Here is a 144,179-nt window from a genome sequence, read left to right on the forward strand (position 1 = left end):
CCAATTAATTAAATCTTAAACCTGGTGTCACGAGTCTTTATTCCGGGGAAGGAGGGCATATAGCCACACAACGGAAATAATACATAGGTAGTAAAAAAATTGTTTCTGGCCAGGGATTCTAGGAAGAAAAAGTTATTCTGTCTTGGACTGAGGGCCTCTGCTATGAGCTTTCCCTGCCCCGAGGTAATTTTCAGGGCCTTGGGCAGGGGGAATTTATGGATCTTGAGGAGGAAATGGGAGGTAGAAGGACAGGTGCTTTGGCTTGCATTCATGGTTTCATGAGTATTCAGTTGGAATTCTTGCAAAGACTGTATCCCTTTCAGAGAAAGCCCTGTGACACTCCAGCAGCCCTACTATGACTATTTGGTTGCAAGTAGACTTTCCATTTTTAAAAGAAATCCCAAAATGCTGGGGAAGTTAATATAAAAATGGATGCCGCATGGCCACTTCCTGTGCAAAAATCACAGATCTAGCAGAACGCAGACAGTTATCTAGACTTATATTACGCTGCACATTACATCCTTCATGTAGCTACATCCCCATAGGCACATTAGTGGGGCACAGTGGAGTCCTTCATTTATATCCTATGCCCTATATTTAATTCTTGATCCATTACTGAGGGTAATGCAGTAATGAAATGGGGGGAGGTGAAAAGAATACTGCTGTGCTTTGAAATAATCTGAAAAGTATTGTTTAACATTGACTGGGTTTTTCATGCAGTATCTGCCAGTTTTGATTATGTGCATCCTGCTCCCTGAGATGCACACGAGCAAGCACACATTGTCTTAAAACCCCATTTTGACACCTTTGAAGAAATACAAGGCTGCAATTACAATGCTGAGAGCTGGAAGAGAGAGAAGCTTACATGTGGCATTGACAGTGAAGTGGCAATGAAGTGTGCCATGTCTAATGGAATTGCACTTTTATCATACCATTCAAAGATGGCAGTGGAGGGTCAGCCTGAGAGGAGAGCCCAGATAAATCCACTTTCATATGCTTTCGCTTCTCTGAGCATCTTATGATATTTCTCAAGAGACAGAAGTGCAACCTGTGACAGCTGGAATGTCAGCCGTTACAACTAGCCCTAGTGAGCTGTACTTTTCTTGTCTACATTTGTGTTCCACTAACAGCTCATTTACAGAATCAAGGGTGGACGGGGATCCCTGGCTCCTTTTGGAGACACTCACTATTCATAGCTTAGGCTCTCTCAGGTCATTGTTTACTTGCTGTGAATTCCATATGTCAGGTGTTATTCAACTGAGCTTTACTCAGCCTAGAATTTAATAGATCTACATAACTTAGTCATATTCATTATTTTCAGTGGCTCTACTCTGAATAAAACTTAGTTGACTACAACCCATTATTTTGTACCGTGTCTTTGGGGTGTTTTGCAGTGTGTGCATCAGACAGAGGTGTGTTCTAGTGGATAATCAAAGGAACTGGAAGACGTGCTCAGATCCCAGCTCAGCCATGAACTGACTGGATGGCAATTGGGAAGTCACTGCTGATGACAGGAACTGACAGGACTCCAAACTGTGTGGGGGAGAGGCAGGGGATGAGGGGAGTGACCCAGGAGAGGAGACTAGTGATTTATGCGGTTTGGTGCCACCCGCAGGGTAGGAGCTAGGGGAGGGAGTCCAAGACAGAGGAAGGCACACAAGATGTGCCAAAAGAAGAAGAGGCTGTTCAGGTGACAGATGGGTCAGTAGGCTTCCCCCCGTCCTGCTGTCTCCTAGAACCAGGAGGGGCTTGAAGCAGGAAGAGCAGTGGCAACTTCTGTGCAGGATAAGTCTCAGGTTACAGATGTACAACCTGTCAGGAGAAGGTATATAAGCCTAGACATATGGACAGCTGACTAGAGGTTAGAAGCATGTGTGGATGTGTATCATGAGTCTGACCAAACTGCGGGAGGCAGTGGAAGACAGGAGTGCCTGGCATGCTATGGTCCATGGGGTCACGAAGAGTCGGACACGACTAAATGACTAAACAACAACAACAACAAAATGCCTAATAGGACAGTTACTCTCACCACCAGTTTTATCATCTATAAAATGGGGATACATAAAGGGTTTGTGTACCACCCACAACATTTGACATGTATCTCTATCTATAGATTTGGGAAGCAGCTGCTCTATTTTGGAACCACTCTGTCTTTCCAATTCATTTCTTATTTGAGACTCAATTTGATCTGTTAAAAACAAAAGCCAGCCACCCAATCTTTATTCACTATAATGGGGAATCTAAAAATAGCTATAACTCCGCCCCTCCCCTTTTACAGAAGTGTATGAAAATTTCTGGCATATCAGCTCCTCATGCCATATTAAGGACTGGAAACTTACTTTTAAAAAGTAATGAAAGCTGTGATTCCCTGGATCCTAAGTTCTGCACTTGGTGTGCATGGAAGAATAACATTGATAGTGTCATTTGTGTTCTCTTTTGTGAATAGATATGATTCAATTTTCTGCATTGTCATAAGGTTTTATTTATTCACATGACACTTCAAAACGGACAGTGAACTGAGAAAGGAATGAGTTCTACATAGCCAGATCCGAAGTCATTCTGTTGCATTCAGTATAGGTTCCATCCAGCAGGAAGCATGGAAAAATCCCTTTACGTTGGCAACATACCCATGTTTGGTAAATTTCTGGCCCTTTCAATTGTGTATGCTGACAACTGGGATTTTAAGATTTGAGTATTTGTGTGGAATGTGCTATTATATGAAAAGCAGTACCTCTGGGGCTGGATTGGTTTGATTTCTTTGCTGTTTTATTTTTGATTTGCTAGCCTCCCCATCTGAACTGTGCGGGTTTCTGAGGCCGTAAACAAAGCGAGAAGTGACATTCCCAGTCCCTCAAATTCAGAATACTGAAAAGGCCAGCATTGTGCATTCAAAATCAGAATAATTCAACGAATATCCCAGACATTCATGTTCTGATGTTTCATTTTGTGACACTGAATGCAACAAGAACAGAAAAACAGTGTGACCTTATGTCATGCTGTTGACAAAAGATTGTAACATCTGCAGAAAACAGTACAGGCAAAAAAGAAGGCTGAATTGCATTCTGGGTGTAGTCAAAAAAGAGAGGCACATAAATGACTAAATGCAACTTGTATTTTTACATTCAATGTTAAAAACTAATCACATTAGGGAGCAGTGTAGTGGTTAATTGTGTGAAGTCTCCAATCCAATTCCAGTATCACGTCAGCCAGAACATCACTAGGTGACCCTATGTTTCAGCAAGCCTCTATACTATCAACACATCCTTCCCAATCCCCTCCTACCTTACAAGGTGGCTGGAAAGATTATTGAGTTGATGCATATGAAGCCATTTATGGACAATCACATATATATCTACTCAGAAATAATCCCTATTGAGTTCAATGTGCCTCACTCCCCAGTAAGGATTGCAGCCTAAGGCACTTGCATTGTGGAACACAGGAAGCTGTCTTAAAGCTTAATATTTTTGACTCTGACTGACAGGTCTCCATGCTTTCAGGCATCTCCCACGTGGATATGCCAGGGCTTGAACTTAGGATCTTCTGCACGCAATGCTGATGCTCTCCCACTGAGCTTAGTAGTCCAATCAACATGCCATATGTGCTTTGTTGAGGTGTCGGAGCAATGATTCTTCAAAATCAACTTTGTTGGACTGGTCATGTTGTGCAAATGCCTGATTATCGTCTTCCAAAGCAACTACTCTATTCCGAACTTAAAAATGGAAAGTGTAATACTGGTCAACAAAAGAGGTTTAAAGATTGTCTCAAGGCAAAATTTATTTTAAAAATGTAGTATAAACACCAGCAATTGGGAAACACTTGCATGCGAGCGCTCCAATTGGAGAACAGCCTTTACCAGGGCAGTCTCGAGCAGGTTGGGTGCCCTGGCGCTGAGGGGCGGAGATTGCTCCGGCGCCCCCGCCCTCGCAAGGCGCAGCATGGTTTCCGCGCGGCTTTGCCGTGCAGTGCCCCACTTGCCAGCCCAGCGCCCTAGCGCATCGCGCCACCGGGGCTCTGCCTAGAGCCAGCCCTGGCCTTTACCAAAGGTGTCATGGACTTTGAAGACTCAGGACGTAAGGGAGAAGCATGCTAAGAGGAAGGCACACTTGGTAAATTCACACCGTGATCAACTCCCACCTGGAAACCAATGTTTCCACTGTGGAAGGACGTGTGGATCCAGAATTAGCCTCCACAGTCACTCATTGTTAAAACCGTGTTCATGGAAGACCATCTTACTCGGCTACAAGTGATCGCCAAAGAAGAAAGATGTGCTTTGTTCTGTGTTGCAACAGCAATTTGTTGTACTATTTGTATTATCCATTTATTAAATGTATATGCTGCCCTTCGTCCAGAAGGAGCCCACTAATATATGCATTTTGTAAACCATTTTTTGATTGGAGAACAGTACTGAAAAATTCAGATAATGCTCTTTGGCAAATTCTTTGAACATTATATCAGCCTTCTATTGGGCCAAGTTCTACAAAGATGTAGCCAGCCGTGGGTCTGAAGCCTGCCCTCGCCATCAGGCATTCTGGTTCAGGTTGCGGCACAGCAGGACCACCGATCTGGATTTAGATAAATACATGGCAGCATGTAAAGCCAGTAGAAAGTGGTGTATGTGCCTTATGAAAGTGAGAAAGATGGGGATACTTTCCATTCCCATGGAAAACCTGGGGGAACTATTTCCCATTGAAAGGTACTGAAGAAAGAATGATGCTGGAGTTAAGATGCTAAACTGGGATACTAGATTCACACCTCAGATCAGTTCTGCTCAGCTTTCATGATTGCATGTAATTTCTCATTACAGCAGTTGCATGCTTTTAAATTGGACTGAATGGTTCTCTAAATCAAAAGATTTGTTGATCTAATGAATTCATAACCGTTTCCCTAATGATATAAAGAAGTATTTGAGTTAGGAAGTCTGGCGAGAAGCCAAGTTTAAAGCAGTAAGCACAAAATCAGAAAAGAAACCCCAGCCTCGTAAGGAAGGAAGACAGAAGAGGCAGGGTAGCCGGAATAGCTGCGTTTTGTTGATTTCGCATTTAAATCAGCATTCGCTCAACTATCTCTCTTACCTGCTAAAAGAAGGGAAAGGTGTTCCAGATTAAAGTGCCAGGCAGTTAAAACAGCAATCTGATCTGCAGCAACATGCCAGGAAATCAGATACACGGTAAGTCATGCCAAATGAACTTTGAGGATACAAATACCCGAGTAGGACAGGTAGCATTGTGCTTTGGTTCTTGACAGATACACGACGTTGTTGTTGTTGTTTAGTCGTTTAGTCGTGTCCGACTCTTCGTGACCCCATGGACCAGAGCACGCCAGGCACTCCTGTCTTCCACTGCCTCCCGCAGTTTGGTCAGTGTTTGTTAACTCTGAGAGCAGAGATATGGCAAGATGTTTGGCTTGACAGCACACGCCACAGCTTCTGTGTAAGTTTTACTTTCACAGCCGTTGCTTTGCCCTTTAGTTTTTGGCGAGAAATGGAGGAGAGAGGGTTGCTTGAGTTACTCCTTCCGGAGTGAATAATCAAGCAGTTGTCCAGGGGGGTAGCAGGGGTGGGGCAGGTGATTTGCTTAAGCACAACCTGGACAGTGGAACAAAACGGGCGTCAAGGGACTCACGAGATACTGACCTCTCATTAAAGCAACACTGCATTATTCAGTGGTTTCTTTTTCCCATATAGAATGATAAAGCATGTTTTCAAGTTGATAGATGTAAAGCCAAAGACCAGTTTACTTAAAGGCTTCAGCGAGGGCAGGACGCCTGGCAGAGTGCCACGATTGCAGTGTCTCCTTGGCGTTGTGCCTGAAGACAAACACGCTCAAGCCTATTCAGCCACTAAATACTGTTGGTGAGGGAAAAGAAAATCGGAGATGTGATGTTGGACAACAACAGCCAGCTGGGCTTTGCAGTAGTAGCGGTTGTTTTGCAGAAGAGCTTTATAAGCAAAAAGCATTGATTGATTTAAGCACTGATATCTCTCCCTTAGATCCAAGAGGTCCTCTGTGGCTCACAAAGCATTAAAACAAACAAACAACAACAACAACAACAACAACATGGTGCAAATTAAAACAATAATCTGAACAAATAAAAAACCTGCAGTAATCAAGCAATAGATGCGAAAACAAATAAACAATGACCAATTCAATAAACAGCAGAAAAGTCAATGCTTTCTGCATCAATATAGCACCTCAGACATTTTTTAGTAAATAACCAGAGGATCTTCCACCCAACAGCAGGGCTGGATCTAGACACATCGTAACAGCGTTTCAGTTAAATGCTTTGTAAGCTTCATAAAGGGACCCAGGTGGCGCTGTGGTTAAACCACTGAGCCTAGGGCTTGCTGATCAGAAGGTCAGCGGTTCGAACCGTTGCTTGGTCCCAGCTCCTGCCAACCTAGCAGTTCGAAAGCACGTCAAAATGCAAGTAGATAAATAGGAACCGCTACAGCGGGAAGGTAAACGGCGTTTCCATGTGCTGCTCTGGTTTGCCAGAAGCGGCTTTGTCATGCTGGCCACATGACCTGGAAGCTATACGCCGGCTCCCTCGGCCAATAATGCGAGATGAGCGCGCAACCCCAGAGTCGGTCACGACTGGACCTAATGGTCAGGGGTCCCTTTACCTTTACCTTTAAGCTTCATAAAGGGAAATTAAGTTGGCAAAAGCTGGGACTCTATAGCGCCATCTGGTGTCACAGTGTCATAAAGCATATAAAGTGCTTTTTCTTTACGAATGTAGCGGAGTCCCATGTGTGCTAAATCCACATTGCACCAAAAACCCTACTGCCCAGCCCCTCCTCTTTTTCCCTTGGTAATAATAATAATAATAATAATAATAATAATAATAATAATAATAATAATAATATTGTATTTATACCCCACCCTCCCCAGTGAGAGCCTGGCTCAGGGCGGCTGACATCAATAAAATTACAATTACAATAAAACGTAAAAGAACAAAACAATTGATTAAAATGCAGATTAAAATACATTTTGGATTTAAGATTTTTTTTAAAAAAATGCAGCCTCATTTTAAAATGGCCCAAATCAAAACCATAAGGGAAGGAAAACATAGTGGTCAGACTGAGTCCAGCCCAAGGGCCAGGTGGAACAGCTCCGACTTGCAGGCCCTGCGGAAAGATGTCAAATCCTGCAGGGCCCTGGTCTCATGTGGAAGAGTGTTCCACCTAGTCGGGGCCAATACTGAAAAGGCCCTGGCCCTAGTTGAGGCCAATCTAGCCACCTTATGGCTTGGGATCTCCAAAATATTATTATTTGTGGACCTTAAGATCCTCCGTGGGGCATACCAGGAGAGGCGGTCCTGTAGGTACGAAGGTCCCAAGCCACATTGGTAACAATGCATGGTGGTGGTATGCGGTGTTGGGGAGCCTGGTCATCAATGTAGCCCCACAGATACAGCCTAGCTGGCCACTACTGCCTCTGTAACAGAGATGGGAAACCTATAGTCCTCCAAATGTTATTGGACTACGGCTTTCATCATCCCTGGGCATTGGCCAGGCTGGCAGGAGCTGATGAGAACTGGAGCTCAACAATATCAGGAACACCCATAGTTTTCCTACCCCTCTTCTATTATATGCATTGTCTGATGCTCTTGACAACTGTTTACCTCTTACCACAATAGCAAGACCTATGCTACTATTATCCAACAAATAAACAAGAGGCAGCTTCCACTTTGGCTGCAATGCATTACATAGATAGATACTTGAGGCTCAACAGGACTGACTTCTGTGCGCATCCTCCTAATGTGGTTGCTTTTTTCAAGGTACAAACTCAGTTTGGTACTGTATTCCTTGTAACTTCAAAGCCGTGCAGACTTCATAATTTGAAATAACAAAAAGAACAATTTCTGGATTTCTGACGAGCCCTTCGGATTGTGTCTTTAATTTCTGCTCACATCGTCTTGTCCAATTAGCACAGTTAGGCTGAAACACTTACTCAAGTTGACATGCAGTATACCATTTCGAGAACCTAATATTCTTGGGCTTTATGGATTTCAGCTCCCAGCCTGTCTTCATAACTCATAACCTTTAATCCTCACATCAATCTTGGTGTTGTGTTCAATTACTACAGTGCTGTCTGCTGAAAAGTAGTAGGAGCTCAAGGGAAGTTTGTGCAAACTTGCAAGTTTCTCATTCATTTTCATTTAAGAGGGAAAAACTAGCAGGACAAAAAAAATCATTCAGATGTTCCTTAGAATTCCCACTGCCCGTCTGTGATGTATTACATTTAATCTTGTTTTCAGGACTGCTAGCAAAATACTGTGTCTGATTGTTTTAGAAATTTTTATTAGCAGGCAGTGTATGGGATTCCCCAAAGAATTCAAAGCTTTGAATTGATTTTTTTTAAAAAAAACCAATAGATTCCATATATTGTACAAGTATAGATCAAAATAAGCTTTTCAAATCATTCTTTTCATTCTTTGGGACCAGGAGCTCACTTTGCCCTTCCACTGTAAGTCTTAAAATCTAGGAACTGAGAATCTTGGCCTATGACAGAGACCAATGGCAGCGCCAAAGTTTTCAAATCAGTTGTGCAGAAATAATTCCCCAGGGCATTCCTGAATAGTCTTCACATTCTTGTTCGAACAAGACTTTTGAAGAGTAGGGCTGTCATTCATTGTAAAGGCCTCTGAATTTCTATGCAAGCTTACCAGAAGTTATAGTAAGATTCTTCAGTGCTGTGCTGGCTGGAGGTGATGAAAGTTATAGTTGAAAATATCTGGAGGGAAACAGATTGAGGACGGCTGTTCTAAAACATGGGCTGTGGACTGCCTTCAGCCACCCTCAATGGCACCTCTTGCATTTTGTAGAGTCAGTAAGAGATTCATAACCTAAAATTGGAATGTTTGTAAGAAGTGTAGGGAACCTTTGACCCTTCAGATGCTGCCGAATTATAACTCCTATCAACCCTGGCCATGCTTGCTGTGGCTGATGGGAGTTGTAGTTCAGCAACATCTGGAGGGCCAAAGGTTCCTCTCACACATAATTTCACAGTCTTAAAGACAGATGTAATACAGTTGGTGTTTAAAAAATGATAGAAAGCTATAAATGAAAGCTGCCTGATGTACTAAATTGATAGACTTGCAGCATTCATTACAAAGGGAATTAGAATAGATAGCAAGTGATACACTGTATTTCAAAAACCATTAACTGTATGCTGAGGGTTACAAAACGGCTTAGCTGTCAAAACTAGTCATGGAGACAAATTATCAATAGTACTTATCATCATTTGAAAAGTCATTTCCATGTTATCTTTCCCCTCCTTCAAAGATTAAGTTCCATTTCCTTCTTCCTCTCCCAACTTTGTAGATCAATCATCATGATACTTCAGTGTGTTGCACATGCTTGCGGTCAACACAATAGACGAGTGTTTGCCCACCATGCAATTCCTAGCTGGAAAGTGCCTCAGAAAATGTGTTATTTTAGGATTATGTTGTGTTAGTACAGCTCCTGCTCTTAAGCCTCTGTGACATAAAGATATGTGCAAATTTCTTAAGAAAGCTTAAGGAATTTGAAGATGGTAACAAAAAAGTCAAAGTCAGACTCGAACTTTGCAGGCAACCAACTTGCCTCAACAGTCCCTATAAAGAGGACAAATGCTGTGCTTTGTTCTTTCATATTATGTAAAATGCAAACCTTATTCTGACTTAGGGGGAGATTTGTGAAGGGATGTATTTTTTAAATTGTATTGGAGTACAGCCCCTCACACATACTGGCTCCAAGTTTCTGTGGTGGGAGGGTGTTTACCCCCCAACTGGAAGCAGCTGTTTGTCTCGCTCCCAGTCTTTAAATTTAGTTTAAATTTATCTTAATATACATGTATTTGTATTTAAATTTCCCTAATATGCACATTTCTGCAAGCAATTTTTCCTAACACAATGCACATTTATGTAATATTTCCCCTAATATATGCATTTTAAAGCACACTCTGCCTTAATAGGCACATTTTAAAAACACATTATTTGCAGATCAGCAACTGCAAAACTCAAGAGAATGATTTTTTTAAATTAAAAAAGATAGCTGTGTTTAGGTTTCCATATTGTTTCAGTAACTGCAAATTAGAAAGGCTTGCATCCCCCTGTCACTGAGGCACTCCAAAGTAAATATCCCCCTATCACTGAGGCAGATACAAATTTTCCAGGGACTGCAAACTTCATCTGAGAATTGATGTTTTGGGTGAATTTCTGCATGATTCATAGTGTGCATCTTTTTCAAAGGGGAAAGCCGAGCTTCTTCCAGAATTCAGTTTGGGAAAACAAAGGACTCTATGAATCGAAAACAGAGACGTTGTATGTATCTTTTTTAACTATGAAAATACTTTAACAAAAGCAACTATAAAATAAATATATCTCCAAGGATGCTCGCTGACAATCAGTTGAATGCCCGACTCCCTAGGAAAAAGTAGTATGAAAGGCAAAAATAAAATAACTATGATAAATAATATATTGTTTTGAACTATGTTGCTCTGAGGGTCTGCAAAGCTTCAAATTGAACAAAATTATTCATGAGGCAAAATTGTATGGTGTCTCATTCTCAGGTACAATGAGAACAAATTTATTTATCAAAGGAAATATTTTATTTATGTCAGACAGATGTTGGCTGAGACACAACACCTATGATACAATACACTGACCAAGTGGGAGAGACAGGTTTGGAAATAATTCAAGAAGACAAGGTTTCCACTTCACCAATTTTCATTTGTATTCAACCTGGCTAGAAGTTTTCAGTTCCCAGGCATTTTAAAGTACCAAACACTGTATTTTGATGTCTTGCTGTGCTATAGTCTGGAGTAGAATGGAGATGGAGGCAGCTCTTTATATTAGAGAGAGTAGATAGCATAGACAGTGTTCAATGTAATAATAATGGAGTCGTGCTTTCCTCTTTGTGCTGTTCTTGTAGCTCTGTAATAAGAACTCTGAGGAGGGATGATGTCTGGAACATTGTCTCCCAGTTCAGAGATGTCACCCTTTTAAATAGTCTTATGACACCACTCTAGATATCATGAGAATCATAGCAAGAGATGTGAGCCCTACTATTTCGAGCATCACCACCACAACCACGACCACCATTATTACATTGTTAAGAAATTGCACTACATGTTGGGGTATATATTTGGGACCATCTTTGTTGTGAGTAATGGAAGACCTGCTCCCTGCCTTTCAGACCTTTTCCCACATGGCCTGGGAGACCAGGCCCTGACTGACTCCAACTATGAAAGTGAGACTGCTGAACAGACTCTTGGGCTGGAGTATTGTTTAGGGGTTTTGTTGTGGGAAGATTATTGGTGTTCTTGATATTATTTTTTTGCTATTTAGATCTTATTATTTATGTGGAAATTGTTAAATTTTGTTTGCTTAATTTCTGATGCTTTATTTACTGTTTATGGATACTTTTGTTGTTTGCAATTATGTATTTTTTCATGTTGCATGCTGCCTTGAGCATGGTTTTAGCTATGAAAAGGCCAACATACAAATAAATGATGCATGTATGTACTGTATGTACAGTGGTACCTCGGATTAAGAACTTAATTCGTTCTGGAGATCTGTTCTTGATCTGAAACTGTTCTTAACCTGAGGTACCACTTTAGCTAATGGGGCCTCCCGCTGCCGCCACTCGATTTCTGTTCTCATCCTGGGGCAAAGTTCTTTACCCGAGGTACTATTTCTGGGTTAACAGAGTCTGTAACCTGAAGCATCTGTAACCTGAAGCATCTGTAACCCGAGGTACCACCAGGGCCGTCTTAAGCATGCCTGGCGCCCTGGCACCGTGGTGCGATGGATCCCTCTGGCGCCCCCCCCCTGCCCCGTTTCCCAGTGTGGCGGGCGGTGGGGCAGGCACCACATGCAGCTGCACTGTGCCACCCACCCAGCCTGCACCACCCAGCTGCACTGCGCCACCCCCTGTTGTGGCGCCCCTGCGCATGGTGGAGGCGACCCCAGGCCTCCGGAGAGCCTCCAGAGAGCGGCCTGAAGCCACTGAACAGCGGAGGTGTGCCTGGGGCCACCTCAGCCGCGCCTCTCAGTGGGCGCAGTGGCGCCCCTGGTGGCCTGGCGCCCGCGCCACCAGGGGGCGGGCCTAGAGCTGGCCCTGGGTACCACTGTATATTAACAAAACCATATGTGCAATTTTCATGTTGGCAGATGGTCTGCACCAGAGTGAGAAAAATGTGGCCTCCATATGTTGTTGGACTACAGCTCCCATTATCCCTGTCCATTGGCCATGCCAGGTGAGGTGATGGGAGTCCTGCAAACCTGTAGCACCAAAGGTTGTCCATCACTGTTCTATATTGTTATTCCAGAAGATGTTTCTCAAGAAATCTTGGATTCCAGCATTATTGCACTTCCTTCCTCATCTAATGCACAGAGAGCAGGCTCAATTGTGCATGCCAGCTATTGTTCCTCATGTTCCTCATGTGCGAAATCTAACCAGTTTCTATTCCTTATACGTACACTCATTGATTATAAGTTGGCCAACGGCATTTATAAGCTGGCCAACAGCATTTATCATCACTGTATTATATTTACATCTTGTCTTGTCTCCAAAGATCATAAGGCTGCATAGTGCACAAATCATTCTCCCCCATTTCATCCTCACAATAACCCTATGAAGGGTAGGTTAAGGACAGCAATGGCATTGTTCTCAGCTACTTCCATCTTGTTTTTTAAAAAAAAACACCAAAAAAATCACACCATGCTTCAATTCTCTCAAATGACAATTGCAGATAATTGTTGAATCCACAGCCCCCAATATCACAGCTGCACCAGTTATGCTGGCCTGCTATTTAAATCCTCAAGCTGGGCTGCACATAGCCAATGTCCAATTGCTGTATGTATGTAGTTCATTGTGTGGATTGGTAGGAAACAGGTGTGGAACCAGTGCCTTATAGAGAGGACATAGGCAACATAGCTCTTCACTAAAACATAAAGCATTGACAAGAAATGGCACAGTCTTTGACTTCTATTCATCTTTTATGAAGAGTACCATTCGCTAGAAAGCAGCCTGCTTCTGGGTTCTCTTATTTTCAAATGTGTTGTATACACCATTGCATTCACAATAATAATAAAAAAGTCATTTTGCAACATTTCTGACCGGGGAAAAAAGTCAGGGAAAGGTTGACTTCAGGGATAAGTATAACTTTTGCACAATAAAGTAACATGGATTTCTAGAAAGACCAGAGAATATATTACTCGGGAATAATTGAGATTGTGTTTCAAGCAATAACAAAACTCTATCCATTTCCCCGTATAAATTGAACAGTGGCGTTCTTTCGAGTAACTCATCATTCCAAACCATTTTATTCATATACTCCAGAAGTGTCCAAAGGAGTCCTTTGATCTTGTAGCGGCTTTGCAAAATCACAGTGGAATGATTCTGTACGTTGTATTGATAGTTTTCTTCCTCCCCTTATTGTTAAGCTAACGTTGTATTGTATCTATATTCTTGTCCAAATTGATGCACAAGATCCTATTAGATTAGCAGGAAGAATTGTTTGATGTACAAAGGATGGAATAGTAAATGTCACTGTATTTATTTTGATGAAGGTCAATCAATACTGCTGGCTGCAGAACTCACATGCAGTGAACACACTTTCCCAGGTATTATGGGTATGGTTAGAAAACGGTTGACTTCTCAATACAAGCAAAAGATGCAAATGTCAGATTTTCTAAATCAATAACTTGATAAACTTGGAATAATGCTGCTGCTAACTAGACTTATTCAATGTATTAAAATGCTGCTAAATGCAAGGAATTATTGAAATACACAATGTAATTTGTTTAAGGTCTGCTAATATAATTCTTACTGATCTTCCAAATTTGCAGAGGCATAGTGTCTCCTGAGAATCAAGCCAAAATACCTACAGTTCACGTAAGCCAAACTGCCTCAGCTAGACTGTTGCTCTCTTTCCATGCATTAAGCAGGAAAATATGAAGAAAGATTCTAAGTGTGATCAGCTGAAGGTGCTTAAAAGCCTTCCCATTATTGGGAAGCCTGATTATGCAGGTTTTCAAATTACAGGGAGACTTCAAAGTGTGTTCACCTGAATGCAGGAAGGTTGGAGATGGAGTCGACCATGGCAGTGTTGTTGGAGTCAGTCGACACGTTATTATTATTAATTTCATTTCTATACCTCTTTATGTCTTTAAGAAAACATCTCAAAGTGGTTTACAGCACATTAAAACATCAAATAAAGCAATCCAGAATAAAACATTACTGAAGAAAGTCAAAGCAACATAATTAACAGGAAACTAAAATATTATAGGTAAAGGTAAAGGGACCCCTGACCATTAGGTCCAGTCATGACCGACTCTGGGGTTGCAGCGCTCATCTCGCTTTATTGGCTGAGGGAACCAGCGTACAGCTTCCAGGTCATCTGGCTAGCATGACTAAGCCACTTCTGGCAAACCAGAGCAGCACACGGAAACGGCGTTTACCTTCCCGCTTGGAGCGGTACCTATTTATCTACTTGCACTTTGAGGTGCTTTCAAACTGCTAGGTTGGCAGGAGCTGGGACTGAGCAATGGGAGCATACCCCCATCGCGGGGATTTGAACCGCCGACCTTCTGATCAGCAAGCCCTAGGTTCTGTGGTTTAACCCACAGCGCCACCTGCATCCCTTAAAATATTATCTTAAAGATTTCAAAATAAAACATTACAAAGGAGATCAAGTACAGAATGCACAATGAACACAGCAAAGTATAAGGTGTGCATTTAAAACAGCATAATCAACAAGAGAATAAAATGTTATCATAAGCATTGAACTACTGTTGCTGCCAATCCTGCAAATGGTTGTTTGTGGCGGGTGGCAGCTGTGGAAGCTCAGGCTCGATGACATGGGTCTGCACTAAGAGACATGCTCCCTTTCAGCCTGTTTAAATTCACAAGACCTCCACAGGGCTAGAGAAAGAAAATGTAAATTCAGTGTCATATGATGCAGTATTTGAATTGATAGAATTGAATCTCAGATTCTAGTATCCCAGGTCTAAGAGGTATAAGCCTCTTGGTAAACTATTCACCACTATAGACAGGCTTGCAGTTGCAGCACAGTCCAAACAAACCAAGCGGAAGCACAGAGAAAGTCTTGGCTGGAGGTCCATAATGATCTAGAAAGAAGACCAGAAGAAAATCCGAGGTCAACATCACAGGCGATTCAGCAAGGAGGAAGGTCTAGAACCAAGAATGAGGAGTCCCACACCTCTGTTGTTTAAAACATATTTAAAATCGACTAAAAACATTTTAAATCATTAAGAACATCTAAAAACCGTGTGTGTGTGTGTGTGTGTGTGTGTGTGTGTGTGTGTGTGTGTGTGTGTTGATGTAATTTCTGGTTCATCTCTCTATGACTATTGCAAGTCCCCACAAATATTATTCAAAGCTGGCATTTGAATAATAAGCATATAGATATTGCAATTCCATCAAATGATTACAAGTAACTGGCAATTGCTCCTACAAGATGTAAGTAAGAGACCAAGTGTGTCTGAATGAGATAGGGGAGAAATTTGATTCTATTTGTATTTTACTAAAAAATTACCTGTTTCACCATTATCAAACTGACACATGAACCGAAACACAATTATCCTTCTAAATCCCTGCTTCTCCGAATTTTCCAATGCAGTTCTTCAAACAAATAATGTGGTGTGGTTTTGTTTTTTTAAAAAAAGAATATATTAGGAAAAAGCAAGCATGAAAATACATGTATTGGTGAAAATAGCATACAGAAAAGCATATTAGGAAGAATTGCAATACCGTGTCTATCAGACCTGAAACTACATACAAAAATGCATATATATTGCATATATTGGGAGAAACTTACTGTAAAATGCTATTTTTTATGACTGCTTTGAAAATAAATAACTAAATTAATAGCAAGCTGCTGCAGAAAAGTGGGAAACTGAATATAGGATTAGAAAGAGGAGAAACTGAAATTGACAATAAAACCTGATACATTTAAAGCACTATTATACCACTTCCACTGTCATGGAGAACCCTGGGAACTGCAGTTGGTTAAGAATGCTAGGAACATCAGCTCCGTGAGGTCAGCCTCCTTAACAAACTACAGCTCCCAAGATTCTTTGGGGGAGCCATGACTGTTAAAGTGGCATAATAGTGCTTTAAACGTATGGTGTGTGGCTGTGACCTCTGCTTGCTTTAGTCCTATACCCAGTGCCTCATCATTCGTAAACAGTAATTTATTTTTTCATCCACTGCCAGCTGTCAATGCTATATTTTAAAGTGGGTGGGGAGATCTGCCAATTGCCAGTTAAAGAGAACAAATGAGTAAGTTGGATTACGGTGCAATCATGGTTATAAACATTTATATTAATTTACTACCAATCAGATAGCAAATATGTGCAATTGGTTTTAATTTATCTGGGCTAGTGCACATGGAAGCATATTCCACTTTCAATTACATTCATCATTTGATCCATCCTTCAGAAATTTCTGCCTTCAACTGGTGTGTGCAAAAACATTGGGGTGGGTGGGGAGTAAGTATGACTGTAGACCTCTGCCTAATTATGTGATGAAAATAACACAGGAATACCTAACCTTCAGCTCCAAGGCACTTGCAAGTCGCATAGTTTGCGAATGCAGCCATACTAATGCAGGGACACTGCAGAAAAACTGTACGTGTGTTGTGTCCATGAAATAACCAGTATTAATGATAGCCTGCATATTAACTTATAGAATAACTAAAGCCTTCTGGCCATTTAATTTATGAACTGTCACTTGTACTTCTTGGGCAGGAAATAAAACAATGTTGTCATTAACAACAGTGACATTTGCTGCTTTGCTTCATTTCATGTATTTTTGGAAAGACACTTTCAATTTTAAATGTCAAACAGTGCTCAGACCACATGCTCTAAATAATACATATCACGGGTTTCTTTTTTCTTCTTCCCCAGAACAAATCTCAGGCTGGAGCTAGGATGAGATGGGAGAAGGGTGGCTTCCACTGAAAAGAGCAACCCCACATCTCCTCTTTCTCCTCTCTTCCTTGGTAGCATGGGGTAGGTTATGTCTGTTGCTTTTGGATTATTGTTTTTATTTTGATTTTGTATGTTGTGATCTTTTTTTGTGACCTGCCATGAGACCTCCGGGTATAGGGTGGTGTATAAATTCGATAAATGAAATGAAATGAAAATTAGCATTACTGGTTTTTCTCCTGTGAAATGTCTAAAAGGGATAAAGGTAAAGGACCCCTGGATGGTTAAGTCCAGTCAAAGGCAACTATGGGGTTGCAGCACTCATCTCACTTTCAGGCATTTGTCCACAGACAGCTTTCCGGGTCATGATGTGGCCAACATGACTAAACTGCTTCTGGCACAATGGGGCACTGTGATGGAAACCAGAGGATACAGAAATGCTGTTTACCTTCCCATCGCAGCACTGGAATGCTTTCGAACTGCTAGCTTGACAGGAGCTGGGACAGAGCAATGGGAGCTCACCCCGCCGCGGGGATTCAAACCGCCAACCTTCTGAACGGCAAGCCCAAGAGGCTCAGTGGTTTAGACCACAGCACCATCCACGTCTATAACAACCAGTTACAGGTAGGTAGCCGTGTTGGTCTGACGCAGTCAAAACAAAATAAAAAAATCCTTCCAGTAGCACCTTAGAGACCAACTAAGTTTGTCATAGGTATGAGCTTTCGTGTGCATGCACACTTCTTCAGATACACTGAAACAACCGGGATACCTAAAATATAGTATCACACATTAAAGGCCTAATCAATCATGTGTTCTGCAGGGGAGGGCCTCCTGAAAATGGTATCTTATCAAGAAGTCTTTAGTGTTGTGGCACCTGCTCTTTGGACTCCCCCGTCCCCGTTAAATATTAGACAGGCAGCACCTCTGTTGGCTTTTTGCCAGGTACTGAAGACCTTTCCCAGCAGCAGCAACTCATGTTTCTCTTGCAATGGTCTCTGCAACCACAGCAGCTGCTGTAACTCTCCAGTGGGTGATTCCTGTAACACTCTTCCATTGTCTCAATTGCCAACCAAGGGCATCATGTAAATTCGAGTTGCATTTTGAACTGCAAACAAGTTTGGGAACAAAAAGATACTATAACTCACATGATGCACATTTCCAGATTTGGTGGTGCTCTTTTGGTGTGCAAAATGAGCACACAAAAATATGAATTTTACACCCAAAAATGCATACAGATTTTTTTTGGAGGGAATGCATTGAAATATGCATATTATTTGTTTTTGTTCTTTTTTTAAAAAAAAGGCATGCAAAAGGTGCACCAAACACATCCAATAGTGAGTTAAATTTAAATGGAGACTTTTGTGCATTCTTTCCCCAAATCCACACAAAATAACATGGGACAGAGCCATGATTGAGCCCCAGCTGAGTTGGAAATAGAACAGAATTATTCTGATCAACCCATCTACTCTGAGTAGGATGATACCACATCCCGGGTTTTCCAGTATGAGATATTATCAATAGTGAGAGAGAAGAAATAAAAGACACAGGGTTGCCGATTTAGTGGCAGCCATGTATTTCTGGTCCTATCAACTGCTGATCCCATAATTGATTACAACCGTACTCTGGATCTCATGTTAGCATTCTAGAGATATATAGTATCATCTGTGCCACATATCTCTGAAAGGGAAGACTAGGTAAAGCTAATCTCATGTTATTGCAAAATGATGCTACAGTATATGAAACTAACCTGCTTACGGTTGCAATCTCTATTTTGCATTTCAGATAAAGTTGGCATCTCATATTATGGTCCTATAATCACTTCCTGAGAGTACGTCAATTGGGATCTACTTCTGAGTAGACAGGCATAGGAGTGCATTGCTAATTTAGCCTTAAAGTACACTTTGTGCGTGTGTGCCTGTGTGCGTATGCACGCACGTGTGGTTTAATTACAAAATGTGCTGGTTCTGATTGAATAAATTACATGATTAAATCCTACACTGGATACAGAACAGTGCAAGTTATATTAAAAAGTCATTATATTTGTAACTCAGAGCAAGGCATTATAATTAAAAGGCAATTGGGTGAAATTAGCTTTGAGACTACATGCTTTTAAGCAGGGTTTGCTAAATGAACATTAACAGTTAACATGTGCCTTTTATTAGCTCATCTACTTTCTCCCACACACACCAAGACTTCATAGCCAAAGTTAAAAAAAAGGCTTAACTATTTGCAAAAGAGAACACATGAAAGACACCCACGCGGAGTTGTCCCATTGCACTCTGGTGATGACCAAGCCCATTACATTGTGATCTAAGCCATTGATAAATCAAAGTGGAAAACCCTAAATGGGCCACAATGTGCTCATTGTACTCCTTGTTTTGTGAGATATTTCCTTTCCTACAGCTGCATAGAATGGAAAACACACAGCTGCTTTGTGTCGTATACCAGCTATCACTAATTTAATTGTTGGCCATTAGCAGCCAGGTATTGCAAAGAAGAAATCTGGTTTTATGTTGTTGTTGTTTAGTCGTTTAGTCGTGTCCGACTCTTCGTGACCCCATGGACCATAGCACGCCAGGCACTCCTGTCTTGCACTGCCTCCCGTAGTTTGGTCAAACTCATGTTCGTAGCTTCGAGAACACTGTCCAACCATCTTGTCCTCTGTCGTCCCCTTCTCCTAGTGCCCTCAATCTTTCCCAACATCAGGGTCTTTTCCAAGGATTCTTCTCTTCTCATGAGGTGGCCAAAGTATTGGAGCCTCAGCTTCACGATCTGTCCTTCCAGGGAGCACTCAGGGCTGATTTCCTTAAGAATTGATAGGTTTGATCTTCTAGCAGTCCATGGGACTCTCAAGAGTCTCCTCCAGCACCATAATTCAAAAGCATCAATTCTTCGGCGATCAGCCTTCTTTATGGTCCAGCTCTCACTTCCATACATCACTACTGGGAAAACCATAGCTTTAACTATACGGACCTTTGTCGGCAAGGTGATGTCTCTGCTTTTTAAGATGCTGTCTAGGTTTGTCATTGCTTTTCTCCCAAGAAGCAGGCGTCTTTTAATTTCGTGACTGCTGTCACCATCTGCAGTGATCAAGGAGCCCAAGAAAGTAAAATCTCTCACTGCCTCCATTTCTTCCCCTTCTATTTGCCAGGAGGTGATGGGACCAGTGGCCATGATCTTGGTTTTTTTGATGTTGAGCTTCAGACCATATTTTGCGCTCTCCTCTTTCACCCTCATTAAAAGGTTCTTTAATTCCTCCTCATTTTCTGCCATCAAGGTTGTGTCATCTGCATATCTGAGGTTGTTGATATTTCTTCCGGCAATCTTAATTCCTGCTTGGGATTCATCTAGTCCAGCCTTTCGCATGATGAATTCTGCATATAAGTTAAATAAGCAGGGAGACAATATACAACCTTGTCGTACTCCTTTCCCAATTTTGAACCAATCAGTTGTTCCATATCCAGTTCTAACTGTAGCTTCTTGTCCCACATAGAGATTTCTCAGGAGACAGATGAGGTGATCAGGCACTCCCATTTCTTTAAGAACTTGCCATAGTTTGCTGTGGTCGACACAGTCAAAGGCTTTTGCATAGTCAATGAAGCAGAAGTAGACGTTTTTCTGGAACTCTCTAGCTTTCTCCATAATCCAGCGCATGTTTGCTATTTGGTCTCTGGTTCCTCTGCCCTTTCGAAATCCAGCTTGCACTTCTGGGAGTTCTCGGTCCACATACTGCCTAAGCCTGCCTTGTAGAATTTTAAGCATAACCTTGCTAGCGTGTGAAATGAGCGCAATTGTGCGGTAGTTGGAGCATTCTTTGGCACTGCCCTTCTTTGGAATTGGGATGTAGACTGATCTTCTCCAATCCTCTGGCCATTGCTGAGTTTTCCAAACTTGCTGGCATATTGGGTGTAGCACCTTAACAGCATCATCTTTTAAAATTTTAAATAGTTCAGCTGGAATATCATCACTTCCACTGGCTTTGTTATTAGTAGTGCTTTCTAAGGCCCATTTGACTTCACTCTCCAAGATGTCTGGCTCAAGGTCAGCAACCACACTACCTGGGGTGTACGAGACCTCCATATACAATCATCTGGTTTTATACAATCATCATTATGTCCTTAATAGGTAAATCTCACAAGTTTAAATGGGCTGTGGAAAATGTTATTCCAGGAAATAGGTCAAAATAATACCATTCTTTTCCTCCCAGTTGGTTTTTAGTGAACTCCCTAGTCTCATTTCCCCCCCAATTGTGATCAATTTTCTGCTTCCTTTTTTTTCTCCCCCACTTCAAAAGTTGTAAATTGACTTGGAACCGATGGCCCCAAACTATAGGTCCTTTAATGTGTGAGCTTTCAAACCTAATGACAACAGTAGCTTTCTCTCCCAGTTCTTCTCCTCCTCCTCCTCCACAATGACAGGCACACTTCCTCTTCCCTGCCTTTTATCTCCCTGATATTGGGCCTGGTGTTTCAGCAGTGTTATATGAGATGGGCAAGGGACATAGCTTCTTTCCTGATGCTGATGACGGTGGAAGAAGGGGGAACTTGAGCCTCTGCTGATTGCTGTGGTGGAGAGGGGAAAAGGAAGAGAGTGGAATGAAGAGAGGAGTCCTTTCCCCCCCTTAGATTGAAAATGTGAGTGTGGAGAAAACGCAGGGGTCATATTGCCTGACCTGTATTGAAGACAAAGGCTTATGAGTCACCATGATTCACATTCCAAACCAAAAAATGTACAAATTCCGGCTCATAGTCTCTTGTGGTGCAGGTTGTATTTTGTGCATCGACAAGGTCATCAGAGAGGTTCGGATCAAAATGTGGCAATCTGAGGACTTTATGTTCCTTTAAAGAAAAAAGTTTTGGAAGAACAGCCTCTGAACACATGAGCACTATGCAGTAAATACTAGAAACAGGAATGGATCAGAGTATGCCATCCAGTTGGGCAGAAGTAGAGCTCTCTGGCCACTTTCTTAGGGATTGTTTCCTGCCTAGAGATCTTGTCCTGTCCTCCCTCCGTCCATCATTTCTCTCCTTACCATCTGCTACCCTCACAACCTACTCACCACAATTTTCAGCACAAAAGCCACAACATTTTTGGATGCCTGGAACGGAGCACAATACACTTTAAGAAGACTTTCCACACCATTTAGACACCAGCTTCTATCTTCATCTACCCACCACCCCCTGAAGTAAGCAGCTTCACCTTGCTGCTGGGTTGAGCCATCCAGGGCCGGCTCTAAGGCAAGGCTGGGTGGCGCAATGCGCCAGGGCACTGGGCCGCCAGGGGGGCTCCGCGCGGCAGCCGAGCTGCGTGCTGCACCCTCCAGACAGCTGTACTGCGAAACGGGGCAGGGGGCGCCGGAGGGATCTTCGCACCATGGCGCCAGGGCACCAGATACGCTTAGGACGGCTCTGGAGCCATCCTTCAGGCAAACTGGTTTTCCAGTAATGGTGGCCAACATTCAGTTTTTCTTAACATTTGGATTTTGGTGTATCACTGCTGACCATTACATATTTCATATTCCCTTGAGTTAATTTAAATACACTGCTGTTGAGGGTTTTTTTAAAGAAACATTGGCGGCATATATACCATTATTTCTATTTTTGTCCCAGCTTGAAACATCATGAGAGCCAGTGTTGAGAGCCAGTGTGGTGTAGTGGTTAAGAGTGGTGGACTCATAATCTGGGGAACCGGGTTCGTGTCTCCGCTCCTCCACATGCAGCTGCTGGGTGACCTTGGGCTAGTCACACTTCTTTGAAGTCCCTCAGCCCCACCCACCTCACAGAGTGTTTGTTGTGGGGGAGGAGGGGAAAGGAGATTGTTAGCCGCTTTGAGACTCCTTCGGGTAGTGATAAAGTGGGATATCAAATCCAAACTCTTCTTTTTCTTCATGCAGCCCCACCTTCCAAGTCATACATTGTCATGCCAAACATACATTTCATTTTGCTAAGTACTTTCTAGCCACCCGCTTTAATGGATCCAAGCAAACCAGAAACAAGAAAATTATGAAGCAATGCTGAGTGTTAGATTCAGCCTTGTGGGCAGCATGCAGGCAGGTCAAATCTGGTCTGATGGAAACAGTATAACTCTTTAGGTGTTTTGATTCTGAGCAAACACACAAAAGAGGGCACCAGGGACATATGTATGTACAGCCACCTTGCTTGTTTCATCACTGAAGCTGGAGGCAAAACATATGAATCAGGAAGTGTCCTGAATTCATGGAAGTTCCCCACACATTTTAGAACCTGGGAAAGTTAGGAGATAAGTACAGGAGATTCCCCAATTCAGATCTTCACCTTTCGTAAGAAGTACTCTGCTGAATCAGGACAAAGATACATCTAATCTTGCATCCTGATCTCACAGTGACAAACCAGACACCTATGGGAAACCCATAAGCAAAACTTGAGCATAAAAAGCTCTCTCCCTACTTGTCATTTTCCAGCAATCAGTATTCAGAAGCAGAATTCCTCCAACAGGAGAGGCAGAACACAGTCATTGAGGCTTGTGGCAACTGATGCCCTTTTCCCCCAGCCCAATTTTAGAAACAGAAAGTGATAAAAATGGTAATGGGGCAATGCTAGAATGTTTGTCCATCCCTGAATCCTCTCTGACATGTTTACTCAGAATCATAATGCCTGAAGAGGGCTAATGTGAGTGGGAGTTTGGGAGAGGTTCCAGAGGTGGTCATATTAGCCATGTGTTTTAAAACATTTTTGACTATTTCGTATTAAATTGCTTTTTAAAACTTCCCTGAACTAGACAAATGCAGTAGGAGGAGACGAGGATGGAAATGAATTTCCATTTCCAGCCTAGCTAATTGGAGATCGCATCCTCTTCTAAAATAGCAAGTTAAGTGAGCAAAATTGATAGCTTCTGCTGGGGGATGTGAATATGCAGAGAGATACGTAATCTCTCCTGTGATTCTTATAGTAGACTAAGGCTGCAATCCTAATCCCCTTTACTTCTGTGAAAACATGTTTAGGATTGCAGCCTAAAGTTCTTCAGAGGTATATTGGGATCCAAAGTGATCAGGGCGGAAACTGGCATGTTTTACACATCCCACTTTTTAAAATATAAAGTAGTTTGCTCGTATTATTTCTTGGCCAGCAACATTTACTTTCCATTCTTCTTTCTGCTAATGCACTTTGAATATAAGGTCGACTGCTATTGTACTTCAGTGAGGAAATTGTTCGCTGCAGTGAGTCGCTCTGGATTAAATCTGCCAACACTGTTCTTCGGTTTGCAACTTTCCATATTCTCCTGCAGCCAAGACTTAGGAGCCACAAGGGAGAAAGACTATAAAAAGAACCTTGCTGGATACCATCTAATCCAGAAACCTGTCACCAGTAGTGGCCAGCCAGGTATTCCTGGAAAGCCCAAGAGCAAATCGCATCTACTGTTTGCACCTCAACAGTTGGTCTTCAGTGGCTAACCATCTCTGAATTGGAATGTTCTTTTCCCCCCATCATAACTAACAGTCACTCATTTGGTAGGCTTCTTCTCCATGAATACGTCCAGTCCCCTTGTATATTAATGTAAGCCATTGGCTATCATCATAGCTCCAAAAATTAGGCTATAAACACTTTCCTGGGAATAAGCCCTGTTGAAATAAATGGGATTTACTTTTGAGTAAACCTGTATAAGTTTGTGCTGTTAAGGAGCTTATTATATCTTCTTTCATCTAAGACAGGGGTGGACAACCTTTCTTTAGCCTGAGGACCGCATTGCTTCCTGAGCAACCTTCTGGGAGCCAGAGGCAAAAGTGGCCAGAACATTAAATATGAATTTTATCTTTGTATAGTAGATCAGTTTCTTCACCTTCTTCCTTCATCTGGGCAAGCAATATACAGGATCTGAGTTCTGGGGCACATTCCAGCAAGGCCAAAACTCCAAAAGACAAAGCAGGCCTGCTGAGATCTCAGGGAGAGGGGTGGGCTGGGGAGAGTTCTGAGGGCCAGGAATTGAGTCTGGAGAGGGCCATATAGCCCCTGAGCCTAGGGGTCCTTATCCTTGCTATTAACTATTGAGTTCCAGTGATTCTATACTACCGTATTAACTTCCAAAGCACCTTCTTCTAAGAGATGGAGAAGCAGAATTCTACACAGTATTTCAAATGCTGCTTAGTTTTAGCAATGGATTATTTTTTTAAAGTACCATATTCGCGGTTTTATTTTCAGTTCCTTTCCTTGTCTTAGTTTCACCAGTGCTTCCCAAAGAAGGCAAAAGAAAAGAAAAGAAAAGAAAGCATATTGACTGAGCAGGAAGAAGAAGAAGAAGAAGAAGAAGAGGAAGAAGAAGAGTAGTTTGGATTTGATATCCCGCTTTATAACTACCCTAAGGAGTCTCAAAGCGGCTAACATTCCCCTTTCCCTTCCTCCCCCACAACAAACAGTCTGTGAGGTGAGTGGGGCTGAGAGACTTCTAAGAAGTGTGACTAGCCCAAGGTCACCCAGCAGCTGCATGTGGAGGAGCAGAGACGTGAACCCAGTTCCCCAGATTACGAGTCTACCGCTCTTGACCACTACACCACACCACACTGGCTCCAATGACTACAATAAATAACACCAAACTCCACCTCCACCCACCATCATTTTGTGATTGGTGGGACTCAATAATTTCCATCTCTCTCAAGGGGTCCAAGTGGATAGAGAGTATCAGAATCCCTGCAATTAAGACAAATAAATCTGCTTAATGTTGCACTATGTCAACATTTTCATTGAACTACCCACCATGATCTGTTTCCTAGTTAGACACTTTCAGTTTAGCTCTCTACCAAGCATACATGGTTAGGATTTTGGTATCACTTTTAGGCTTACTTACATGGAATGTCATTTGCCATTTTGTTGCCCATTCACCCAGCCTGGAGAGATCTTCATAGAGCACAGGTTGGTTGGGTTTTCACCATGCTGGGTAGGTAATCTACTGCCATTAACAGTACCTTACTATTCACATCTGACACCAGATCCTGGATTAATAAATTAAACTGCACAGATACCAAAACAGATCCTTTGGGGACCCTACTACCTCATTTTATCCATTGTGAGATCTGCCAATTCATACCTGCTCTCAGCTTTCTTTTCTTCAACCAGATACCAATCCATAAGATAACCCCTACCACAGATCCCATATGACAGTCATTAAGTTTGTTTAGGCACCTTTGCCAAGCAACTTTGTAAAGAGCTTTTAGAAAATTAACTATATGCCCATTGGATATTCCATCAATAGGCTTCTTGAAACTCCCAAATCTAAAAGGGCATGGTTGGTGAGAGAGGCAGCTATGCTGAATCATCCTAGGCAAAGCTTGTTTTGCTATATGTTTAATGTTTAGCTTCCATAAGGTTTAACACAAATTTACCCAGACATTAGACTAACACAGGATTCTTCAAACTCGGCCCTACAGATGTTTTTGGCCTACAACTCCCATGATCCCTACCCTAGCTAGCAGGACCAGTGGTCAGGGATGATGGGAATTGTAGTATCAAAACATCTGGAGGGCTGAGTTTGAGGAAGCCTGGACTAACATGTCCCTCTCTCCACCACCAGCCTGCCAGATCCCTTTAAAAATGCATTATGTTGACTAGTTATGCAGTATGAAGGCTGATTTTACATACAAGTTTCATAGTTTTGTTAAAAGATTGACTATTTTACAACTGAGTTCCATCTGGACCTTTCCAATTAATTTGTCCATGATCCTTCAACTTCATTTCCTGTTAGTTCTACTGTATTCACCTCAATTCAGCTTCAAACCCCCCCCAAAAGTGGTTCGGACATGAGTACCTGTCAAACAACTGCAGTGGAGACAGACAAAAGGGATTCATTTAGCTTCTCTGCAGTTACTGTTTCCTTTATGAAACTCTCACCCTTGTAATAATGTAACAAACTACCTTCTCAGCTGCTTCCCTTCTTTTGCTATAGAGTATCTTTATTCTCCTTATTTGTTTAACACTTCCATTTGTTAAAAGGAAGCCATCAAGCATTTTATCATTTCCTTGACTTTTCAAGTCCTCTTGGACTAAATCTGCAGTCTACATCCTGTCTGAGTCTCTATTCTCACATTTTAAAATAGCCTCTGTGTGTACTGAAGACATATGACCCTGATGGCTCTTCACTTCCTTCAATTTCCTTTTAATTAAACTCTCCTTAAAACAAGTTTCTTCCTTTGAAATGAAATTTGACCATGCTGGGCTTTCTAGGAAACTGTCCACTTACATATATGTTGAATTTGTGGTCTCTCCTGATTGATTCAGCAACTCTCACACCAAATCTTGAGCACCACATTCAGGATTAAATTCATTTCTTGCTCCTTGTAACTTTTCTAAGGCACTATTATTAATAATCTCCAGAGATTTTGTCTGTCACAATTTGAAATAATGCACATTTGCCCTGTAAAGCTGAGTATAAGTTGAAGTCACCCATCATTATAACATTTTATCATGAATTCCTTTTGAATTTTATGTCAGTTAAGTAAGGCTGTGAATAAACTTAAATTTGTTCAGAAGCAATGAAATATCCCTGATTTTCATCAAACTCCCAGAAGCGGTGAGGATAAGCATGATATTAAGATTCATTACTTAGTCCATAGAAGAACTGTAGATATATGACCGGGGAGAAAGCTCTCATCATGTCAAGCTTCCTAGATAATGGTTGTGATTTTAGATTAAATGGCTGCTGTAATTTTTGTATTTTCTACATACAAACTTTTTCAGAGTGGCCACCAGTTCAGAAGAATTTTAAATAAATATGGATGCAAGGCAGATCAATAACCTTTTGGTTTAACAAAGTAAGTTTTCAAGAAAGTCAAAAGAGTTAACAGTTGAACAGTCGAGGTGTGGCTTGGCTTTCCAGATAACAGACTGAATATAAGGAACTAGCAAAATGTAATCTCACAACAATTATTAAGGAAGCATCCACAAAGAACGAAATCTGATGAATGGATGGACAGATGGACAAAAAAAAAAAGGGCAGGGAGCGCACCAGCATTTTGTTCCTCTATAGAGTACACATTAATTTGCTGGTCACTGAACAAAAACAGCAATTAACAATGGACATTAATGTCATTTCCATCTTTAACTATTTTCTCATTTTTATTCTTCATGAATGCTCGGAATGTATCCCCACATATATTTTGAAATGTTGACAGAAAACATATTGATAAATGCATCTTTTGGAGAGAAAATTAATTTCACAATGCACCTTTTTGTGTGGATGTGTTTTTTTTTAAAAAAAAAATCTTGCAGATTTATGTAGAAATGGGACAAAACAGACTTATGGGTGAACAGATGCAGAAAGGACACCAACCAGAAATAGACTGATTTGATTAAAAAGAGAAAATAAGTGACTGAATGGAAGAAGTGAACCACTTTATTTGCTTTATCTTTTTGACATGGAGGACTCACCTGCCTCTCCTAATGTACAAAACAGAAAGTGCAAGTATGGCAAAGAAATCTCAAAGTCATTACTAATCAAATGATTTCAAAACTACTCCGGCCAGCAGTAGCATATTAAATGAAAGAGGACACAGATATGACAGGAAGCCTAAAGCTGTTCCCTTATATAATCAAGGATTCTAAAACCTCTGGGTAGTGGATTTCTGACCAGTGAAGGAATCATACCAGAACTTGACAAGTCATTCATTACAATAGAATGGTCTATTAATGTGTCTCCTTTTCCCAAGGTTACTGAATGAATGAATGAACCCTTATACCTTCCTTTCTGAAAATCAGAAAAGCAATGCAAAGGAAAGCTAGCTTGCCAGTTAATGTTTCAAGCACATGGTCCACAAGGTGGCTCACTAATTTTCATTTTTATAACAATATAGTAACAGAAAGCAAACATTCAACAATTGAATTTTCACGCACTGCAAAAACCAGCGCTATTTATCTGTCACATTACATTAAATCTACGAGGGGGGGGGGAGATAGATTTTTTTATTCGGACCTTAAATGATAGTAGGGTTTACTTGGTGCCTCTTGAGAGGGAGTTCCACATTTGGGCACCACCACAGAGAAAGCCCTGTCCCTGGGAAGACCTGGAAGAGAATCCACTGAAGGTTTTAAGAAATGGAACAGGTTCTTTTACAAGTAGGCAGTCTTTTAGATTATTCAATCCCAGACTGTTTATGTCAAGATCAGCCCTTTAAATAATGCCCAGAAACACACCCAATCAGCATAGCTGCCAAGTTATCCCTTTTTTACAGGGATTTTCCCTTATGCTGAATAGGCTTCCTCGTGAGAAAAGTGAAAACTTGGCAGCTATGCCAATCAGATCACTAAGCACTGTTATAAATCATAGAATCATAGAATCATACAGTTGGAAGAGACCACGAGGGCCATCCAGTCCAACCCCCTGCCAAGCAGGAAACACCATCAAAGCATTCTTGACATATGCCTGTCAAGCCTCTGCTTAAAGACCTCCAAAGAAGGAGACTCCACCACAATCCTTGGTAGCAAATTCCACTGCCGAACAGCTCTTACTGTCAGGAAGTTCTTCCTAATGTTGAGGTGGAATCTTCTTTCTTGAAGTTTGAATCCATTGCTCCGTGTCCGTTTCTCTGGAGCAGCAGAAAACAATATTTCTCCCTCCTCCATATGACATCCTTTTATATATTTGATCATGGCTATCATATCACCCCTTAACCTTCTCTTCTCCAGGCTAAACATACCCAGCTCCCTAAGCCGTTCCTCATAAGGCATCGTTTCCAGGCCTTTGACCATTTTGGTTGCCCTCTTCTGGACACATTCCAGCTTGTCATTATCCTTCTTGAACTGTGGTGCCCAGAACTGGACACAGTACTCCAGGTGAGGTCTGACCAGAGCAGAATACAGTGGTACTATTACTTCCCTAGATCTAAATGGCTCTACCCATACCTGCTAATAGACTGGCTGTTGTATTCTGCACTAGCTGAAGCTTCCAAATCATCAGCCCCATATACAATTCATCACAGCACTCTACCCTGTTGTCAAATGTGTCCAGAGTATTGTTGTTTTTTTGCAGAAAGGGCTACTGTTGACCGCACTGTCCCAAACCACTATGCTGCCTGGAGGAAATGGCAAGAGGGTGCCTCCACCAATTCCACACACAGACGGTGACCAGATTGCAAGCTGAATCTTATTTCAAGACTGGTGATCAGATTGTGTCTTCCACCATATCTGAGGACAGCAGGAGAGTTTAGGGAAGTCAGGGAAGGCCATGCATCATCCAACACCCCACTACCACTTCCTAGTTACCCCTCTCAGAATCTGCCACCCGAGGTGGCTGTCCCACTCTGCCAAATGGAAGGGCCAGCTCTGCTGCTCAAACCAGCTGCAGCTCATGAAAGGTGCTTCCGGCGCAAAGGCTGCTTGGGTGTGCATTTGCCAGCTGGGTCTAAAAGAACTCTCAAGGGCCACAAATCTGGACCTGGTCCAAAACAGGGAGTGCAATTTGAACTAGAACAAGCTGGATCCCTTTAAAACAAATTAAAAGCAGAAGCAAACAAGAACCTGTTTCATTTGAGAAAGTTATTCATTCCTAGGGGAGTGAGAAGCACAGTGTTTATAAAAAAGCTGTCTTGTGCCAAAGATCCATTATACCTTAGATTTAATAATCACCATTCAGTTAGTAAACAGTGAGTAATTGAGTGCTGTACATGCATGTTTGTATGAAGTGTCCGTAGAGGCCACTGATATTATGTCCATTCCTTAATCATTCAGTGATGAGCAAACGCTTAATGTGATGGATGCGCAAGCATGTTAAAGGCTCAATTCAAGCAGATCTGCCTATTTTTCTCTCCCCCTTAAACTTTGGTTAGACTCATCATGTTAATTGATTGAATGCCTCAATCCCCCCTCTAAATTTGCTGTGAGATTTAAAAGCTTTGCTCCAAGGAGCAGGAAGAAAAAAATGTTATTGTTGCTTTTTAAATAGAATTAATGGTATGAGTGAATTAATACTTAGTTTAAATAAAGAGTACATGCTTAGGTAAAGGGACCCCTGACCATTTGGTCCAGTCGTGACTGACTCTGGGGTTGTGGCGCTCATCTCGCGTTAGTGGCCGAGGGAGCCGGCGTACAGCTTCCAGGCCATGTGGCCAGCATGACAAAGCCGCTTCTGGAGAACCAGAGCAGCGCACGGAAACGCCATTTACCTTCCTGCTTGGAGCGGTACCTATTTATCTACTTGCACTTTGACGTGCTTTCGAACTGCTAGGTTGGCAGCAGCTCACCCCATCACAGGGATTCGAACCGCCAACCTTCTGATCAGCAAGCCCTAGGCTTTGTGGTTTAACCCACAGTGCCACCTGTGTCCATGCTTACTCAGAAGTAATTACCTGGCTGAAAAAGGGAGGCCCACATGACTCCACACGTACATGTTTAAAGGACACATGATGTGGATTCTGAGGCTATTCCTGCCCTAAGCAATATTGCATGCAATAGCCATGTCCATGCCCCAGCCACACACAGTGTCGGCCCGGGGATCCTTGCAGGGGACGTCCACCGCTGCCTAGGGATAGCGCTTGCTAGCTCTGAGAAGAGTCCAGTTCCAGGGGTTCCCTCTGCCTCACACGGGACACCAAATATTGCATTCTGAATGCAGAGGAAGAACTGAACCCTGTCTAATGTAAAAGAACAGACACGAGACTTGTCCAGCAAGACTCTGGGAGGAAGTGCGTAACTGCCCACAGGCCCAGGTCATTTTATTAACACAGGAATTTCAACACAGCATTCATAAGAACCAATCAAATTCTCTCTGGACATATCAAAAAATCCCCACGTGGGACAGAGTCAGGTAACAGGAACCCTTTAAACTACAAAGACTATTTGACTACTTGAGGCATGCATAAATATTAAAAACTGATAAACAGGAACCATAAAAGGAAGGTCCCTAATAAACCCGGAGGTAATTACCACAGGAAAGGAAAGATAGGCATTTATCGCTTGCATGCTAAAAGTGTTTGCCTGGCACTAAAATCTACCTAAGAATCAACAAAGCTACATCAAAGTTATCTCCTTATCTTTATGGTACAGAGGATGCCTGGAAAGCAAATGGTCTGTGCAAGATGCTTTTTACGTGACTGACAGGCAGCAAAAGAATGGCAGGGATGCAAAGCCCTGTGGGATTCGATCAGAAACCATGTCCATGAACCGCACCCAGTCGAACGATGCTTTCATCACTGACACGATGGCCTGCTTCATTTTCATAATTCCTCATAGCAATTCCACATGGCCACCACAACACAGTGAAAAGGTTTTCACACCGTTTGTTCAGCCAACATGTGTAGCTCTCCTCTACATGTTACTACCAAGTAAACACACACATGATAGCAGCTATGCAACACAATCCTACATGTCTTCTCAGAAGGCTGTCCCACTCTCACACAGGAAAGGGAAAGATGGGAAGAAGGTGGTCCTCTCACCCTGGAAAGGCAGGGTAGAAAGGTTCTCTCATGGTGGGGACTGGGAGAGGAAGTAGGCTCTCAGGTAGGAGCTGGGAGGGTCTATCTTTATGTGTCTGGATAAATGCTATGATGTATATATGCAGGGCCGGTGCTAGGGTTTTTTGTGCCCTAGGCAGATCACCTTCTGGCGCCCCCAGGGGGTGAGAGGGAAAGAGAGAGAGAGAGTGTGTGTAAGGGCGGGAGGGAGGGAGGAGGGGATGAGAGGGAAATAGCGAGAGGGAGGGAGGGAGGGAGGAGAGAGAGAGAGAGAGAGAGAGAGAGAGAGAGAGAGAGAGAGAGAGAGAGAGAGAGAGAGAAAGAAAGGAGAGAGAAAAAGAGGGGGGAAAGCCTGCTCTTGTGAGAGGCGGCGGCGGGATGAGTGCCCCGAAAAGAGGGCTTTCGGAGCGCTGATCCTGTCACCACCTCCCTCCGTCTGGGCCGCTTTCCCTCCCCCCACCCCACAGTGAGCCAGGGAGAAGGGAGACGTGGCCAGCCGCCCAAGCGAGAGGTGTCAACAGGATCAGCGCCCCGAAAGTGCTCCTTTTGGGGCACTCATCCTGCCTCTCACAAGAGCAGGCTCCCCCCCCCCGGCAGGCTGGCCAGCACCCCCTCCATTTTGGCACCCTAGGCAACAGCCTAGTTTGCCTAAATGGACGCGCCGACCCTGTATATATGATATAAATGTGATAAAGGACTTCCCCTTCTTTCTCTCTCTCTCTCTCTTTTCTCCTTTCTTCTCCTTTCTTGGTTTCTTATTTTTAGATTACTTTGATTTTTATTGTATTTTATGTCAAAAACGAGAGAGGGAGAGAGAGAGAGAGAGAGAAAGATGTCCCACTGACTTAAATGGGACTTACTCCCAGCTAAGTATGTATATGATTGCAGCCTTAATCCATTCTGTTAGCAAAGTAATCAACAAAAGCTTCAGTTGATTGGTGGGGATCAATTTCAGTTATTGGGGCTGTGAGTTAAAGGTATACTTTCTAAAATTTATGTTCTGATGAGTTTCTGATAAGAAAGAAAATATGAAAGGAGGCCTTTCTCTCTGTTGAAACATTGCTTTCATTTCTTAAATGAAAATCTCTGCTTCCCTCAGTTGTTGAGTGTTAAATTTTTAGCACCTTTATACTGAGCTTCGCTCATATGCAAATTTGTTGAATGAGATCAGTTAACAGGAATGTGCTTGCTCACCTTCAACTGATTGACAGCCATATTTAAAATGTAGAAATGTCCCCACTTAGAGTGTTGCCCTGAATGGAGATTCCAATCCTCATTCTGGGAATTGTGATCCTCCAAGAGAGACAGAATAGTAATCTTATTCATCACCATTATCATCATCTGGGCTTTTTTTCCAGCCAGAACTCACTGGAACTCAGTTCTAAGAGAACGAGGGAGGTGTTTATGGTGAGTTGCAGCACCTCTTTAATAATAATAATAATAATAATAATAATAATAATATTTGAGAAATCAAACTTCTTCTAACCTCCTTCATAAAGCTTTCAAATGTAAGCTGGCCGTTCAGTATTTGAAAAAAAATTGCTTGCATTAGAATCTAGGCTCCCTTGGCAGGGAGAGGGAATCAAAATCCAATTTAAAAAGCAAATACTAGACCAAATATATCATTAACAGAGGTAGTATATTTGCTGCTCAGTCACAGCAACCTCCACCCCCTTCGCACATTTAAAGCTTTAAAGAAAATAGCATTAAAATGTGGATGTTACATAGACAACATCAGTTTTATCCTTTCTATCAATTAAAACGCAGGAAGCATGCTTTTTCACTACTCACTTAGAAGGGAAAGTTCCCAGACTGAACAGCCAAGGTAATTCATAAATAGAAATAACATTGCGAAATTGCTTTGACCGCTTCCGTCAGATTCAATCAGATTCAAACAGGTAGCAATATCAGTCAGAGGAAAAGGAAATGGAAGGCAGTTATACGTACAAGTATAATGAAAGTTTTCAATAGCTGTGGATACAGAGGTGTTTCTGAAAAACAATAGGAACCTGCTTTAAAAATGAGTTGATACATGCCACACAAAGTGCTTTTGAGCCTCTCTTCCACTGCTGGGGTGTGAATGTGAAAGAATACAATTCCTTTCACATTCCTTAAGATGGGGTCTGGGGTGGGTGTATGTAAAGTGAACATGCTGGTGTTACAATGTAGGCCAACCATAGGGATAGCGTGGGTCTTTATATAGTGGCACCATCCCCTTCTCCATTTTGTAACAATTGCTCTGACAGATTGTCACAATCTCCATGACTTGGAAAGGGCGACCATTGTGGTAGAACGTTAAATCTTTCTCATGGCATGCCACAAACCAAGTCAAAGAGATGAAAAATGACCACTCTGTCAATCAGCTTCCCCCCAAGGTGGTGTCTTGGAGATATTTTGGGATGCAGCTCCCACCCACCAGGAAGGAGTCTACCAGGTCTTGGTCCACCAGGAAGCAGGCAGTTTGTATGTGCATCCACTAATTAAAAATAGTTATAAGTCTATCCATTTCCGGTGCCATCAGCACATGTGATATAATTCTACAATTATGGGGGTGGGAGGGTGGAAAGAGTGGAAGTTACCATTTTGTTGGTTTGTGGATGGAGGAGGCTGTTGTCCGCAGCTCGCTGTTGAGTGTAAGCAGCAGATGAATGGGAAGCAGCCAGTTTCTCTCTCGTTGGGCCTTTGTAGAGAATGGAAATTATGGGAATTGTAGCCCTAAACATCTGGAGGGTATCATGTTGGCCTTCCTTCTTAGAAAACAACCATCTCTGTCAGAAAGAAAGAGAAAGCCTGCATCTATTCAAAGCACATGGGAACATCTTATTGTGTAATTGAGATCCTTTAACTGGAAACCTGTGCTCTTCTCTTTGCCCCAAAGATAGATAGATGATAGAGATAGATAGATAGATAGATATAGAGTGTGTCCGAGGAATGAAAGTGCTAATCACAAGACACTCTTGTCTGCTGGTGAAATGGGCGAGAATTGATACATGGCAATTGCTGGTTTTTGCAATAAGTAGGGGCATGGTAGTAAAGCAAGCAGCTAATATGGAAAGGAGGGGTAATGATTTTGTTCCTACTGCAATTTCACAAAATATAAATTAAGATGTATGCTGCGTCAGCCCAAAAAGTCCTTCTATAAGTTGGTGTTTCACTATACATATGTCAATAAAGGTCTCATGATAGCATCAAATATTCATAGTATTGCACAAGCACGGTATGTTGGAAACTCTACACTTTAATTTGTAAGGACCCAGGATAAGAGTAGTTCTTTAGTTAGTGCTCTGAGAGCATACTCCGAGCAAAGAAAACTTTCCCTCCTCTATAACCAAGAACTTGAGGACCTCAATGGTTTTCTCTTTTTGGTCTGAATTTCTCACTAGTCCTGCTTCAGCAGTCAACTGAGCTTCATTCAATCTTATGGGCTCCAACTTCTCAGATGTCTTTGCCAAAGGAAGTATGAAAAGTTTACTTGCTCCTAGCCTCTCTTTCTGGTGAATTTCAATTTGATTATCCCAAACGCATGTGGGCTACCCTGTGTTTCACATACAATCTAGCCCTAGACACCTGTTCATGGCATGCATATCTCTACAGAGCCCTACATCAGGGAAGTGGACTCTGTGGTCCTCTAGATCTTGGTCTCCAACTCCCATCAACCTCATTCAGCGTGGCCAGTGCTTAGGAAAAGTGAGAGTTATAGTTCAACAACATCTATAGGACCACAGTTTCCCCATGCAACCTTAGCTGACCACAATCTTCACTGGGACTTCTGGGCTGTTTATATGGAGCAAAGGAATATAAAACTTGGGGAGAATATAATGATTTGGTTAGAAAAACTTGATAGTGTTTCATATTTACACCCCTCTATGAACCTGTGTATATATTGAGCAAAGGTAGAATTTGGTCATAGCTGCCAAGTTATCCCTTTTTTCAGGGATTTTCCATTATGCTGAATAGGCTTCCTCGCGAGAAAAGGGAAAACTTGGCAGCTATGAATTTGGTACACAGCCCTACAAAAAAAATGGTGGAATCTCAAACCCTGGATTGAAAGGCGACCTTATTTTTTTGAACTTGGGTGTTGGGGACAAATCCTAGTACTATTGTGGCTTGCTGTTCTCTTTCGTCAGTTGTATGATGCCGTACTATTTTCCTTGAATGAGAAATAAGACTAGTTTGTTGGTAACCACTCTGAAAGGCCTGAGTATCAATTAAGGTCTGCAGACACAAAAAGAATGAAACCTATTTCATCTGGCACAGCATATGGAGCTCAATTTGGTGTCGCTCGCAGCTTTCGGTAAGCAGAAACTTTCTTTTTTAACATACCTTGCAGCCTGACGGCCAAAGCAGGATAATAAGAGGGAATGAGGAAAAGCACACTGTCTCTAATGCCTTCTGAGTACCTTATTTTCCCAGGATGTAGCCCTATCATTTTTTGAATGGCTCTACTGTTCACCTTTACCAATCTGATCTGCAGGGACTCCACACATTTATTATTCTGCAGCTGCAAAAGTGCTTTTCTCGGTGTTGTGACTGAATTTATTTGTCTTTCACTTCCTATTATGCAGGCTGCTCAGTCATCTGCAGCATGTCGAACACAGAGTCTTCAGTTAGAATTTTAAAAGCAGTATGTATTGCATTTTCATTCTTATTAACTCGAATTCCTAGTTAACGTTGGTTCTGAGATCTTTAATCTCTTTTTTAAAGGGCTATTTGCATCTTGCCAATAAATATCTCTGTTAAGAAAGGTCAGGGCAACAATTCATTGATTGCTACTCTCTGAACTATTGGGACTACAACGAGTTGAATCACCCATATACATCTAGGATGACAATCTATGGCTACCTATGGCTGTGTTTTGGCCTTCGAAACCTAAGCAGGTGCCTATAATTAAAGTACAAGAAGGCTATTCATGCCTTGAAGGATGCCATTTGACTTATACCAGGGGTGGGCCAGATTCCTTTCTGGGCAACTTTCTGAGGGCCACATGCCAGTGGTGAGTGGAGCTGGAGGCAAAAGTGGACAGAACAACAAAGGTATAAGGGCAAATAAGTGTGTCCCACCCTGTTCTGCCCCATTTCCCCCCTTTCTGCCCTGTTCTGCCCCTGTCCTACCTTCTTCAAGGTCCAAAAAGGACCTGTGCGTCAGTAATTGTGTGTCAGTTGGATACCCATAAAATGGCCGCTGCCTGTTCATCCAAAGATCACGGGACAGTTCATAACATAAAAATGAAAAACACAAAATCCATAATAAAAACAAATGCAAAACAAACCAATAACCCGCCTCCCACAGAAACATTTAAAAGGCCGTAGAATGTTCATCAGCCAACGCCCGGTTGAAGAGAAAAGTTTATTCAGATGGGGTGTGTGTAGGCACTAGAGTCTGAGTAATGTTTTCCATTTTATTGGTTTCAGCGGATTAAAGATCTACTGAATATTTTAGAGTTAATCTTTTCGAATACTTTATTTGCTTGAGAGAGTTTTAATAGTTACCGGTATGTCATTTATTTTGGTTCCCTATAACCTTTGGAACTCAAAATGCAAATTTTAAGGCATCCCCATCAACTGATGGAACCCACCCCAATTTTTAGCCCTAGTCTCAGGAGAGCAAAGAGTTCCTTGTTGTTGTTATTCTTAGGAAGGGAAATAATTAAATTACTTCAGAATAATACCTGACCCTAATTACTGTAATGTCCTAATTATAGCAAGGTCTTTCATGTCACCATCATTTAGCGTGTGTCAGCATTTCTACGTTCAAAAAGTCTTTACTGCTTACAGCTTCACCATAAATAAATGATACCAAAGGTTGGCAAATAATAAGATTGCAGTAGATAATTGATGTCAGATACTTTGGTCTGTCTCCTTTTGCTGCACAAAGCAATTATGGTGGTGGTGGTAGGGGGGGGTTCCTTCCTTTTTTGTATCTTATAAATCCCATGCAACTGACAGAATAAACACACATTAAATCACAGAACTCTGGACCTTTCCAATAAATTGCCTTTCTTTTCTTTTTCTTTTTCTTAAAATAGTTGGTTTGACTGACTGAAAACAATTCCAAGTCCTTGTTATTTTCAGATGGTTAAATTACAGTATTTTTATTCTCTGCTGTCTTATCAAATTAGTTTAGTACATAAACCAATGCCCCTGTGAACCAGCAGTGTTACTTGGTGTTCTTTGTTTTTATTTATTTATTGGTAAATATCACCATATATTTAAATGCACAGCTGAAGGACTGTCCTAATATAGTGTTTTAAATAAGTTGCCTTTAAAACTGTGCCCTTCTGATGTAGAGCCCCATATCGGCTACAGTGAGCATACAAGGCTTACATGTGCTCACATGTTCCCTTTCATTTCAGAAGGGGGTTCTTAAATTCTCTTTTCAGTAAATAACATAAGAATAAAATGCCAATTCTCTTCAAAGAAATGGTGCTGGTTTTATCTAATGTTAAATCCCTCTTGGCTTTTCATTACTTTTGTAGTAAGGTAGATAGATAGATAAACTTTATTTCGGCCATAGGCCCATAATGTACTGCAACCAAGAATAAAACAGTATAAAACCGACATACATAAAAACAATCAGACAAATTAAAAACATAAAAGAATCAGAACAATCAGGCAAAATTAGTTCCTCATACAAGGAACATTGTACAACTTCTTTAAAACGTTTCAAGTAGTTTTATGGGTTTTTTAGCTATGGTTAAAACGTTAGTGCATTGCAGGCCATCATTTTCCATTACTCAGCTCAGAAGGTTACTTGAATGATGTATCTTAGTGTCAGTAGTCGTAAAGTAAGTTATGCTGTTTTTTATAAGAGAGAACTGAAATCAAATATCTTGCTACAAGTAATGTTTTGGTCGTATCATCATCTTGCAGCAGGTATGTTAATTGGGTCTCCAGCGGTTTGTCCGTGATTTCCAGAATTAGAGGGTACAAGATTTTAGTCCGAGCGGGCGTATGCAGGGGGCAACAGAACAGTATGTGGTAGAGGGATTCTATTGTTCTGTTGTCACACGTGCATAAAACTGAGATTTGGCCTTTGGAAAACCTGTGCCCCAGGACATTGGATGGGAAAACATTAAATCTTGCTTTGGTGAAGGCGAATCTGTGGGCTGCGACAGAAAGAAAAGACAGGTACGATGGAATCTGATGCGTGGGCTGTATGCCTTGATTCAGCGGGGAACATGTTCCACCTCCCGTTATAATATTTTGATGGAAATCATAGTTATCTAGTTTTTGAATTATAGTTCTTTTGGCTGAGGGAAGATCTAATTTCAATAGGTCCGATGGGAACAATCCGTAGGACATAATTTTGGAGTGGATTTTTTTTGCCCAGGGACTAACAAAGTCGTCTCTCCAAAGACATTGAATGAGATGGTGATTGGGCAATCTATGCCACAAGGACAGCCAATAGCAGAAGATATGCTTCCATAAGGAGTTTTCTAACGAGGGAATTTTAAGTTCAAGGCGAATAGCTGCATTGCTCACGCACTGGGGCAATTTCAAAAGGCGTCTCAGAAATTGGTTCTGAATTGTTTCTAGGGGCGCCAGATTTACTGATGCTCCCCATAACGGGGCAGCATAAGCCATTGTCGCCACCACTTTAGCTTTAAATACCTTTAAGGCAGATGGTACATGTAAAGCCCCTTCCGAAAAGAAGAAACGCAGTAATGCGTTCGAAAGGGCTTTGGCCTTGTTTTGGAGGTAAGCAATATGCGCTTTCCAGCCCATGTTGTGTTGAAAGTGCACTCCCAGGTATTGAAATTTTTGAACTTGTTCGATAGGTTTCCCATCCAACATCCATTTGTACAACTTCCGACTTCTGGAAAAAATAAGCACTTTCGATTTAGATTGATTTATGGTAAGGAGGTTAGATTTACAGTACAAAGCAAAAATCTTAAGTGCCCTCCTTAAACCGATTCTAGAGAACGAGAGTATCACAGCATCGTCAGCATACAGCAATAAGGGGCAGCGATAATCCGCAAGGCGAGGAGCGTGGATAGCTAATTGTGACTCGGCTAGAGGTGTTCTCATGTCGCTTATAAATAGATTGAAAAGATAAGGGGCTAAAATGCACCCTTGTCGAACTCCTCTGTTGATGGGTACGGAGTTTGTGAGGTCACCAGTAGGTGTTATTCTCACCCTGGCGGTCGTCCCATCGTGGAGTTGGGTTAATAGCCACAATAACCTTCTATCAATGCCCCAATGGGCCAATTTCCCCCATAATAGTTTTCTGGGTATGCTGTCGAACGCGGCCTTCAAATCTATGAAGGCAGCACAGAGTTGGCCCCGCTCAGAAGAAGAGTATTTCCGAGCTAAGTGGTATAAAATCACTGCATGGTCCGTGGTTGAACGGTGAGCTCTAAACCCAGCTTGTTCTGGGCCGATGAGATGGAGTTCCTCTGCCCACTGGGTCAGTCTAGTTAACAGAAAACGAGCATATATTTTCCCGATAATCGACAGGAGACTGATGTTTCGATAGTTTCCCGGATCATCGGGGGGGCCTTTTTTGTGTATTGGGATGATGATGGCCTCCTTCCACGTTCTGGGCACGAAACCAGTAGCATTAATTGCATCAAAAGTTGCGGCAAGTATGTTTGCCCACCAGGCCGGATGTAGCTTTATGGCCTCCGCCGGGATCAGGTCAGGCCCGGGGGCTTTGCCTATTTTTAGTTTCGAGATTAAATCTAGAATTTCATCAGGTTCAGTTTTGGGCCAAATGGGCAGGTGTTCGAAAGAAACGTCAGAATGGCAGGTAGAGGTCTCTGTCTGCGAGAAATATTTCCTCAAAAATTGCTCCCAGATCGGGGCGGGGATAACTGACAGGGGGCATTTCTTTGATCTTCTGTTTATCAGGCACCAAAATTCACGGGAGCTACGAGACCTGGAGGCTGCAAGTAGAGCCTGCCAGCGATTTTGCTGCCATTCACATTTGGCTCTTTTCTGTGCCTGCTTGTATGCAATTTTAGCTTGTAAATAATTAGGGGGCAGTGATAGGGCACCAGAGGTTTTATACTCATTATATATAGAACAAAGATGGAGTCTAGCTTGTTTGCACTGCAAATTAAACCAAGGAGCTCCAACCTTGAGCTGCACCCGATTAACCAAGTGGGCTGGAACCGTAAAAAAAGACATAAAATCCGTTGAGAGTAGAGAGAACAAGTCCAGAGTCTTATTGTAGTCGGGTGTATCTGCTAATATGACAATATGAGGTTCGGTTTTCTTTTTTTGGAAAAATGCCGTGTATTTTTGGGCCTGAGTCGCTGACCATTTTATTCCTCTTATTTGGCCCGCAGCATTTAGTCCCATGTGGGTAGGGTGTCTTTTCTCAACTGGTAGCCAATCCAAAGAAAGTTTAGCGACTAAAGGGAGATGGTCACTCAAATGTACATTTTCTATTTTGAAATAAAAGAAATCTGTGAATAGGTCCTTGGAAACTAAAAAATAATCAAGGACGCTATTTGAGGATGAACCCAGGTGAGTGAAGTCTCCAGGGATATCAGGCGGGCAGCTGCCATTTAAAATAACTAGATTTAGGTGGATTGCCATTTGGTAGAGTAAGACACCCGCCTCATTCACTCTGTTATCTTTGGATAATCTCAGAGCCAGGGGAGTTAAAGCCGAGTTTTGAAAACTAGGGGGGACCCACCACTTGGCCTTACTTATCATCTCCCAATTTGCAGCTGTACGGGCATTGAAATCGCCACCCATTACTGCGGGAATATTAGGATGTTTAAAATAACAATATGATAAGTGCTCCTCCAAGGCTTCCCATTTGCGGTGTAGGTCTGCTGAAAGACCACCCGGAGGGAGATAAACATTTGTAATTAGTAATTCAAATTTTTCACCGGAAATCAAGCCTGTGATGGCATAAGGAGGTAATGACTGGACAAGCGTAAATTTGGCCTGCAATTTAAGAGAGATGGCGATCAACAGGCCTCCACTAGGGCGTCCGCCTTTAAGGGAGGGGCAGGCTGGAAGAGAAATTAGATTGTAGCCGTTTATATCAATTGCCTCCTCTTCCCAAGTTTCTTGCAGGAGTATTATCTGAAATAAATTTATAAACTTCAAAAAATCAGGATCTGATTTTTTCCCCCTCCATCCTGCAATGTTCCAACATAAAAATGCCAGGGGGGATTTTCTAGTCTGACCATTTAGCAGTCAATTCGGATGCAAGAAAGGTTCTTTAGTGGGGGGAGTTGCAGATACAAAGAAATCTGTTATTTTCCTTTGGGAGGATGGCAACAGGGGTAGGCGTCCCAAAGTAGTAACCGTATTAGGAAGGTTTGGCTGTAAGGTCGGCATATTCATTCTGCTAGAGGAGATGGAAGTTAGATCAGCATGGACAGAATCTCTAGTAGAACTGTCATTTGGAATTTGGATAATTTTGTTTATATGGCCCATCGGGTCTTCAATCAGATCCGCTGTCGTATCTTGTACTAAAGGAGTACCTTCCCATAGAGGCTGAGGTTGCCGGGGGTCTGCTGTAGGATCAGATATTATGAATAGGTTTCTTTGGAGACTCATTTGCTGGTTGGGTGTTGTTCTATCCGGAGAGGGTGAGGATTCTAAGGCCGGCATAGATGAATGTGTCGAGCCGGAATTTAGCTCTTGCTGAGGGGCCAAGACTTTGTCCTTCGCTGACTCCGTCAGGGTGAGCGGGTCAAAATTTATTAAGGCAGATGTTGAGGGGCCGTCATGCAGGTCAGAGCATAATGTTGTTGTTGCTCGGCATGATAGAGCCTGCTGAAGACATTTGGATTTAGGCCCGGGGCTAAATTGAAGGAGGTCCTGTGCTTCTGTCGAGCAAGATGGAATCAGCTTATTTTTGGCCTTTGCTTTATCATGGGCATGTAAGAGCTGCGATTTAAGCGCATCGAGTCTTTGAATTGTTTCTGCTTGTTCACTCAACGGAAGTTCGCCAAAAGAAATGATGAGCGCGCTTTCGTCCAAGGAGGTTTGCAGGATGTCAGGTACAGGTGAAGGTTCATTAAGTGGGCAAGGGGGTGCTGAAATTAGATGGGGAAGTTGTATAGCAGCATCTTTATCTGGTGTGTCAGAGCGGTCTGTACTTTGAGGCGTGCCGTCGGCTGCTCTGCATAATAAGGGCTTAATCAAGTTGTCCATAAACACCCTCGTTGGGATGATATCAGCCTTAATCAGGTCCTTTTTCCGACGTGCAATCATAGAAGGGACCTTTGGGGAATGAAAAGCTAGGATCACCCTGAGGGAACCGTCCTGCTGTAGCAGGGGCAGCACCGCATGTATGTCTATTTGCTGGTTCTTGATCTTTAGGATTTTACTGAGGCACTCTTTAGCCCCTTCTAAGTTGAGCCATTTTGCTGAATTAGCCCGGATAAAAAGGCAGATTTTCTTAGGTTGCAGGACTAGTGCTTGTTTGTTAAGTTGAGGATTAAGGTGATATTTGTGTTTCCCCCCCTCCGATTTGACTGAGAGGGGGTGGAGAGCTGGAGACTTTTTAACAAGGGGTGAGTTTTGGAATGTTTTTGATCCAAATGTTTGTAGCTCAGGTTTATCCACTTTCTGTTGGAGATTTGATAATTGGAGAGATATCTCATCCATTTTTTGAAAATATAGTGAAGAGTCTGAATAACCAAGTGTAGTTGTTCGCATCTAGGGCAATCCATTAGGTCAGGGGCCGTTCCTCCATTCAGAGGGGTTTGGTTCCCTTTACATGGAGAGTTCAGATGGATCGTTGATTTGGGGGAGCACTGGGCCATCACTGTAGGGTCTTCAAGGTCGTCTAGCGGGAGGAAGCGATTGTAGGTTTCCACCTCGGCATGGTGGTCTACTTGGCCACACCCTCTTTTCCCCAGGTGTCGGTCAGTCCTTCTTAATTTTGGTTTTGGGAGCGACAAAGGTTCTTCAAGTTCTCTCAATCGTTTCCCATGACCCATAGCTAGCAAGGGTTAAAAAACCAATTCCTTAAAATAATAATTAAAAACCATCAAAGGGAGGAACCGTGGAACTGTGGCTTACAAGGAGTTTATCAATATGACTTTGAAATAGAAAGGTAACAAATGAGGCAATCTTTCACAGCTTGCTGGAACAGTAGCCTCCTGGATTCACAGCCTCCACTCAGTCCCCGTAAACTTTCCTTCTAAAAGTGTGTTTAATTGCTCAAAAAGCTAAAACGGCGACGTCAATCCACAATTTTTATCAGTGGGGACGTCGTCAGCAATAAAATAGATAAAATGCTGCGTGTGGAAATTCTCGCCGAGACGAAATACTAACGACGTCTTCTGTGGGTCTTTTACTCACAGTTAAGATTTTCCAGCTGAAGGATTTCTCTTTCGCTGGGGCAATAGCCTTCTCGCCTCCTTTAGAGCTTATCGTAGGGCCCTCCGTGAGACAGACTCAACAAAAAGGGAGTAACTCTCAAGGCCTCGCCAGACCCTTATCAGGTTAGCAAATTGTCTTTTCTCTCGGGAGTTTATCTTGTTTTCCTTTAGGGAGTTCTACTCACTCGGCTGCAGGTTTCCTTCAGCTGTCAATCCTTCTTTCGGTTAAAAGAATAATAAAACACTAGTAAAATAATACAATACTAATGCGGAGCTCGAACGGTGCTTCCACTACCGCCGCCATCTTCGTTAGACTTCTTGTAGTAAGGTAAAAGGTAAAGGACCCCTGGATGGTTACATCCAGTCAAAGGGGACTATGGGGTTGCGGCGCTCATCTCGCTTTTCAGGCCAAGGGAGCTGGTGTTTGTCCACAGACAGCTTTCCGGGTCATGTGGCCAGCACCACTAAACCGCTTCTGGCGCAATGAAACACTGTGACAGAAACCAGAGCACACAGAAACACCGTTTACCTTCCCGCCACAGTGGTACCTATTTATCTGCTTGCGCTGGCGTGCTTTTGAACTGCTAGGTTGGTAGGAGCGGGGACAGAACAATGGGAGCTCACCTCGTCGTGTGGATTCAAACTGCCAACCTTCCAATCAGCAAGCCTTAGAGGCTCAGTGAAAAGGAATTTACAAATCCTTGATCTCTCAGCAGCTTTTGATACCTTTAACCATGACATCCTTCTGGAGTGGCTGAGTTAGGGATGAGTGGCCCTGCTTTGCAGTGGTTCCAGTCCAACTTGAATGGTCCTTTCCAAAGAATGATGCTTGGGGAGTGCTCTTTTTGGCCCCAGGGAGCCTTCAATGTGGGTTTCCTCAGGGTTCAATTTTATTCCAATGCTGTTTAACATCTACATGAAACCACTGAGTGGGGTCATTTTGGAGTATCTTGTCAGCAATATGCTGATGACACACAGCTCTACCTTTCTACATCTGTAGGTGTGGCAGTGGATGTACTGGATCATTCTCTTGCCTTGGTAATGGATGGAATAAGTGCCAACAAAATGAAGCTCAATCCAGATAAAATGGAGGCACTGTTAGTGACTGGTTCCCTGGACCAGATAGATGAGGAGTTGCCTGTTCTTGATGGGGTTACACTCTCTCTGGATAAGCAGGTATTCCTGGATCCTGAAACATGGGGGTATTCCTGCATCCTTTGCTGTCATTAGAGGCTCAGAATACCTCGATGGTGCAGAGTGCCTTCCATCAGTTTTGGCTGGTGGTCCAGCTGCACCCTTATCTGGGCAGCAATAGCCTAATTTCTGTCATCTATGCTCTGGTAATCTCTTGTGTTTCCTCCACAAGAGGTCGAGAAGGAGGCAACACATGAATAGGCTATTTCCCTGCTTGTGGAATGCTCTCCCCAGGGAGACTCACCTGGTGCCTTCATTACATAGCTTTAGGCGCCAGGCAAAAGCATTCATCGTCTCCCAGACCTTTGGTCAATGACATTTTAAACTGTGTGTGGTTTAGGGGGATACTGTTTTTATTTGTTATTCTGGTACGTATTTTTGTGTTTTAGTATTGTAAATCACCCTGTGATCTTCGGATGAAAGGTGGTGTAGAAATTTAATAAATAATAATAAATGATTTTCTGATATATTTTAGCAAATTAAATAACCTGAGCTGTACATTCAGGATGAACCAACAGTCCTCTTTAAATCACACACACACACACACACACACACACACACACACACACCACCCAGAACTTTGAGAGAATATTTGATGCCTGCAAAAGAAGCAGTAAAGATCAGGGGAGAAAAAAAGTAATTTCCTTTCCAATCTGAACTTACTGAGGGTTCAGTGTTCCTTGTGCCAAAGTGGTTCGACTCCTTTTCAGTTCAAATAACTTCAGTTTCCCCAGGCTAAGTAATTTTGTGGTAGACATAAAGACATTTTTTAAAAAACCCCACAAAAACAACAACCCCAAACCACCTGTGGCACATAAATAGGACTTTAATGTCCTTAGCTTGGGGCGGGGGAATAGTATGACCTAAACCTACATAGACAAATAGTTTCCATTGGCAAGTGGCTGCTGCTGGATGTTGTACAGCAAGGGCAAATGTATCTTTGGATATGTGTGACACAGAATAAAGGAATTGCCATTATCTTCAGATGGGCAAGGCTGAGCATGCTGAGAGTTAAGGATGGGAAAGATGAATGAGAAATAGCAGTTGTAGCTCATTGTAGATCCAGTGATCTAAGGCCTCAACCTGGTTACCTCTTAGTGTTAAGATGCCCCAATGTTTCACTGCAAACCTCAGGATGTAAGCCTACAAGCTAGGAATGTGAACAACCTAGAACTGTCATTGTTCATGCTTCAGAGGCCTTTTGGGGCACAGAAGGGAATAGGCATATGGTCATCAGCCCCGGAGATTGGCAGTCAATATGAAGCTTCCGGATTGGCCAGGCATAGTATAGATCAGGCACCCCCAAACTGCGGCCCTCCAGATGTTTTGTCCTACAACTCCCATGATCCCTAGCTAACAGGACCAGTGGTCAGGGATGATGGGAATTGTAGTCCAAAACATCTGGAGGGCCGAAGTTTGGGGATGCCTGGTATAGATCTTAGGAGTTGAGCAGTTTCTTGTAGACTTCAGCCAAAAAAAAACACCCAACACCTCATTTTTTAATCTATTTACCATCAATTAATCATAAGGTAATTGTGTTCCAAAATGATCAAAGTAAGATAACATTTCTGAGAAATTATCATGGGTGGGAGGCAGGCATTTTGTTGTACTTAGCTCGCTTTTGGAGGGTTTGTGAGTGTTCCTTTCCTCCACTACAAATCATTTCACCAGTGGGGTCTGCACTCTGCCTCATGCTTTTGCTGCAACAGACATATCGGCTGAAGATGAAATATTGACTGACATATTGACTGAAATCTGAACACATTAAAGAGCATGGCTTTCATGTTCTTTAGTGGAAGCCATGTTCTTTAAATGTGTAACTGTAGTTTCCCCCATATAGAACTACAATTCCCAGAAGCATTAACAAACTACAGCTTCCGGGATGGAAACCATGAGCTTTAAATGTGCTTTAAATGTATGGCTTTATCTCTGAAATTTGTCAGTATGGTGCCAGTTCAAAATAATTAAAGAGCAATTTCCCTCTCCCCAAGTGCTACAATTTCAGCCACATGACAGTATTCTAAAAGGGTAAAAAAGTCACAAAGCTGTAACAAAAATTGGGAATCAACTTTGGAAGACAATATTATCCTCAACACTTCATAAATAATGCTGAAGTGTTTGTGCAATATAGGCACAAGCAAATAATAATGCTACTAACCAGACAAGGGGGTGCGATATCCACTGTTTGTTTACATGACCTTATAAAATGTTAAATCAAAGTCAGTGATGCCAAAATTCTTTGTGTTAATGCAAAGTGATGTTTTATTCCCATCAATAATAATATCTGTTACACGTACTGCTGGTTTCAGATAATCCTGCCTTTGCTTGATGGGAAGTTAAAATACATTATCAGCGGTTTATTATCTTACATAGCAGACAGAAATAAACTTTGTAAGCCAGCAATGAAATCCATATTGAATTGGCCATAGCACATAGGGCATGTACTTATGAAAACAGCCATCAATATAGGTAACAATTTTCTGGAGATCTTATTAAAACAAAACAAGACGACATATTTAACATTTTCTTAGAGACTGTGGCCTGGCTCAGACTTTCAGGCCAGCAAAAACATGCAACAGGAGTCCTCTTTACGCATATAATGCTAAGAAGGGAGTCCACACAATGACTGGGGAGAGAGGTCACATGGTTGCTCCCATACCAGGAATCATGTGACTGAGCTAGCCCCACAACTCCAAGCACACAATGTAAAAAATTGAAGAAGAGCCACTATACATGAGCAGCTGCTCTCATGTAGGGACTCTTCTTCATAATTCCATGTCAAGCCTAGCCCAGATGTACAAGTGGGGGAAAACCCATTGGGTAGACCAGGGCCGGATTTAGGTTTGATGAGGCCCTAAGCTACTGAAGGTAATGGGGCCCTTTATATGTGATATTTTAGGGAACAGGCTAGCAGGCAGGCCCATTACATACATCATAGGGGCCTACATAACACAAAACACTGTTGCTGTATGTAGGTTTTATTTTATGTTTTTTATCTCATATTTTGGAAATGTACACCTAGTTTTTCTTTCCTTTAATTTTTTTGGGGGGGCCAAGAGAGTGGGGCCCTAAACTATATCTTGTTTAGGAGGGGAGAGATTCTTCTAGAAAGAGAAGACCCCCAAACCAGTTAAGAGGGGTATGGTGATCCCTTAGGTCTGTTACTTGGAGTACCTCAGGGGTAGGGTTATCAAAGGGGGGTGTAACTGACAGGAAGTACCACCTTGTTTAAGAATCAAAGTATTAAGCAGCAACAGCTGTGCAACAACTGAGAAAGAACTGAAGTGAAATTGCATTATAATCTGAAGTATCCTATGTTTTACCTACTTTGTGTCATAAACTTCCTTTGTTAAATAAAATTTATCTTATTTATTTGATCAGATCCTGCCTGAGACTCCAAATTATTAAGTTTTCCCTCACACAAGTCCCCCACAAGATTATCTGGGGTAGTTGGTAGGAATTTGTGGAATTGGTTTTCTGTGAGGTGGGTGCACTATATTTAAGTGAGGGCGGGCCCAACGGCTCCAGGGGGGAAAGTGCCATTGCACTGTGGCAACTACCTTGAGATGTGTGGTGCTTGATTGGGGCAACTCTATGGACAGCAAATGTTGGCAGGCCTGTGTGTGCCTATGTCTTGATTTTAATCTCCACTACTTAGAGGAAATGACACTGTATATGCATATACCATATGTCTGTGTTGAACCTTGGTGTTGCCAATGCACAATATGAGCACTTTTTTTTTTTTGCTGGCTCTACCTCTGTTGCCAGGCAGAAAAACAACCAGAACAAAAATACATTATTGTCCCCATACTTAATAAAATCCTGTCACAAAATGAAGCTGGGGTTAAGGCCAGGTATATATTTCAAAGAGAAAAAATAGTGGGGTGGGGGTGGGGAGTGTATGCCATCGAAATGCTTATTGCCATTAAGTACTATAGAAGTTAGAATGTGAATTCCAGTTACTTTGAAACAAATTGGCTTTGATAGTTTTAAACTGCCTTTTGAACAAAGTGCTCACCTCCTGAACACGCTGGGAAAAACAGTCATCTAACATTCGGAATTGTACCCTTCAGTGTAGTGAGAAAATGCAACCGCTCCTCAGTCTCTGAAAGCTTAAAAGAATGGGCATATTATTTATGACACAGCACCTTCTTTATGTGATTTAGACAAAAGGCAAACACTTCATCTTGTGTTCAAAGGGAGCTCCCTCCCTCCCTCTCGCTGCTTTGTCCTCAGCAGTCCTGCAATTCATGTTGCTTACAGTCCTGTTCCTGCCATCTCTATTTCTTCAAAAATGACCAGTGCCTTGAGATTGCTGGTGTAAATCAAAATTGTTTGCTTGGTTCAGCTCTCCCAGAGTCGCTGAGTGTTCCTTGTGGTATAATGAGGTACATTTTCATAATTTCTCATTGCATTATGAATTCCTCAGTACCCAGCAAGAGCATGATTCAAAATGTCTATACAGCTAGGTGCGCACCACCCTGTTTCGGAGGTCTCTCCTGTGATTGAAACAGTACCAGCTGCAGAACCAGCAACTCTCTGAGCAACATTGGCTTACTGCTGCTAGCAGGGAGATTTATTCCCATAGTAGCATGGCACTTCACTTCACCTCCAGCTCTGAAGGGTAGCAACGTCAATTCTGCTTTCTGCAGGGATTAGTTGCAGAAATCAAGCTCCTCATGTGGAACTCAGTCATGCAGATGTCCCAGTATCAACGCTACCTTCCCCACATGTGACATCACATATGATGCCAATTGTGAGGAAGGTGGCCATAGAATTGTAGAGTTGGAAGGAACACCAAGGTTCCTGCCTTCCCAAAATGGATGATGAAGAAATGTGATTACTGTCCATTCCAATGTCTGCCTTTCCCGTAATAATATGTTGATCAGATGCAAGTGGAAATATAACTATCCTTTGGATTTCACATTTCATTGAATTTTATAATATGGTCCTGAGCTCACCTCCCCAGCCTGCATTAAAGTGTATTTTTAAAAAAGGTTTTAAACTTTTAAAATTATATATTAAAGTATACACATATTTTGAGTATAGAAATTGTGTCAATGAGATTATCATGACATAGGTAAAGGTAAAGGGACCCCTGACTATTAGGTCCAATCACGGATGACTCTGGAGTTGCGGTGCTCATCTCGCTTTATTGGCGGAGGGAGCCGGCGTACAGCTTCTGGGTCATGTGGCTAGCATGACTAAGCCGCTTCTGGCGAACCGGAGCAGCACAATGAAACACCGTTTATCTACTTGCACCTTGACGTGCTTTCAAACTTCTAGGTTGGCAGGAGCAGGGACTGAGCAATGGGAGCTCACCCCGCCAAGGGATTCAAACAGCCGACCTTCTGATCAGCAAGCCCTAGGCTCTGTGGTTTAACCCACAGTGCCACCCGCGTCATGACATAATTAAACAAGATGTCCAATAATGACTTAAGGGCGGGGGTCCAAGTAATCGTTCAACTGAAATAAAGAATTCCAAATCTTGGAATCGTAATTAGAATAAATCCATTCAAACTGCCCTCACAGTTCATGGTATTGTATTTTAGTACGTGGTCTAGAATATTGAGTAATATAAAATGGAATCTTAATCACTAGGAGCACCATAAAAGCAACAAACAGAACCATGTAACTCCATGGATTCAACTTGACTTCTTGATCCACTATCCATATGATTGAGCCAGCCAATTTAAGAACTCAGGTGAGTTTTAATATGTAGAAGCTCACCTGATGCAGCCGCGCTGCAACAATAGCCTCGTGCAAAGCCACACAAAAATATATCACCAAGGGCATCTGCTCCACAATAAGGAGTATAAACAACCAAACAAATAAATTACAGAAGTAATCTTTTTCTTTGCAGTCACTCATGTATTTGGTAGAGGCAACATCAACTCGTGAGTCAACACCCGGATGCTGTTCTGGTAAAATCAATGTTTCCTCCCACAAATAGTGTCTTGGTTTCAGAACTTTACCTCGGTCTAATAACAGAAGCCAAAAGGTGGAAGAGCACCGGCAGTGGGAGGCCTCATTAGTGAAAGCACACCTCAGTTTAAGAACGGTTTTGGTTTAAGAACGGACTTCTGGAATTGAATAAGTTCATAAACCGAGGTACCACTGCATTGACTGCACAATGAAGTCTCCATCTGGCAGCAGAGTCATTACCGCTTACCAGGAGGGAAGGGGTGTGATGGTAACGAGGTCAGGGATGTGTGGACACATTGGCGGAGCCAATCCAGTGCTCCCATCTGTGTGCCCTTTATGTGCCCTTTAGCTCTCCTCTTCCCCTAATGGTAAGTAGCAGTGCTGCTGCTGTTGCCAGAAGGCTACTCCATCTCACCAGGAGAGCCTAACTTCAAGAGCAATGTGCATGGGATTCCCCATAACATGTGGAAGGAAGTCAACGGTACCACGGCCCATGCATATACAAGCTCTTGGGATTTTAAAAATGGAGTAACCTAGGCTGTTGGATTTGACCTTGTCAGATTGCTTTGCAGTCTGACGACGCTGCCTATGACAAGGTCTCTTTACTTAGTCACAGTTCTGACAATGTTGACCTTCTCCTTCTTTCAGCTTCTTTGGTTTGCTAATATTCATCAAGGCCACGCTGACCCTTCTAAGTCCCTAGTATAGAGCACCAAAAAGACATTACATGGCCTCTTGATTAATTCAATAAGGAATGAAATGTTTAAAAAGCATTAAGGTTTTATATTTGTATTAAACTTTACATTTCTCCCTCCGATTGTTAAACCAGCAGGATGGAAAACAGTCTATCATCTCTTGTGTAGATGTTCCCATAATGTTAGCTTCCTAAATGACTTCACTCCACGCAGGTATTAAAATTAGAAACCCAGTGGCTTCTACCATTTTCTTTTCAAGCTGAGATCCGCAGAGTAGCTTTCAAGGAAATGGTTTCATGCTTTGAGCAGTGTATGTTCAATGGCAATATTTCTGTATTCTCTCTCTTTTTTTAGAGTCCATTGCCAGTTTATGCAAATATTACGCACTGCTGTCAGCAAATCAAGCAAGGGCTCATCTTTTATGTAGCTACATTTCAAAAGTCAGAGAACAGCAGTACGAGCCACAAAGCATTTTATGTTGTTTATAGCCACATTAATGCAATCATTACTGGCTGTTTAATTTTAATATATATGGGATATGTGTCTATAAATGTTTCACGAGGTTCAGAAGACATGAGATATGAAAAGAAAAGATATTGCAGCAGTTATAATCACACCGACTCAGGTGTTCTGATGGCATCATTTCCGCTGACCATAATCTCTCTCTCTCTCTCTCTCTCTCTCTCTCTCTCTCTCTCTCTCTCTCTCTGGACATAACTGCAGGTCATACTTTTAGAAATGTTTTGGAAGGCCACCATGAGAGGAGAGAAGCTTCATACCTGGAGTAGCCCGAGTGCTGGGGAACTGTCTTCCTCACACTGGTGTTACCGCACCTTAGCAGGATAGGGCTGAGGGAGGACATGTGGTGTGATGTTGGGCCTGTGAGGGTAAAGCCAGTTCACCCATAAGGCTAGGTGATGTCGTCACCTCAGGCAGCACCCATCTCAAGGGGCGTCACCCCCTTATTTATTTATACATACATACATACATACATACCCGGTCCATCTGGCTGGGTTTCCCCAGCCACTCTGGGCAGCTCCCAACAGAATACTAAAAACGTGATAAAACATCAAACATTAAAAACTTCCCTAAACAGGGCTGCCTTCAAATGTCTTCTAAAAGTCATATAGCTGTTTATTTTCTTAACATCAGATGGGAGGGTGTTCCACAGGTCAGGCACCACTACCGAGAAGGCCCTCTTCCTGGTTCCCTGTAACCTCACTTCTTGCAGTGAGGGAACCGCCAGAAGGCCCTTGGAGCTGGACCGCAGTGTCTGGGCTCAACGATGGGGGTGGAGATGCTCCTTCAAGTACAGTATATTGTTTTGGGCCACTCTGCGTAAGGGTGCACTGGTGGGAGTCCTTAGCATTACTGGTGCACGCACACAGCACCCGAGCTCACCACTTTCCCGAGTCCTTCCTCCAAGCTACTAATCAATCACACGCAGTTACCAAACGGGTTACCAGTTTTTATTGGCTTCTTCTCTGGCACCAACTACAGAACATCAAACAGTAAGTCTCAAACATGGGGTGTTCTCTCCCTCCCCGGAAGGTTACCTCGAAGATTTATAGGGGCTGGGGAATACTGGCAACCAGCCAGCCCCATCACATGCTCCCACTTTGGGGAGTAATTGTTACTGCGTGCCGGAGGGACCCCCACCCAGCTCACAGGATCACTACTTCATGAGCACTCCAACTGGAGAACAGCCTTTACCAACGGTGTCATGGACTTTGAAGATGCTCAAACTCAGGACAAATGGGAGCAACGTGCTAATAGGAAGGCACGCTTGGGAAATCCACAACTCCCGCCCAGAAACCAATGTCCCCACTGTGGAAGGATGTGTGGATCCAGAATTGGCCTCCACAGTCACTTACGGGCTCATTCTTAAAACCATGTTTATGGAAGGCAATCTTACTCAGCTACGAGTGATCGCCAAAGAAGAAGAAGCCTCACACCAGTGTCATTCAGGTAAGCTGCAGGGCCACCTGTGTATGGTGGGATGGCTTCGTCCCACCTCACGGGCCACTGCTACATCATATACCCTTTCCCCCTCATGCAGCTCTTTCTTCTGAGTTATTTGCATGGGAAATGGTGAAAGGGGGGAGGGTTGAGATGCTCCTCTTCCCTGTGACAGTCTTTCCCTTCAAACTGTGGCCTAAGCAGTCATTCTGTATAAAAGACAACATATCTTCCCAGAGAGATTGATTGTTCAAAGATTCTGGAAATTGATGGTGCTTTCCCACTTCTGTTTCTCCCCCTTCCATTATCACACATATGTGTTTTCAAGAATGGGTGTGCTAACCAGGAATGGGAGAAAGAATAGAAAAGAAAGATATTAAACATGTTGACTTCAAAGTAAATCCTATGGAGCTTAGTGAGGTTCACTCCCTGGCAACTGAGTCTAGGGCTGGATCTATACTGATCTTAAAAAAACACTTATAAAAAGAAATGTTATATAGCGCTCAATGCAAGTTTCCATTGCCTGCTGCACAGCGCTCCCTGGTGTCACATTTCTATAACGTATTTATAACGTTATAACTCACAAGTAGAGATTAGTTTTAGGATTACGTTACCACACAATCTTACGCATGTGGTTTACTCAGAAATAGGTCCCATTTATAGGTGTTTACTCTCAGGTAAGTGGATCTAGGATTGCAATTTAAGCCAATCTTAAAGCATCTAAATTTAGATCTATTTTCTCCAACTGAAGATGAAAGAAAAAAGTACATCAAGTTTGTACAAGAAGGAAGCAGGTCCCACTGCCAGTTAAACCATGAGTCCACATGCCTGATTGAGAAGTGGGGATCAGTAAGCACCCCTTAGAGGGGCCAAAGCTGGTCTTGGTGCACACTGAGATTCTCTGCTATAATAATGCAACAAAATGAATGGGAACTAAGATAACAATAAATGGGGAATTTATTACATTTCGGGGGCGGGGGGATATATTCCAAGCAGCTCATAAAGTTATTAGCAAAATGAGCCCATCAACCGATATTCAATTAATAGACCTCTTAATTTACTTGATATAATTCTCATTTGAGAAACTATTTTTGGTAATACCTTTTTTATGAAGAAAACGTTTCATACATTTGAATTGTAAATCTAAAAGAAATGCTGTCGCAAATGGATGGAAACAAAAGAAAGATTTCCAAGTAATTTTTTATTTAATCATCCCTGGCTTTTTTATTCCATGATATAGCCTAATTGCAGAATCTTCTCATCCTCTTAAAAATAAGCCATTTAATGGTGAAATCCACCCTATTGTAGATAAAGGAGTAGGTGCCATTACCTTTTTATAATAGCAGCTAAGACCCTTTTTATGTTCTTCGTTCTATCCCATCACATCCATGCTCTTGACAAAAGAATGATTTCATTCAATGAGCTTCAGTGAGGTATTTAACTGTACATCCAACACCGGCAGGTTTTAACTGATTGAGGTAAAAGAAGCCCCCACCACCCACCCCAAAGGAAAGCAGCACAAAGCATACTTTGAGTGACACTGGGCTTTTCAGAAAGATTTGAGAAGTGAGTCTTCCTTTTGCTGAGTGTATCTGCAAAATAAGTCACCTGCATTATCATTTGGAAAGAAAGGCCAAAAAAGAAGGAATGAAGAAAAGAAGCCTGTAAAAGCATTTATACTCGTGTGGAAGTTCATACCAAGTGCCAGGAAGTATGCTCTGAAGACTTAAATTTGTTCTGCTCCAACTTCCATTATTGTGCAAAGCTGAAGCAAAGAAAAGAGCAACTCTTTTCTATAATCCTTCTCCAAGTCCAGAGACTTGGAGAAGAATTACACCAGGCTCCTTCTCCACTAAACAGGGCACATTACACGTTGTTTTATTTATTAGATGAATTCATATAGCTGTCCCATGGCATAACTTATCTGGGCAGCTTGCAAAACAAATACAAGACTTGAAATAATGTGTTTAAAAAGTAGAAACCATCAAAAACTAAAAATGCAACAATAAGAAAACCAGAATGTATACAACAAGGCACAAACCCCATTGCCCTGGTCACTGCTGTGGCTCCACATGACCGTGATAAGGAAGTACTTTGAGCCCCTTGTCCCCTCTTGTGAATGGACAGGTTAGTTAAAAATTCACAAATAAAAAAATGAATAAATGGATGAATAATAAACAGGCGCTGGTTTAAAAAAATGAAAAGAAAAGAGGAAGGAGAAGCCAGACAGCATGTCTGGATAAGGGAATGACCATGGCTAAAGAGCATTCAGCTTGTTGGTGTGTTCATTTGAAAGCCAAATTGTGGATTTGGGGTGAAGTTAGGTTCACAGGACAGATCAGGGAACCTTTTCTGGTCACTGTTAAAATGCTATGTTGGTTGAGACATTTAGATTGTTGATGCAGCAAACAGAATGAAGAGTCCTGTGGAATCATAAAGGCTAACCATTGTTTTGCAGCACCAGATTCTTGAGCTAGAGGCTGCTTCACCAGAAGCAAAAGTGAAATATGAAAAGATAGTCAACTTTCCCTGTTTATGCTTCAATATGCTATAGAATGGAGAGGGGTAAATAGTATCCTACAGATGCACTACAACTCCCATAATCCTTGACCATTGGCTATGCTGGTTGAGGGCTTATGGGAGCTAGAGTCCAACAGCAACTGGGTAAACCACAGATTCCCCTCCCCTGCTTCAGAACTTCCATGCTATCGTTTCCATTGTGTTCCTTTGCTGCAACCCTTCAACTGGAGAAGTGCAGGAAAAGTTGCTTTCTTTGCTTTCGGCATATGACTTGGCGGGACTCATGCATTGATATAGTGTCATTCTTGTCATCCTGCCAGGCTAAAATAGGCGTCCAAATTTTTGGCTTGGAGAGAACAGGATTCCCTGTTTTTGAGTGGCTAGAAAGCCTTCGTCGTAATGTAGCTTTTGGCTGAACATGCATATACCTTCTCTCCAAAGTGCTTCAACTTCTATCTGTGTCTACGAGGACACACATGCAGAACAGCTTATATATTTAAATGCTCCCATGAACTTTTATTGTCTGGCATATTTATGTGAGGAGACATACGCAGCACAAACATTTCACCGTAACAATAAAATGTGTATGTCTCCCACACAAGCATTAGAATGAAGACACAAAGCAGTAACTGAGTGTGTCACATTTCTGTTGCATGTAAGGATTTGCAACGAGCATCAAAGTACCTAACAAACTTGATCCAAGTACAAACACTCTACAACTGTTCCTTCTTGTTGTTTGCATATTCATCCCATGACAAGAATCTAAGGATAACCAGTGCTTTTTTCTGGTGGTACTCAATGGTACACAGTACTAGCACCTTCCCCCAGCAACCTTGTGAATGGAGGTTGGGAAGAGCAAGCAAGCAACTGTGGATAAAAGGGGGGTTTACACAGAATTCCATCACAGCGAACAGCAAGATGAATAATGTAGGTTTTGCCAGAAGCTAAACTGCAGCAGAAGACAAACAGTGCTGCATGCAATGGACAATAGGAAGAATGGAAACTGATGCCTTCTTATACGTGGAGGTGGAGCTACCTCAAACCTTACATCTGACTAGGGTTCAAGAGTCCTGTGAATCACTGCTCTGTGAAGGAATTTTCCCTCAAAGCCCTGTGACAAACTAATGAGGTTTCCAATCAGGGCAGTCTCGAGCAGGTCGGCCGCCCTGGCGCTGAGGGGTGGAGCTCACTCCGGCACCCCTGCCCTCGCAGGGCGCAGCATGGTTTCCGTGTGACAAAGCTGCACGGCACCCAGCCTACCGGCCCGGCGCCCCGCACCACCGGGGGTCTACCTAGAGCGGGACCTGTTTCCAATGTGGTCAAGAGAGCAGCAGATAAAATCTTAATGACACCTGCCTCATCCCAGAGTGAGCTGATAGCTAGATTTAGTCAGCAGGTCATCAATTGATTTTCTGCATCCTTGAGGTCAGGATCGCAAACACCTCAAATTCAGAGCTCACTTTTTTATGTCTCACTGCACAAACAAGCTCATCCATTTTATCGCCTCATTATTAGGAACTGACAATAAGTCACTGGCCTCGATTTTTCTGTCAATAGCACCTCTCCTTTTGCAATTCTACAAGCTCCAGTTCAAACAGCGCAAGCAGGATTTGTGGTTTATGACAGAGTTGTAAAAATGTGAACTAAGTAATACTCACAATTCCTTTACCGGTAGGGGAGGTTAATAAAAAAAAATACATCCTTTTGGTTTGGATTTTGAATTGTGATTATGCAAAATGATTATATTATATGCCCTAAATTCACCATGTTGCCATACTTAAAAACACCATTCCTTGTTTAGGTGAAGCAAATATACTGACATTACAAAAGGGTTTGGCTTGAAGAAGAAAGATACCATATTTCATATCAGATGTGATGCTTATTTTTTTCATTATTACTACTATTATTAATATTACTACTGCCACTACTATTTGGATTTTTATTCCACCTTTCCTCACAAAGGTGTGGCTCTTCATTTTTGCTTATCATTATTATCCATTTTATACAGCTTATGTTTTATACCAAAACATATTGCCTGTTGATGGTGAAAGTGTTAGTTTTAGTCTTGTAACTAGCAACCTGTTCCTGTTTTTTTGTCCATACTGTAGCCTTTAAAAATAACAAAAAAAAGAGTGAATGAGCAGACTGTATCAGGTAAATATCCTAGTCCTCTTCAGGCATCACAGCAACTGTGTACCCCCAACACATGAAATAATGTGTGGGAATGAATGTACTATTTGCCCTTCTTGGATTGGAAATTGACTATATGGAGTTGGGTCCTTTGTGATGTCGACCCCTTCAGCCTGAGGAGTGCAAAGACAGGGCACTTGCTCTCATGCCCCCGTGCCACACCTCACCACTAGATTTACAGTAAAAAGGGGTGGGTGGGTTATTTTTAAAAATCATGAGGTACCTCAAGGACAATTAGAATTGTGCTGCAAGACCAGATAGATAACCATCTGGTTGAGAATTCCTTAGAAACAACAAACCGTAAACGTTAAAATATTTTAAAATAGAGAGTTTCTTCATATTGGTCAGAGTTTCACTCAGAGCAGTAAGAATAGAATCTTACTTCTACAGTTAAGCATTATTCAGCCATTAACGTTACATCTACCGAGAGCTGTGAAGAAGAAAACTCAAGCTACAAAATATCACACAGCCAGCAAAGATGACTACCGGGCAGATCAATTATGTCACTTGTATACCATGACTAAGCCCACAACAACATCCGTCTCTTGAGAAATGACTCTGCCCAAAGGTATCTCGTATCATTGTCTCTCTCTTGCTCTTCTGGAGTTTCCACATGTTTCTTAAGGGTCTTACTTCCCCTCTAAATATGGTACAGGAGGGCCGACTGACACTTGTGGGACAAGTCTGAAGGAGTTTTACGCAGACCCCAGTAAACCTCATCAAATTTTAATCAAAGTGTGGCATAATTCTTTTATGTCACAATTTCACTCGTGTGGGAAAGGGAAATTGATGTTTTCAACTTTTAAGAGAGAGGAACCCACCAGTTAAAAGCAATGATGTCACTGAAACTTGCAATTACCTGGTTCAGAATAACAAATTTGCCTAGCACTCAGAAAGTCTTCAAAGTGAAAATTGCTTGTTTACAGTTTTTCTGAAGTTTGGAATGAAAAATGAGGCTTGCAACATTTATTTAAAATATGTTTAAATTGGTTTTAAAAATCTCATTTATTTTTGTATTCTAAATCCAGATAGCAATTGCTGCTCACACAGAGCTAAGCTAAATAGTAAATCTCTCCAAGAGGGATTTGTAAAAGCTCCAGAGACAAGAAGGCAAGCCCAGCCAGAAGAGAATAAGAAAAGTTCTTCAGGATCATATCCATCCAGTCCAGCATTCTGTTCCCACGGTGAGCACCAAAATGCCCATGAGAAGCCTGTAAGCAAAACACGAGCACAAGAGCACTATTCCCACTCCTGCTCCTCTGCAACTGGTATTCAGAAGGACGCCATCTCCAAAACAGTTCCCAAGCTTTGCATGGGAATTGGCTGGGAATTGCAACTCCAAATGCTTGTTTGACCTGACCAAGCTCTGGATAGCTCCTTAACTCAAGCAACCAGACGCTTATGTTGGCCCTTCCCTTAGCCAGTGTTTTCGTGACCACGTTTTCCTAGGTGACCTAGGAACATGTGTTATATGGAATTAGGCCATTGGTCTAACTAGCTCATGATGGTTGAAGCTGACTGGAAAGGCTTTCCAAGGTATCTAGTAGGAAACTATCCAGGTCAGAGATAGAACCTCTGACCTACTGCACACAGGGCAGATGCTCTACCACTAAGCTATGACAGTGTGCAATAAGAAAGTTGAGGAGGCTGGTCAGTGGGAGGTGTTGACCTTTGTCAGCTCTCTCCACCAGGATTCTTGGTGCAGCAACAACATAGGCTGCAGGATTAGGACATGGGTCCATAAGCATTCAAAGGTTAGAATCCTTTTCTGACTGACGGTTGAATAAAGAATGATGATGATGAGGTTAGAATCTAAAGGAACCACACAACTAAGAGCAACTTCGAACTGAAGAACACAGTGTCACCTCACAAACGCCAGGAAATTTCCCCTCAGGTTTGGAAGCAGTTTGCCACATGGCTTGAGAAACTGCTGTTCGGGAAATGCAATCCTCATCTCCCCTTGGCACAGAGAACAATAGATGCCAAAGTCTTTGGCACACTTATCTTATACTAGGCTACCATAGCAGCCTTAATGCTATAGGTTGAAATGTCTCACCAAGACAACTATTGCCGTCCCAACCCACAACCCCACAAAAGATTTATTTAGGACTTGGCAAGGAGATGAAAGTAGGATGCCTCTCAGCCATGCCGCAGTTTAAATGGCAAGTGGCCACGCCCCCAGATTCGCCGATTGGTCAGCTGGGGAGCGTGACACAGCTGGGAGTCAGTGACACAGCTGCCCTCCTGCTGGGTCACTGGGAGGTCCCAGGTGCCCTTCTGCAACACTGCCCCCCGGGGAAGGGGAGCGGACTTTCCAGCTCACCTCCATTCCAATCCCTGTGAGCAAAATCTTGGCAATGGATAAACAGCAAAAATGAATCAAGACAGAGATATTTCTTCTGCATCAAGACCTTGCATGCCTTTCATTTCTTTTATAGCCAGCACCCTGGCAATGCCTGAAGCCATCTTACTTGCCGCAGGCAGCAGCAAACTGTCATTGTTAACTGCTTTCTTCAGCTGTGCAGGCCTGTGTGTGAAGTCAGTTGGGACCCAGTTGAGAAAACTTGTTCTACATGGGATTGGTTTTCTTACATCAACAAAACCTGTGTGCCACATACATATGTGACTACCCCATTTGCTGCCATGTTATTCTAAGGTTGCCAAAGTTTAGCTGCTCCAAATTCTTTTGCGGAAATTATTGTTAAAATCCTGACCTAGCAACCAAATGTCAACCAGCCAGAGACAAGCAGGCCCTTTCATGAAAATATTAGTCTTCTCTTTTCTTCTTTGGCAGAAGAAAGCCAAAACATGATCTCTGGAGTTTGCTTCCCCCTGCCCACACACTACTTAAACCAACTCGTTTTTCCAGAGGCAGACATTTTAGGAATTCCAGCTTTGTACTGATTGCCGGAAGGCAAGAAACAAATGAAAACATGAGAGACAAGAAAAGAAATAACCAGATCTTGACATTTAGTGAGACAAAATTCAGGCCAGTTGGTATATATTTGCTCTAAAGTGAGAAATGGGGGTATCAATCAGTTCCGTTTAGTGATTGACAGTTCTGCCAAGGCCATGAATTCAGGCTGTCAGCCTGAAGATAGATGTAGAGTGGATCCATACCTCATATTGAGTGGAAATAATTCATAGACAAGATGGGACTGTATCATCACCTCAAATCATATGTCTCAAAACATAGTCAAGGCCTTCTCTTGCTAAACTCGCTTTGATCTTTGCCCACCGAAAGAAGGGTGGGAGGGGGGAAACTCCTGGCTTCTGAGAGCAAAACAATTTATTATGGATGATTTGCTTTCCACGTACCCCTTCACCCCTTTCGCAACCAGTGCAAGTTGTGTCAATATGATTGATTAGGTCCTTTTGGCTTTGCTAACCAGGCCACAATGAGTAGCTTCAGTGCGGCCGAAAGGATGAAAAGCTTGTAATAAACTGGTGAGCACCCAGAGGCATAAGAGTGGCGAGTGCTTCATTACTGGCCCCTGGCTGGAATGTGTCCTTGGGCTGTAAAGTTGTCTCTTGCTTGCCTGGATGGAAGAAGGAGAGATGTGCGAGGGTGTGTCCTTTGCATGGCTGGGATGGAGCTGATTGTGAGAGAGGCAAAAGTCATACACCTTTCTCTTCACCTATTTTTGTCCTTGGCCCACAGGCAAGTGCTCTCCCTAGCTCCCATGGTTTCCTGTGAGCTTACTGTCATCTCTCTGCTCTTCTTCCTGGTAAGCAGCAGTAATTGGGCTGTTCGGAGGCTGTCACAGCAGTTCTACCCCACTGGGCCAGCTGCCCTTGGGAGCAACAGATCACTCTTGCCAGAAGTATGAACTGATGACCTGCGGAGGGATTCTGAATCAGGCCAAGGACTGTATTCACTTACAGCCCATCATTGTCCTAGAAAACATGCACATATATGAAAATTCTTTTACACTGATGAACACACATACATGAGCAGAATACATTTTAGGCATTGACCAGGCAATGTGCATAGTTAGCAACTACAAGTGATGTCAGAAAATGCATAGACATTCTATACATGAACTGCCCTGAGACCCCCAGGTATAGGACAGTATATAAATTTAATAAGATATATAATAATAATAATAATAATAATAATAATAATAATAATACTTCTTGTCGGCCCAGTGAGTATAGTTGCCAGGTGATTCCTCAAGCCCAGTGTCATATGACGTGGCCAAATGATGCAATTTAGCTATTAAGAAACGTAAATCCCTTCTATTGAATGACACATTGCAAATTCCTTTTGTGTAATTGTTCTGTTTCTGGTGATGTTATTGCTGATTTTCTTTTGTTTGGAATTATGATATTCTGTATTGCTGGCTTTTGCTGTAATAAAAATTGAACTTGAACTTGAGAACTGTACATTGACCAATCAATATGCTCATCCGTGTGGTTATCAGAGAATATGAATTTTGGACAATGTTCAGTTAATGTAGGTAGTATCCAAAGGATATTGGAGAATGTGCATGAATGACTCTAGACTGTGCAGGTCAAACCCCACTGCTTACTCTCAGTTTAGGTCTATAATAATGCTGGTTCTCGCGAGGAAGCCTATTCAGCATAAGGGAAAATCCCTTTAAAAAATGGGTAACTTGGCAGCTATGACTTGAGCATGCTGCTCTCAATAGCTCCCCCATCCTGAGGGCACCATTATCCTTGCCTCTGTAGTGGCTGTCAGTTTTCTTGCCACTCCCTCTAGATACAGTATCTGCTTATCCTGTCTCTTTTCACTGCTTGCTTGTTCAGACAGAGCAAGTGAAGAGGCAGAAACAGAGAGAGGAAGAGGAAGAGGAAGAGGTGCAGCAAGATAAGAAAGCTTCCAGGATTGGCTGTGCCCCCATATCCAAGACAGAGGCCTCTGTAGATGCCCCACAATCCCAGCCCCACTGGCCCTTTTCCAAGGCAGCACTGGATGTCAGTCAATATTTGGCTGGCTGGAAACGAAGCACAGATTAAATTATGAATGAAGCTAGAGCTCTTGGCACCTGAAAAATGCAGCAGAGCCAAGTGGGGTTACCATTGGTGGAATGTGTGGGACAGCTGGTCTCACCTACTATGTGTCTAACCTACATTAGAATGCTATTTTACAGACTTATTTCTTCCATAAATCAATGGGAGCTTTAAATGTCGCTTAGGAAAGGCTTTTTGAGAAACTGAGCAAACTGACCGAGGACAAATGCTACAACAGCAGCTTCATTTTGAAGGTACAGAGAAAAGAGACAAAATACTTCTAGAAGTTAAAGAAACAAAACCAAAAGGTGTCAGGTATAAAGAGCTGTGCTGAAAATGTTTGGCTCGACTTCAGAAAAAACTCTGTAAACTACATGTTCCAAGGTGAATGTAGGTAAATTCAGGGTTTTCTAAAACAGTATTATTTAATGGCAATGGACGAATCTTTCAATTTCAGCTTCTTTCATTTTTCATTTTTTCTAGTCCTATGTTCAGTTTGTCACTTTTGCAGTTTGGATTTTTTTTAAAAAAGAGGTTCTCTCAAGAATTCATCTGCATTTTATTGTGTGTTTCTCCAGATAGACACATTTGTGCATGGAATTTTCATTATTGAGTGCAATTTTTATGGATACTTTCTCCTAATAAGCACATTTTCATATAATTTTTTGGTAGAAGATCTGCTTCACAAAATTCAGAAAAGTGTTCACACTGAAGGATAGCTGCAATTTGGTACAAATTCAAATTAGGTAGATTTGCATTAAAATGTGAACCAAATTTCTCCCACATCCCTAGCATCAAGTACCCCAATTTTTCATTTGACAGAAATCCCAAAATACATTCAAGAATTGGCCCTGGTGCAGGTACATGGTAATGCATGGATCAAAAACAAAACATAAAAAACATTACTGCTAAAATTGTCAATATCTATTCAAACACCAGTCCATCATGGCACCCATTGTCCCCACATCCAATGGACCCATATCTTTCTCTACGTGGGAGAACAAGTAGCTTCAGGAGTAATACAGAAGCAAAGCATTATTGTTGTCAACAGGGCTGAAATATCCATGATTTTGACAGGAAAAATTCATTGTGGTATATTTACAAAGTGTTTGATCATTAAATTGATCACCAATTGGCTAGGAACATCAGTGTATCAATTTTAGGAAGCATTAAGCTCACTCTAAATGGACTTCATTATCCCTCAGTGATATCAGCACACAGCCAAACCTTACTGTCTAATTCCTGATTGGCTAAGCGAACTCTAGGAGGTATAAAACAGAACAGCAAAGGGGAATAGCAGTGGCTACAAAGAGTTGTGAACATGCATGAAAAACACGTGTTGCTACAATTGGTACTTTTGAAGCAAGGAAGCAAATTAGGAGAAGATGTGGTTCAGTTCTGAAATGTGTGTGTGTTCGTGTGGATATTCCATTTGTTATTATACGGTAGTTCATAATTTATTTTATTCATTTTAAACACTTGCAGGACACTTTTTAGAGCCAGTTCTCCCAAGTTGGTTCCTAACATATGAATTAGCAATATAAAATTGCTACAAGTTCAAAACCATCAAATATCTTCAAAATTGTTTCTTGTTTCATGGTGGAAACAATACAATGTGATAGCCCTATTTGGAAATGGAAATCATTTTCGATTTAAAAAATGCTTCAGTATTAACCTGCAATGTATGGAATCTCTCAGATTAATCCCCATTGTCTAGCATCATTTGGAAGCTATTCATATTGTGGAGGCAAAATGTAGTATGCAACTAAATATTCAATTAACCTTGCATCAAATCAATGCAACATTTTCACTTTTTGACTATAAAAATCAGAAGAGGTGGCTGACACTATTCCTCTGTCTGTTCTCATATTTGCAATCTCAGTCATTAACTTAAAATGTGCATTAATGGGATGATGGAATCATTTTGCCATTACTTCAGTCACTTTGGCAGAAAGTTACTCCTTTTCATACATCATTTGCTACACTGACAATCCATTCTTTCACCACGACCAGATGATTGCTATTCATCACTTTTACAATTTTACAGCTGGGGGAATTAAACAGACTTTGGCCATTTTGTCAAAGAGATAATTCTGGCCATTCCAGTGATTGCAGCAATAAATAGAATTTGGATAGGATTGAATGGGTGTTTTGGAAGGAAGTGACCTTTTGAATGTAGATTTATTGCAAAGTATGTCCACACCAAAAGTTTTGGTGGTGTTCAAAATATGTCCGTCTTCTACGTAGAGATACAAACTACGTTCTCTGGAGACACACTTGGGATTGTTAAAACTCACCTAAAAGAACAGATGAGCTTTAAAAGCCCCTGAACATGCAGCTATCTCAAGTTTTGAAATCTGAGCTAATTAGCTGGATGGCCTCTGCTGGATTTCTCTCTCTCTCCTTCAGTCTTAGTTTTAACTGCACTATACAACTGCTTCAGCACATTGGTTCATATTGGGGGAAGAAACACTGTTGGTTCTCAGCAGGTGTCAGGCCGTTGATTGATTTATAGTCCTTTTATTACAGCGTCACCTTGCAAGCACAAATACACAGCTCTCCACAAGGAGAGCAGTAGGCTAGTCAAGTCATCCTTCCAGCTTGTGCAGCATTTTGGGTGCCAACGGGAAGTTCCTCCCTCCCTCTGACTCCTTTTGCTCTCTGATGTGTTTGGACCTCTGAGTCCGTAGTGAAGGGGGGGGGGTCTCCCAAACTCTCAAGTGACGTGTCAACTAGCTGCCTCCTCCCTTCTGGTTCTGTTGTCATTATCTCGTAACTGGGTAACTCTCCCTTAAGCTGTTCAGCTTCTGTCTCTCTCTCTCTGCTTCTGAACATGCTGTGGATGAGGGGGGATTCCTCCCTCCATCGGAGAGAAGCTGGTCTGGCTCCCGGTGGAGTACAGGATCAGGTTTAAGTGCTGGTTTTGACCTTTAAAGCCCTATGCAGCTTGGGACCCTCGTATCTACGGGACCGCCTCTCCTGGTATGCCCCGCAGAGGACCTTAAGGTCCACAAACAACAATATTCTGGAGATCCCGAGCCATGGGGTGGCTAGATTGGCCTCTACTAGGGCCAGGGCTTTCTCAGTGTTGGCCCCAACTTGGTGGAACGCTCTTTCACAGGAGACCAGGGCCCTGTGGGATTTGTCATCTTTCCGCAGGGCCTGCAAGACAGAGCTGTTCTGCCTGGCCTTTGGGTTGGACTTAGTCTGACCCCTGTGTTTTCCTCCCTCATGGCCTGAATTTGTGGACTACTTGAAATGAGGCTGCATTTTAAATTTTAATACTGTATTTTGGTCTGTATTTTAATTAATTGCTTTTATGTTTTATTGTAATTTTATTGGTGTGAGCCGCCCTGAGCCCAGTTTTGACAGGGGAGGGCGGGGTATAAATAAATTATTATTATTATTATTATTATTATTATTATTATAGAATGCATTCCCCAGTCCTCATCTTCAGACCATTCCCTGACTGCAGGAGCTGAGCTACTCCCCTCTCCACCAGCTTCAAATGTGTCACGGTCCGGTCGGCGGGCGGTTGAATCCCTGGCTGAGGACGTCAGGACCAGAGGCAAGATGGTGGTGTAGAAGCAGGAGCAGGTGCAGGGCTGAGGGTCCAGCAGCAGGCAGTCGCAGGGTCAAGGAGCAAGGCAGAGGCGAAGGTCCAAGGGTCGAGGTTCAAGGCATCGGCAAGGCAAAGGTCCAAGGGGCGAGGAGCAAGGCGTCGGCAAGGCAAAGGTCCAAGGGGCGAGGAGCAAGGCGTCGGCAAGGCGAGGGTCCAAGGAGCAAGAGGCCAGAGGCAACCAGGCAGGGATAGCGTTGCTGTGGCAAAGAGCTGAAGGGAAATGCTGAGCTTTTATCCTTCCCAGCTCCTGCCACCAGGTGCAGTGAAGTATCAAGTGGCCTCACCTGAGTGGCCACTCCTTGCCTCTCCAGCACAAGCTGAGGCCTCACCTGAGTGGCCACTCCTTGCTTCTCCAGCACAAGCTGAGGCAGGCCCCAGTCCTGCAAAGCACTACAGGCCCCATAGCCTGACTCCTGCCCATACTCCTGACAAAGTGCATCCCAGTAGAAGCTAATGAAACTTCCTTTGCTCCATTAAGCTTGCAAAATTTGGAAATTGGGGGACAGACTGTATATCCATTTCATTTTTTTTTTAAAAAATATCTAGGTCTAATATCCCATCAAGACTTTACATTGGCATAGACAGTTACTAATTTCAATGGATGGATCAAAATGGGGGGCAATAGAGAGAATCTCGGAGGCTGGGCTAGGTAGAGAAGCCTGATGGGCAGTGTTTGGCATGCCTAGGCTTGAGATATACCCCATCTACCCTCTCTAAGGTTTTTAAAAAATCTCTTCTGCCAACAGAGTACAACTTTGCATTGCAAAAGGGCACCTTTGGATCCGAACCCATAATATTATTTGGAATGTAAATTCCAGTTAACGTGTCTCATTTTTGTTTGGTCCTTTTATTCCTCTTCCTTTGTTAACAGAAATATTTCCTGAGAGCCTTTGCAAACAGCAGTGAAGCTCATCCTTTGCTTCAATGAGGGATCTTTTGATCAGTGCGCATCACCGTAACAGAAGGTGATGAGGGCAATCTTCCCAATTTCAAGAATACTGCTTCATTACATCTCTTTTATGAGAAAATGTATTTGGTACAGTCAGCTTTCTTTTGTCAGTGATGCTTAATTGCACTTGGTTACACGATACAGGCTGGGTTAGTGCATTCAGTCCCTGTGGGACATTTTACTAGTTCTGAACTATTACTATCAATAATAACACGATTTTGGACCCTTGATGACTGCTTGCTTTGGCTCCCATGTGATTCTGGAAATAAAAGTCTTGCCATGATTTAGATTTGACAGTTTAACCCTTCAAGTCATTATGCCAATAAGCCAGATGCAATCTACTATTTTTTATTAGTTATCTGGATTTTGATATCATTTTGAAATACATTGCAAGCACGCTTTGTGTTGCACCACTTTACTCAACATGTGCAGCTAGCTTCAAAACTGCAAACTTTGTTTCTGGATTCTTCATATATAGGCCCTATTACTTCTTACTCCATATAGAGTAATAAAAATACTATAGTATACTGTATGTGCTGACCCAGCTAAGGTTCTGCCAACATTTCCACTATAAAATGGTATTCCATTAGGAAATTTTTTTGCTTTTTCAATAAACGAGAACAAACAGCTTTGGGGAAAGCTTGTGTGTGTGTGTGTGTGTGTTGGTTTTTTTACATGGGATGCTGTAGCTTGTAAGTTTGATAGCTCAATTATTTGCTGACTTTGCTTTTGAACTTGAGAAGTCAGACCTCGCTTGCTTGCTTGCTTCTTCCTCCTTTTTCTTCATTTTTTGCAAATGCCAAATATAGTAAGTTGATTAAAGGAGAATCTTCCTCATATGTAGTGTCTAACTGAACATTAGAACATTAGAAGAGCCCCCTGGATCAGGCCAATGGCTCATCTAGTCAACCATCCTGTTCTCACATTGGTCAGCTGGATGGCTATGGGAAGCCTGGAAGCAGGACCTGACTATAACTGAGCCCTGCCCATGATCTCCAGCAGCTGCTATTCAGGGGCATATTGCTTCCAACAGAGGAGGGAGAATACAGCTAACATGGCTAGTAACCACTGATAGCGCTGTGGTCTAAACCCCTGAGTCTCTTGGGCTTGCCAATCAGAACATTGGCAATTCAAATCCAGGGCCGTCTTAAGTGGGTCGGGCGCCCTGGTGCCGTGGTGCATGGGTCATTCCGGCGCCCCCGCCCCGCCCCGTTTCTTCCCACGGCTGGTGGGTGGGCGCAGTGCGCAGTGTGGTTTCCGCGCGGCTTCACCCTGCAGCGCCCTCTGCCAACCCAGTGCCCTAGCACCCTGCGCCATCCAGCCTACCCCTAGAGCCGGCCCTGTTCAAATCCCTGTGATGGGGTGAGGTCCCGTTGCTCGGTCCCAGCTCCTGCCAACCTAGCAGTTCGGAAGCAAACTAGTGCAAGTAGATAAATAGGTACTGCTACGGTGGGAAGGTAAATGGCGTTTCAGTGGGCTCTGGTTTCCATCACGGTGTCCCGTTGCACCAGAAACTTTTAGTCATGCCGGCCACATGACCCATAAAGTTGTCTGTGGACAAACACTGGCTCCCTCGGCCTGAAAGCCCAACTGGGGGGAATAAATCCAAATATAGTCCCACTGCTCGCTCCCACATGGCTGGATGGTCAAAGGAAGTGCTGAAGACATATGTTATGACAATGGATATAGTTAGTTTTTTGCTTTTGCTCAGAATCAGAATACTGTACCAAACCTAGCCTCAAAATGAATTCCATATTTTGCACCAGAAGCAATCTGACAGCAAAACACACTATAATGAAATGTTTTTTTTTTCCACAATATAGTCTGGGTTCAAATATAGCACGGGCCATGGATGTAACCTTCAATTAAAAGAGCTAGCTTATGCACTGCTGCTCTTTGGGTCTCTTCCATCCATGCATATTGTCAGAGCAATCTCAGCTGTGTTGTTGAGAGAGTCATAAAAACAAACAGTTGCATCGCAGAACCTTCAAGCTCTAATAAAGAATGCAAAAAAAATTATTTTTAGAAAAAATCCAGAAAATAATATTGATCTGGAATCTGGATACTTTTAATCTTCTGCTATCCATGTCTGGGCCACATTCCATACAACAAGGCCATCTGATAGGGGAGGCCAGTGCCAACTCCATTCTGCAGGGAAAGATCACTTGGGGGAAATGTCTACACTGTACACCTCCCCCACTTCAGAAAAATACATAAATGATCTCACCAAACCCTGCTCTTGTTCAAGGGGAGACATCTAGGGAGCAGGAACAAAGTTTCCCATGGTGGGTTCCTGCCCATCTGCTGAAAGATGTTGGCGGCTGCTGCCAACTGACCTGGCACAGAGGTCCTGTGTCCTGCTTTACAGAGGCCAGTCCTCTTTGGAATGTCAAAGGACAACACTTCATTTGAAGGCACTGTCTGTTTTAAATTTTGTCTGGTCCAATCAGGTTTAAATATAAAGAACTACCCAAATGGAGAGCAGGGGCTTCAAATGGTTAATAGCCTGGCAGCAGACTGAGCAGATAAAACGTTTCACCTTGTCACATTATTTCCCATTAAAGTGAAATATTTTTATTTCAATTATAGTTATTATAGCTAAAACTGCATTTATATGTAAAAATTAGCACATGCAAAGTATGTGACCGATTTCTGGCCTCTCTTCGGATGGTGTCCTTTCTCTTTGTCTGATGCGTCTGTGTCTACCCTAGTCATCACCTGTCTGTAGCAGCTATTACTTTACTTAACCCTGAGAAAGAAGAACAGGAGTTAGCAAATTAGGTTCTTTTGGCCTTCTAAAAGGGTGCATGCAATAGGGCTTCAATATATTGTGAGTGGAAGCATGCACAGCAAACAGGCCAGTGGCAAATATTTGGAAAGTGGAGCAACTTGTTTGTCAGGCACAGTTGTATGATGCATGACAAGATGCAACTCTTCTTCTTGCAGCTGCTCAAATGGAAGCCACTCAGCAATGGAAAACAGCCTAGTGGTGGTATCCTGCAAAAAACGTCTGCTGGGATTTCTACTTGTGCATTGGAATTTCCCCTCGCTCTCCTTTCTCTCTGTGCATCTGTGCTCTCCCCAAACCTGCTCTAGAACATATTCAAGGAGGAGAGAGAGGAAGCTCTGTTGCACAGCCAAAAGTCTAGCAGAATTACTTTGCTGGATGCTGCTCAAATGTTGGACAGTCAGGATGCAGCAACTTGCAGTTAATGAGATGCTCACTCAGTGCTAATGACCCAGTTAAGGTCTTATGAAGCAAGTAGGGTTGCCAGACTCAATAGAGGACAGGACTTCTGTGCCTTTAATTGCCCTGCTTTCTTTTGAGTCTGGAAACCTTAAAGAGAAACCAGCAGACCCTTTGTTTAATTTCCAAGCAAAGGGTCTGCTGGTTTCTCTTGAAGGTTTCCAGACTCAAAAGAGAGCAGGGCAATGAAAGGCACAAAAGTCCTGTCCTCGATTGAGTCTGGCAACCCTAGAAGCAAGAGAGGCTAACTGACATTTAGATGCCTTTGATTTTATTTCATGGGAAAGGGTCTTCCAAGTTCCTACCACAAAGTGCAGAAAATTCCTTCTGGATAAATCTCTTCCCACGTGTTAATAAGTAAATGATACTGATTTTAACACAGTAAACCATTTATCCAATAGACTGATGGGGATGCAAAGACAACACTATGCTCAACTCATTGGTTTTTTTTATTTGAAATTAAAAAGAATGCATGACATCAAACTGGTTTTACCACCAAATATTCACATGACAAGATTACAACCAATCTTGCACAGTTTGCAAGCACAGACTTGCCACATTTTTGCACGTTGCATTTATAGGTGTATGGATTTGCTTTGTTCTGTTTCAGAAAAACTTGGCTGTATACATTTAAATAAAGTGTTGTGTTTAAAACAGCCCTTTCCTGTTGAATGAAATCAGTGATGCGCCTCTTGCTAAGCCATTGTGCCAAACCTGCAGCATACTTTAAAGCAATGTGTTAAATTTATTAATATTTATATATTCCCACTGACAGCATTTTCCACCGGATGAAGCCCATCAACTATTTCACCTAACAGTTCTGAAACAGCAAGTAATTGTTCTGCCACTTCAGCATCACTAGTGGAAGCAATTGCCAGCTGAGAGGTGGCCAGGGAGAATAGGCGTCACAGCTTGCTGGTATCTCAGGACTTATTATTCTTGTTTGTAATTCTATAACGCCAGTATTATCTTCGACAGTTAAAGCACAGTAATGAGGATAGCATTATTTTAGCTATAAATCCCTCCTACCAATTTTTGTTTGCCCCTTCATCCCATCGTGGGTGGCTTTGCATGTACAATCCTCTCCTCCCGCCAGAGTAATTGTATCTCTTGGTGCTGTTCGCAAGCCAGCCAGAGGAGGTGTCACACAAATAATATATTAGAGCAGTGATTTCCACTGGAAGTCTCAAAATCATATGCGCACCGACGGTGAACTCTGTTCTCCAACAGTCTCTTTATATGTAGCCCAAAATGACACTACTCATAAACAAGAGGAAGGAATCAGCGTTTGTTTGCAAATTTTCTATTTAAAAAATGTTTAGGAAAAAAAGGCCCTACAACTGAGAGTGAGGAACAGCTCAGTGGATCCAATGTGCTCATTGGGCATGAAATATTGACACTGTTATGCACTCCAACATGATAAAAATAGAGACATTTTTTTAAAAAACAATGCAGCAGAGAACTGCTATCTAATAAAAGAATAGCTCAAATTATTAAGATCTTAACAATTTTTAAAATCAGAATAAAAATAATATCAAAATTTCTTTCAATACATGTTAATACAATGAAAGTTGGCTGCTGTTTAGGTAACAGCTATAAACTGGGCTGAAAAAATAAGCTTTAGGTATGTGAGAATATTGCCAATTTATATGAGCTTTGGACATCAAACTTATTTTATTTTATTTCATTTATACCCCACACATCTGACTGGGGTGCCCCAGACATCCTGGATCTCTCTCAGCATATATTAAAACATAATGAAACATTAAACATTAAACAAACTTCCCTATACAGGGCTGCTTTCAGATGTCTTCTAAAGGTTGTGTAGATACTTATCTCCTTGGCTTGGGGGTGGGGATGGGGCTTGCATAACTCCATACCCTCCAGTGTATCTCTGGTGAAAATAGTTATGTCCTAAGGATAACTGGGACATTCCAGGATCAAATCAGAAACTGAGGTGGCTTCTGTGAATCTAGGAATGTCCCTGGAAAATAGGGACACTCAGAGGGTGTGGGAATTGGAAAACTGATGCAAAATGGCATGCATCATTGTGGAACACTGAAAAGGAGCATTCTGCACACCAACATTTTTTTGTACGCCCATTTGCTCTTCCTATTTCAGCAACATTCCCAGGATTGATTAGATAGAATAAGATTAAGGTGCTGGAGGAGAGGAACATCACCTCTCTAGTGACAGCAGCCCTAAGCCAGATTCCCCAAATAGCAGCCACTCTCACCATCAAAAGCCCAGTGCATGTTTGACAACACAAGCAATGGTCTTGAAGCAAATTAAGAGAAAAGCACTGGAGTGCTAGCTCCAGGCCAGAGGATAATGATGGGTCCTTTTAGACTCTTCACATTTCAGTGATGGATCAGAACCTGGCAATACTCAGATGCAGGAAAAATAGTTGAATCTAGGAATCCATCAGTACAAAGCAATTTGTCTGGGGTTTTTCTAGGTCCTGAAGTACCTGACTGTGATTTTCCTTGTTCCCCAGTCTATCATCCCCAATACCAAGCTAGGTACAGCTACTTAATTTTTATAAGCTACTTTTGCTCTCAGCTCAAGACCTTTTTGTTGAATCTGCTTCTTCCCAATCCTTTTGTGGGCTAGGCACACCAACAGCTTTCAACCTAGGGACTGAGCCTCAAAAGTGTCATGGATATTGCTTTAAGAAGAGGGGTGTGTACAGTTTTTGTGCCTGTGTCTACAATAATTGGCCTGTATGGTGATTCATGTGTTAACATTCAACATTCAACAAGTGTACAGTCTGTGTACAGAAAAGTTGAGATATACAAATCAACAAGTACACTCTTTCGCGCAAACACTTGCACATGTGTGCAGACAGCTTGTGGTCATGTTTGCTTTACCCTTCACATGTTCAGTATGAAGCTTGAACAAAATGATATGTCATTTTCAAAGACTTGAATAATTGACCCCACTTACAGGCATCTTTTCTTTCTATCATTGTTGGTCTTCTGAAAGAAGAGGCAGAAGTGACCTCCTTTTGCTCTCCTTTGACAAAGCTTTTTGTAGCAGGCATCAGTTGCCTGGCCTTCTGGCCTTTCATTGCTTTTTATTGGCTGATGATTCATTTTTGTCCAGGTAACAAGAAAATGGGGTCTGGCCCAGAACAATAGGCAGAATTGCAATGTTCCAATTGTGTGAAGAGAACAGGGGGGTTGAGAGCAGGAAAATCCCAAAGGGGGAACACAGCCCTTCTGACCCCCAATCCATAATTGGGATGAGCAGATCTGTTAGTTTTCGTTTCATTTGGTTTCTCATTTTCCCCCTCTTAAGTTCTCTTCTCCACATTTCTGTAACTGTTTGTGATTTAAAAATGAAAAGTTTTCATGAATATTCACCAGCATTTTAGTGTGAATTTCTCCTAGTCAACAGGTATATGAATGTATTTTTGCCTAATACACTTACTTTTGCAAAACACTCTTTCTCAATAAAATAAAAAAATCCTTCCAGTAGCACCTTAGAGACCAACTAAGTTTGTCCTTGGTATGAGCTTTCGTGTCTGAAGAAGTGTGCATGCACACGAAAGCTCATACCAAGGACAAACTTAGTTGGTCTCTAAGGTGATGCTGGAAGGAATCTTTTTATTTTGTTTCGACTACGTCAGACCAACACAGCTACCTACCTGTAACTAGAACTCTTTCCCAATGCCAGGAACCACATTGCAAAATTCAGCGAAGTGTCGATTTCAAAGGATGGCTGCATTTCAATTTGTGTACAGTATTGTTTTACAAAGTCCAAATTAGGCAGATCCACCTTAAAATACAAACTGAATCAAATTGCTCCCCACCCCTACTCTGTGCCAGAGGATGTGAGTGAATGGGGCAAAATTCAAACATCTAAATATCTTGATCCAACCCTGTGCAGATCATACATTATCTAGAGCTGGATGCAGCCTTACAGAAGTTCTCTTCAGGCATCTATAGAAGCAACAGACAAACAAGGGGAGGAGGCATCTATAGAAGCATTAGACAAGCTCCACCACCCCTGTACCCCTTGTCCTCCACAGGTTGGAGGGTGAAATTCTGAAGCACAAACCCTCCTGTATCTGTGGAAGTTTCTATGTGCTTTAGAACCCTGATCTTCAATCCTGATCTTCCAGGGTTCTAAATCACATGGAAGTGGCTCCATTGCCATAGGAGGCACCAAGCTTCAGACATTCATACTCATATTAAAAACTACTCCCCCCCCCCAAGAGACACAATAGGTCTCCCTATAATGTGATGCTGGAACTCACGTGTTTTAAGTACTCTTCTATGCTGGATTCTTTTCAGTAGATTGCTAGGCAGGTGGGGAGCAAGAGAGGCAGGGAGAGTTAGAGAGGTTAGAAAGCATAAGACAATAGAAGGAGTGAAATAATCACATTGATCTTGTGCAGTCTACCTCTGCATGAAGTGTGACTCTCTAAAATTTTATTTCATCATCAGAGCACACAGTGAGGGAACAGAACCGAAGGAGAGCATGAGCTAAGAGAAGCAGAGATAATAAAGAGAATTCCGAGGGATTAATTTGGATTTGAAGAATAAAGGGAGCTGAAAAGCAAAAGCGCGCTTTTGCAAGCAACTTCAGCAGACTATCAAGATGATCAGAAGTAGATGAGATGAGGGCAGAAAGTACTCAGAGGCGGCAGGAAAATAATAATAAGGCTTTTTTGGCATAGCAGCATCAGTATTTTTGGAACACTGTTCCTATTGAAATCAGATGAACACCTGTAGCTTTGCTATTGTCTTGCTTGCTTTTGTTTTGCCAAGCAATTTTAGTATCTTAGTTTTATTCAGGTGTTACTCTGTTCTGGAGAGTTGTAGGGGAAAACCCCAGAAGAGCTCTAAGGGTCACATGGTGAGAAGAGAGGGCAGCGAATTTCCACTGTGCCCCTAAAAGTGCATGTGCTAACAGAACTGCTTACTTGGATACTGCCCACTGTGTAAGCTATATACATATAGATGTGCCGTGTTTTCAAAGGACAAAAATCAAAAATATCTCTGAGCATGCCCAAGCCCTTTTCAACCTGGCCTATAAGAGCACATACTAAGAAAACCCCAAACTAGCAACATGGACAGGAAATTGTTCGATGAATTTATTATTTGGGTCACAGACCAGTTCCAGTCCACATACAATATTGAGGAAGTCATAAAACACGATAGGGATACATTTGAATTTGCAATTACTGTAGGTATAACAGGGACAATACAGATATAGCAACAGTTAAATATATATATATATAAATTAAAACTTAGCCACTAACATATAACCTAAAATTAAGGAAATTGTTCTTTCTGAATTGCACTTAGACTAGATGCAATAACCTGGAAATGATGCAAAAACTCAGAAGAATAGATAAGTTTACTTAACAAAAATGTCTCATCATTATTTTTTAAAACTGATATTTTACTAGTATTTAATTTGCCATAAAATAGGCGCTGAGAAAATCACACCTCGCGTTCCTGCAGAAGTGTATAGGGTGCATTAAAACATTTCCCTTTTTATATAGCCACGCATGCTTATCACAAGCAACCTCATTTTACTCAGAGATAAATACAGCTTATAATGAAAGAGCTTTTAATGTGTCATCAAGAGTAGTCAATGTGTTTTGTGTGAAGTGCCAGGCAGAAACTAAAGAGGATATAAAAATTAATGATCTAACTCTTGCGCACATTACTTTGACTGAGGGAGGAAAATCGGGCACACAAACCAAAAAAATCAAATGTAATGAGACCATTACAGAAGAAATAATGAGGTGATCAATTTTTAATATATAACTTCACTGTATTGGAATTAATCGTAATTTCAATCGCATAGTCTGCTTTTGTTAGGTATGCAAAATGCAAATGAGACATTTTGCTCAGGCTCCCAGGCTCCTTTAGAAGTTGGAAGGGGGCTAGTAATGAACACACCATGGGGTTAATAAAAACTTTATATTGATACACTATTAATTTTCTAAGGAATTTAAAAAAATCAGTTTTATCCAAAGAACTTGCAAAATGAAAATGGTATGTCAGGGTATTATTATTATTAATTACTACTACTACTACTACTACTACTACTACAAAATAATAGCATTGTGTGAGGCCCTCTTCCTTGTGTACATCATCAAGTTTTGTACACATGAATCTTGTGACTGCAAGTCCAATGGCATATTGCAATTACAGATCCAGTGATGCAGGGGAGAAGCAACCCTCTAACTCCCATTGGCCCAGCCAGCTCATGGCCATTAGGCAGGAGTGAAGGGAGTTGCAGTCTAACAACTTCTGGAGAGCCACACATTCCCATCCTTGCTGCTGTGTCTTTCCTCTTATGTGCATTGCATGACACGCCAGCAGTTAAACGTTCTCGGAATGCAGACACTGGTTGGAATTCCCATTGATGCCATTCGCTCTGCTAAATATGTTCTATTAAACCCTGGCTTACCTTCCGTTAATGTTGCTGAAAAAGGCCATGGGAGGGGGGAGAAGTCATCACATAGAGGCTTTGCATCTTTGGTTTCCCCACTTTTGGAACAGAACATTTTATAAAGAAGGAACCACACACACCCTTTTCATAGTAGGGCCCCTGAAAATAATGGACATGGCTTATTTAGCTCCCTTAGTTATGACGTACTTATCTCCCTTAATTTCAATGGGTGCACCCAGAGTAGAACTTAGTTAGATACAACCCAAAAGAACTGAATGCTAAAGTGTAGAGAGCCCAACACAGACAAAACAATAACCACACAGCAAGTTCACTTCTCTGGTGAAAGGGAAGGGAAATGAGTCAAGGGACTCCCTTTCATCTGTTCTCCTTTTTAGAAAGAATAAGCTTAAAATCCTATTCTACTTTTCTGTTCACTGCAGGGGATGAGGGGATGTGAAAGGAATCAGAAAAACTTTTTTTCTCCCTGCAGAAGTGGCAATGTGAGGTGGAGTAGATTTGTGGACCTGTCCTGATACAGTATTGGCATCACTGGCATCAAACAGGGATGGGACACAGGGCAGTGACCATGCAGGCAAACGGGGGGGGGGGGCAGCAGATTGGCAGTGGCTGTCCTTGCCAATGTAACTCTGCTTGCCACCCCACCAGCCCTGTCCAGGTAAGCAGCAGCAATGCGATTGCTGGGGATGGCTCCACAGCCCTGCCTCACCACATGCACTTCTACATCAGCAGCCTGAAATTGTACATGCCACTTCTCAGGATTCCACCTCCTCCTCCAGCAATGTGCTTAGATCCAGCCTTAGAATTGCAGTCTAGAGAAAACGAAGGGCATTTCTACTCTTTTAGCTTCAACCTCTTTATGGGCAGTAGATGTCTCCTCCAATCTGCCTGTTAATAGGGACCAGATCTTTTCTATTACTATCCATTATAAGGTCAGCCAAGATGCCGCTCTCTCTTCTGACTTTTATATTTGGCCTGTCACTGGAACTTCATTTTTCCACCTACATGAGAATTCATCTACCAGAACTCATCCAGGGCTTTCACAGATTGATGCTGATAACTATATTCCAAGCTTTTGTGACCTCCAAGGTTAGATTATTGAAGGGTATTAGTTTATAGCCTCTCATAAAATGCTCTCTGGATGCCACGTTGCACAAAGGTCTTTTAGTTTAAGCCTGAGAGAGATGCCTTACCTTGCCGTACAAACCTTTGGGGAGTTAGACTGATACTTGTCAAATGTTTATTAAACGTTAAAGTTTTCTTTATTACACAGAAGACTGAACATGGTCTGGAACTTGCTCTTCTATAAATAGATGTCTCAGGATCCTCAAACAAATGAAAGACCCAAACAAAGCAAGGTTTTAAGGCCACAGACACACCATACATTTAAAGCACTATGATAGCCCTTTGAACAGACATGGCTTCCCACAAATAATCCTGGGAACTGTAGTTTCTTTTAAGGGTGTTAAGAGTTGATCTCTGTTCCCTTCATGAGCTATAGTTCTCAGAGTGGTTCCCAAAGAACTGGGAAGACCATCGTTGCTGAGGAGGCTGAAGACCATCTTGACTGTGAGTCCTGGAGGACCTCATCCTGCTTTGTACCATTCCTGGCCCAACTGCACTGGCTGCCAATTAGTTTCTGGGCCTAATTCAAACTGCTGGTCTGACCTATAAAGCCTTAAACAGATCAATACTGCAATACCTCAAGGACTGCATCTCCATTTATGAACTGATCCAGAACCTTCAATCGTCACCTGAGGCACTTCTTCCTGTGCCTTCTGCATGAGAGATCTGGAGTGGCAACACAAAAATGGGCCTTTTTTTACAGTGGCTTCCTGTTTGTGGAAAGGTCTCCCCAGGGAGGCTCACCTAGTGCCTTCATTGCATATGAGGTGCAAGGTGAAAATCGTTCTCTTTAGCCAGGTCTTTGGCTGAATAACATTCTATGTCCTATTAAATGTGTTTGTGGGAAGGGGTTATGTCAGGATGCTGTCAGCGGCTCCCAGCTGGTGGCCCAGGAAAGTATAAACACAAGGAAAAGTTTTTTACCATCGTTTTTTTTTAATATTGCAGAGAGAGGCTATAGAACCCAACCTCTTGGATACTGGCATTGTCCCAAGTGAATCTCCACCCCTCCCCCATCTCTCCCACTTCCTCATTCGTCACTTCTGTGGGTGCTGACTTCTCTGTCTTTGAGCTCTTTGCTCTCCTACTTTTAAGGCTCGCTGGGTTCTGGGAGGTGGGGGGGGGGAGGGCTGGGATGCTTTCTAAAGACACCATGTCAGCCAGCTGCCGTTCCAGTCCTGCCTCCTCCCCTCCCATTATTTCCCAACTTTCCCCCTCATCTGCCTTTGAGCAGTGACCTCCCTCAAACCACTGTTGTAAATCTATACTGTCTTAATCTTCCTCCTCCCTGGAGGGGTCAGGATGGGGATGCCCAGTCCCTGACAGGTTATTTGTTTTGTTTTTGCTTTTATTATGTACTTTGTGTTCTCATTTTGTATTTTTATGTTTTAAAGCACCCTGCCATCTTCAGATAAGTAAGTATGTCTGCGACTCGACCTAATGGTCAGTGGTACCTTTGCCTTTTTAAAGAATGCAGGCAGGTGAAGGAAGAGTGTTAGTAAAGGACCCAGGGCAGGAATAGAATAGAGTGGATGGGGTAGCATATAAATAGCACATTATCATCATCATTGTTATTGTTATTGTTTAGAATAGGGTGGAACCACCAGAGTGTCTATCATTCCTAGATTCTGCCCCAATAAGGCCTGGCACCTGAAACTTAATATTCCTGAATAAACTTGCTTGTGTTGCTAGGGCAAAACACACACACACACACACACACACACACACACACACACACACACACACACATTATGCAATTACAAAAGACAAAGTGCTGAAAATGGTTGAAGCTTTTGACATTTATCACATAAGGTACTTTGCATTTCTAATGAGCAGATGATTTGAATTTTGTGCAAACCTAAAATGGCAAGTTGAAGTTCACTCAGGGGCAATAGGCAGACTTTGAGTGAGATGGCTTTTTTAAAAGGAACTACATTTCTGACTTACTGTCTTTCCCCACCTCTAAATATTCTCTTCTTGACAAGGCACTCATACATTGTGCTTCATGACACTGTTCTCTGGGAGGAGTTTGCAGCTCAGTTGTTTTTGATAACTGATTGTAGGGATTCCAAACTACTAAAGTAATCAATGCGACAAATGAGATTCTTGAACTTGCCTTTTGGTGCCATTACAGTAATAGCTTCGGTGCCAAGACACCATGTAACAAGACATGGCAAAGTTTCCCCCCCTCGCCTCCAGGGTGACTGTAGGGCTGACTATGTCGAGAGAAAGATGAATGCCATTTTCTTTGACATTTCATGCTAGACTTCACACTCTTACAGCGCAGTGACTGGGAGAGACCTCTGTGGCATGTGTCCCTTTAAAACTTCACATTTGGAAAGATCTTTTTCTCTTTTATTGAAAATAATAATAATGAAAGTAAGTTCTGGGGGGGGGGGAATCCAGCATGCCGGGAGACATCTGAATTGATGCCAAAGATTGAACTCCTGCTTCAAAAAGCAAGTCACTGAGAAAGGTCATGAGGTTGTTAACTTAGCAATGCAACCATACATGTGCAAGAAGGAGATTCACAGAGCACGGTAGGAAAAAAGACTTTCCCAAAAAGAAATACTGACTGGTGTTTTACATTTTAATTTTTTTTTTAAGAGAGGGAGAGAGGATTTATTATTGAAAAGTGGGTATTGACTACCTTTTCCTTCAGGCACTCAAAGCCTGGACAAGAATTGAATGGAATGAGGAGTCAAAAGAAAGGACTTTTGATGCCATGAAAACTCACACCAGCAGAAATGGAGGAGGTGATGCTTGCCATATTGTGCTCTCTCTCTCTCTCTCTCTCTCTCTCTCTCTCTCTCTCTCTCTCTCTCTCTCTCTCACACACACACACACACACACACACACACACACACACACACACACCACCACCACCACCACCAGCAGCAGCAGCAGCACAACCTTGCAACTTACCCAGAGCAGATTTTGTGATTGATCCTCTTCTCTGGCTCAAATGTGAATTCTTCAGTGTGAGCATCATCCCATCCAAGAAGAAATGAGTGGGGATTTTGGGGGAAATTGCTCTGCCTTCTGAGTCTATAATTGATCAACAATTCTTCAGCACTGGGCCGGGAGGCAAGGCAATGTTCTACTAGTATAACAGCCCTTGCAATATGGAATTTTATATATGATGATTAGAAGCGCATGACAAATTTAGTCAAAGGATTTTCAAAATGCAGATGTATAAATCGTGAAGCAAAGAATACAGATCTAGATGTAGTATCTGGGTCAAGTTAAAATAACTGAATTTTATGGTAAGTAAAATACAATTTGTGACTGACAGCCTAGGCTAAGCTTGTTACCTCAGAAGTAAATCCCACAGGGTTGAATGAGACAAACTGCTTAGGAGGTGTGATTAGGATTTCAGCCTTAATGTAAAAGCCTACAGGACTTTTGCATTTAGTAGGACACAATCCAACGATCTATTTTGTTCAAGTATACCATATGTCTCTGTATAATTTTAGAACTCAGATAGCTGATAAATGATAGCATTTTAAAAATACACCACCACCCCCACAGATTGTAGCCTTGCTAAGGAAAGAGAAGCAAAGTATGCCAGATTAGCACATATCCAACATATGCTACATTTTGGATGTTTAGGATTGGACAGCTTTCTCCAGCCTGGCACCTTCCAGATCTTCTGGATTACAACTCCAATCAGCTCCTACCAACATGGTCAGTGTCAAGAGTTGATGGGAGTTGTAGCCTGCGGAACATCAAGTTAAAGAAGGGTGCTATGGGATAAATACCTGATGGCATCTTTTTGATCCACAATTCCATTGAAGACACAGAAACCTACAGACACATAACCAAGTATGAGATTGCACCCCGCATTTACACAACAACCTATCCCACAAGTGGATGTTGATCAAGCAACAGCAGGAATGAAACTAAATTGATATATAAGAATTCCACATCCCTCAGCATGCTGTGTCAATTGACCCAGATGGCAAGAAAGGGAAGGCATGCAACCCAGTACATGGTCATTCCCAGGTGAACATGGGCCAAGATATTGCATAAATGTTTCTCATATTAAATAGAGGCTGAACAATTTGTCATTGTGGGATGCAGGGTGACTCAGAGATGTCAGCTGGTGACCCACAGGTCTGATTCAGCTTGCAAAGCAAGTTCAGCTACCTCCTGGTACCCTGTCAAATTTTAAACAAGCTGTAGGAAATGTTTTACCCAGAGTTTCAGTTATAAGAGAAGGAAAATAGTCTTTTTATGGCATCATTAGCGCTTGGTCTCTTTGGGGGGTCATATGCAACACCTTATCCATGACAGAGATGGCACTGTCTGTAACACACGTGTGAACAAAGTCCATTGTGAAGCCTTAGTATATCATAAGCTTAGCATGAGTTAAGAGTATGATGCAGCAACAACAAAAAAGCTAATGCAATTCTAGGCTGCATCAATGCAGTTATAGTGTCCAGATCAAGGGAAGTAATACTATCACTCTATTCTGCCTTGGTCAAACTTCACTTGGAGTCTTCACTTGCCCATGTCTAGTTCTGGGCAAATGTTTTTTTGTTTTGTTTTTTCGAAGTGGAATTGTGCAGAGGACAACCAATATGATTAAGGGTCTGGAAACCAAGCTTTATGAGGAACGGTTGATGGAGTTGGGTATGTTTACCCTGGAGAACAGAAGACTGAGAGGTGATATGATACCCAACTTCAAATATCTGAAGGGCCATCAAATGGAAGATGGAGCGAGCTTGTTTTCTGCTGCTCCAGAGGGTTGGACCCTAAACAATGGATTAAAATGGAAACAAAAGAGATTCCTTCTAAACATTAGAAAGAACTTTCTGATGGTAACAGCTGATCAACCGTGGAATGGACTTGGATGATGGTGGAGTCTCCTTCATTGGTGGTTTTTAAACAGAAGTTTCCTGGCCATCTGTCAGGGATTCTTAAGCAGTGATTTCTGCATTGCAGCAGGTTGAACTAGATGACTCTGGGGCATCCCTTCCAACTCTACAATTCTATTATTCTATGAGAAGTAGGTTGCTGTTGAGCTTCTGCTTAAATGTGTATTGATACCATTTGACATTTTGGAACAAACCAGAGCAACTGGCATGACTTTATGCACTCCTCAACACAGTATTGGTTAAAAGGCCGCCTTCTCTTCAGTTCAATCTCTTCCCTCACTCCTCAAATATCCATTAAATCACAAGCAACTGATCATTCAGAAGAGTGCTGTGCTCAGGCTACAAATGCCATTCTATACACTGTGTCTTAAGGTAGATTACTTTTACACTTCTATTGCTTCAATTTCCCACCCCACCCCCTTCAAATGGCATTCCAAGCACAGGCCTTTCACATTACTGAAACTGTATTTTCCTTCATCCTTCCTGGTAAAAAGCAGCACTGTGTGTTCACTTTTGCTGTATTTTATTTTCACTGTGATGGATGTAGCTAAACTCTTTATGTGACGCACTAACCCTGGACAATGCACTAACCCGCTTCAGACTTTCAAAAGAATGCATGTTGCCTTAAAGTGAGGAGGGCTGGCCACACATGACCTGCCCAAAACATCCCACACACACCTGCTCAGCTTCCAATCACCACACATTTAGCATGAAAGCCTGAAAGGGGGGGGGGGTTTCCAGGTTCAGTTAGATATGGTTAGAAGCCTCCCAGCTACTGGAAATTCTGAGCAAACAGGGCCTCTGTTCCAAGAAAGGAATATACGGCTTCATACACACCATACATTTACAAGACTCTTCTCCACAAGAATTTAAGGAACTGTAGTTCTCACAATATGATGCTGGAGGAGACTCTTGAGAGTCCCATGGACTGCAAGAAGATCAAACCTATCCATTCTGAAGGAAATCAGCCCTGAGTGCTCACTGGAAGGACAGATCCTGAAGCTGAGGCTCCAGTACTTTGGCCACCTCATGAGAAGAGAAGACTCCCTGGAAAAGACCCTGATGTTGGGAAAGATGGAGGGCACAAGGAGAAGGGGACGACAAAGGATGAGATGGTTGGACAATGTTCTCGAAGCTACCAACATGAGTTTGACCAAACTGTGGGAGGCAGTGCAAGACAGGAGTGCCTGACATGCTCTGGTCAATGGGGTCATGAAGAGTCGGACACGACTAAACAACTAAACAACAACAAAGTTTGCACAGCTACAATTCTTACCACCCTTAACAAACTACAATTCCCATGACTTTTCAGAGAGAGGGTCTTATCAGTTAACTTATATATCATTTCTTCTCCTGGCAGAAATCTCTAAGCAGTTCAAACAATTCACAACAAAAAGGAATCATTGTCAGAAACACAATATGAATTCTGCCTTCAAAACTGAGCAACACTGCTACTACTAACTCATCACCATAATTCTATATTTTAAATAACATAAAGTCTGCATACAATGTACATAAGTAAAACAACTAAGAACCCCAAAATTAATCATATGTAAAACATTAAAATACATCAAAGAACATCAGAATACAACGTAATTACAGCATAGCACCATCAAAATATCAGAAACATTACAAAACACACCCTAACAATAATAACAACAAAAATCAATCACCTATATCTTAATGTTTCAAGAAACTAAGCACACAACCCTTGCATACACAACAAGCACACCCTCTTTACACCTCCTGCATGACTCCATCCACTTATTTCAATAAAACACTCAAATGATCAGCTTACTAAGAACTAATCAGTTAGAATTTCCCAGTGCTTTTTTTCTGGGGGTATGCAGGGGTATGCATTCCCCTAAGCATTTTGTGAATCTTTGTACTTTTGTCCATTTACTGTATTTATTTCCCCCGATTTGAACTATAAAATGTTGACTTTCTTGAATCAAAATGAGTGTATCCTTAAACATTTTTAAGGGGGGGGGGAGCACTGGAATCTCCTAAAGGCAAGTGTTACAAAATGTGCAGGGGAAAGTTACAGTGTTAATAATGTGGGCAATTCAGTCTCATATTACCAGCCTGTTTAGCTTTAGTTAATGCATGAAGCGGTTAAGACCATAGAGTAAGCTATTGCGTGGCAATGTCCCGACCCTCCCCGGGGTATAATAAAGACACATGACACAATAATTAAGGTTAATGGGCATGAAAAGGCCACAACTTAAGAACCAGCAGCCAAAAGAGAGTCCCCCAGAAGCGGTTTCAGCTCCAGAAAACAAAAGTGCAAACAACCCCCAAATGAAAGGCAATCCTCACGCAACGATCCTAGGAAGAAGAAATCGGAGCAACTGGAAGCAGGGAAGCAATTGAGGAAACCTCGGCCACGGCGCACCTGCTTGAATGCAGCAGGCCACACCCCCAGGCTGCCCGGATTGGCCGGTCTGGCTGATGACAAGGCCGGAATTGCCCCAATCGCACAGGGGCTGGGAACCCACCCCCTGTGCACGAGGAGGGCACGGGACTGCCCGCAACACCACCTCCTTGCAAGGCGGAAGTGGCTTTCTCCTAGACTTAACTAGATAATGTCCCCTCACTTTGGAAAGAAGCAGGGCTCTCTCAGATGGGTGTCATTGCCATTATACTGTAAGAGAACAAGGGAGGCATTAATGGTGAGTTCTGGCACTTCTTTTTCTAGAAAAATAGCACTGGAAAGAAGGAAGTCAAGTTTCTGCTGTTCATCCTCTTCCATCATGGGAACCCAGCCAAATAGGATATGTGAGCTTGATTGCTTCAAACGTGGACTGCATGTTCACAAACTTCTTACCATATTTTGTTACTCAAGATGTCTGCCTATGTTTTCTTGCTGCTGTATGGAAAAAACACATGAATCTGACCTTTGAAAAATAATAATTAAAAGTCATTTCAATTTACCAAACTGTGTGGTCTATTCTATGCCAAGGGGGTAGAAAGGGGAAGCAGTGTAAGTGACTTAAAATGGAAATTTAAAGGCGCCAACAACCTCTATTCACACACTTTACTTGGCTACATTTTTGTGTTTTAAAACCTCTGCCCTGACTCTCTCTTACCAGAGAGTATTCTGCCCCATGTCTGGAACTAAGGATACAGCGAATTCTTCTTTATTTAACCAAATAACTGGCAAATAATTACACAAGACAGAGCTTAAATGCAGGGGTGGCCAGTATTTCATGCAATCTTAAAGATAGCAATATAGGGAAGGGAATTTCCCTATACTGTAATTCTGAGCACCTGCTCGGGAGCTGGTTCTGTTTCTATTTTACACAGCAACAGTTCTGCGTTTCGACTTGCCATCAATACTTTCAACATCAGCTAATGTTCCTTGGAGGTTTTCCAACACAGCACAGCTCGCATTCATTTCCTGACCTTGCAAGCCCCGACAAGATCACAGCCAAGGGGCTATCAAGAAAGACACATCACCACAGTAAGTCATACTACTGGTTCTAATTCTGCAAAGGGCGGAGATGTTGACCAGGATACCTAATCCACTCATTCCAAGTTCCTGCATTGGCCTAGAGGGCACTTGGAATTTGAAACTGAAAACACTGCATCTATTGCTTTTATTGAATAACTCCTTGATCCTGATGCTAAAATCACTGCTGGAAAATCACCTAGCTTTAGCTTTAAAATGAACATGTCCCAATGATATTGGCACATGGACCTGGTATTTACAGTGAAGGGGAGGGGAAGTATTTGATCCCCTGCTAAATTTGCCTGTTTGCCCTCTGACGAAGAAATGACCAGTCCATAATTTTAATGGTAGGTTCATTGTAGCTGTGAGACACAGAATAACAACAGGAAACCCCCGAGAAAAGATTGGTGTGCATTATAACGAGTGAAATACAGTCATACCTCGGGTTACGTTTGCGTCAGGTTACGTACTCTTGGGTTGCGTACTCCGCAAACCCAGAAGTATTTTCCGCTGCTTTCCGCCGCACGTGCGGTCTGCACATGCACAGAAGCGTTCTGTGCAGAAGCACAATATCACGCTTTCGCACATGTGCAAAATGAACGCTCGGGTTGCATACTTTTTGGGGTGTAAACAACTCACCCCAGAACGAATTGAGTACGTAACACAAGGTACCACTGTAACTATTTGATCCCCTATCAACCAGCCAGATGTCAGGCTACCTGATATCTTCACTATATGTAACGAGCTGAGATTAGAAGCACCTGCTGTAAGGGAGAGGTCTTACCTGTAATCCCAGCTCATTACAGTACCTGCACAAAAGACACCTGTCGACAGAAGCAATCAATCCAGCAGATTCCAAAGTAGCCACCATGACCAAGACCAAAGAGCTGTCCAAGGATGTCAGGGACAAGATTGTAGACCTCCACAAGGCTGGACTGGGGTACAAGACTATTGCCAAGGTGCTTGGTGAGAAGGTGACAACAGTAGGTACAATAATTCACAAATGGAAGAAACACAAAATAACTGTCAACCTCCCTCGGTCTGGGGCTCCATGCAAGATCTCATCTTGTGGAGATGCAATGATCAGAAGAATGGGGATGAAGCAGCCCAGAACTACACGGGGGGAACTTGTCAATGATCTCAGGGCAGCTGGGACCATAGTCACCATGAAAACAGTTGGTAACACACTATGCCGTGAAGGACTGAGATCTTCCAGAGCCCACAAGGTCCCCTTGCTCAATGCAGCACATGTAGAGGCCCGTCTGCAGTTGGCCAGTGCACATCTGAATGACCCAGAGGAGAAGTGGGTGAAAGTGTTGTGGTCAGATGAGACCAAAATCGAGCTCTTTGCCATCAACTCAACTCACCGTGTTTGGAGGAGGAGGAATGCTGCCTATGACCCCAAGAACACCACCCCCACTGTCAAACATGGAGGGGAACATATTATGTTTTTCTGCTAAGGGGACAGGACACCTTCACCACATCGAAGGGATGATGGATGGGACCATGTACATACATGCTGGGATCAATGATGGATGATCAATGATCAATGATTTGATGTGGTTTACACCTAATTTTAACTAATTCAATACAGAAACTAAACTGTATTTATCCTTCGAAATTCACACTTCTCCAAATTTTGTGTTGCAGTCTTGATTCAAACATCTGGGAATGTAGTGAAGGCAGCAGCCCTCAGTTTGTATATGACAACTTTTTGATTTTAAAATTATTGCATTATACATAGGGTAGGAGTTTGCAGGGCACTTGTATGTAGGTAGTTTTAATTCTATTGATATTTAATTAATTATATTTTAATGGTTTATTTTTCTGTTTTTAGTGGTCCTTGTTTTTATCTGTAAGCAGCATTTATTCCTAGGGTGGGACCATAGGAGAATTTGTATAGAACAAGAAGAAGAAGAAGAAGAAGAAGAAGAAGAAGAAGAAGAAGAAGAAGAAGAAGAAGAAGAAGAAGAAGAAGAAGAAGAAGAAGAAGAAGAAGAAGAAGAAGAATTGGAAGTGTGGACAAGACTAAGGGCCGCTTAGTGAGCTTAATTGTTTGACTGAGCTTCTGTTGCATATAGACACAACACTGTTTCCCCCCCTTGCTCTCCATTAACATTCCTGCCTCATTTCAGAGGCAACATTAAAAGAACAACACAGATAAAAATGTACGGAGGAGTAGCAGCAGCAAGAACAGTGAAATAAAAATATCTGGCAAATAGAGAGATGACAACAATATTAATATACTCGGTGTACCAACAATATGCCCAAACTAAGTGGGTTCAATAAGACGACAACAGAGAATGGCCACAACACAGAAAGCTCTCCAAGCCACCCTTTGGATTTATTTGTTTATTTCATGTGTGTGTGTGTGTGTGTGTGTGTGTGTGTGTGTGCATGTGTGCATGCATACATACATATGTTGTTGTTTAGTCATTTAGTCATGTCCGACTCTTTGTGACCCCATGGACCATAGCACGTCAGGCACTCCTGTCTTGCACTGCCTCCCACAGTTTGGTCAAACTCATGTTGGTGGCTTCGAGAACCCTGTCCAACCATCTCATCCTCTGCCGTCCCCTTCTCCTTGTGCCCTCAATCTTTCCCAACATCAGGGTCTTTTCCAGGGAGTCTTCTCATGAGGTGGCCAAAGTATTGGAGCCTCAGCTTCAGGATCTGTCCTTCCAGTGAGCTCTCAGGGCTGATTTCCTTAAGAATGGATAGGTTTGATCTTCTTGCAGTCCATGGGACTCTCAAGAGTCTCCTCCAGCACCATACATATACATATACATATACATATACATATACATATACATATACATATACATATACATATACATATACATATACATATACACACATATACACACACCACTTGATTGGAAAAAAACCCTCAATTTGTCAATGGAGGCTCAAGATCACATGGATTAGCTCTCATCCAGCTATCACAATGTTCTGTGATTTCCCACATCATTGCTTAGTGACAGTTGAGAAGCATTCAGCATAAATGATTTCATAAGATGGGGTACGTTATGTCATGTGATGTGCAGGGGAAAGGTTGACATATTGTAGGTGCCTTTTTATTGATGAGATGGCTCATGGGAGCAGGGCATGCCAACACCATTTTGTGCCCTGCTTCATTTTCTGCACTTTGAGATGTGACAGCCATTCTGTTTTGTGCCACACCCCCATTCTGTGTTACGCCACACCACCAGAGCAACCATTTTGTGGCTGGCAGCCAGAAACATTTTCAAAATTCCAAATGTCTGACTGACTCAAAAACGTTCACAACCCCTACCTTATAGTATTATTGTGGAGATGGCTAATTACTTTTAACACTTTTACATAGCATAACCCACAAGACATAGCATTACCACAATTCTGGCTAAGCAAACAGGTAAAACTCTATAGAGAAGCATGGCATAAAATAGGTTTTAAGAAAGATGAAAGGTTTTAAAGCTTATAATAGCTTTTTTGGAGACTTTGTAAATGTTAGTTTACATTTGAATTATTATTATTATTATTATTATTATTTAAAAAACAACCCAAACATTTTTTGACTATATTTCATGCAGCTACAGGAGAAGCTGAAACACATTTGTGTACTGATTCCATTTGAGAGTAGAGTTGAAGGCAAACTAATTTCATATGTATACAACTTTGCCATTGGCAACAAATAACAGCAATACTAACAAGAGCTGGCAGCAGTTTGCCAAGATGTTTTTCCCCTCTCACTTTTTATTTAATAAAATGCTGCAGAAACAGCTTTCCGGGCTCAGTATTTATTATTTTTTAATGAACCCTTGTTGAAATGGGAACTGGAAGTACGACATAAATGGATTGATAAGTTGTCTACAAATGTATCTGTAGATCTATAACATCTTCTTAAAACTACCATGCACCAGCAATGTTCACAGTAGCCATAGCTTGCTGGCTGTACTTGGATTGGGGAGATCTGAATTCAAGCTTTTTACTTAGCCATAAATTTCACTGGGAACCCCCTGGCTACTCATGACCTTTCTGCCAAACTTGTTTCACAGGGTTGTGGTAAGGGTAAAATGAGGAGAGCCAAAGGTATAAAGCTACTATAAACTTTGGAAAGAGAGTATTCACTGTGTCCAGTCCATTTGTCTTCTACAGGTTCTGATGCCTCTTGAGATATCAACAACAAACTCAACACAAACATTCCCAAGATGAGGACAGTAGATTTTGTAAATGCTTTGGAGAGTGGGTGCCATTTTGAATCCAGATTGCAGATAAAATGTGATACTGATGACTTCGTAACTTATAAAGTAGCACTATACGCGTTGGCAGCTAAGAAGATCAGGAGAAAAGAACTAGAAAAAATAGTGGTCAATTGCAAAGGTGATTCGGACATTTAAGCTGGCACATTCTACCTGTGAACCCCTATCATATGCAACAAATAATTTTTAGGAGAAGCAATCATGATTTATTGTATCTGCAGTGCCTGATGTTTTTATGTTTTTTAATAGTTATTGTTGCTTTTCCTTTTGTTCCCTTTGTGAATGATGCCATGGCCTTTGGCTAGTGCAATAAAGTTTATGATGATGATGGTTAAAGGATTCCAGGGGACGTGGCCCTGTCCGAAGCCTGGGGAGGCTAGGGCCTAAGGCACAACCCCTATCTGTGACCCCAGGGGAGCTCCTAGTTGATATGCATCAGCAGGACTCCTCCTACTGGTGGTTAACCCTTCCCGGATTCCCTGCAGATGGGCAGGAGTCAGATATAGATTAGGTCCAATGCCTAAGGCAATAATGCTTACAATCTGTAACCAATAAAGTTGTGGCTTTTTTTAGTCCATTAACCTAAAGTACTGGTGTCAAATGTCCTTATGTCCTTATTCATCTACAGGGGGGCAGGGGGCGGGACCTTGCCACACATTTGTCATATCTGGGTAATAATAATAATAATAATAATAATAATAATAATAATAATAATACCTGCACAATATATTTTGTTACTCAATCCCCAACTTAAGTGCTTTGGAGAATGTCCGCACTCCCATCCTGGCTGTCTTCATTCCAGTCCTTCTCTTCCTTGTAAACTGGAATGCATTACCCAGGCCTAACAAAAACTGGACCTCTCCCATCACCACCAGTCCTGCTGCAATTTCTGCTTCTATAGCCACCATAACTGATGCTGGATCCTACCATAAATACTGGCAGGTGCACTGTGTTAAGACAATCAAATTCATGTTGTAGCACACAGTAATGCATCAGCGTGCCACACACAACAAATCGTAACAACGCCATCACTCATGGTGCACTCAAAGCACAATCAGCCTTTTGGAAAACCTGCTGCTGTATCTTGACAATGGGAGCAAAATAAAAGCACAGAAAGGACTGTGGCGATACGGAGTAATTGTTCTTTAAAAGCTGCAATTGAACAGTTACAGATATTTCAGGTTTGGGTGGGGGTGGGGGTTAAATCAGGTTTAGAAATGAACCATAAGAGCAATGAGGATATGAAAAATAGCATGGAAATAACATATATACATACCTCGTCAAGACTCTTTCCCATATTTACCCCGTTAGAAGTTCCATGGGGTGGGAAGAGGAAGCTGTAGAGGATTAATATGGGGGAGGAGTTTGGTGAGTGGTGTGGGCAGGACCCCAGCCCCTAGTTATAGATATAAAGCTAATCATCTTCCATACTTCAATGTCAGGGAACAAAATATGAAACACACACACACTTGATTGTAGTTCTGCACATAACACTGAAGTTTAAAGGTAAATGTAAAGGGACCCCTGACCATTAGGTCCAGTCGTGACCGTCTCTGGGGTTGCGGCGCTCATCTTGCGTTATTGGCCGAGGGAGGCGGCGTATAGCTTCCAGGTCATGTGGCCAGCATGACAAAGCCACTTCTGGTGAACCAGAGCAGCACACGGAAACACCGTTTAGCTTCCCGCTGTAGCGGTACCTATTTATCTACTTGCACTTTGATGTGCTTTCGAACTGCTAGGTTGGCAGGAGCTGAGACCGAGCAACGGGAGCTCACTCTGTCGTGGGGATTCAAACCACCAATCTTCTGATCGGCAAGCCCTAGGCTCTGTGGTTTAACCCACAGCACCACCCGCATCCAAAGAAAATGGAATTATCGCAAGCACAAAAAGCATGAGACAGGAAATCCTAATGGCTCATTTATTATAATTAATTGGGCATCAATGAAATGTTATAGGTACAACTTCTTATGAATGTGCTATCTAGCACTGCCCTAGAGATAATACATTTTAATAGCATCCCATGCTAAGTGTAATAAAACCATTTTTGTCTTGGCTTCATGATGAGGGAACAGGAGAGTGTCTCCCAGCCCTTAGGCCCATGGCCATGATATGTATCACATCACTGCGATGCCCTCCCATTAATGGGCTTCTAGTGAGAAGTGGCAGAGAATCCGGGATTTATATTTCTATCTTGTGTCCTTACCTAGTCCATCACAGATTAATATTTGGCAAATGCCATTGCCTCTCCTCATTTGAGTATCCTATAGATCAGTGCCTAATCAGTGTTCTCACTAATATAATGTTGTTATACAGTTATAGGGCCTCTTCAGTTCCATTCCGGGTGAATTGCCCAGTTATGCATTATGTCAAAAGCAGGCGACAAGGGCTGAAGTTATACAGCTAATGACAAACTTCAAATTAAGAAGTCACTGAGTCCATTAGCTTAGCTTTCTTAAACACTCAAATATTAAAATGTTTACTTTTGGATAAACATGGTTTTATAATTAAAAACTGGCCTCCTTAGTAGAGAATTGGAGGGCAGCCAATGCACCACCCCTTGCCAAAAGGGGTTCAAGCAGGGTTTCCATATGTTCCTGCCCTCATAAACAGTGTCCAGGAGGAAATTGCTAAAAATGTCCAGGAAAATCTGGACATATGGCAGTCCATGTCATACAACTTGCCAACCCTAAATCCAAGGGACAGTCAGTTTGGGCCTATGTAAATGCCAGAAGCGCACTGATGGCATATGATATTGCATTAAGACGGGGACGGGTAACCTATGGTTTTCTGTATGTTCTTGGACTCCAACTACCATTTGCCCCACCCACCATGGCCACTGGCAATGGATGATGGGAGTTGGAATCCAGTTGGAGTTCAGGTTTCTCATTCTTGCCTCAAGAATGAGGTGAGGTGACACCTGACGGATATAGATGATGTTTTGGGGGTCTCAGAATATGGGTCTTTCCTTAGAATTCACAGTCAGGTTGGTGTGGGGTTCTCCATTAGAAGCAACCGGATGGATGGAAATATTCCGTGCCTCTTTTAAAGGTGCTCATTCAAAAGTCTGTTCCATCCCATTTCCACATTAACCTGCATTTAAAAAATAATAATAGTCTGCATGGAAATTTGCATTCAAATGCATGTTTTCGAACTCATTTTCTCTCAATATATTTCTAAACGTATTTTCTTTGAAAATGTGCAGGAGGGACTGAATCCAGCTGGTGGGCTTCCTCACACTCCCCTACCATTTTCATAGACATCTGCCAATGACTTTATATATCACTGTGGCATCAAGTGACCCATCATTTCCTTTGCGGTGCAAGGATCATGAAATTACCGCCAGTCAGCTGATTGGCATTCAAGCTTCCTGTGCTACCAAGGAAAAATGGGTCACCTGAGGTGACAGCTTTGTCAGGTGGGCCAGGAACTCAGTACCATAGCCAATCTCAGTTGGTTTGCCCTCACTGCCAATCAGACAGTAAGCCTCCCTTGCCAACACACAATATGGAGGACACTTTAATGCTGCTGATTGAGCGCTGGTTACAACTCCACCTGCCTCTTCCCTGATGTCATATATCCAGTATATGCCACATATATTGTTTGAGAAAAACAGCCTGAAACCAAATTGAGTTCAAATTTGGATCTGATTAGGCCTGCAGAATGGTGGTTCCCTATGTGTCATCTAAGATGATAGATTAGATAGATAGATAGATAGATAGATAGATGATAGATAGATAGATAGATGATAGATAGATAGATAAGGCAAGATGAAGCTGAGGCTCCAATACTTTGGCCACCTCATGAGAAGAGAAGAATCCTTGGAAAAGACCCTGATGTTGGGAAAGATTGAGGGCACTAGGAGAAGGGGACGACAGAGGACGAGATGGTTGGACAGTGTTCTCGAAGCTACCAACATGAGTTTGACCAAACTGCGGGAGGCAGTGCAAGACAGGAGTGCCTGGCGTGCTATGGTCCATGGGGTCATGAAGAGTCGGACACGACTAAACGACTAAACAACAACAACAAGCTTCTGACCATGAAAAGCTAAAGTGTGGCTTAAATTCGTGACCTTACAAAAATTGGCTTTTCTGATCACTGCTGAAACAGACATACGGTAAAACGGAATGGGTGTGAGTGCCAGCAAAATTTTAAGGGTGCAGCTTATATTCAGGTATTGTCTTTTCTTTTCTTTTTTCATCTTGAATTTTCAAGGTGCAGTTTATATTTGGGTGCAGCTTATATTTGGGCCAATACAATAGACAGATAGATAGATGTGTTTTAAAACACATTAAAACATTTTTTGAGCAACAAACTGCATGGCAAAATTCAGGGGGGGGGGATGAAATATGAAAGATAATTACATTCCCATCTGTACTTTAGTCATAGAATAGAATCAGAGAATCATAGAGTTGGAAGAGACCACAAGGGCCATCCAGTCCAACCCCCTGCCAAGCAGGAAACACCATCAAAGCATTCTTGACATATGGCTGTCAAGCCTCTGCTTAAAGACCTCCAAAGAAGGAGACTCCACCACACTTCTTGGCAGCAAATTCCACTGCCGAAGAAGCTCTTACTGTCAGGAGGTTCTTCCTAATGTTTAGGTGGAATCTTCTTTCTTGTAGTTTGAATCCATTGCTCCGTGTCCACTTCTCTGGAGCAGCAAAAAACAACCTTTCTCCCTCCTCTATATGACACCCTTTTATATATTTGAACATGGCCATCATATCACCCCTTAACCTTCTCTTCTCCAGGCTAAACATACCCAGCTCCCTAAGCCATTCCTCATAAGGCATCGTTTCCAGGCCTTTGACCATTTTGGTTGCCCTCTTCTGGACATGTTCCAGCTTGTCAGTATCCCTCTTGAACTGTGGTGCCCAGAACTGGACACAGTACTCCAGGTGAGGTCTGACCAGAGCAGAATACAGTGGTACTATTACTTCCCTTGATCTAGACGCTATACTCCTATTGATGCAGCCCAGAATTGCATTGGCTTTTTTTAGCTCAGAAGGTGCAGGTTATATCAGAATTTAGAAAGAATGACTTCTTCAATCAACCCCAGGCAGCCACAGTATCAAATACAGCAAAAACAAAGCAACCAAATACAGACTATATAAACTCACACCTATACACACACTGTCATCTTAAAGCTACTAAACAGACAGCAAAAGCAGGAAGACTACTGTGCTCCTGGTGAGCAGTCAGCCTTACAGCCTTACCAGCCTTTACCTCGGTGGTTCACAAGTTGCTCAGGTGGGCCTCTGGTAACAAAACTAGTTTGCTCCTGCTATGTATCCAAGTTCCCTCTTCCTCCAGGACTTCCAGGTGCCATGGAGATGCATTTGATGCAGAAGACTAAGGCAAAGAAAGGCTAGAAATACAATACCAAACAGAATGCAATTATTTCAAACTGCACTTTAAAGCAGTTTGGGGGCATTCTTCTTTAAAAAGGCAATTAGCCCTGCTTAGGAGTTCTTCAATTAGCTCATGGTTGAGTTCTTTAGCAGGCCTTGAAAACAATGACAGATACCCGTTGCATCTCCTGTGCTAAGCGATATATTTTAAGCCTCTCTGTAGACCATTATGGGAGCGAAGCCGATACAGTTCCTCACAGTAATTCACAGTAATTAAGCACATCTGAGAGACACAAGTGCATATTCAGGGTTTAGTTTTTTGGTGTGTGTGGCTTTTGTGCCCTAATTCAATACAGCGTGGAGCTCTGGTTTGGAAGGGTTTTTTGTTTTTTTAAAGGACAGCCTCTACCGTTTCCCATCTGTTACTAAGGATAAATAGGGGATTACAAGTTAGGCAGCCTATTAAGACTGTATTTGTCTCTCACTAATCCTGTGGGTTTTCAAAAAGCTTGGAGGTTAGATATAATTGGGCTTTCACTGAACATGGCCACCATACAAACTTGCTGTTGTTTCCCCTCTGTTTGCATCAAATTGAGAACGTTAGGATATACCAGGCGGCATAACTTTAATTTGTTTTGTTTTGTTTCCCAGCTAAAAAAAATGGGATAAATTAATGCCTTTTCCCAACCTTTCTGTATTCAATTGCTAGGTCTTGAAAAGCAAGGGAATCCTGTGGGTATGTATTTTGCTCATTAACCTTGTGCATGTGCACATATATGCACAAATTTAACAAGGAATCAACCACAAAAGATAAGGAAGGTTTGTCTGGCTTTCCTCCTGTTTTATATGGTTGTAACAATTTATTTCTACTGTGAAACCCTAGGTAAACAGAGCCCCTAATCAAAGGATCACTCGTGTTGGAAGCTACAGAGCAGTGCGGCCCCAAACCCTGGTGCATCAACTCAAAATGTATGTCAAAATTTCAGTGCTAAAGTACTGAGCCTCTCTCAAGGTCTTTGGCATATTTCCCCCAAAATGATACGGAATGGCATTTCGTATGAATAAAAATATAGCAACTCCTTTAATGGAACAGGGAAACCTGCATCATTCCAGATGTTGTTGTGCTTTCGCAAAATATTTTTATTCGTTTTTGCTTTTAACACTTATCATCACACACAGATCATAATCATCCTACATGTAGGATTCTCACCATTTCGGCGCAGCTGTCGTAGCATTTATTTAAGTGTAGTGGCATGAGAAGTACCTTTGACCATGAAATTGGGAGACCACTAGTTCAAACACTGCCCTAATCAGACACCCCCATGCTGTGCTCATATTTTGTGCGAATAATTGCAACAATAATTGCTTGTTGCCATGATGCTGTGATATGAAGCGCTTTGAGGAAATGATGTTGATGGTGATGTCATTAGCACATGGGAACACATTAGAGCACATAGAGCACATTAGAGCACTATATTAAACATGATTTGCAGATTAAATTTCATTGTGGGTGATATCACAAAGCTAATTATTGTTATTATTATTAGTAGTAGTATTAATAATAATAATAAACAGACACAATGGCCTACTTACATGAGCAACAAATGAAATCCTCTTCTTCTTCTTTTTGGTATTTTTTTCCGAAGGGGATTACAAATTTTGTCGAAAAAATTGGGGAAAACAATTTTTCAAGGCATGGCCTAATTAGCATGGGTAAGAACAAATGCTTGGGGAAAAAATTCTTCAAGGCCAGTTAGATACTAGCAGCCATGGTGGATGTAATTAGTTGTCTCTCATTCCTGAACAGAATTTAATTTAAAAATGGTGAAATAAAACACTGCCATTCAACATATTGCCCTTTGGGCTACAAGATCCCAGTGTTCATTGTGTGGTCAAAATATTCTGTGATGCTTATTTCCTTTCTTCTCCATGAAGCAGGAGAGTCAGGGTAAATGTAGTACCTCAGATGGAAGTAGACACTGCATTAAACAAATGCTTTTTTTCCAATATAATCAATCTCACAGGGCCCATTAAATCTCTGCTAAATCAATTGACCGTGAAGGGCATGTGCAAACTCTGAGCAATTTGATGACTATGGTGACTTTAAGTCCCGCATCTTTAATTTGTGTTGTGATGGAGAAAATACCAAAGAGCCATAGCAGGCTGCAGATAATTTGAATACCTCAGAAGATATAAATCTGGTTCCAGCTAACTCAATTAAGGGAAAACATCTTAGTAAACAAGTGGGATACCTTCCAAGTTGATTCAGAGCATCCTGTGTACAAAAGAAATGATACACTGTCGACGACCGGGAAAAGGTTGCCTTTGTTTACAATGACATGCCTTTGGATGACAACTTTCAAGCAGCCTGTAATCTGCTAATAAGCTGCTTAATGAACAAATAACCTTTGAAATGGGTTGGCCTTCAACATTTGGAATCACTTATGCGAATGGCGATCGCCTATGACAAATTAGCTCCAGTTTGCATAAGTGGCTGTGAATAACTTAATATTGTTTCAAACAAAGAGCTTCATGAGGTCCTTTCCCTCACTCTTTCACCACGCGGAGCAAACTGGAGTTGTCAGATTACTGTGCTAACATGACTGACAGTTTCAGATTGACAATGATGGTGGTAAGCAGCGCATCTTTTCTGTGAGTTGGTAGTAGAACTGACAAACTCTCTGATTCTTCTTTGCAAACTTGTTCCTTTCACTGTGCAGACATGCAACAATGCAGCAAGAATTTGAGAGAGGAGCCATAACGTACTAGTAGAACAAAGACCCAGCCGTCTCTGGTTAAATAATCTCAGGGATCTGAGAAAGATGCTTTAGCTGAGATTCCTGCATTGCAGTGGGTTGGACTAGATGACCCTTGGGTCCCTTCCAACTCTAAGATTCAATGACCTCTGTCTGAGAACTAGGCAGCTCACTACCAGTTAGAATATATTTTATTGGGCTAGATGGATCAACAGTATGGCTCAGTATAGCTTCATATAATTAATTTCCTTCCACCAAGAGAAGAAAGAACTCATGTGCAAAATTTTGGGATGCAGGATGTAATTTTGATATAAACTGTTGGCTCAGACTCATCATTTCATCCATCTGGAATCGAGAAGCTCCAAATGTCAAGGTCCTTTTTCAGTGCAATGAACTTACTAAGCATGCAGCAGGGATATTAGCTTTAATATTACAACTAGTGAATCCTACTTGCTATGCAGCTTATCAGCCTTTATTTTTTTCATATTTTCTGGGTGGGAAGGGAAGTATTGGAACCCTGAGGGTCTTCCAGTATCAGCGATAGACAACGACGCCAAAAGATTTCTACACATTAATCTTCGTTTTGTTATTATGAGCCTTAAAGGAACTTGATGAAATGGAGACGATAGATCTCATTAGATTTTGTCTACCACAAAGAACGAAAAAGAAATATGTACAATCCATTTGCATTTCTGCCACACTGACAATTTCTCTTTATTGAGTTATAAGGAAGCCATAGATGTATGTGCATTAAAAAAAGAAGAAGAATTAATGTACCACACACCAAGAAACTCCTAAGCTACAGTTCTGTTTAAGTTTATCCACAAGTTATGCTCACAAGGACATTGAAAAAGAGAGAGAAAACACAACTTCTGCACGATTCGTGGGATGCTGCTTAATTGTCCTTGTGCAAGGAGAGCAGTTGATCCAAATGCAAGAATGCTTCTCTGAATTCCAGCCTATAACTATTTTCCAATGGCCAGTAGTATTTTAAAGATTTTCTCTGTGTGCGTGTGTGGCAGATTGGAAACCACTGGCTTAGAATACATTGCAATGCCTTATAAGCAATTTAGCTTATAAGTACTCTTTCTCTATTTATAGTGGGAAAGTGCAAGTTTACAATTTGCTCACTTGAGAATACCTATGTAATGGAATAGAGGCATTAATAATGTATCGAGGGAGGGGGGCGGGAGAAGCGTAGAAGTTAAATGAGTGCCTCTCTCGCCCCCTTAACACCACTGAAAGCTGCTATTTGTCCTAGTGTAGCCGAGCTCTAATGCCTGGTGGGGGGGGGGAGAAAAGATAAATAAACACAAGACACCATGTTGTGTTTTTTAACTACTTTTTCCATCCTCTTTAGCTCAAGGCTAGCACAAGTGCAACCATTTGATTGAGATTTATTTTCCAGCATGCAACCGCAGGGGAAATAAAAGTTTATTTGAAACGACCTTTTCCTTGTAAAGTTTAATCTGTTGCTGCTCACAGTGCCATGTCTTTTTAACCACCTGGCATGTCCTTCTCAATGCTAAGGAGGGCTCCCGAGAGGGAAAGAAGTCGAAAGAAGACAAATACCAATGCTCATACTTGCAAATGTTCTCTTCCTATCACTGGGGCTTGCAGCGTGGTAGATAAACTACCGGCAACTTACAATGTAGTCGTCTACTTGGGGAACATTAATCATTTATATTACGGACCCACTTTCTCTGGAAGAAGAATGTCAAACACTCTGAAGGTAAATAGAAGTTCATTGCATGACATTTCTCGAAGAAGGGTTGAGAAGGAGGCAAAGATACCAAGCTTCACCAGAAGAAAAAAGAGAAGAAACAAAGCCACCCATTTTCCATCCATAAAAAGGCACAAACAAACCTGAACCGTAAATATTTTCTGTTCCCCCTCCTTTTATTTTGAGCATGAATTATGTGTTTGTATGCAAGAGCCCACCTCATTAACCATGTTGGATGTAGGAATAGACAGCTTTATGGTCAATTACACATGTTGTTCATTCACGAGTCCATTCCATCATCAATCTGTGATTATTATTTTTAAGTATCTCCACCAAAACAAAAACAAAAAAAAACCCAACATATTTTAACCACAAAATAATATTAAAATATTATCTTTCAATCAACACTTTTCTAAATGTTTATAGGATGAATATGCATTTCTATTTATTTTAATACGGTTCTTGAGCCAAAACTATATCTGAGCAAGAGATTGCACCAACTACGAAGATAAGGATAAGACGGTTCATGTCAGAAGTTACAGAAAGTGATTTCCTCAAACATCTCTAGTTATTTGTCAGTGCTTCCCCCATAAAAGCTGTTCCCCCTTTGGCTAGGCTTCTGAATAGGGCCATAAAAGTCAGTTCTAAGAAGGCTACTAGCCTCAATGTCAGCTTTGCCCCCATGTGTTAACTGACAGTTATACATGCACATGGTCCATATTTGTGATCAGGAACCTTGATTGTTTAGAGCAGGCATCCCCAAACTGCGGCCTTCCAGATGTTTTGGCCTACAACTCCCATGATCCCTAGTTAACAGGACCAGTGGTCAGGGATGATGGGAACTGTAGTCCAAAACATCTGGAGGGCCAAAGTTTGGGGGAGCCTGGTTTAGAGCTACATTCTATTACCTGTCCTGAATATGCTGCTCATCTATTTCATTGACTCCAAGTTACACCTGATATCACATGCTTATTCACCATTATCCTCACAATTACTTGCATCTCCCAGTAAAATCATACGCTGGTTTCATCAGAAGCCAGACACATCGTATTAGTTGTAGTAGTAGTAGCAGCAGCAGCAGCAGCAGCAGCAGCAGCAGCAACAACAACAACATATTGTCCTTCATCCACAGATCTCTGGGCAGTTCAAAACATAAAATCAGAATATAAAAACCACAAAATACATAGCAAAGATAAGAACAACAACCAGCCAATATTTCCTCCTCGCACAACACATTTAAAAGGGTGTCAGAGGTCGATCAACTCAAGACCTGATTGAAGCGGAACGTTTTGCCCGGCATATTAAAGGCACCAGCTGAACCTCCTGGGGAGAGCATTCCAAAAACAGGGAGCCACTGCTGAAAAGGCTCGTTCTTGTGTTGCCACTCTCCACACCTCTCGTGAAGAAGGGCCTCAGATTATGGTTTTAGGGTCCGGGTAGGTTCATATAGCGAGAGGCAGTCCTTGAGATATTGTGGTCCTGAGACACGTAAGGCTTTATAGGTCAAAAGCAGAACTTTGAATCGGGCCCAGAAACTAATTGACAGCCAGTGCAGTCGGGCCAGAATCAGTGTAATATATCCAAACCAGCTTGCCCCGGTGAGAGGTAGTCCTAAATATATAACGTTGCAGTAAAGTTGGGGCTTATTAATGGATAAATGTGGGCAGAATACTAGACTTGTAGTTCAATGGGGCTTACTTCTGGGTTGGTCGCTATAGATTGCAGCCTAACTCACATTATGCCAACTGCCTAGTAATTACGTTGTTAGTTGTGCACTGATCAGTAGAGACCTCTCATGACCACTTATGCCTTCTTCTCCAGTTGGTCAGCAAGAAGACATCATTCAAGTCAGAATTCTGAATGACACAAAACCCCAGCAGAGGGTCATCAAACATATCTAGTTGCCACTGCCCAAAAATGACATGTTGAACAAATTTGCTAGACGGAACCACCAGGAGATCAGTGATCACCCACAGTAGATGCCTATTCTGATTAACACATCATTTACAGAGACACCCAGTCAGAGTTCAGACATAGGCCAGGCCATCTTTAAAAGTTGTTGCATTACATACAGCCCACTCTTTCTGATTCTTTGTTCTTTATTTCTTTCTAGCGCAGTCCAAAATGTTCTGCAAATGCACAGTATAGGAACACAGCAGAGAGCCAGTGTTGTGTACTGGTTAGAGTGTCAGGCTAGGACCAGGGAGGCCTGGGTTCAAATCCTCACTCAAGTGCGAAGCTCCCTGGGTGATCTTGGTTAATTTACTATCTCTCAGCCTAACCCACCTCAGATGTTTGCTGTGAGTATAAAATGAAGCAAGTGAAGGGGAACTATACACACTGCCTTGAGCTCCTTGGAGAAAACACAGTGTAAATGTAAATACATAAAGAAGAAATCTCTGTTCTTTCTGTTAAACATTTCACTGATTTCAAAGTACACATCTTTCAAAGGTGACAGCATTGGCGCAAGCATGAATGTGGCGACAGTGTCCATTTGTCTGCACATTCTGTTATCATTATATCTCAGAAAAAAGATCTTGATCCACGCTAAGGAGTCAGGACTGGCTCAAACTTGCTTGATTTAATTTGAGTTAGCAGAGAGAGAAAGCAGATCGATACGAAAACAACTAAAACCAGTCAAAAGAGAGAATGAACACGCCTTAGTGCACTGGGAATAAAACTGCAGCAACCTTATTCACCTGGGGGAATGGCCTCCAGGAAAATAGGCATGGATACTGAATGTATGATTATGGGTCATTGAGTTTCTTAACTGGGAGGTGTTTAAATGAATTGTGGCTCGTACCTGATTCCTGTATTGTTTGGCAGGCATCCCCAAACTTGGCCCTCCAGATGTTTTGGGATTACAATTCCCATCATCCCTGACCACTGGTCCTGTTAGCGAGGGATGATGGGAGTTGTAGTCCCAAAACATCTGGAGGGCCAAGTTTGGGGATGCCTGTATTATAGTGTCAGAGGATATCCAATTAGACCGAATGTTAGTAGAGTCAAGACAGACAGCAGAAAGGGCTTCTTCACACAGTACATCAATCAGCTATGGAAGCCATTCCCACAATTGGTACTGATGGCTACCAACTTGGATGGATTTAAAGGAGAATTAAACAAAATAATGGAGGATAAAGCTATCTATGTACTACGTCCAGTGTTGGATTCACTGTGGCTCTGAATATGAGTTAGGGAGAGTGTTGCATTGTAGGAAACTAAGTGCTTCCTGTTGTACTTCCTGTTTCCCTTCTACACTTGCCAGCCAGAGGAATTCATGGAAATCCCCCCATATAAATCCAATAATTTTTATATTGAGAAAACGACACAACACAATGTCGGAACAGGATCATGCTTCATCATTAAAAATAATCAAATATATTGTCAGAGAATCTTTTATATCCTCTGATTGCAGGTCATAGATTCACATTTCTATCAGTAATATGGTAAAATGTTTCATTATCTTTAAATCTATTAACAATGCGTGCCAACTGAAACAAAAGAGAATAACTATATCTAAAATGAGAACCAAAAAAATGGGATCAAAGTGGACATGACATTAAACACATATTTGAATAATAGTGAGATTCTCCTATTTTATTTTTATTTTTTGAAATAATGAAACATGGAGGGGAAGAAAGAACCAGGATCAGGAACCTAATGTTATTATCTGACTGGAAATGTATGCCTGATATAGCAGTTGGGGGGGGGGGCAAATAGCTGTGATGGGGAGGGGCATTTTTCCCGTTGGAAAATTAATCAGGAGGAAGATGTAACTCCCTCTACATCATGATCCCAGATCCAAGCTCACATTATAATGCACACCTACCTAATTCATACTTCCTGAAATAATGTGCAGACCAAAAGCAGCTATCCTTCCAAATTTTGTGATGCAGTTTTCCTCCCCCAAAATGTGTACGAAAATGCATAAAATAGGGGAAAGTACAGTATGTATTAAAGTATATCACGAATATAACATACAAGATGCATTCTATTCAGAAAAAAGGCATGCAAAACTATTACACAAAATCACACACACAAAAATGTGGTTAACGGAGATGCACATCAGATTATAGGCAAACTTTCACGAGGACTTTCAGCTGTTGCCGAAGCGTTGCTGAGTTTGTTTATGGGTCATTGTGATTATTTGATTGTAGTTTATCCCTCTTGTTTCTGTGCTGTGCCCCTGGCTCTTAATTTTTTTTCTAAATTGACAGATACAGTGGACCCTCGGGTTATGTTATCTTCGGGGAACATAATCTCTGGGTTGTGAATGCGGCAAACCCGGAAGTGGGTTTGCTGCTCATGTGTGCGCAGAAGTACTTTGCAGCACCGTGTGTGTGCACAGAAGCGGTCCTCCGTTCACGAAATCTTCGGGTTTTGGCTGGGCCTCCGGAACAGATCCCGTTCGTAACCGGAGGTACCATTGTACTCTTTTGTAGTGAATAACTTACAAATCAAATTAATGATGATGGTCGTGGCGATCAGAATACTACTAATTATTAACTCACCAACAGATATGGAAATGTGGCAAAAAAACCACCCTTAAGACTGAAGGAATGAGAAACTGAGAAACTGAAATGGATAGATTCATCCATCTGTTCTGCTCATTTTTAAAAAGAGAATCCTAGCAGTGAGGGTAGTCCATTAAGGTAAATTGGGAAATGCCCTACCAACCGCAGCCTGCCTCCAGTCAGGCCCTACCTGCCTAAATTCTTATAACCAGTCCAGTGGGTGGCACTGGCATTCACTGTCTTCCTCCGTAATCTCAATGTTGCTCTTGTTGAGCTGAACAGGGAGGAGGATAGAGGCAAACATGAGAATTAGTGGGCTCCACCAGTCATTGGCTCCACAATCTCCCTGCCTTCCACTGCTGCTGGTTCCAATGGGCACCAGTCACAACTGAAACCTAGGCACAAGATTAAATCTTTTAAAGTTTCATGATAGTTTGTGAACAAACTTTTGGATACCAAACCAAGAAACGCCAAGACTAGTTTGATGAGAATGATATTTGTGCACCAACAAGCACAAAACAATCCCTCTGCAGCACCACAAAACCAACTCAATGGTGTAACATTGGAAAGTGTTGATCACTTCTCCTGCCTAGGCAGTTATCTTTCCACAAGGGCTAACATTGATGCCAAAATCCAGCGTCGCCTGAGCTCTGTGAGTGCAGCGTTCTTCCGATTCAAGTACAGAATATTTGAGGACCGGGACATTCACAGGGAAACCAAAATGGTTCTACTACCAGCCTTACTGTATGCTTGTGAAACATGGAGCACTTATAAATGCCATCTCCAGCTCCTTGAAAGATTCCATGAACAATGTCTCAAAAAAACAACAACCATATCACTTGGGAGCACTATGGAACACTATGGAAGCAGCAAATATCACCAGTATCAAAGCAATGATTCTTCAACATCAACTTTTTTGGACTGGTCATGTTATTTGGATGCCTTATTATAGTCTTCCAAAGCAATTACTCTGAACTTAAAAACGGAAAGCGTAATGTTGGTAGTCAACAAAAGAGGTTTAAAGACTCTCTCAAGGCAAATCTATTTTTTTTAAAAAAAAGTAGTATAAACACCGACAACTGGGCCTGTGAGTGCTCCAATTGGAGAACAGCCTTTACCTGTCCTGAAACCTATGTCCCCACTATGGAAGGACGTGTGGATCCAGAATTGGCCTCCTCAGTCACTTATGGACTCACGGTTAAAACCGTGCTCATGGAAGACAATTTTACTTGGCTATGAGTGATCGCCAGAGAAGAAGAAGATATTGTCCATTTGTATGTATGTTCTTGTCTGTGATTCACTCCTGAATGTGAATGTAAAACTAAAGGAAACTGTTTGTGATCACAGGCAGAAAGATGGTGGTTGCAGATCTAGGGAAGAGCAAAGCAGAAGCTCAAAGGTAGCAGAGAAGGAAGAAGAAAAAGTAAACTTGAAAGGGCAGGACACATTTTAAATAAACACCCCAGCACTGATAGAATTTTTGAAGTAAATCATGAAGCTTGTCTATCTCTAAATTATCTTCCTTTAGTGTCAATTAACTCCCCCCCCCCAGCTCCAACTGTGACATTGCTATCATATTTTCTAGCAGGTCTACCATTTTCAGTAATGCTATAGATATCTGACTCTATTATCAATGTTGTGCTGCAGTTTGTGGTAGGCATTGTACACTGGAAATTAAACCTGTGCTCAGAGTGTCTGGTAATACATTTCTCCCCTTTGAATGATTTGTCCTGGCCTCTTCAATTCACTGAAGCAATATTGTGAATGATGTTACAGTTGATGAATAGAGAAGATATTTCAAACAGCATGCACAATCTTAACACAGTTCTAAAGGACTGCACTCCTGATTTTGTGCCTCCCCTGCTTTTTTGTAGGTGCAAATAATCAAAGTCAGTTGAAAAAAATATTCTGCCCCACATTTTTATAGAGTAAGAAAATGTGTGGATGCAACATGGATCTACTTCCTCTACTGACATGAATGAGAAAGCCTTACTGTCTGAGGAATTATGTAGACAATCTCTGGTGCCATCGAGCCTATAGAACAGGCATCCCCAAACTTTGGCCCTCCAGATGTTTTGGCCTACAACTCCCATGATCCCTAGCTAAGAGAACCAGTGGTCAGGGATGATGGGAATTGTAGCCCAAAACATCTGGAGGGCCAAAGTTTGGGGATGCCTGCTATAGAATGTAACTGGGTTGGGAAAGTTGGAAACTTTGGAAATAGAACATCCTGTGTTTGTTTATCTTTAAACTGAAATCCTTGTGTAAATTTGGTTATACAATATCAGCAAGAATATTAGCACCTGCTGGATCAGGCCAACAGCCCATCCAGTCAGCATCCCGTTCTCACACCAGCCACCCAGATGCCCATGGGAAACCATACCCTCCTGTTGCTTTGCCACAGCAAATGCTGTTTATTGTTTTTACAGTAGCAAACAACTCCTACTTCCTCCAGTATGACCATCGAAATTTCATTCACGCTTTGCAGCTTGCAGGCATGGAACACTTGGATGGCAACAGTTCCCAGAGGACATGCCTATATCACCCATCTAACAACATTAATTTGTATAGGTTGGGGTAGCCAATGTGGTGCCCCCCAGATGTTGAAGGACTCCAACTCCATTCATTGCTGATCATTGGTTGCGTTGTCTGGGGCTGATGGGAGCTGGGAATCCAACAGCCTTGGAAGGGCACCATGTTGGGTGTCCCTGGTACAGGCCCATCAGTCACATTGTGAAAATACTCATTTTGTCCTTATGAAATTATATCAAATAAAGTCATTTTCAGTGTAGGGGAGCATGAGTAGTTGGATGTGGCTCCTGTTGAATTCAGGTAGGGCAGGCACCCCCAAACTTCAGCCCTCCAGATGTTTTGGACTACAATTCCCATCATCCCTGACCACTGGTCCTCTTAGCTAGGGATCGTGGGAGTTGTAGGCCAAAACATCTGGAGGGCCACAGTTTGGGGATGCCTGATGTAAGGTGAGGTGAGGGCTGCAGTGAAAACAGAGTCTTCTTAAATCAGTTGGTTAGAGTGTGGTGCTGATAACACCAAGGTTGCAGGTTTGATCCCCGTATGGGACAGGCACATATTCACATATTGCAGGGGGTTGGATTAGGTGATTCTAAGGGCCCTTTCCAACTCTGCAATTCTATGACTCTATCTCATGCTGCCAAGCAAGAACCTGAAAGCTTTTATAGGATTCAGGGAGTGCCACCTGACCTGCTTTGGCCTATTATTGGAAAGAGTCTTGATTTTTAGCGCAGATGTTTTCCTTGCAGTTTCCTTATTGAACCAGAGCTGGGTGGTTATGCTGAATACCCACCTCATATGCTTTGGATGACCAGTTCAAGAAAATGGCTGCAAGCTCATGTTCAAAGAGCATTCACCATCTTCTCCTCCACATCCTCGTACAGTACCTTCTCCAGTAAAGAAAATGAATTGCTGTGAAGTACCAAATTCGAGGCTAATTGGTATTAATTAGGGACATGAATCTTATAAATGAAAAATAGAGCATGTGTGTCTAGCATTCTGTCTCAATTTCCTTCCTAGTTAAGATCTCCTTCTTCAACCTTTAAGAAAGACGTCTCAGCCTCTCCTAATTATATCAGCAAGTGACAATCAATCTCTCTCTGTTCTAAAGTCCTAGAGGAGCCCAGAGAGGCATCGCGGCTTCCAAATCAGTCATCCTTTGTTATTTCCCCTCCCCATTAATGGGTTGCTCAATTTGGAAGATGTCCTTGGGGAGGGGGGTAAAAAATCTGTCACTTTTCTTGATCTAAACTCTTCCGTGGCTATTTCCCATAATGTGGAACTCTAATCATTGTCAGGCTATCACATTGTATTAAAAATTATAATCACACTACCAGGAGACTTTTCTCCAATGTCTTCCTTTTGGCTACAATACAGCAGAACTCAAAGGACTTTCTTTCAAGATGCAGCGCGCGCCAGGGAGGAGGGAGGGGAATGGAGAAGACAGGGTACCTGCGCAGTAGCGCACAAATGAAGCTGACGCGCGCAAAGCATCTTGGGGAGGTGAGCGTTAGTAGAATGCGCGCGCTGCCTCTTTGCAAAACAGTAGTGTTTCTAAAGTGCCACCTAACAGCATACAGCAGAACTACTGCCTCTATCTAATTCTAGTTTTGTGCTAGACTCTGCTCATGCAGGAAGCGGCCAAAACAAAAAATCTGTTATCATACGAAATATATTTAATATATTTTTTATTCTAATAGCATCTTGCGGACCCCTCTGGCATAGCTCGCGGACCCCTGGGGGTCCGCGGACCACCTGTTGGGAACCACTGGCCTAACTCTTCACCTTCTCTCTGAGGAGTCGTACCAGGCTTCTTTGCCTATGCTGACAGGTCAACAATGAGTTGTGGGCCCCTGGCAGAGAGGAGGTTAGTTCCTCGAGGAGCTCAGGCTCTGACGACATGGGTTTCAGAAGTCCTGATTCAGGTGTTCCTAGGACAAGGTACCCAATCTGGTAGGCTCAAGCTTTGGCTCTGGCCCAGTCAGGATACTATTTTTTATATATATATAATCTATTTTTATTAATTTTCCAATTAAAACACGATTATATCACATTCATTATTTCAAATTATACAAATACATATCAATTAAACCGAATATCATGCCAAATCATATAATATTTTCTGGAGTTCCCATGCTTCAAAAATTTGGGGATTCCTCGCACCCGTCTACTGCCGTCTTTTTCTAAAGTCCAAATCTTCTCTCAAAATCCAAAATAATCCCGATCATTCCCCACCAGTCACTAAAATATTTTCTTCTTTCATCCGATTTTTTCACAGCTGCTGAAATAAGTATCAAACGAGAGTTCACATATATTCTTTCTCCTGTGTGAGTTTTAATCGTCCTGCCCCCCCCCCATATATCTTCTGTCTGGAATGTCCTGTTGCGTCAGCCTTTCAACACGGAGCAGCACCATCTTAAAAAGCTTAGATCACTTTCGCTTTCTTAAGCTTTTTATTTTTTAAACCACCGATCTTTGTAAAATTTACAGCTTTTCCAGGCAAAGAAACAGCAGTCACCTTATGTATAGATTCTTGATAGGTTTGTGGCTCTCCTTGCCCTGTAGCTGAACTTAGCTTCAGATCGCTGTTCAAATTCAAAGTGCGTCACAACCATAAATCCACCGAACGCATTCCAGGGACTCCAACCGTCCAGTTAAAGGGGGGCCTCTCTCTTCAATAGTTTTACAACTTCAAAGGATATGCTCAGTAGAATAGTTTATAGTTCATTACTCACTCAGGTATTCTTTATCTCTCATTTGTTCCAAACAAACAAGGACGTCCCGTCCGGGAAGGTATGGAGTAACTCGTAGAGTATATGAAAAAAAATAAAAAAGTTCGCTTCCCTTCTCGTTACGTCCCCATCAATCTTTCTTCCAGATAAAATACAGCTTTGACTTCTCACCCTCAGCAGCACAAATTCCTTGGCAGTAAACAGAGCTTCTTCCCCTCCTTCCGAAGCATGTCCATGAATACGCCTAATTATCTTCTTTAATCATGGAGATCCCGCTCTGCAAGTTGGCGTCCGGGAGATCCGACATTTCATGAGTGCTCTCAGCCCAGGCCCCCCCCACTCCTTGAACAGTCGGAGTGGGTTTGGGGGCATCGCGGGCCCGCGGGCCCTCTCCGTAACCCCCGGAGAGGTAAGGGGGTTGCCTTTAACTCCCCTGGCAGCCGCCGAATTCCTCATGAAGGTCGGAGGGATGGAACAAGGGTCAGCCATTCCTGCAGGCGGAAGCGGAACTCGGCCCAGTCAGGATACTAGGCCCTGGGTTGGTTGGTTTCCTGGTGCTAGTAGGCCAATTGATATTTTAAGCTCACCTTTCCCAAGCCAGAGTCCAGACAGTTGCTCAGGGTGGCGGTCCTGACAGCCACCTGACATTGCAGGAAAGGACAGCATTTTGTACCATGTATATAGTACAAATAGTGAAGACCACAATAGTGAAGACCATATAAAGGACCGGCTGAAGAGCTTTGAGAGAGAGCCTACTAGTTTGACAAGAACCTACTGGTTTGACACATGCATATGTATGCACAAAATACACCGTTCACACTGAAACCTGACACCAGGAAGTGTCTATCGCACACTTGTGTGCAGGAACATGACGAGTGCACATGACCCCACTCCCATCTCACATGTTCATGACTGTGTCAGGGTGCTGGTTTGAACCTTGATTGTCTTGTGGCTGCCCCTAGGCTCAGGATACCGGTATTTATCAATCTGTGGTCTGGCAGAATTCTTATACACCGGACTGGGTGAAAGAACACCACATTTATGGAGTTTTCTATTCTGGTTTGCATCAATGTGCCATTTGCCTCTTTGCTGCTATTATGGAAATTCATTAGAGGAGTGCTGTGAAGTAAATGACAGAGGAAGAACAGAATTGATCAGAGAACACGGAAATTGTGCTTGATCTCATACGGTCTTTCCCTCTAGTGGTCAGTTTCCAAAGGTGAGAATGGCTAACTGGTGGTTGCTGATTCCCATGCCTCATTTCTAGCTTTTACACTTGAATCATTTAGGGCGTGGGGGGAGCATATAAAATAATTCCAAAATCCTAACGTTCATTTGCCCATGGGTGACTGCTGCAGTTGCCATGGAGACCAGCTGGGCTGAAGCGGTCCATGAAACATCGTTTCTTCGTTTCTTTACTAGTTTCCAGTCAACACTAAATAAGTTTGAGAATCTCTCTCTCTCTCTCTCTCTCTCTCTCTCTCTCTCTCTCTCTCTCTCAGCAGTGATATCAATGAAGAATCATTAATTCTCTCAGAGAAATAAAAGAAGGCTGCGCAGCTAAGCATTTGAAATGTTGGTGGGAAAGACAATTAATTAGGGGGTCTCCATAGCAACAGGCAGGTGCTCACTTTTTAATCACATTTCTTATTGTTTTGTGGTGCTCCTGTCCTAGTGTAGCAACATCTCCTCTGCTAAATAAGAAATTGCAAAGCATTTCCAGTCATTTGAAACAAATAGACACTTGGAAACCATTGGAGAGCTAGAAAACTCACAGAGAGGCATCCCGAAAGAAGGTATAGCTGATAAAAGCCTTAACTTCTACAAGAGCCATGCCAAATTATCCGTGCAACTTTTGAAGAATAGATTGAGAGCCACATTTAGAGCTACCCCCTCTTTTTTGCTTTCTAGAATTTTAGTGCCTTGTTTAGATTGCCATTGGGCATGTGCAGAGTTCCTGCCTGATGCCAAGGGAGCAAAGGGGAAGGGGAAGGATTACATTTAAGTGACAAAGCAAGTGCTTTGCATGCAGAAAGCCTGAGGTTCAACCCTTGGCAGCTTCAGTTTTTTCTTTTTGTTTTTTAAAAAGATCAATAGGTGATGAGAAAGGTCCTTGGCTTGAGTCCCTGGGAACTAGTGTCTGCTGAAGTCAACACTGCTGGGCTAGATGGAAAAAAAAAAATCTGAACTGGTAGAAGGCGGCTTGCTATATCCTTAGAGCGAAGTGCAAAGATCATGGGCATAGCAATTTTCCTTTGTGAAGGAAATGCTCCCTCGACTGTCTGGAGTCTGTCAGGCCCTGCATTCAAACCAGGTTCCTCTGTCTGCTTCTCAGCCTTTGAGGAAGAGAAGCTTGGAGCAAAATTCAACATTGCACTATTAAGAATGTTCCATCTCTGCACGGATTCCAAGTCTCTCCTCCCTCTACACACTCTTTTGGAGGTTCTTTGTGTTTTTAATATTCTGTTGGGAGCTGTCCAGAGTGGCTGGGTGGGGTATAAGTCATAAATTATTATTATTATTATTATTATTATTATTATTATTATTATTACACCCACCCTACTGCTGAGCCAATTCTGGGTGTGTGGCAGGAGGTGATGGGATGGGGAGGAAACGTAGCATAGGGCTTACACTGCCAGGACCTGTTTGTTCTGGGCTATCTGGCTTGTCTATACTGTACAACAATACATACTGCAGCAACCTTTCTTAAAGGGCTGCACCCTTTCTTAAAACAAGTGATGATGGTGGTGTCTGCCATTTTTAATCTCTAACTATAGATGCATTTCCCCCTCCTACCAATACCTTTCTTATACTGGCACAGCATTAATCAGCATGAGCTTTTATTATGCGCATTTATATTCCTAATGTCTTTTGCATCCTAAACACTAAAGTGATGAATTCTGATAGCTTGAGATGGCACCAAAATATGACAATTTGTCATGCTCCGTAGCACATCTCAAGGAGGATTCACTCGGATATTAATTCCGTGGAGGGGGGAAACTAACGCCATGAGTTTACAAATTCATTTTTGAGACCAGGGAGTTGCATTTGTCATTGCTAACACACTGTTTCAGGCATAACACAATGTTGCTGTGCTTCCAGAAACAATTCGGGTGGTGGGGAGGGATACCCAACAGTGACAGAAAAGGCAGCTTTCAGAAGTAGGAACATAAAATACAAATTCAGAAATCGAAGAATCCTACTGTCACAGTGAAGCTACCCAATCTCACTTTGAAATGTTTCATCATCCATTCTGAAGCATTTCATTGGGGGTCTCAGTAATGACAACTTCCTCCTGGGAACCATCCACCGCAGTGGTCCCAATCCACTAGCAAAACAGAAAGCTGTGTCTTGTACTGAATAGGAACATAGCTCATTGTTGTTACACTGATGGGGTTTCAGGCAAGAATTCTTTCCAGCCCTGCTTGATGTCAAGGACCTTTGCATACAAAACATTTGCTCTGCCACTGAGCTTCTGCCTTCTCCATTGGATCTTCCCTCACAGCCTCAGTTCATTCTCTAATGTTTCATTGAGGAAAACTCAAGAAGTAAGCTCTATCGCATCAGTGGAAGTTGTTTTCCCCCATCTGCCAGCTAATCCTGGAAGAGTAACACCCCACATGAGATTGACATGCACACATTGGTGCACACAAACTGGGCTGACTTTATAAGCCAGAGTCAACAAGGCTTTACCCTCTTTAGAGACTAGCAACGGTGGGCAACCTGTTTGCTACTCATACCTTTTTATGACATCACATGATTGAAGTGGTGGCCCTGCCCACTTCTCAAAACCCTTTTGTGTGGTTTTCCAACAACCCAATAGCTAGCTGACTATCAGGTGCTTGGGAACTCACAATGGCTTAAAAACCCATTTGCTGTTTGATAGGGGCTTTTGGGTAGCCCCTGCACTCCCATTGCAACCTCTGGAGGCTTAATAATAATAATAATAATAATAATAATAATAATAATAATAATTTTTATTATTTATACCCTGCCCATCTGGCTGGGTTCCCCCAGCTACTCTGGGCGGCTTCCAACAAAATATTAAAATACAGAAATCCACCAAACATTAAAAGCTTCCCTAAACAGGGCTGCCTTGAGATGCCTTCTAAAGGTCTGGTAATTGTTGTTCTCTTTGACTTCTGGTGGGAGGGCATTCCACAGGGTGGGTGCCACTACCGAGAAGGCCCTCTGCCTGGTTCCCTGTAACTTGGTTTCTCGTAGCGAGGGAACTGCCAGAAGGCCCTTGGCGCTGGACCTCAGTGTCCGGGCAGAACGATGGGGGTGGAGACGTTCCTTCGGGTATACTGTACCGAGGCCATTTAGGGCTTTAAAGGTCAGCACCAACACTTTGAATTGTGCTCGGAAACGTACTGGGAGCCAATGTAGGTCTTTCGGACCCCAGGTTGGCCAAGACTAGCCTGGAGGCTGGAGATTCTCCATCCCTGGAGGCTAGCATGGCACAGTGATGAACATCTGCACTAGTTCTTCAAGCAATGCATCTAACAATGTCTCAGTTAGATTACAGCAGTGTTAACATCTCAAAATGCTGGCACCTAGGAGCATGTGCAATGTGGTCAGGACAGCTCCCCAAGATTCAAAGGGAAAATTCAGATATTGCAATACTAAAAATAAAAACTGATGGCATCTATGCAAGGCATTTTGTAAGGAATTGGCAGTTATGGGATACAAATTGAACACTAGGCTTTATCTGAGGAACAGATAAAGTCATTGTTTGCCCATTGTCATTTGTTCAAAGGAAACATGTTCATTTTATGGTGTCAGTCAACATTGCTTCTATATGTCCCAAAGAGGAAGAGAACACAACCTTCACGAGATAGGGATCTATTAAATCTGTAATGCTTTGTGATTGTTCTGTGGAAATAAAGGCAACTACTTAAAAGCTGCCCGTTCCACCACCGGCCCACACCCTTGCCTTGAGCCTCTGTATCAAACTTGCAGAAAACAATGATTGAATAGATAAAAGCATTTCAGAATGTTCCATCATCAGGGTGACACCTTCAATAACTGAGATGAAAAGGAAGTAACACTGTGGAATATTGGAGGATAAGAAACTCAACATTGGAAGCTTTAAGAGGAGATGGGGGCAGGCATGATGAGAAAATTGTGTTTTCTCTATACACTGAACATTTCCCTCTAAACCCCCCCCCCACCTTTGTGGAACTTCAAAGGGGAAAATCAATACTCACATTCCATTGCAGGGCTAGCTGGTAACTGATATATGCTGTTTATACATTTCTCCCTGAAAGTTCAGAAGGTTAATTACACAAGTAAAAATATAAATCGTCAAGAGACTATTGAACTGCATAAATAAACACAGTATTCTACAAAGTGCATGTTGCCATATCTGCAATTTATTTTTCATTTTGCCTTACTGCTGAAAGAATGGTAAGGATTTCTTCCACAATTTGCCTGGCTTTATGCTTGGCCAAATCTAACCAATTTGGTCATTTGTATGGGAAGTTGATTAGGATGGAGCCAAGAGAGTTTACCCGTTCTGAATGGTTTTTTGAATGTGCTTTGCTTAGCGGCTGACAGAGATAAGCATATATTCTTTGCAAACTTTTTGTCATCTTAAACCAGGGGTCAGCAAACTTTTTCATCAGTGGGCCGGTCCACTGTCCCTCAGACCTTGTGAGGGGCCAGACTATATTTGGGGGGGGGGGGAAATGAACGAATTCCTATGCCCCAAAAATAACCCAGGAATGCATTTTAAATAAAACCACACATTCTACTTATGTAAAAACATGCTGATTCCTGGACAGTCCGCGGTCCAGATTTAGAAGGCGATTGGGCCACATCCGGCCCCCGGGCTTTAGTTTGGGGACCCCTGTCTTAAACATTTCCCCAAGCATACACATGGGTGGGTGTAGATTGTTTTTTAAGAATGTTCATCACAGAGACAAAATAGTAAAGTGACTTCATTGTACTCAGGTAACATATATTTCTTGACAATCTTGGTCAAATAAACTTTTCTCTTTCTTCATTGTTAACACGTTTATTTTAAACTTGATGGTGGGGGGTGGGGGAATTATATACCATGAGATGACACAGAATGCAAAGACACCAACAAGGCATTGATTGCTGTCTCAAGGACATACACTTCATATATACATTTTGGTAAAAAATCCATTAAAAAGTTACCACTTCCCCCAAATGTGGGTGTCATCCCCCAATGTAGCAAATTCCAAAATCTTATTTCGGATTTTGTACTTGTTCAGATATCATGCCCCAATTGATTTGGTAATAAGTAAATAAATCATCCCAGGTGGCGCTGTGGTTAAACCACTGAGCCTAGGGCTTGCTGATCAGAAGGTCGGCGGTTCGAATCCCTGTGACGGGGTGAGCTCCCGTTGCTTGGTCCCAGCTCCTGCCAACCTAGCAGTTCGAAAGCACCTCAAAATGCAAGTAGATAAATAGGAACCGCTACAGCGGGAAGGTAAACGGCGTTTCCATGTGCTGCTCTGGTTTGCCAGAAGCAGCTTTGTCATGCTGGCCACATGACCTGGAAGCTATACACTGGCTCCCTCGGCCAATAATGCGAGATGAGCGCGCAACCCCAGAGTCGGTCACGACTGGACCTAATGGTCAGGGGTCCCTTTACCTTTACCTTTAAATAAATCATCAGTTCAAAATGTTTGAAAGGGGCATTTACAGCTTCTGTACTTTGTGTGATCACATCTGCTTGAGAAAACACTGGCAGCACTGCAGGTCCTGAGGTAATCATATATCTAGCCTCATATCTGGGAGTGTGCTTCAAATAGCCATAGATATGTTGCTAGACTACAGCTTCCATTCTCTTTGACAACTGGCCATGCCTAGCAGGGGCCGGTGAGAAGTGGAGTTCAACAACTGGATGGAAGAAGAAGAAGAAGAAGAAGAAGAAGAAGAAGAAGAAGAAGAAGAAGAAGAAGAGGAGGAGGAGGAAGGGGGGAGGGGGAGGATTTTGGATTTGATATCCCGCTTTATCACTACCCTAAGGAGTCTCAAAGCGGCTCACGATCTCCATTCCCTTCCTCCCCCACAGCAAACACTCTGTGAGGTGAGTGGGGCTAAGAGACTTCAGAGAAGTGTGACTAGCCCAAGGTCACCCAGCAGCTGCATGTGGAGGAGCGGAGACGTGAACCCGGTTCACCAGATTACGACTCTACCGCTCTTAACCACTACACCACACAGGCTCCTGGTTCCAGTCCCAGAGCCTTAAAAACTGCCATTATGTCATGGCACTGTCAGGCCAAGGATGTTCAGAGTGAGGAATTAATTCTGTATTGTCAAAAGTACAGTGGTACCTCGGGTTACAGACGCTTCAGGTTACAGACGCTTCAGGTTACAGACTCCGCTAACCCAGAAATAGTAACTTGGGTTAAGAACTTTGCTTCAGGGTGAGAACAGAAATCGCATGGCAGTGGTGCGGCGGCAGCGGGAGGCCCCATTAGCTAAAGTGGTACCTCAGGTTAAGAACAGTTTCAGGTTAAGAACGGACCTCCAGAACAAATTAAGTTCTTAACCTGAGTTATGTCTCTTAGTCCTATGTCTCGCAGCTACTCCTACGTATGCAGCTGATGAGGCAATTGCATCCGAGAGGCTGTGCCCTCAACCTTGGTTTATGCAAGCAGGTGCAGACTCTGCCTATGTCTAACCTGTTTTTGCTCCTCCCACTTCAATCCTCTTCTGGTCCTGGGGGAGCAGCAGCAGGAGGTGTGGAAACCCTTAACTCTACACCAGCCTGACCTCTCTCTCCCTCCACCTATTCTCCACTTTCCAATCCCGCAGCTTCTCCTGCCTCTTGACTCTCACCTGCTGGCTGTTACAGGCTCCTCCAGATCACTGATGCTCTCTTCCAAGTTTGTCTCCAACTCCACTCCCCTGGTGGCCAACTGCTCCCCAGTGTCCAGCCAGTCCCTGGCACATGGAAGAACCCAGAATAAAAGGGATTTCCTCCCGACATCCCTCACCCCTAACTAACACACAGTTTGAGCTCTGTGTTAAGTGACATTCTGTACTGGCACTCATACAGGTCTGAATTGACCAATAGTATAGGTGAACTGCAGATCAACCATATAGGAACAGAAAGAGACTGACTGTAAAGTGAAGAGGAATTCCTTTCAAGCACACTCTTTCAGTAATTATTGGGTATTTGCGTGTTCACAGAACTGTAAATACAGAACTGTAAATAACAACCAAAGCAAAAAGGTTGTGGGTGACCCTTGTTCATTGCACACACATAGAATGCTGCCATAGCTATGCTGAAGCCAGCTAATCTCTGCATCACATCACAGCAACAGACATGCCTGCCAGTTAAAAGCAATGATGGTGATGGTGACAATTCAGCAGTAGAAACATCACCAACTTCTTAATAAGAACAAATCACAGAAAAGTCCAATTTATACTGAAGGGAATGGAAGAAAAACAGATAGCAAATCTTCATTTCTACCTGAATAAATTGTCCAGAAGTCATTCACTAATTCGGATTTATCTTTTATTGTTATTGATCCTTGAGTACTAAAGAAATTCAACAAGGAAACAAAACAAACAAACAAAAAGTACGGTAGTAACAATTATTTATAGCTATGGGCATCCTGGCATGGTCACAAATAGTAGTGATCCAATTTTCTCCTTTGGCAACAAAGTGGCTAGCCTAGTGCAGCTAGCAGGCTTAGATAGAAATCTTTATGGGTTTAAAATTTGTTGGTATCAGGAACTAAGAGGTGAAGCTGTTACTTGGGGATCCATTTATGGAATGCTTGAAGGGGGTTACGGACAACCCCAGAGCAACCTGTGGATTGGATTTCAAGTCAACCTCCTAATTTACATCAATTCAAATGACTATGGTTAGTGAAAAATCACTCCATGATTATTTAAGTGAACACATGTACACATGCATAGCTACATTGTAACTGTGATGAAAGTGGTTTGGAGATACATATAGCACCCCCAAAATAAGAAAATAAATGCCTAGTAATGCGGCAAATATGCATTCACACCACTCTCATCAATCTTTAGAATAGCCTGATCCAACCTGATGACTTTCAGATGTTTTAGACTACAATTCCCACCAGCCCCAGCCAGCATGGCCAATGGGAAAAGGGATGGTGAGGGTTGCAAGTTCAAAACATCTGAATGGCACCAGGTTGGTGAAAATTGCAAATATCTGTGTATCCTCACACTCTGTTGATGAGGATAACACTTCAAGTATGCTTCCCAAGATGACAGTTTGGGGTATAATATGACATACATTGTGGGTGGTAATACTATCACCACTCTTGCTAAAACTCGTAACAAGAGAGAAAGTTATTTTCCAACGGTGAAATAGTTCTATAAAATGTTTGCTATCTGAATAACCAACTCATACCTAAAATGCCATTTCAATTGGTGCCTGAACAAGTAAACAGATTCAGCGATCTTTGCATACATGCTTCCTTGCAGCTCCCTGTAACAACACCATGAACTGTTGAGTTTTCATGCACATTAATCTCTGGGCACCATTCAAATATGCTAACTAAGTTTTTACCGCTGAATAAACAGTCTGCAGCTACAAAGTATCAGACAATTACTGAATCAGTAAGATTGTATGACTCAGTGTGAAAGTTCATATTTAGTTTTCTGATTAGCTTACACAAAAGGTTTTAATTAATCTCCTTGATATCTTTGCTTTCACTTCAGCTAATATTTATTTCTTCTCCAGTATCTTTCAAAGGATCTTTAAAAAACATTTGTGGCAATGACGAAAAGCTCCCAAATCACACCTAACAGATTTTTGAATGCTGCAAAAGGGATTCAATTGCACTTGGTATAATGGGATTCATTTGCTATTTGTAATGGTGTCACATATCCAAATCTGATTGAGTGCAAAGCATCGTGATAGCACCCCATTTGCTGTGGGATTATCTCTTGACTAGTATCGCCATATGAGTATCTCCAGGAATCATTGTCCTCATTCGCAATTGGCTTTGCTTGCCTCCCCAGTGATAACAGAGTACATGATTTGATTGGCTGCAGAATATCATGATGTCATCCCGTTCACTACATGATTCCCAGTTAGCTGAGATCTCCCATATCACTATTCTTAGGAAGAAGATAATTGTAAGAACAGTAACAGAGAGGAAACCATGGCTGTGACAAAGAAGAAAAGAAAGCTGAATATTCACAAAAATTGGTACCCCCTCTCCCTAGTAAAATATTTCTTCCCCACTTAAAAGTACTACTCTTTACTGGAAAATCAAAGTAGGAAAATGTTAATCATCACCTTTATATTGAATTCATACATGGAATGCTGTCGCTTGCTCAGCATGCTGGATGAAACAGCAGTTGGGAGATTAACCACAAAAAGGTATTGCACATAATGAAGGCAAGTGCAAAAGAACAGTGCTTTCAGAGTAATGTGTGAAGCAGAAATTCATGCATTTCACCACAGAGATGATAAATGCACATTAACTCTGAAGCATGACTCATTTGCGTTTCCTCACAATTTGTGGGTAGAGAAATCTTGATAAAAGTTTCTTGGCTGCTGCAAAACCATTTCTTTTCTCCACTATATTGTGGGCACTGCATGCTGCCAGAACCTTGATAGGTCTATGTACTCAAAAGAAAAGTTATACATTAAGAATAGGTGTTTGGTAGTGGCCAAGCCTAGGTTAGGCAACACCATAGAACCACCCTTCTGATACTGGCATTGTATAGCTTACCTAGATTGAGATGGGGAAACCTGGGCAGGGCAGCAAAGAGGTCGAGGTACATAGACTCATTGGTGGGAGCTGCATGTTGCTTGTGCCAGTGTGAAGGAATCACTAAGTCTTTGAGATACTAGGATAAAGGGCCCCAGAAATCTCAGGGGGGTGGAGGAACAACACTTGGCATTTAATGCCAAAAACTACATAACCAGAATGTTTTAAGAATACCCACTTAGGAAACAAAACAAACTTACTGAATGCAATGGAAGTAGGTCACTTTAATTCTCCAAGATAAAGCTTATTAGGAGAATCTTCATTTAGTTCACAACGGGAGACAATGTTTTAAAAAACACAGCTAGGGGGTAAAGAGTGCCATCAGTTTCTGATACAGCCAAGATGAGTAAACATGTGACGGATGCTCCTTGCAATGGAAAGTAGGTTTCAACCCAATAAAAAACCTGTTCTGCTGAAAATGTAGCCATTATCCCATTCCTCTGGGATTCATTTAGCGGAGCAAAATTACCGTTCTACAAACAACGTCGGAAAGAAATCCAAATCAAGAACTGCATTGTAAGATGCCTGAGTGAGATTTGAGCATTTTCAACGTCACTAAACAGTATGCTTTCCCAAGTTTACTGCGGAGAGTACTTTATTCTTAAGGGTGGTTTATTTAGGGTCCCATGTGTACTTACAGCTTGTGTTTACTTAATACAAAGAAAAGGTCTGATATTCTTATGGGGAAATGCTACCATAGAAGCATTTTTGTTCGGAGAGTGAGGAAAAGAAATAGAAATTTTAGAAAACAGAGCAAATGAGAAACTGATGGCTATCCAGCCGAACAACTGGTGAATGTGGAGATAATACACCAATTCTTCCTAGGCTGTCCTTGGCAAATGGAGAAACAGCCCGTGTCAGCAGTATTAACCCAGCCTTTTGTGATCTTAGTGGTTGGATGCAGAGAAGAGAAGCTAACCTCTCCCCCAAGCATGACCTTAATTCTTCCCACAGGTGGCAAATCATTCCATGCATCCCACTCTTATCCATCTATCCCACTCACCTCACTGATCATACAGTCCCACCATCTTTCATACAAGGTAGAATTAAGGGTCTACATTTCTGAAGAAGGCCTTTACACTGAGTTCTTCCCAGGGGTTATTTAGAGACCCCCTATACATGAAAGCAGCCTTGCCTTGAATTTGAAAGTTCACTTCAGCATTGATGTCCCTATCTCTCTCTGCTATGATTTCCTTCAAGTTAGGAATAAGAGGATTTCCCTCATTCTGGAGGGGGTTTGGACGAGACGGAGGTGTCTCTCCACTCAGCCCCACCCAGTTCCACCAACCTTTCTGGTGAGAAAGCCCTGCCATTGGGGAGTTTCCCCAGTGGACCTACCCAATGTCAAGTAGGTGGGAGCTACTTCTCATGGCATCCTCACCAATGGTAATCAGTGGAACTGATGGGGCATTTTGGGAGCAGGGAGGGGGTTTAGCTGAGCTGACACAGCTGCTACTATATCCTGAGCTAGTTCTGCTATTATCCAGTGGTGGCAGCAGGCGGCTTCACTGCACCAGCTTGGAAGCTGGCATAGAAAAGAGATATATTTCCCCTCCCCCACACACCTTACATCCTGGCTTTTGCAAGTGATGTTGCTATGGCAGTGGCTGCACAACTGCATTGAGTCCAAACGCAGGGTTGGCATTTCAGATTAGATTAGGGCCTGTTCTTATGGCTAAATGTGCATCATGGGTTGACCAATGCTCTATTCACCTGTTGTTCACCTGTGACATGTAGGAAAGTCCTGTGGTGAAGCAAGAGTAGAGCTGTGGTTGACCTACCCTATGACATTCATGCACTGAGCTTAGGTGTGTGCAAAAGAACCTGTAAGGAGGGAAGGGGGAGGAATTCAATTCTGCTTCCATTTAACCTTTGAAATTCGCACCTCTGAATTTTGCAAGGGAGTTCTCCAGGCAAGTAATGTGTATTAAAATACTTAGTCTGGGGTAAAGTGTGAATCAGTGTGAAAATAGCATAAATGAAGGCATTACATTGGTGGAAATTTCTTTGTAAAAATAGGCATATTAGGCAAAATTGCATACAAAAACATATTTATTAGGAGCAAGTCACATTAAAAGGTTGATGGATTTAAATGAGGCTATATATATATATATTCACAAACTGATGTGGAAATGTGGAGAACCAAACTTAAAAGTTGAAAAACAAGAAACAGGGAGCAATCAAAACTGACAGGTTCACCCATCCTTTCCCCTAAGTGAAAGCATTGGCTTCAGTATAGGGTTTCCATGCAACTGAGTCCTCCAGTTGTATCAACATCCCTATCATATGGAGCCCCTACTTATGAACAGTTGCTTCTGCATTGGTGTTCTTTTGCAGGCAACTACACTCATGCATGAGAATGTCAAAGACTGATGCTAGCACCGGGACATACATGACTTCCAGGCAAGGTGAGAAGTAGAGCTTCTGCTGCCTCTGCTCCACTGGACTGTCCAACACAAGACTAACACATGAATAGGGCTAAAGTAAATGGAAATTATAACCATTGCTTTAATTAGGGTGAAAAGGGTAACTAATCAGCAAGAATTCCCTTTGGACTCCAGGGCAAGCACTCTCTCTGCCTGGAAAAAGACAGGATTTTAAAAAATTCTTCACTCCATAATGCAAGTTGCAATACAAATGGCAATGGCCCAGGTGTGTGCTAGATTTTCTAGCTATGCTCCAGCATATTTGTGCTACAGAATGCTCCCAATAATTCCTGTGTATTCATTTTTCAAAACAACAAAGGCAATTTTATTGCATTATGGCAAATTAACACCATACCAACCAGTTCCTATGAAACCCATATCAAGCAATTAAAAGCTAAGATTGACTCAGTAGGGTCTCATCTAGAGTACGTGTTTGCTTTCCACAATGAGATTCCCGAAATTTTTATGCCCAGAAGGGTGAGTTAAGGCCAGAGGGAAAGCTTCATATTCCAAACGCCAACTTCTCTTACTGATTTAAAGAGTGCTTGTGTTATTATATGAGTGTAGTTTAAAACAAAGAGTGAGAGAAAGCAAGAGAAATACAGATCTCTAGAGGGTGAGGAGTAATTTGGGTGATGATGAATACATGCTTGTATATTTGGGGGCTGGATGGGTCTGCTGTAGTTCCATATTTTGGATCTGCTAGTAGTTATTATGGTCTCCAAATGTTATTTGTTTCAGTTTATATTGATGTTTAAGAGGGTATTTTATCTAACTGTGCTCCTCTAAAACATAGAATTTTTATTGTATTTTTGGTTTTGTCTTTTATCTGTGCTATTGTTTAGGATATGAACCACTGAGAGATTTCTTTGAAATATGAAGTGATATATAAATTAACATAATAATTATGACTAAAGTTGCTCTAGCAGACAAAGCAGGGCCCTGCAGTGCAGTCAAGAAAGAGATAAGGCATAGTCATAAATTGTAATCATCAGGAGAAGGGTACCATGCTTATTCTTAAAATTTGTTAGATGCTGTTCTCAGGGAAGAGCCAGGGTAAATTATAGGAGTATAAACTACTAGACAAAGTGCCCCTGCCCTGTTTTCATAGTCCATTAATTGCAAAGGGTCTACTCTAACATTGGATAACACCATATGATAATGATGATGATAACCCTGTGGTCCTTCATGCATTGTTGGGGTACATGCCATCATCCCTGGTCCTGTTGACTAAGGCTGATTGAGATTCCAGCTGCATCTGGAGGGCTAAAGGTTCCCCTATAAGTTGGATCCATACTTATACTCGGAGGAGATGAAATCAATAGAACTTACTTCAGAACTAATTGTACCATTGATTTCAATGCATCATCTCTGAGTATGATTAAGTCTGGGTCCAATGATATATTTCCATTCAATTGGATCTTGAAGGTAGCTAATTAAATTTCATATAAAATACTCCATTACAATAATTTCAAACTATTAAATATGCATAAGAGTAGAAAGCTAAAAACCTAATCCCAAAAGTCATTATGGAACAGCAAAAATCTAAAGGCCAAATGAGAATGAGTACCATAAAGGTCTCAGGTTCAATCCCCAGCATTTGCGGATTAGGCTGGGAGGGATACCCTATCTGAAATCGTGGAGGGTGGCTGCCAATAATCAGTGTAGACACTACTAACCTAGATGGACTCAATGGCATGACTCAGTATAAGGCAGCTTCCTATCTCCCTGTGTTCTATGAGTCTCATTTGGAAGGGGTTGCATATAACACATTAGGGTGCCACCACTGAGGAGGCCCTGATTCTTGTGAATGTCAATCCCATCTCAGTTAGGGGAAAGCATCTCAGAATGCCTACCTACTAGGCAGGATGGAAGCCCTACTGAGCTCAGTGGGATTCACATCCAAGTAAACATGCTTAGGATTGTACTGTTAATGTGTGATGTGGTTAATATGTGAGAAGGCATTGCACACTGATCAAGGTGCAGACTATGGGATGCAATCTATTGGTGCGGTCAAATGCAACATTCCATATTTCCCTAGAGTGGGCACAGGCAGGGGAACATCCAGTCAGTGTAACTTCCTGTTCCACTGGTCTAGAGCATTCTCCTCCTGCATGTGACCTGGGAGATGGGCATGGCTCTGGCTGACTCCATTAAAAAGCCGAGTCATGCAGCCATTTTCTCAGTCTGTTTTGTCTTTCCATTGTCTTGTTCTCTCTCTTGCTGCCATGCTGCTCTCTTGCAGCCATTTTGTTCCATTAATGTAATTTTGCTGTCTGCTGGCTCTCAGCCAGCAGCACATGAGTTCAGTCTCCATATGAGATGAACTCACAGTTTCCTTGTGTAACTACCAAGTAAAGCCTGCCTTTCAGGAACCATATCATGAACTGAAATGTGAGCAAACTTTTTGTTACTTTACTCAGAAAGACTCTTGTGTCTTTATTCTTTTAAGAGGGATCTAAAGGGGACCCCAGGAATGCAAACAGCAGAATGTATCATTTGATGTAATAAATCAGAAATGGAAGCTGGGGGAAGTCAACAGGGAGTGGGGAAAATTGAAACATGAATGTTTAGTATTGATATTGGAATTTTGTTTTGAAAATGTAAAACCAATAAAAAAATTAATAAAAAGGGGGGACACCAGGAATAATCTTAACTAAGAGATTCAAATGAAAGTGCAAACTAGCTTCCAGCTATATTGAGGGAAATATGCTCTGCTACATTACTTACTAGCGTGTGTAATTGATACTTATTCAATATATCCTTCCTACTATCCTTAACATTCCCACACAAACATGAGTTGGGGTGCTGTAATGTTATTTTGCCTTGAAATCTACAAAACCTGGACCTTGGACTAAAATCAACTGTTAGCTGAACTCCTCCAGAGCAGCTTCACGTATACTGATTGATATGACACATTTATTACAGTACGGTTCAGAATCAATAGTGCATTATTACATTACATTACATAATCAGGGGACTGCATTGTGCATATCTTAGATCGGCATTTGATTAAATGATACCAAAGTGAGATTCAGGAATCATGTTCATTCATTGCCAATAGGCAGGGCCGGCCCTACGGCCAGGCTGGGTAACGCAGGGCACCCGCCCGCCGCGGAGCTGCGCCCCCGGCAGCCGCGCTGTGTGCTGCACCCACCGGCCCGGCCCGCCGCGCTGGGAAACAGGGAGGGGCGGGGGCGCCGGAGGGATCCATTGCACCATGGCGCCAGGGCACCAAATATACTTAAGACGGCCCTGCCAATAGGTTAAGATGCAACACAAGGAATCCTCAAAGTAGGGTCTTGAACTGACAGGCAAGCTGAAACAAAAATTGCATTTCAGCAAGTCAATCCTTCAGAAAGATTTTGGGACCCCAGCCTGGACAACTTTTCTTACTGTAGCTTGTGTGGTATTCTAAAAAGTCAGAGCAAAGGTTCAGGATGCAAATGGCATTATGGATGCAATCCAGTAGGAAATTCAATGGTGATGCTCTTCCACAGGGCTGGTCCAGGACAACCTCCCAGTCTATTTTGTCTTATACCTGGGATGAAAACAAACCATTGCCACGATGAGTTGTTGTTGTTTTCCCCTCCGCACTGCTAAAACACAACAGCATGCATGATTCTCAGCTATGATGAATGAGGTTGAGTGCACAGACAGAGGAAAGGTGAACATCTCCCACCTCCCAGTTTCAGAGCATTTCATAAATTATTTATGGAATACACGAGCAGGTTGCCGCAGAGGCCGGGGCCGGTGTCTGCTGTGGAGACCAGCGCTCTTTAATCATACCCCTGTTTCCCATCGGCAGGCAGAGATTAGCATGGAACACAAAATCATAACTCTGAACAACCATGGTTTTCTGATTATGGAAGTGGGATCTCCCATCAGCGTGGAATATTCATCACTTACTGTCCTTGAACGAAGAGACATTTGGCACTAGGCTCAAAGGCCTGAATGTACTAAACGCAACAGTTTATAGAGCATATTTATCAGTGCTGGAAACATTGACGTAATATGCTGGGGCTTCAAAACTGAACATCTAGTTCAGCTCTGCAGGGCCATTCAATGTTTCTTTGCTGGTTCTGACCTTTCTGTATACCTCAGAGGGATTTTGGTGCCGGGGCCTCAATTTTTTTTCTTCTGATGCAAATCTGTTTGGTCATTTTCATTAAACCTGTGTTCTCATTAGGAGCCGAATGCTGCACCTTCTGTGATCAAAACAATGTGCATTATGCATCCTGGCGGGTCCATCCTACTGCAGGCGATGTACGCCTCAGTGGAATACTCAAATGTGAGATGTCAAACTTGCTTCCACAGGGAATAGCATGCTTGAATTGTGAAAGGGGAATTGGAGGAGTTGCCTAATGATCTGCATTTGAGGGAAGGTTAATTAATAAAAAAGTCCCCCCATCCCCCCAAGAAAGAAAAGCATAGCATTTCCATACATTTTCAACCAGGGTGGGAGAAGGTGAGAATGAACAGGACTTACACTGTGGTCCACATATTAGTTAAGCTGTAGTACTTAGATGCCAAAGGATTTATGCACCGAATTCAGCAGGTTTAATTGGCAGTAACTCTCATGGAAATTAGGGCTGTCCATTTCTTTTTGCTGCCAAAGCCCTTCAACTTTATCAGATCCATGGCAGGCATTTAGCAGGTGAAACTTTCGCTGGCTCGTAGGTGAAGCGACAGAACAAGCACCCTCTGCCACTTATCTTCTTAGTCAGTTTCCATTGTCACATCAAAGAAAAGGTTGGCTTGATTTCTGTGGAAGTTATTTTCTCACTGTATATATCAAATAGTCTCCCCTCCCCTAGTTATTTCATAGCAACATTGGTGAAGGGGTTCACTGTTCCTCCTCCTTCACTCTGTGTTTCTCATGCTCCTCTTTCACCAATTTGCCTTATTATTCAAAGGAACAATGGCTGCTGAACCATTTGTCAAGCTGAACTTTAATTAAGTTCTCCCACTCAGCACCGAGAATTGTCAGGACACTGTGATTCACTGGAGCTGATTAGCTAGCACATGTGAGTCAATGTCATGCATCATTTGGGAACAGCATATCTGAGGCGCCTTATCGTATTGCATGTTGCGCTTTGACTTGACTGATGGGCCGCAATACAATGCCAGCCCAACAAGCTAATGGTTAAACTTGGAAGGCCACTTCTTTTACATCAAAGGCATGGTTTGCATGTAGAGAGAGATGTCAAGATGCAATGCAATGCAATACTGCGAGACCAGTAAAATATACTAGAAGTAAATGCTGTGGTCTTGATCATACCCAGCTGACCAGAAGGCTCTTTTGCCTTTTCAGACTGGGACCTGATCCACAACACTATGCCCAACTTCTAATATTTTGGTTAGCATTTGAGGCTTTTTAGTTTTGGGAAAGGATAAGGTGGGAACATAATAGTGGTGACTAAGATTCTGTGTGATGTGGAAAAAGGAGACAGGGAGAAGTTTTTTCTGAGTAATGCAGCACTGCTTCCATTCCATTGCAGATCATCTTTCACCAAAAGCTACATCATTCACCTCACTGTCCATTGTGGCAAAATTATGTAGCTTATGTTGCCAGTATATTATTCCACCCTTTGCATTGCAGTCCAAAGGAAACACAATACAAATGGGGGGAAAGACATAATTATGTAATATGTGTGGACTGAAAACAACAACAGTAAATATGATAGAAGAGGAGGAGGAGGAGGAGTTTGGATTTGATATCCCGCTTTATCACTACCCTAAGGAGTCTCAAAGCAGCTACCAATCTCCTTTCCCTTCCTCCCCCAGAACATACTGTGAGGTGAGTGAGGCTGAGAGACTTCAGAGAAGTGTGACTAGCCCAAGGTCACCCAGCAGCTGCATGTGGAGGGGTGGGGAAGCGAACCCGGTTCACCAGATTACAAGTCTACCACTCTTAACCACTACACCACATTGGACTGATCTCTATGGGAGGAATAAGTGAACACTGGCAATTTCTCTTCCTGTTTCCATTTTCATCAGAATTTTCTGACATCCCTACCCCTGACCCATGTCTCACTAGCAATGCCAACAACTATAAAGACAAAGGAAGTTTCTAGATCTGGAAATCATCCTCAGCAGGATATACTTATTATTAGATCCCAAAGAGGTTTTCTTGACTTTTATTCATAGTAGATTATTATTTTATTTTTTTCAGGTTATTGCCTCTGCTTCAAACACTGTTTCACTTTCCCTTCTTTCAGAGCCATGCCAGGCTTGAAGATGTATTAGTTTCCAAATAAAAGTGATTCTCCAGAGCTGCACAAATCCATTAATCACTTCAGCATCTTGACTTAATCTCATCTAGGATTGTGAACCCACATCAGATTGAATTTGCTAAGAGTTCATCCATTGCATGTTTTATTGTACCAAGGGTCTCACTAATACATGAATGAGATAGCCCATTAATTTAAATGAGAAATATTAACTCAAACTCTAAAAGGTGCATACCTTGTCACACTAATTATTACAATTCCATGTACAGCAAGCATTTCACTTATTAGTTATGATCTGTATCTTCCACATAAAGCTCTTGTGTTTTCAATGGAGATTATAAGTCCCCCACTGACAAAAATTAATTTTAGTTCAACGAAAATGCTATTCTAATGTGACTGCCAGTTTGTTGTTTGCTTAGCTTTTTCTCTAAAGTAATAATTTCTCTCCAGATAATTGTTCCTATTGTTTATTTGAATATATTTTAACTGTTTTTACACACAGTTGTTTCATATGTTTTTATTGCGTTGTGAACCTGATTCAATATGCTTTTTAGAAAGCAATTTATAATATATAAACATATACCTCACACCTGGCAACCCTTGTGAAACTCTGTTTCAGTTTCACACTATCATTATCAACATAGATTTGGGACAAAAATAATAAGGCTAAGTTTTGCCTAAAGCTTTTATATCTTTTTACTAAATATGTATTTACATAACGTACGAAAAGCCCAATGCCAACTGCATCTGGTATATTAGTTCAGGCTATTACTATGGCTTTACCTTAGAAATTATCAATATGATGTTCAGCAGATTAAACTGTCTACAGCTGGCTCATGAATAAAACGAATTACAGCCAAAGCAATATAGAATAGCAAAATTCAGGATGCACCTGAAAATAATTATGAAATCACATTAAGATATTCTGCTAAGAAAACGTTATTTGGATGGGCAGCCAAGGAAGTTCCGATCTATTCGGCTTCTATTAGGTATGCCTGTTTCCTTTGCTATTGGCTTTCCATACAACCAAAAATACCTTGTCTGCATTTAGGCTTCATGCTAGTCAGAGATGGGCCAATCTGTTCCACAGACCTTGATAAGTAGCTGAATTAAATTATTCTAACTCCACCCCCAAATCTACAGTGCATTAGGAAAACCAGCTGCATTTCATTCTGAGGATACCCCAAGATCCCTGTGTGTGTATTAAGTTTTATAATGCAACAAGGCTTCAGTAAAAACCATTTCACCTTGTTATATTTAAGGGCTACTGTGATGTGACATGGGAATCTAATATAGCCCATGGATATCCCTAAGCCATGATAACATATGCCTTCAATGCTCTCTGGTAACAGTGCTTAAATGGCCCTCACTTCATCTGAGTCTTTCGGGAATGGAATGCACATTCCTAGAAGACCCAAGGGTGAAGAGCTGGAGTGATGTTTTGACCAACCCTTTTTCCGCTGAAGTCCACAGTCAGGTAGGGTTCTAGCCACAGGTGGGGATGCTGTGGCCCAGATGTTAGACTACAAATTTCAGGTGTTGGACTTCAAGTTTCATCAGCCTTATCCAGCAAATATGGCGAAGTCATGGATGATGAAGCTTGAAGTCCCAGACCACAAGTTCCCCATTTCTGATTGCACTGCATGGGGCTTCAACAACCTGGGGCCCTCTAGGTGTTTGGGGCTACAAATCTCAAAGCTGTGCTGGATCTAGCTGATGGAAGTTGTGATTCAAAACATCTGGAGGTTGGGGAAGGATGCATGTCCTGTGGCTGTTTGAAAAGGGAGGAGAAAGCAAAATTTCATTGGTTGAGGGGTTAAAAGGTAGCAGATAGGGGGAGGGGGAGTTATAATTTCTAGGTCAGAACGGAGACTGGAAACTGGCTGCCAGTAATTTCCTAATTCTGTTTTCCTTCTCCACTATGTTGCAACAGCAACAAATATGATATAAAGTAGTAGTAATGTTAGTAGCAACGTCAGTTTGGTTGAAGTAGAACTGAAAGAGTTGGTGTTTGATTAGACTGGAAGAGAACGCATCAAGCTGACCAGGATTGTGAGTACAATAAATGAACCCTGTGCACACACGGGCTTGCTGTTGATAGGGTGTTCATTACCAGACTGAACTCAGAGAAAGGAATGCAGTATAACCCCAAAAGAATGCATTGAATGAAAGGAGGGTAGAAGTGGGTTTTCCCCTACTCCCTTCCACCAGAGAAGTCAATGGAAAGCATAGAGAGAGGAAACTATTCTGAATCTTTCCACCTTTTATTCCCCACGCCCCAGCTTTTTTAAAAGTAGCAGGCATCGTAAGAGGTTCAGCATAGAACAACCTTTGGCTTACAAGCTACAATGACCCACCAGGCATGTATTGTGGCCTGGCAGGTGCCTGGCAGTCCTCCTGTTTGTGGTGTTCCAAGCTTGTTTGTTGTATGAAACTTGCTAGTTGATTTTGCCTTTTCCCCAAAGTGCTCATTGAGAAAAAGACCTCCAGTGGAGAACCTTCTATAATGCAGGCGCTGAGGAACGCTTCAGAGTCGGGAAAACGGCTCAGATTATTAGACACGTCCTGAGAATGCCATTCGATATGGTTTGCAAATAGTTTGTGACCAGAACCCTCTTCTGCCTCACTTATGTTTTCAGTGGATGGATTAGGAGGGGCGACATGTCCCCCAGCACTTGGGCAGCTTAGTATTAGGAATAACCTTTTCATATATCTGTAGGCAATTTACAAACATACTATAAAAACAGCTAAAAAATAGTTTTAAGAACAGCACAGAATGCACACTTCAAGCAAAGACAGTTTAATCCAGCTGGAGAAACTTGTCAGAACAAAAACATCTTCAGTTGCCTCTGGAAACTGCAGGTAGTGGGCATTTAACAGTAGTGGAAGGGGAGGGGGTTTTATACACATACAAATCTCTGCTCCACCACATGAGAAGGAACCCCGATTGGCCAGTATTTCTGCTCACAGGAGGCCTCTGTGCACATAGATTCACTTCACACAGCATGAAATATGCAGCTGCCAGAGGGCTTTGACCATCAATACTTCCATCAATTTCAACTTAACCCAAGCTGCGTCTTTCTTTCCTCTCCTTTGGTACATTTAGTATCATTGTTATCATTAGACTTGTTTCTACTTGGTTACAAGTAATACAGTTGTATCGTGACTGTGGCTTGGACAGCTGCAACAGCAACTGCTGTTGGGTTCACATTGGGCAGATGCAAGATCGTAAGGACGATGACAAGGACACTCTCAGGTTCCAAGAGAAGAAATCAAAGCCAGTGAATCTCTGTACACTCCACTTTACCAATAGACATTGCAAATGAGGCTTTTTACAATATAAATTCAGATAGAAGGAAAGACAACAGGGGGAAAGCAGGAGAGGGGGAATAAGGAAACACACACATAAAAGTCCTACATAGGAAGTTATCTTATACTAAATCAGACCATTGGTCCTTCTTGCTTCATATTTTCTGCACCAGCCTTTCTCAACTGTGGACCCTCAGGTGTTTTTGGACTACAACTCCCATCCTCCCTAGCTAGCAGGACCAGTGGTCAGGGATGGTGGGGATTGTACTCCAACAACTTCTGAGCACTCGAGGTCGAGAGAGGCTGGTCTCCAGGGTTTCAGACAGGAGTCTTTTCCAGGCCTAGCTGGAGATGTAGGAAACTGAACTTGAGACCCTTTCCATGCAACACAGATGGTCTACCACTGAGCTACAGTCCATTTCATAGCTCAGGAAGAAGGTTAATCATTTCCACCCCCGTTCATCTGTTTAGGCTTTTTTCTGAGAGGACATTTAGCCTCAGGTCTCGTTTCATATCTTCCTTAGGTATATTTCCTGCAAGTTTGTTATTTTCTAAAGTTGGGGTGGGGAACCTGAGTCCCTCCAGATCTTATTGGACTCCAACTCACATTAGCAGCAAATTGTTAACCCCAGCCAGCATGCCAATGGTCAGGGTAATAATAATAATAATAATAATAATAATAATAATAATAATAATAATAATTTATTATTTATACCCCGCCCATCTGGCCGGGTTCCCCCAGCCATTCTGGGTGGCTTCCAACAAAACATTAAAATACAGGGTACATGGGCAGGCCAAGGGTTGCCCACCGCTGCTCTGCATCCACTGTTATTACAACTAGCCTCCTAACCTTAGTGATATCCTCATAGAGACCCCTTCCTCATCAATTTTGGTGTTCTGCTTCACAGGAAATACATCCACATGCAGAAAAGTGTCGACAGTAACTCTCACATTATCACATCCATCTCCATTTAACCCCTTTCCCATTGGGTTGCCTTCTATGGATACATCTTTTAGCGATTCAAAAAAAGAGGAAGATTTATTGACTTTAAGCAAAGAATAGATAACATTTGGCAAAGCTCATTAATCACTTAAACTTTCTGACCGAGGCAATAGCTCTGATTGGAGCACAGAGACAAACTCAGAGAGCAATTTGTTAAAATCCACTCCTTGTTACAATGCACCCTACCATTTTCTAGGGTATTGGGCCTGGTCTACACACGCGGCATGATGAGGTGGTAAAATGGACTGTAGCATTTTGGAGGCAGGTTCCCTGTGTTAAAAAATAGAAAGCACAAACTGTTTGCAGGGTGTCACCACTGAGGGGGGGGGGTGTGTGTGTGACAAAATGCCGGGCAACACTCACTGCGGGGCCTGCAGCACGCCCGAGCCACATGTCTCTCCTGAGAGTGACGCAGTGGCTTGGGCATGCGCAAGCTCCGTGCTGCCCCAAATGGTCCACCCGCTGCCTCCCCCTCAGCTGTAGGGTGGCTGAGTGGGAGGAGGCAGGTAGACTCCTCAGAGGCCCCACGGAGTGTCCTGTCCCGGATCGCCCCGCCCTGCAGGCAGCTGGTGCCGCCCCGTGGGTGGTTGTCCCCACCCCCATGGGGGGCTGGCCCCACCCCTGGGTGTAGGGCATGCACACTGCCCCAGGCACCCAATCAGCTTGCTCCGCCGCTGAGTCTGAGCTCTTAAAGAAGTAGGAAGGTGGGAACCTGCTTTATATTCAGTTAGATCACTAGCCAGTCTTGCACGGCATTGTCAGTATTGATGGCTCTCTAGGGACTTAGAAAGGGCCGTTTCTTAGACTTACCTAGAGATGCTGGGGATTGAACCTAGAACCTGCTATAGGTAAAGCCGATGCTTTACCCCTGAGCTATGGCTCCTCCCCCTGAATTCAAGGGCTTGACTCATCATGGGCCTTCCTCGACATTCACTTTTCTAAACTTTAGCCTTCTAAACTAAATTCAAAACTGAGCTTTCCATTTGAAGTGAGGTGTCCTTCTACATTCTAGCCAATAGGCTGCACTTGAAGCCTAAACTGAGTTGATAAAGAGCTATTTTGCCAGTTTGTTTAAGCAATCCCTTTGCTCAGTGCAGTTGATTGCGGAAATCATGCTTTTCTCAAAATTCTACAATTAGGGGTTGGCACATTTTCCAGAGAAATAGTTAAAACACCAGGTTCCCTGGCAACACATATGGTACATTCCGCAATGCAAAGAAACTAACCTGCAGTTATGCCTGATTATCCCGAATAATTATATGGTATGAACACTGAAATTAGAAAGACCTAATGTAAAATGTGATTATTATTTTCTGCATGGTAATAAATTGAATTAGGCTGCGGAAAGACTGTACTGATCTGGAGCTATATTTCAGTTCTGTGTGTGTCCTAAGTTGTCCTACCTCTGTTTGGAAAAAGCAAAAGCAAGGGCATACCTATACAGTCATACCTCGGTTTAAGTACGCCTCGGTTTGAATATTTTCAGTTTAAGTACTCCGCGGACCCGTCTGGAACAGATTAATCCACTTTTCATTACTTTCAATGGGAAAGTCCACTTCAGGTGAAGTAAGCTTCAGGTTAAGTATGGACTTCCGGAACCAATTACACTCATACTTCGGGTTAAGTACGCTTCAGGTTGAGTACTCCGCGGACCCGTCTGGAACAGATTAATCCACTTTCCATTACTTTCAATGGGAAAGTTTGCTTCAGTTTATGAACAGACTTCCAGAACCAAATGTGCTCATAAACCGAGGTACCACTGTACTGAAATAGTAGGCCATGCTCCTGAAACAATTTCCACAAGAAACTCTCCTGGCAGAAACAGATGTGTTGGCTTTCTCATGCCAAGGCAGAGTTTAACACAAAGCAGCAGCTGATGACTTCACAGTTGAGAGCTGAATGATGGAACAGCCATTTTTAATACTCCTGAATCTTAATATTGAGACTTGATGACAATATTTAATCCCATCAAACTTCAAAAGTTGGCAGCAGACCGCTGTGTCTTTATGGTTCTGATGTGTGCAAGGGTACAGTTAGACAGAAGATAAAGTTCTTAATGTTTCAAGCAGCTTTCAGATTCTGAAATAATCTAACAAAAGGCAGGAAGTTTTAAGTTAAGTGTGGTGCTTCCTTTTAGAAGGCATGACAGATGTCAAAACACCCAGCAATCAATGCATGAGCTTTATTAACAAGTGTTTTTTTGTGTGTTTTTTAAAAAAGATTGAGAAGGGATTTGACTGGAGAGCTTTAGGGGATAAGTTTCACTCCTGAGATTTTTAAAAGGAAATAAAAAATTCTAGATTGCTCTAAAAGATAAAAGCTTTCATGATTTCAAATCTATCTAATTTCAAATCCATAAAGACAATGGGGATTCATTATTCAATCAATAGGAACCTATGCAGTCATTGTCAATGATCTAAGCTTATCCATCATGCAAAGGATTGATTTATTTCAAATTCCTGAATCATTTCCTAGTAATTTTGTAATAATTTATTCAATTAAATTGCAAAAGCATAAAGAATGCAGATGCTTACAGCAACTGATAAAGGGAGTCCAATATTTCTTGAAATAGATTCTCCACCTCCAATTCTAATGCAACCCAAACATTTCATTATCCGGTCAATATCGCTGAACATGTGCACCTATTCACCTAAAGAGGGATTTCTGGAGTTCCTCCAGTTCCTAGAAAGGACTATTTTGGCAGCAGTTAATTTATCTGAAAGATATTTGAGAATAATTTGCGACCCAGCATAAGGTGATGACTTTGCCTGTATCCATTTTGTGATTTGTTTGTTGCACTACAATGAACTCCATTAACTGCATTTATTCATATCGCTGATATATGGACAGAAGAGAAACATTTGCAAAATGATGAATTGGCAAGGTTGGGAAGGTTTTCATCAGCATGAAATAGCTCCAGCTGGCCTGGGTCACAATGCAATTGCTGGGGAATAAGCAAGTGCCCATTCAAATGAATGAAGAGTGTTCTTTATCCATTCCTTGGAAACGTCCCCCCCCCCCCACACACAATGTCACTTCTGCTACCAGGTCTGCTAGACCTGGGTTATAATAGTGGGCAGAACGATCCAAGACCCCAAACTTGAAAGATGGTGAGGAGTGAAACAGAGGATCCACTTTGCCTCTTGTATTGGCCATGGCAAAGCATACAGGAATGGCTATTTCCCCCCTCCTTACTGTGCATGGTCCAGGATTGCAGGGCAGAGGGCCACCAATTGGACTGGCCCTGTCCTATCCCTGTATTGGCCCATTTCAGGGCCTTAACACCGCCTGCTGCCAGTTGTAATACTGCCAGCAATCGGGGCCACCACAGCTGTGGGGATCCCCTCCCCACACACTTACTGGCACAACCCAGTAGAGAGATCCCACCTGTTTCTGACCTCCTCTAGTTGCACAGATCAGGTATTAGGAATGCCCTCTTCTAATAACATCTGGAGTTTTGGAAATGAGAAAGTTATAAAGCTGAGGCCTCATATTTTGGCCCTGCTAAAACACAGTCTGCTGAATCTATTTACAAAAGCTAACTCATCTCATATAAGATTTTCATTTAAACCCCCCCCCCCAAAAAAAATTCAGCATAAGGATCCAGTTTTTGCAAATGTGATACATTTTGCAAACCCGGCAGGGAAACAATATTTTTATAATGGAATTCATTTCCATGAGCTGTAGACCACAGCTAATCCATAAGATCTTGTCCAAGCTACCCTAAAAGCCTCATAAATACAAAATAGTGATTTTGCAAAGTATTCTATGCTTGTCCTTTGTTATATCTAAGCAAAAAAACCCTGCAACCCAGTATGTAATCCAAATCTGTGTGCAGAAAGTACAACAATCATTTTCTTCTATGAGATAGATAAAAGAGGGTTTCTGAAAACCAGAGATATACTGGGAAATCTCTCAATAATACAGAGCCCACAGATGATATGAAATATATTATACATGCATGGAGTTTTCCTCGCAGTTCATAGTTATGGAAACTCCTGGCTCCCTAGGGCCAAACTAGCTCAAACTTGAAATGATTTAATTGCAGGTAAGCTTTAATTACAACCCCTGAGATTCTCTCCTGGTTGAGTTTTCATTTAGGCATGTGAGTAGCTTCCCCTACCCATCTCTCTCTCTCTCTCTCTCTCTCTCTCTCTCTCTCTCTCTCTCTCTCTCTCTCTCTCTCTCTCTCTCTCTCTCTCTCTCTCTCTCACACACACACACACACACACACACACACACACACACACACACCTCACCACCACCACCACCAATTGCAGCTTCTTTGGTAGAAATAAGGAGAGAGATCTCTCTCTTCTGCCTCCCCTCCCTGGCATCTGGAATATTGAAAAATACAATTTTCCTGGGAACTTCAAGCATAGGGTAGCCTGGGAAAATTTCATTAACAATATACCTAGGAGGGGAACACTGGGGAGAATTCCAGTGAAAACATAAATTGCCAATGTCTGCTCATTAACCACATGTCTGGAATAAAAATCATTCCAACAAATGTGATTGGTATTCACTGTTGTTGCTTTCGGTTCACAAATCATACTTAACTGGTTCAACTCACCCACCCCATTTGCATTGTGTTTCCTCTGCAATGAAAAAAAAAGGGGGATGGAACAAGGTAATTCGTGGAATTAATTCCATAAATTATGTCACTTCACCACAGTGGGCAGTGAAAAGAATAACGCAGTTTTGGGCAGAAGATGAACTGCAGCAGAATGAAAACAATGCTGCGTGTGATGAATAGAAATGGAAATGAGATGGGAAATGATGCCTTCATAACATCCTAAGGGGAGGGAAGAATGACAGAATGGAAGAGAGATGAGAGGGAAAGAGAAAGGCCCTGCTCTATGCCATCACAGCTGTCATAAAGGAAGAGGTACTGAGATACTGTATTGAGAAACAGAAACATAGAAGCAACCAAGCATTTGGAAGCAACGGGATAGCAATGGGATGCTTATCAGCAGTTTCAGAACTCTCAGGGAATGGTAGGAATCACCGTTTTCAAAGAGCCTTTCACTTCTGTCCATAATTAGGAAGAGCTTGACCATTTTTGTTTAAAAGCTATTTTGGCTGATATGTGTAAATGTCACAAGCAACGAAAAGGAGAATATGAAATGTGGCCTTTGCCTCTAACAATGAATGGTAGCTTTGTTTCGTAAATTGTAAGAGCCTTCCATATTTCAAAACAGCATCTATACTGAGCCTTTGGGAAGATGCAAATTTATTTAGATTAAGTTGATTAATCAATTAGGTAAAGGTCAGATGACTATAGCTGCACTAAAGCTAAACTAAAATGAATTAATTTGCTGAGAATCCTACATGCTCCCCCCAAAAAGTGTAAAGCTGCTAGAGTATAGCAAATACATGGATTCTGCCCTTTCTTATCCTCCTGGTATTAAAATACAATGTTTTTTTAAGTCTTACTGATAAAATTTTGGGGCAAAGGGTTTCACCCCAATTGCATCTAACCTTCCTGACATTCAAGGTCATCACTTGTCATCTTATTTTTTATATTTATAAAGTGGTGATTTGTAGTCTACTGAGGGAAATTCACCTTGATTGTCCCAGCTTTAGCGTGATTAAGATACTAAATACATAGCACCTCTTGACTAATCAGTGTGATTATTCAAAAGGCTGACTTTTATTATAAAGACACCTTTTCAAGTGGCTGAGCATATGTGAGGCTATTTCTTAAATCGCGAGAAATGTAAGACTGCAACATGATTCAGTAGTTACAACTCAGTCTTCTGCCATATTGACAGTTGTCTTTCATCTCGGCCCCATTTCCAGGCTGAATTTAATACATCATACAAGAAGGCATGGCAATAAGGATCTTAAAACAAAATATGACACTTTGTAGATGATGTATTTTTAAAGCACAGTAGCACCCCATTCATATAGGGAAGATGTCACATGGATGGAGGATGATACCATCTTGCTATGTCTCTTGACAGAAATACACCTATCTGCCATGCATTTGGGAGTAATGTGAAGGCTGATGTGCGTGTTTATAACAGAGGGGTTCTCAAATTGCCCTCCAAGGCCATTTCCTCCCATACCACACACACCCTACTCCGCCATTCAAATTTCACTTACATCACATTCTAATCTTTAATAGAATATTTTCAACGTTTATTTTTATCAACATTAAAAACCTTCTTTTAAATTATCTTGGAGGGAGTCTTGTACGGCACATTTCCATACAGTGAGAAATTCGTACTTGAAAATATTCAACCATTTTTCAGAAGTAATACTGTTTCTATTAAAGCTATCATTGATAATAACTTTGCCAAGGATATCGAGTAGACATAGCACTAAGCCAGCTTAAAGAGATATTAAGGAGATGTTCTGGAGAAAACAGCAAAGATAAGCCTTGTGGAGCAATATGGTAATAAATCACAGAAAAGAAATAAAAAACAGGTGGGTGGGGGTCGAGGGAATCATCCACACAAAATTTATTTTAACAGGGGGGAAGTGAAAGGGAGAGATAAAAACCATTTGTCAGCCAGTGATGCGCCACAGTTATGAGGAAACCTAGAAGTCCTGAAATATGAAAAGCCACATTGCCCCCCTGAAAAGAATGGTGTCATTGTTGCTTCTCAAGACTGTGGGGGGTAGAGAGTCAAGGCTGGTAATCCAATCAGCAAGTCCAATTGGTTTTCCAGAAATTATCAGTGGTCTAGTGGGTAGGATTTGGGATAATCTTCCTGGGGAAAGCAACAAGGTAAAATCTTAAGTGCTCTTGGTCTTGACTTGAACCAAAAATGTTACATTGTGGTGGAAAGAAATAAATCTGTTAATATTCATTATCAAGTAAATTTCTAGTCCTTTAACATACATGAGCATGTGCAGGTAGCAGTCTATCCAAATGCTCAGTACTCAGCGTACCTGGCTTATTTATTTCTGTGGGAGAACCTGTGGAGTCCATCCTGTTTTAGGAATGGTCCACTTACAGAGAGCAATATTAAGAAAAACTTGCTGGTAGTATGATTCTACCTAATGTGATCTAGGCATGTACAAATCAGCCAATTTCTGGTCCATGTCACTTTTCTGTGTGTTCACCCACAAGTCTGTTCCCTCTCATTTCTGCATTAATGCACAAAGACACATACATTCAGGGCCGTCTTAAGCATATCTGGCGCCCTGGCGCCATGGTGCGAAGGTCCCTCTGGCGCCCTCCCGCCCCGTTTCCCAGCGTGGCTGTCTGGCGGGCGCTGCGTGCAACGTGCCCCCCGGCGGCCCAGCGGCCCCCTGGTGCCCTGCACCACCCAGCCTTGTTGTAGGGCTGGCCCTACATACATTATCTGTCTATTTTGTTGTTTTTGGATAGTTTCTATTTTCTTGAGTCTTCTCTTTTGGAAATATGCATTTGCCATACATCATCAACAAAATAGAAGTAAATAAAATGAATGAATGAATGAATGAATAGGTCTTTTAGAAAGTATTTCTAAATGTGTTTCCTTTCAGAATATGAATTTTAAATGCCTCTAGAGCCAAGAAGTCAGTTGGAATAGAATCATAGAATCAGAGAGTTGGAAGAGACCACAAGGGCCATCCAGTCCAACCCCCTGCCAAGCAGGAAACACCATCAAAGCATTCCTGACATATGCCTGTCAAGCCTCTGCTTAAAGACCTCCAAAGAAGGAGACTCCACCACACTCCTTGGTAGCAAATTCCACTGTCAAACAGCTCTTACTGTCAGGAAGTTCTTCCTAATGTTGAGATGGAATCTTCTTTCTTGTAGTTTGAATCCATTGCTCCGTGTCCGTTTCTCTGGAGCAGCAGAAAACAATCTTTCTCCTTCCTCTATATGACATCCTTTTATATCTTTGAACATGGCTATCATATCACCCCTTAACCTTCTCTTCTCCAGGCTAAACATACCCAGCTCCCTAAGCCGTTCCTCATAAGGCATTGTTTCCAAGCCTTTGACCATTTTGGTTGCCCTCTTCTGGACACGTTCCAGCTTGTCTGTATCCTTCTTGGATACAGTAGTCAGGAGGTATGAAAATTTAGTGGATAACTTAAATCTGTACATTAGTTCAGGACTGATAGATCAGGTTGGTTCTTTCAGAATTTTACAGAAAGCATACTCTCATCTTCTCTCATATTTCTGTCAATGGGCAGCTATTCAGGAGCAAATAGCCAAGACTTCAAAATGGAAATTGCTGAAGTCTAAACCTGGGAAGGCCTTAGTGGCCGATGTGGTTGGATGCCAGCACTCATCTGACCTCTCTTCAGTCATGTTGCTGCTGCTTATCAGAAGGTAGAGGGGTGAGGTAGCAGAGATGTTGGCGCAGTGCTAATGCACTAGGAGGAGCTCTGGATTGGTGCCGCTGGTGTGTTAGCACTGTGCCAACCTCAGCACTCCCTCACCCCATCTCTGCTGCCTCCTGATAAGCAGCAGTCCTGCGACTAATGGAGGTCAGGTGAATGGTTCCACCCCACCCCATCATCCACTACCGTGGAGAGTCTAAAGCAGGCATCCCCAAACTGCGGCCCTCCAGATGTTTTGGCCTACAACTCCCATGATTCCTAGCTAACAGGACCAGTGGTCAGGGATGATGGGGATTGTAGTCCAAAACATCTGGAGGGCCAAAGTCTGGGGATGCCTGGTCTAAAGGAATAAACTTCACCAGCAGTCTGTCAAGAGAGCTGAAGCCAGAATGTCAGTTGATGGCAGTTGCCTAAAAAAGTCTGCGACAGGGACGAAGGCTTGAGGCAAAGATCTCAGTGAAGTCCATAATTTAGCTTTGGTGAAGGAAATGCTTAGTACCTTCCCTCTAGTCTGGTCCTC

Source organism: Zootoca vivipara, chromosome 9 (genome assembly GCF_963506605.1).
Source record: "Zootoca vivipara chromosome 9, rZooViv1.1, whole genome shotgun sequence".
In the NCBI taxonomy this organism is placed as follows: domain Eukaryota; kingdom Metazoa; phylum Chordata; class Lepidosauria; order Squamata; family Lacertidae; genus Zootoca; species Zootoca vivipara.